General features: G+C 44.6%; 2 protein-coding genes across 2 annotated transcripts in view; both read left to right on the top strand.

The window, feature by feature from the left end:
• LOC142470192 (chymotrypsinogen A-like) overlaps window positions 1-7,658 on the top strand; it is a 118,665-nt gene extending 111,007 nt beyond the window's left edge. The window contains exons 5-7 of the mRNA XM_075577168.1: window positions 308-488; window positions 1,938-2,071; window positions 6,218-7,658. Of these exons, the coding sequence (XP_075433283.1) occupies window positions 308-488; window positions 1,938-2,071; window positions 6,218-6,379 (477 nt within the window). The 3' untranslated portion in view covers window positions 6,380-7,658. The remainder of the gene's footprint in view (window positions 1-307; window positions 489-1,937; window positions 2,072-6,217) is intronic.
• Window positions 7,659-56,057: 48,399 nt separating this feature from the next.
• Window positions 56,058-128,899, top strand: LOC142470107 (chymotrypsinogen 2-like). The gene is made up of 7 exons (XM_075577042.1): window positions 56,058-56,174; window positions 61,466-61,569; window positions 63,314-63,393; window positions 72,001-72,079; window positions 124,595-124,775; window positions 126,141-126,274; window positions 127,769-128,899. The coding sequence occupies exons 1-7, from the start codon at window positions 56,123-56,125 to the stop codon at window positions 127,928-127,930; spliced, it is 792 nt and encodes a 263-aa protein (XP_075433157.1). The 5' UTR covers window positions 56,058-56,122; the 3' UTR covers window positions 127,931-128,899.
• The last annotated feature ends 15,280 nt before the right edge of the window (window positions 128,900-144,179 follow it).

Genomic DNA, 144,179 nt, shown 5'->3' with positions numbered 1-144,179 from the left:
CCTCAAGCCCCTCCCAACATGTCAGGTTTTCAGGATAATCCTGCCTCAGCACAGGTGACTCAGAGACTCAGTCAAAGACTGAGCACTGATTCAGCCACCTGTGCTGAAGCAGGGACTGATTGAGCCACCTGTACTGAATCTGGGATATCCTGAAAACTTTACCTCTTGTGGGGGGGGGAGGGCATGAGGACTGGAGTTGAGCCCCCTGCTTTATTGGACCGACATTGATGGACTGCAGTTTCAGAATCCCAGGGATCTCTTCTTCAGAAGAGTATCACCAGTATGATAGGTCTTCCTTTTACTCTAGGTTATCGGACATCCTCTGTTCAATGCTGATCCCATAGCGAATGATGTCCTCCTGGTGAAGCTCTCCAGCCCTGCTGTATATACCGCCCGTGTGTCCCCTGTGTGCCTCGCAGCTTCAAGTCATGGTTTCTCAGCTGGCTATAAATGTGTCACCACTGGATGGGGCCACACCAACCCAATTAGTAAGACAGACCGTAACATGGAGCATTCAGTTAGATATCTTCCAATATTCTCCTCTACACTCTGATTCAATGTCCCAAGCTGGAGAAGAGTTGAATGGAACCAACATCTTCTCCAGCACATGGAAATGACTTCACAGCATTGTACTGACATGTCCTGGGCCCTGGCACGCTAGAGACCCTTATGATGTTCAAGGTACAGAATGTCATGGGTACTTGCTCATTTTGTAGTGGGTTATCGGCTTGACCGCTTTAACAATTAGAGTGCCGAATATCCAGTGGGCACCAGAAGTGCAACTGGCACTCTGGCACTTTCAAGTCATGTGATCGCTCCGGGAAAAAAATTGCACGACACGACACAGCCCGGATTGCTTTAAACAGAAGTGGACAGGGAGCCAGTCTGTCCGATCACCTCCTAGAAAGTGACCAAGTGCCTAGTATAGCAGAAGGGCTTCTAGAGTGGCAAGACCAACGGTATGTGTGCCTCTGCCAGGTCGGGGACCTTATTAGAACACTGCGTGCTTCCTTGGTGTGTTATATAATAAAATGTCCCGATTGCAAAACTGGGGCAAAAACAGCACCAGATTTACCAAGGAAAATAAATTCAATTGGAAATAATTCAAGTTTATCATTTGATAAATCGGATTCAATTCTTTGCCCCAGTTTTGCCGCTGAGACACTTTAGTAAATAACTCGACTGGAGTCTATTTAAGGAAGAATCAATATTCCGGGCTGTGTTTACTAAGCAGCGCTACCCCATAAGGCTCCTTCCAGCACGGCTTAGTAAATTGGGCCATTTATAAGTCATACAAATGAATATCATGCGCCCGTAAGGCGTCTTCTGGAAATACGCCACGTGGTTAATTATGGCCTCTTGTGGTCCATTCATTTAAATCGGGCTGTAAGTTGCTTTTTAGCATTGAAGGAGTCTTATGAAGCAGGCTTAGTAAATATGGCCCTAACTGGTGTCACATTAATGGCCATTAATGATCAATGGAGCATGTGGATCAAGTGTCGGTTCGGGTTATCGCACACGTTCTGGTGTTAACACCCATTCGTCAATGGGAGTTAATGCTGGAACGGGTGTGATAACCAGTATCTGGACTCTATGAATGGGCCCCAATGTTGGCTATGACACTTTAGTGAATAAACAAAGGAATGAAGAATGAAATACAGGTTATACAGATTATTCTGTCTTCTATGTGTTAGTTCACGAGGGAGGTAATAGCTATTTAATCCTTTACATCTTACCCTAATATTTGTACTGCCCCTGTAACAACACACTGGAGATTGAGGGCATTTGATATCATTACAAGTGGGCAACTGGAGTCAGTAACTGTAATTACTATTAGAAGCCAATAAGTGCCTGGGTTCTCAAAACTAAAGATAACTGGAAATAGGTAGTGCTGCTTAGTATTGCTTTATGTTGCAGCATGTTGATTTTTTTTCCAGCTGAACAACTCCCAAACAAACTGCAGCAGGTTTCCCTCCCATTGATTTCCATTCGTGAATGTAAGACGTTATGGGATAAAAAACTCTTAAGTACCTCGATGTGTGCTGGAGCGGCGGGAACTTCCTCTTGCAAGGTACGATGTTTGTTTTTCTTCCATTGGACCATATTACAATGTTCATTAGCCTCTGATCTCTCCCTGTGCAACTACTCAGCTTATGCGCTCAGCTCAAGGCTGTCTCCTTTCTATCCCATTTTGCTCTCCTGCATTCTCATGCCTAATATCTCCTTCACGCACAGCCTGTGAAATACTCTGACAAGCCTCTTAGCTCTAGCTAGACCGATCCTAGATGAAAAATTCCAAAAGCTTGAACTCATTATCACTACACTACGTGCCCCAAATCCCATAACACATAACATACATACAGATATGTTCCTCCTTCCGTGGAAAGTTTAACATGGATTTATAGCATTTCAGCAAATAGGTGAAAGGTGAAAAAAAACAGCCAACCACTATTTCAAATCAGAATATTTTGTCCATTGGTATTGTAGACATTTGTACACTTACATTGGGGAACAGACTGCAAAATTGAGGCGGTAAAGGGTCAGAAAACGGCTAAATATTAGGCACTTTGATGGGTACGCTTGGGATGTTAAAGCAGAGCCTCAGATATGCCGCGGTTCCAAAGTTTCCAAACTGTGAATCAACTAATCCTCCCTGAATCCAAGTGGAATGACCAGCGCTGTTGTGAAACTCCACTAGAACAAGCGTTCTTGTTGTGTTTTCTACATGTCTAAAGCATCAGGGTTCCCAAGGGCATGGAGGGTGGTATGGTGAGAGAGGTACAGAAATAATAACTACGGAGAGATCAGGGGCTGAAGGATCGGCTCAGTGATTAAAGACACTGACTGGTACTGCGTTTGACGCACCTGGTTCAATTCCCAGTGTAAGCTCCTTGTGACCTTGGGCAAGTCACCTTATCTCCATATGCCTAAGGCACCAAAAACATAGATTGTAAAATACACAGCGCAGGGAATGTGTCTGCACAATGTCTCTGTAAAGCACTACATAATAGTAGCAGTGCTATACAAGAATAATCAATTATCATTAAAGGAGGGAGATACAGTAAGTAACAAATAACCAAGAAAAGAACATAAGTTTAAGAGCATTTTTTAATTTGCGATTATTTTTCTACTAAATTAACCACATTATTTATTGTTAATATTATCATGACTATTATTAATATTCTTTTTGTTAACTAGAATTTAAATATTTAAATAAGAAAATAAACAGCTCCAGATGACATAATTTCATTATTATTATTATTATTATCGATTGATTGATTATAAAAATTAAAACATTTAAGAAGGAAAACTGAAATCAAAATGCTGGGGCCCATCTCTACATGAAAGGAAAGAGTCCAATGGAATGTAATACCCCTTTGGTGCGTATAAATTAAGGAGGGGGTATTTATCAGTCAAAATACAAAAATAGCACAAGATTCATCTGGGGAGTGTGTTTTTATATTAGTAGTCCCCACATTTTGCACAGGGCTGGCGCCGGGGGGTTTATATAAATAGCTTCTTATTTTCACAATTACAAATGTGTGCTACACAAGCCCGAGATATCTGACAAACATTTATAACCCATTAAATGCTGTGCTTAGTAATACAGGACAAAAGGTTATTTGCAACCAGTCCAAGCCTAGGGTCTACTGAGTGTACGTAGACCAGACCCCACAGACAGGTAATTACTGAGTGTTCGTAGACCAGAACCCCACAGACAGGTAATTACTGAGTGTACGTAGACCAGACCCCACAGACAGGTAATTACTGAGTGAACGTAGACCAGAACCCCACGGACAGGTAATTACTGAGTGTACGTAAACCAGACCCCACAGACCAGTAATTACTGAGTGTATGTAGACCAGACCCCACAGACAGGTAATTACTGAGTGTACGTAGACCAGACCCCAAAGACCAGTGATTACTGAGTGTACGTAGACCAGACCCCAAAGACCAGTAATTACTGTGTGTACGTAGACCAGACCCCACAGACAGGTAATTACTAAGTGTACGTAGACCAGACCCCACAGACAGGTAATTACTGAGTGTACGTAGACCAGACCCCACAGACAGGTAATTACTGAGTGTTCGTAGACCAGACCCCACAGACAGGTAATTATTGAGTGTATGTAGACCAGACCCACAGACAGGTAATTACTGAGTGTATGCAGACCAGACCCCACAGACAGGTAATTACTGAGTGTATGTAGACCAGAGCCCACAGACAGGTAATTACTGAGTGTACATAGACCAGACCCCACAGACAGGTAATTACTGAGTGTACGTAGACCAGACCCCAAAGACCAGTAATTACTGAGTGTATGTAGACCAGACCCCAAAGACCAGTAATTACTGAGTGTACGTAAACCAGACCCCAAAGACCAGTAATTACTGAGTGTACGTAGACCAGACCCCACAGACAGGTAATTACTGAGTGTATGTAGACCAGACCCAACAGACAGGTAATTACTGAGTGTACGTAGACCAGACCCCACAGACAGGTAATTACTGAGTGTACGTAGACCAAACCCCACAGACAGGTAATTACTGAGTGTACGTAGACCAGACCCACAGACAGGTAATTACTGAGTGTATGTAGACCAGAGCCCAAGGACAGGTAATTACTGAGTGTATGTAGACCAGAGCCCACAGACAGGTAATTACTGAGTGTACATAGACCAGACCCCACAGACAGGTAATTACTGAGTGTATGTAGACCAGACCCCACAGACAGGTAATTACTGAGTTTATGTAGACCAGACCCCACAGACAGGTAATTACTGAGTGAACATAGAACAGACCCCACAGACCGGTAATTACTGAGTGTACGTAGACCAGACCCCACAGACAGGTAATTACTGAGTGTACATAGAACAGACCCCACAGACAGGTAATTACTGAGTGTACGTAGACCAGACCCCACAGACAGGTAATTACAGAGTGTACGTAGATCAGACCCACAGACAGGTAATTACTGAGTGTACGTAGACCAGACCCCACAGACAGGTAATTACTGAGTGTACATAGAACAGACCCCACAGACAGGTAATTACTGAGTGTACGTAGACCAGACCCCAAAGACCAGTAATTACTGAGTGTATGTAGACCAGACCCCAAAGACCAGTAATTACTGAGTGTACGTAGACCAGACCCCAAAGACCAGTAATTACTGAGTGTACGTAGACCAGACCCCACAGACAGGTAATTACTGAGTGTACGTAGACCAGACCCCACAGACAGGTAATTACTGAGTGTACATAGACCAAACCCCACAGACAGGTAATTACTGAGTGTACGTAGACCAGACCCACAGACAGGTAATTACTGAGTGTATGTAGACCAGACCCCAAGGACAGGTAATTACTGAGTGTACGTAGACCAGACCCCAAAGACCAGTAATTACTGAGTGTATGTAGACCAGACCCCAAAGACCAGTAATTACTGAGTGTACGTAGACCAGACCCCAAAGACCAGTAATTACTGAGTGTACGTAGACCAGACCCCACAGACAGGTAATTACTGAGTGTATGTAGACCAGACCCCACAGACAGGTAATTACTGAGTGTACGTAGACCAGACCCACAGACAGGTAATTACTGAGTGTACGTAGACCAAACCCCACAGACAGGTAATTACTGAGTGTACGTAGACCAGACCCACAGACAGGTAATTACTGAGTGTATGTAGACCAGACCCCAAGGACAGGTAATTACTGAGTGTATGTAGACCAGAGCCCACAGACAGGTAATTACTGAGTGTACATAGACCAGACCCCACAGACAGGTAATTACTGAGTGTACGTAGACCAGACCCCACAGACAGGTAATTACTGAGTTTATGTAGACCAGACCCCACAGACAGGTAATTACTGAGTGAACATAGAACAGACCCCACAGATAGGTAATTACTGAGTGTACGTAGACCAGACCCCACAGACAGGTAATTACTGAGTGTACGTAGACCAGACCCCACAGACAGGTAATTACAGAGTGTACGTAGACCAGACCCACAGACAGGTAATTACTGAGTGTACGTAGACCAGACCCACAGACAGGTAATTACTGAGTGTACGTAGACCAGACTCCACAGACAGGTAATTACTGAGTGTATGTAGACCAGACCCCAGAGACAGGTAATTACTGAGTGTATGTAGACCACACCCCACAGACAGGTAAAGAACAATTGTGAAAACTAAGTTTCTTGTTTCTACTTTCAGTACGACTCTGGAGGACCCCTTGTTTGCCAGATGAATGGAACCTGGACCCTGCTTGGCATTGTGTCTTCGGGAGCTATCCCCTGTTCCACCTCAACCCCAGTATTGTACACTTATGTCCCCTACATCCAAGCTTGGGTTAACAATATGATTGCCCGGAATTAGTTTTCAACTCCCCAGAAACAGGATTTCCTCTTTTTTTAATCTTTTATCAGTCTGATATCTGTTTCCATTTGTCATGAGTGAAAGGGCCTTATTCTATACAGGCCGAAGTGCTGTTGGATAATTGGTGGCTGCCGTTTTTCCTAGACTAATCCGCCACCGGCGGTTATCCGCCACACACCTCGCCATCGGGACATCTCTCTCCTGGTTGCTTGGCTGCCAGGGTAAGCTCCAAACTTTACCCTAAAAATCCCTAATCTTAACCCCAAATACTAAGACTACCCCTACTCCCCTACCCTAAAACCCATAATCCCTATCCTTAACCCCCTATCCTAACCACAAAAAAACCTTAAATGAACCAACCTAATATGCGAGATGGCCGCAACCAATTATCCGATTGTGGCCCAAAGTGCTCATTCGGGCCGTCTTCAGACAAAAATACATATTGATGTCAATGAGGCTATTCGGCTGACAATGCTTGAAACAGCCGCGTGTGGTAAACCAGTCTGCCCCCAGAGGGGGCTGTGTAACAAAGCAATGTTTTACATTTATATCTGCAACGTGTGACATAGCGCAGGAGGATACAACCACCAAATGAGCCTAATTTTTACAATATTTGATAGACATGCGTGTTTTTATTATGCGCCGGGACACACGATACCCAGGTTTGTTTGTACACCAGTGGAAAGTTGGAGTATAAAATGTACTCATTTATGTATCAGGAACGAAATCAGATCAGTTGTTATTCCGCTTGTTAGCACTGACAAGATGTGTGTATTACACACGAAACCAATGTAACGTGTGCGATATTTTCGTAACGCCGGCAACATCTAAAATATCTGCATAAAATCAGGGTCAAATATTTGTTACCTCTGATATATAGATCCCAAAGAGAGTCTGTGACAGGGTAAATAAAAGCCACCAGTTATATGCCTGGAAAACCTATGTCTAGTCTGCAGTGCAGCACTAACTAGGTTAAACTTCAGCTGGGAACCTCAGGACAATTAGTTGGATTCCAGCTGCCTAATCAAGGTGTGTTAAAACCCAGGTTGTAGACACATGGAGCTTGCTGTTGATGAGAGAGGAGTAAGCTGCTAAAGGGATTCCTGAAAACAAGGTCTGAGTAGCAAAGTAGTGAAACTGTGAACTGTCTGTCCCCTGAATAGAAAAAGGGAAGCTGCATATATATAAACTGTCTGCTAAAGAGAAACTGTTTTGTTCGGTTTGCTGAAGGAAAAGCCATTTTTCGTTTGTTGCTGAAAAAGAGCTATTTTTGTTTTGTGTGCTGTACAGGCATACCCCGCATTAACATACGCAATGGGACCGGAGCATGTATGTAAAGCGAAAATGTACTTAAAGTGAAGCACTACTTTTTCCCCACTTATCGATGCATGTACAGTACTGCAATCGTCACATACATGTATAACTGATGTAAATAACGCATTTGTAACAGGCTCTATAGTCTCCCCGCTTGCGCACAGCTTCGGTACATGTAGGGAGCAGGTATTGCTGTTCAGGACGTGCTGACAGGCGCATGCGTGAGCTTCCATTTGCCTATTGAGCGAGATGTACTTACTCGCGAGTGTACTTAAAGTGAGTGTCCTTAAACAGGGGTATGCCTGTATATTTTTCAAGGCAAAATAAAACAGCCTTGTCAAGAAACCCACGTGTGTAGTTGCATGTACCCTGCAACATATGGTTGTCAAGAAGTGAGATTTGATTTTTTTTCAAAAGGCTCCTGCAGTTAAAGGGCCACACACACACACACAAGAATGGAAGAAATGTTGAAAGAGTTTCTGTGCGAGCAGGCCCGGCTGCAAGCGGAGAGAGATGAAAGACTACAGACAGCACAGGATGAGCGGATTGCCAAGCTGCTGACCCAATTCCAAGGGTCTGCCGGTGCAGAACTGGCCAGCAGACCCCCGATACTCCTGAGGAAAATGGCTCCGAATGAGGATCCAGAGGCTTTTTTACTAACATTTGAAAGAGTCGCCGAAGCTCAGGGCTGGGCTGCAGATCGCTGGGCAACTGCTTTTGCCCCGCTCCTTATAGGTGAAGCCCAGGCCTCATATCAGGGCCTCCCTACAGATCAGGCAATGGACTACCGCCAAGTAAAAGCCGCCATACTGGATCGCTTAGGTCTGACCACAGAGACCTATCGGCAGCAGTTCCGGAACATGAAGTACACCGCTAAGATGAGACCCCGGGTCCTCGCTCAGCGATTATTGGACTTGTGTGCGCGCTGGAAACAACCTGAGGAGTGCACTAAGGAGGCAATTCTTGAGCAGGTGGTTTTGGAACAATTTCTACAAGTAATACCCCCTCCTGCACGCTTGTGGGTAAAACGCCACGTTGCTGAAACCCTAGCTTTGGCGGTCCAACTCGTGGAGAACTTCCTTGGGGCTGAGCAGCAGGAGTGTGTCCTGGACCCGACTCCACTGGCACTTGCGGACGCCCAAGAGGGAGCTCGGATCAATGGGGAACCTACGGCCCGTCACGGAATTGCCAAGTCCAAAGGAAGGAGCAGTCGTTCCAGCAAGGACAAAGTCCAAATGCTGGTCCCCGCAGAGACCCTCATCTCCTTCCGGATGTCGGCTCGTCGCAAAGTGAGAGGAACTTCCGAGGACGTCGCCCACAGGACCCACCAGATGCCTGGTCTCCAGTAACCGGTCCAGCGGAGCGCTATCCACAGCCCCCTCCTGCGAGGGAACCCTCTCCATGTTCTGCCTGCGGAGAACAAGGCCACCGGAATGTGGACTGTCCACTGATGGATTGTTCATTCAGCAGAACCGTCGCCTCGGCTTTTTCTGGGAAAAATTACAAGCCCTGGCTACTTCCAGCCCTGATTGGGGAAAAAAGTCCAGGCCCTTGTAGATTCGGGCTCTGGGAAAACTCTGGTCCTCCAGGAACTGTTACCGCCCAATGTGTGTTCTTTTAACTCCCCATGGAGCATAGAATGTATACACGGCGATGTAAAACCTTATCCAGCCGGCCAAAATCTGGCTACAGGTAAAAGGTCAGGAGACTTACCTCGAAGTAGGAGTCGCTCTATGGCTACCTGCCCCCATTGTGCTCGGTCGGGACTGGCCTTTCTTTGCGGATTTAATGGCCCCAGTCTTTCACGAGGAACCTCCTTCTGGGGCTCAGGAGAACACTGGCAAACTGTTCCCCTTCTCGGCAGACCTTTTTCCCAGTAGACACCGGGTTCAAAAGACTCAGAAGCAAAGATGCTTGGACAAACAAAACTGGTTGCAGAAATCTGGGTCTCAAGGTGACCATTCTAGTAGTCAGAGGTCACAAGTGATGGCTGGGATGGCCAAAGGGAGGGGGATATGGGCCCTGGAGATTTACCAGACCTTTACCTCCCTGACATTCACCAGAAGCAAAGAGAAGACCCAGTCCTTGCGAGACAGTATGACAAGGTGGTGAAAATTGATGAACAGATTTTAGATGCACAGGGGGTGATAGTATTCCCCCATTTTGAGCTATCAAAGGATATCCTATATAGGGTGAATAGGCAGACACAAACAGGGGAGGTCACCAGACACATATTGGTTCCCAAGGCGTTTATTAAATCTGTGTTCACTCTAGCCCATACTGTCCCTTGGGGTGGTCACCTGGGCAGGGATAAAACATTGGACCGTATTTCATCCCGATTCTATTGGCCAGGGATGCATAGTGAAATTGCTAAGCTATGTGCAGCATGTCCGGAGTGCCAGCTAACTAGTCCAAAAGAACAAAATCCAGCCCCTTTGGTTCCTCTACCCTTGGTGTCAGTTCCCTTTGAGAGGATTGGGGTAGACTTGGTAGGACCTCTAGAACCTTCTGCGAAAGGACATAGGTTTATCCTTGTAATAGTGGACTATGCAACAAGATATCCTGAGGTGTTCCCCCTGAGAACAGCAATGGCGAAGCAAGTAGACAACAAGTTGTTGGAACTGATCTCACGGGTTGGACTTCACCAGATTATGTTGACAGACCCAGGTACAAATTTCATGGCTAAACTGATGCAGGATGTCTTAAAGTTACTAGAGGTCAAGTCTGTTCGGACATCGGTCTACCATCCACAGACTGACGGATTGGTGGAAAGATTTAACCGAACTCTAAAAGGGATGCTGAGGAAATTTGTAGACTCAGAAAAGAGAGCCTGGGATGAACTTCTCCCTTTTCTGCTGTTTGCAGTGCGGGAAGTTCCCCAGGCCTCCACAGGATTCTCTCCATTTGAATTGCTCTATGGCCGCCAACCGCGGGGTATCCTAGACCTCCTAAAGGAGTCCTGGGAGGAACAGCAGTCCCCTTTTAAAAATACCCTGCAATATGTACTAGACCTTAGGAAGCACCTAGATGTGGTCGGCCATTTTGCCAGCGAGAATCTTAGATCAGCCCAGGACAGTCAGGAGAGACATTACAATCAGAATGCTCGCATGAGAGTGTTTCACCCAGGAGACCAGGTGATGTTATTGTTACCCAGTTGCGAGAGTAAACTCCTGGCCAAATGGCAGGGCCCATTCGAAGTGCTCCGCCGTACGGGTGATGTGGATTACGAGATCGCTCAACCAGGGTCCAGGAAGGGTAAACAAATTTACCATTTGAACTTGCTGAAACCCTGGAAGATGCAGCAGTCTCTATTCATCCACCCGGTGGAGGAGGAGACGGACTTGGGTCCTCTACCTCCACGGGAGAACATCGTGAGTGACGATAAAATCCCAATGGGTAAACAGTTGTCTTCTGAACAAAAAGGGGACTTGTTAGCAATAATTACACAATTCCAGGATGTTTTTTCTGACTTACCAGGACAAACTAACTTAATTTCCCATGCAATCGAGACAGCACCTGGGGTAAAAGTACGTTCCCGTCCTTATACACTGGCGACACACTTTATTCGAGCTTGGCTAGTCCCACGAATTCGGGTATACCCGGGTGTATTGAGGTTTGTGACTGTTTTCTGCCCGAGTGCATTGAGGTATTTTCCAAGCAGGGATTGAAGCATTTTATTCCCGCTGGCTGAAATACTGCACAGTATATATATATATACTGCATTACAATTCATGAATTTATGCCATCTGGTAGACACGCGAAGCATTGCAGCCTATTAAATCCTAATCATTATCATTTAACAGATCAGCCGCCCGTCAGCCAGGCATGAACCCAGGCTGGGAAGGCAAATGCAACGGGGCTTGTCAGAGGTGAGGAGCGGCGCATTCCAGGTATCTGCCAGGTACATACCGGGTATTTGCTCGAATAAAGTGTGTCGGTGCAGTAGGTTGCCTGAAAGTCGTAGGGCTCTGGTAGAGAAGGAGGTACAAGAAATGTTACACTTAGGAGTGATTGAGGAATCATGCAGTGAGTGGTGTAGTCCATTAGTTATGGTCCCTAAAGCCGATGGGAAGGTAATATTTTGTGTGGACCTCCGAAAGGTCAATGCGGTATCCAAGTTTGACGCATATCCAATGCCAAGGGTGGACGAATTAATTGACGCCCTTGGTAACGCGGAATATATATCCACGTTGGACTTGACAAAAGGAAACTGGCAAATACCCTTAGAGGAAAAGTCCAAATGCAAAACAGCCTTTGCCACTCCCATGGGTTTATACCAGTTTGTAACAATGCCATTTGGACTGCATGGAGCCCCAGCCACATTTCAGAGACTCATGGATAAGGTACTGAGGCCCCATAGGACTTATGCCGCAGCCTACCTAGATGACACTGTCATTTATAGTAAACACTGGCGGGCTCATTTAAATAGGCTGAAAGCGGTCCTCAAATCTCTAAGAGAGGCAGGGCTCACAGCCAACCCTAAGAAATGTGCCTTGGGTAAAGCGGAAACCAAATATTTAGGGTATGCAGTGGGAGGTGGAAAAGTAAGGCCACTAGCCGACAAGGTAGCTACCCTGAAAGAAGTTCCGACCCCCCAAACAAAAACGCAGGTACGCTCTCTGCTGGGATTAGCAGGGTACTACCGGCGGTTCATCCCCAACTATTCGGAAGTGGCAGCCCCTTTAACGGACCTCACAAAAAAGTGTGCCACTACGCAAGTGGTGTGGTCAAGGGATTGTCAGAGAGCCTTTGAGGACATAAAAAGGTGTCTATCAGAGGGTCCCATCCTTAGAAGCCCAGACTTCAACAGCCCTTTTATAGTGCAAACAGATGCATCAGAGATAGGGCTAGGAGCAGTGTTGTCACAACAGTTTGAGGGAGTTGAACATCCTATCCTTTTCCTGAGTAGGAAATTGTTCCCAAGGGAAAAAAATTACTCAGTGATTGAGAAAGAGTGCCTCGCAGTAAAGTGGGCAATCAAGGCTTTGAGGCATTACCTGGCAGGAGTCCATTTTACTTTGGTGATGGATCATGCTCCACTGAAATGGTTAAATAGCATGAAGGATTCCAATGCTAGATTGACTAGGTGGTATATGGCCCTCCAACCCTTCTCATTTGAGATTCAGCATAGGCTGGGAAAAGAGAACGCAAATGCTGACTTCTTTTCTAGAGAAGGGTGGATGGTCGGGCTTCAGCCGTGCGTAGCCCCAGCCACACACAAACAGGGGAGGAATGTGACAGGGTAAATAAGAGCCACCAGTTATAAGCCTGGAAAACCTATGTCTAGTCTGCAGTGCAGCACTGACTTTGTTAAACTTCAGCTGGGAACCTCAGGACAATTAGTTGGATCCCAGCTGCCTAATCAAGGTGTGTTAAAACCCAGGTTGTAGACACATGGAGCTTGCTGTTGATGAGAGAGGAGTAAGCTTTGGAGCTCTGAAGTTTGGACGTGGCGTGTCAAGACTGTGAGTACTTTTTCCCCCCCGCTGTGGGGTTCGTTGCTGTGTGTGACGCCGGTTATGTGAGGGCAGTGGCGGAGGATCAGGGTGTCTTAAGACCGCTTATAGTTCCCTTGCAGGGGACACGGCTGCACCGAATTTCTATTTCCCCCTTACCACACTCTAGCCCCAGTCCGGAGGTGAGTCACGGACACACAGTACTACTGTTTTCATTTACTCTATGTACCATACATTGGGAGACTGAACGGGAGTGCATTTACTGAAGTGCTTATTATGGATCTACTGTAGATTATTTTATGTGCACAATTTTGGCAGCAACGGTCATATCTTGGAGTTACTCTGGGACATTTCTTCCTGTAGACACATGGTACCTGGCTGTTGATGAGAGAGGAGTAAGCTGCTAAAGTGATTCCTGAAAACAAGGTCTGAGTAGCAAAGTAGTGAAACTGTGAACTGTCTGTCCCCTGCATAGAAAAAGGGAAGCTGCATATATAAACTGTCTGCTATAGAGAAAATATTTTTGTTCGGTTTCCTGAAGGAAAAGCCATTTTTCATTTGTTGCTGAAAAAGAGCTATTTTTGTTTTGTGTGCTGTATATTTTTCAAGGCAAAATAAAACAGCCTTGTCAAGAAACCTACATGTGTATTTGCATGTACCCTGCAACAGAGTCCAAACTGATTGTGTTTGTAAAATGGAAATAAAAGACTTAAACTACAAAATGTTATACGTCTTTCTCTACTTATTTCTTAGTGTCTTTTTTAAGCTATTATGTCATAGTTATTAACATTACATCATACAATAGAACCACACATACAGTACTGTACACTGTACACATGCTCTTTTAAACCTTTATTCTGCTGAATATTATGATTCATTACATATATATTTCTCAGAATCCCTTGCTGCAGTGTAAGCACTGCATGCTAACAGATAATGGGGAAGGGCAGGGTTGCAGACCTGTCTCAGACCATGTGCCAGAATAAACCAACAAACTATTTTGCCGGTCCACCCCTTCCGTTACGTATGAACCAGCAGAATTATTTGTGGGGTTTATTTATGTAACTGCATTTCAGTGTGGGTCCGCCAGATGGCGCTTTGAATATCTCTTCCTATGTCTGCGCTGTCCACAACGACACGTGTTTCTATACACTATACTGTACAATATAACAATGTCTCTAGAAATGCCTAGAATCCCGTTATAATTATTAAGATGTCTGGCTAGAAACACACCTATGTGATCTACAGTAATAATTACTTTTAGAAAGAAATTCACTTAATAGTGATATCTGTTAATAATAATAATAATAATAATAATAATAATAACAATAATAATTTGTATAGGCTAAAAAGGAGGGCATTATTGAAATGCTGCCTGCTGATTGATCAGAATTATAGGCATTACTGCGAATTTTTGACATTCAATCAGCTGCAGCGTTTCAGTAACGCTTCCTCCCGTGCCAAATTCCCCTCACTCCCAATCAAATGTTCACCGGACAGACCAGGACCTACCATACAGGATAGAACATCAGCAAGCAGAAAATCTGGGGGGTGCAATGGCCATGTGAGGTGGGGAGGGTGTCCCGTCTTGCTGTAGGGGAGGGTAGAGTGGGCGAGCATTGGACCCAGCATTCCTTCTGAGTCTGATACAATGATTGGGGCTGGAAGGGTTTATGGGGAGTGGTGGGGGGGTAATTGTGAAGCAGGCAGAGGGGAAGGGGATTTTACAAAATGTGTGAGAAGAGGCTTCCGTGGTGGCAAGCCCTAGGAGCTTGAGAAAGACCGGGAGGGCTGAAACATTACTCCATTTTTCTTGTTTTTACCACTTGATGCTTGCAGATTAATTAAACCTGATATAATATTGATCAAATCTGGTGAGGTGAGGTGTTGGGTGTGGGTGTGGGTGTGTGTGTGTGTGCCAACTGTAAATATTACTGTATGTTCATTTGCATGTCTTAGGCAGGTCTGCAACCCTGTCTTTCCCCCATTATCGCCCAGCACGCAGCGTTTCAACTGCAGCAAGGAATTCTGGTAAATGACATGCAAATGAGCACACAGTGCCACCTTTTATACCACCGGTTATAGTGGGTAAAAAAGTGACAAAAACCCTCCACAGTAAAGCATATAGCAACTGTAAATATTACTGTATGTTCATTGCAAACCAGCATAGCCAGCAACCAACCTCACACTGATGACACCCATCAAGGTTGAAACATGTCTGTGAGTGGGTTTACTGGCTTTGCATCTCATCCCAACCTCTGTTTAAAAGCTGTGTTTAAAACAGTTTGCATTGGCTTGAGGATTTGCTTGTGTAATACGAGCTTGAGACAAAAGGTGGCACTGTGTGCTCATTTGCATGTCTTCCCAGAATCCCTTGCTGCAGTGGAAATGCTGTGTGCTGGGCAATAATGGGGAAAGACAGGGTTGCAGACCTGTCTAAGACATGCAAATGAACATACAGTAATATTTACAGTTGCTTTATGCTTTACTGTGGAGGGTTTTTGTCACTTTTTTTACCCACCATAACCTTAATAATTGTGGTGAACACCTAGTCTAGTCTCAAACCAGCATAGCCAGCATCCAACCTCACACTGATGACACCCATCAAGGTTGAAACATGTCTGTGAGTGGGTTTCCTTGTTTTGCATCTCATCTCATCCCAGCCCAGCCTCTGTTTAAAAGCTGTGTTTAAAACAGTGTTACATATAGTTACATAGTAGATGAGGTTGAAAAAAGACGTAGGTCCATCAAGTTCAACCTATGCTAAATTTAGACAACAGATACTTTATCCTACAGTATATCTATACTTACTTATTGATCCAGAGGAAGGCAAACAAAAAACCCCATTAAGGGGACAAATTAATTCCTTCCTGACTCCAAGAATTGGCCATCGGATTAATCCCTGGATCAACATCCTTCCCATGTATACCTTTCTCATCTAAAAAGATGTCCAACCTTTTTTTGAACAAATCTATTGTATCTGCCATCACAGTCTCCATGGGTAATGATTTTCACATTTTAACTGCCCTTACTGTAAAGAACCCTTTCCTTTGTTGCTGGTGAAATTTCCTTTCCTCCAACCTTAAGGGATGCCCTGAGTCCTTAGTACTGCCCGTGGGATGAATAGTTCTCTTGAAAGCTCCTTGTATTGTCCCTGAATATATTTGTATATAGTTATCATATCCCCTCTTAGACACCTCTTTTCTAATGTAAATAAATCTAATTTAGCTAGCCTCTCCTCATAAGTGTTACGCTGTGCTCACCACAGACAAAGAGGGACCCCGAAACTGAGGTGAGATGGATAACAAACTGCACCCACAGCTACAGGGACATGCCTGGAAAGTGGAAAATAGGCGTCTGGAACCGTCTGGGAGTATAGGATAACGTAAGATACTCGCCAGACGAGAAGGGAGATCCAGAAGATAGGTGGTACCGAGAGCCTGGGGTCCAGAGCGGGGAGGTAGGTAGGAATCCACAAACCAAGGTGAAAGGGTCGAGAAGTCCAGGGGGTCAGGATACAAGCACCAGGCAGGAGACAAGGGTGGATCCACAGCCAGGCCGGTTCGGTACGCAAGGGGATCACTAAAGAGATAAAGAGACAGGAACTGGGGCAGGCACGACCGTTGTAAATACAGGTTAAACAAAGCTATGCTCAGCCAAAGAATGAATGGCTGAGCAAGGTATAAGTAGGAGGAAGGACCAATAGGGAGAAGGGGAGTAACGAGGGAGCAGCCCCAGGGAAGATAGGGATTGGTAGGGAGACTTACCATAGGTGTATCAGATGTGCAGCTTGTGAGCGGTGCACGTGCATCAGGCGTGTGCGCCGCATGGGAGAGACATGCGCGGCCTCAGCTGGGGGTGGGAACTCCCCCTGAGGGCGGACGCAAAGGTCCCCTCCCGTGCGCGCACATGCGCGAAGTTAGCAGCCGCCGCGGGAAGCGGAGGAGAGGGGAGATCCCGCCCGTGGCAGCGCGAAGGCACAGCAGGAGCGGCGGCGATCATAGCCACGGGGGGAACCCCTCCAGGGGAAGGCGCTCCTCTGGACCTTACACCGCGGCGATGTGGAGGCACACCAGTAGCGGCGGTGAGTACCGTAGCGGGGGAACCCCTCCAGAGGGAGGTATTCCCCTAGACCTCACAGTACCCCCCCCCCCCGAGGAGCAGCCTTAGGATGACTCCAATATGGTTTTTGGGGAAATTTGGAGTGAAAGAGTCTTAACAGTCTGGGGACATGTATTTGATGGTAGGGTACCCAAGATCTTTCCTCTGGGCCAAAGTCCTTCCAGTGAATCAGGTATTGTACCGAACCCCTCGTTCTCCTGGAATCCAGAATAGACTGGATTTCGAACTCTTCCTGACCCTGAACTATGACTGGTTTAGGGTCAATCGGTGTCCTATGGAACCGTGGACTCTGGGACACAGGTTTCAGCAGTGACACGTGGAATACGGAGGGTATCCTCATGGATGGAGGAAGTTCCAGACGATAAGCCACAGGATTAATCCGTTCTATTACTGGGAATGGACCCAAGTACTTAGGAGCCAGCTTATAGCTTGGAGTTTTCAGTCTAACGTTCTTGGAGGAGAGCCAGACCTTATCCCCTGGTTTCAAGACTTGTGCCCGACGATGGTGATGATCTGCCTGTGTCTTTTGTCTATGGGTTGCGTTCCTCAAAGCCTCTTGGATCCTTTTCCAGGATTCCTGAAGATCGTTGATTCGGTCATCAGTCGCTGGAACCCCGGAAGGAACTGAGGTGATGGGCAGCTGACCCGGGTGAAAACCATAATTAATGAAAAAAGGGGATTTCAACGTAGAGCTATTCTTTAAAGAGTTATGGGAAAATTCTGCCCACGGAAGTAAATCTACCCAATTGTCTTGGCTGTCTGCGATGAAGCATCGGAGGTATTGCTCCAGAGTTTGGTTCGTTCTCTCGGTTTGCCCATTAGTTTGGGGATAATACCCGGATGAAAAATGGAGGGTAATATCCATCCGGCGAGCGAAGACTCGCCAAATTTTCGAGACAAATTGTGTACCTCGATCACATACGATGGAAAGAAGAACTCCGTGAATGCGGAATATCTCTTTAACAAAAATGTCTGCCAGGGTAGGGGAATTGGGTAGACATTTGAGGGGAATGAAATGGGCCTGTTTGGAAAAACGATCCACGACAACCAAAATGGTGTTCATCCCTTTAGAGTTTGGAAGTTCCACACACAAAGTCCATGGACAGATGAGTCCATGGACGTTCTGGTATAGGGAGGGGTTGTAAAAGACATTAAGGCTTTTTACGAGCGGTCTTAACCTGGGCGCAGATTGGACAAGTCTTTACGTATTCTGAAATGTCCTGCGACATGGTTGGCCACCAAAAGGTGCGACCAATGAGGTCAGAAGTCCTGTTAATGCTTGGATGACCGGCTGACCTAGAAGAATGACCCCACTCAAGAATCTTCTTAAGGAAGCGTGGGGCTGCATACAGACGGCCGACCTGCACTTTAAGGCCCCTCGGGAGATTAGACTGTGCTGCCATAAGCTGATCCAGGATATCAAAAGAATTGGCTGAAACAATATATTTAGAAGGTAAGATTGTTTGGGAGATAACCTCGGAATTGTCCTCAAACAGGAATTGACGTGAAAAAGTGTTTGCCTTTAGATTTTTTGAACCAGGAATGTAAGATATGAGATAGTTAAATCTCGAAAAAAAAAGAGACCAACGAGCCTGACGTGCCCCAAGGCTACGTGCACTCTCAATGTAGAGTAAGTTACTATGATCAGTGAAGATCGAAATGGGAATCTACGTTCCCTCCAGGAGATGTCTCAATTCCTGAAGGGCGAGTTTAATGGCCAGGAGCTCTTTCTTTCCGACATCATAGTTCCGTTCCGCCGAAGAATTTTTTTTTGAAAAGAACCCACAAGGATGAAGTTTGGCCTGTGGGGACTGTCTCTGAGAGAGAATGGCGCCAGCACCGACGTCGGATGCGTCTACCTCTAAGGTAAAGGGAAGCCCGGGGTCAGGATGACACAGAATAGGAGAAGAAGCGAAAGATTTTTTGAGAGAGTCGAAGGCTTGGAGAGCGACAGGAGACCAAACTGCTGTGTTAGCGCCCTTTTTGGTAAGGGCAGTAATGGAAGCCTTGATGGAAGAAAAATTCTTGATGAAATTACGATAGTAATTCGCAAATTCCAAGAATCGCTGTATGGCTTTCAGGGAGGTGGGTTGTGGCCATTCTAAGACAGAAAGATAGATAGGAAAAAGCAGGCACCAGCAGTACAGGACCAAAAAAATGAAAGAACATCCAGAGAGCGTGTGCCCATTAAAAAGAATCATTTAATGGATTTCAGCAAAAAAAGAACCACATTATGGGGTACAGAGCCCCCACCAACGCGTTTCGAGCGTAAGCTCTTTATCAAGGTGACTTTAAAGTGCTCACCTGCCAGTTTTTATAGTCCTCTGAAGCGTGCTGCAATTCATCTGCATTCACTTCCTGAAACTTGCAGGAACAGCGTCCGCGTGATGACGTCAGAACGCAACGTGAGGAATACAAAAAAAATTCAAAAAAATGTCAACTTTATTAACAATATGACAAACAAACATCTACAATGTTAAAAATGCCAATAAGAGTACCAGGAATATCTTCCTGAAGCAGGAACCCAAAGAAATATCAGAAAATTACAAAAATAAAACGAAATATCATAAAATAGACTATGAATATTCCTACTAAAAACAAGAAAACACAAACCAATGGATAGACTAGATGATGAAAATATAAATGCATATGTAAGCATACATTGTGTATGTAGAGACACACCATATATACAAATATAAACAAAGAGTTATTATGCAAATAAAACGTCATAATCCATTAGAAAAAAGAGACAAAAAATAGAATAATGTGATGTACTTGGAAGTGACATTATTATAATCAATATAAAAGATAAACATTAAAATAATCAAAATATTTCATCTTGTTTGATAACATTTGAATAATGTAAATTACTCAAAATGTTATTTGAGATGAGCTTAAATGAGGGAAAATTAAGGAAAATTTAGGGAAAATTGCCCATGGAAAAATATTGAATTAATTCATAAAAATTAATAACAATAGCAATAACAATAGTTTGATTAACAAATGCAGATTTTGTTAACATATACAAAAGTATATAAGAAATGGGGAAAAAAAGGGAATATATTTTTATCCCAATACCACAATGAATTAATGTTGAAAAGGTGCCAAGTCACAATCGGAGTTTAGGCCACAGGGAACCCTAGTTTTTAATGTAAAAATCCAGTACAATTCACGCTTGTCTAGGAGTTCCGCTCTATTGCCACCTCTGACAGGACTTGGCACATGTTCTATACCCATGTAGTTGAATGTATCTATGCTACCCATTCTAAAGTTAGTAAAGTTACATGACACCGGATGAGTGAGATCTCCTTTCTTGATGAGTCCCAAATGCTCCCTGATACGTACCTTCAGGGCCCTGGTGGTACGGCCCACATACTGTTTACCGCATCCGCAATTTAAAACATAGATTACGAATGCGGTATCACAATTAATGAAGGACGTAACAGGGAACTCAGTACCAGTGATAAATGATCTAAAGATTGACAAGTTTGGGAGCATGTATTTGCATGAAATGCATTTTAAACATTTGAAACTACCTTTGGGTATCTGTCTAGAGTAACCAGTTTTACTAGAAAAGAGACTACGGGAGACCGAATTTGCAATAGTTCTGGCTCTCTTAAATACAAATTGTGGACCTTCAGTATATACATGTGTTAGAAGAGGATCTCCAGAAAGTGTACCCCAATGTTTTTTTATGATATGTTTAATCTGACCAATTTGGGTATTGTATTGTGTGATTAATAGAGGTTGATTAATAGCCCTCATGTTATGATCAGGAGACCCATTTCTTTGTTTTTGTCGAAGCTCTTGTCTGGGGAATTTGTAAACTTCTTCCAAGGAATTCTTTAAATCCGTGGACGAGTAACCTCTGGATTGAAATCTTAAAATAAGCTCATTGGACTGTTTAATAAAGTCTTCATCATTGGAACAAATACGTTTGAGTCTTATTAATTGTCCCTCAGGTATATTTTTCAAAAGGGATTTAGGATGACAGCTGTCAGCTCTAAGAAAGGTGTTTCGTGAATTTGGTTTTCTTTAAACGTCTGAACTGATAATCATATTAATATCAATAAATAATAATAAGTCCAGATAGTGTATGTGATGAAAATTATAAGTGTAGGTGAAGTGTAAATTAAATGTATTGTTGTTTAAATAATCAATAAATAATAAAAGTGAATTTGTGTCCCCGTGCCAAATATAAATAAGATCATCTGTAAAACGCTTATAGAAGGTGATAAGATGTCGAAAGGGGTTTCTATCTCCAAACACGTGGTCCGACTCCCACCAACCTAAAAATAGGTTAGCATAGGAGGGGGCGAAACTTGTGCCCATAGCGGTACCACGTGCCTGGAGGTAGAAAACCCCATCAAACATAAAATAATTGTGTGTAAGAAGAAATTGAATACAATCCAAAATAAAAGTGCTCTGTACCAGTGATAAAGTGGAGTGCTCAAGAAAATGTCTGACAGCTGTCATCCCCTGTTGGTGGTCAATGATTGTATATAGGGATGTAATATCCATTGTAACCCACATATAACCATTCCGCCACTCAACAGTTTCCAATTGTTCCAAGAGGTCGCTACTGTCCCGTATGTAAGAGGGAAGTTCTCTCACAAAACTTTGTAAAAAATAGTCCACGTATCTGGAAACACCATCTCCCAAAGATCCAATACTAGAGACTATTGGCCTCCCAGGTGGGGAGACCAATGTCTTATGGATCTTTGGGAGATGGTGAAAAATGGGGATTGTGGGGTATGGTTTATACAAACACTCCAATTCTTTATGATCTCAAACGTGAACCATCATCCAAAAGTGAAATCCAGAGGTTACTCGTCCACGGATTTAAAGAATTCCTTGGAAGAAGTTAACAAATTCACCAGACAAGAGCTTCTACAAAAACAAAGAAATGGGTCTTCTGATCATAACATGAGGGCTATTAATCAACCTCTATTTATCACACAATACAATACCCAAATTGGTCAGATTAAACATATCATAAAAAAACATTGGGGTACACTTTCTGGAGATCCTCTTCTAACACATGTATATACTGAAGGTCCGCAATTTGTATTTAAGAGAGCCAGAACTATTGCAAATTCGGTCTCCCGTAGTCTCTTTTCTAGTAAAACTGGTTACTCTAGACAGATACCCAAAGGTAGTTTCAAATGTTTAAAATGCATTTCATGCAAATACATGCTCCCAAACTTGTCAATCTTTAGATCATTTGTCACTGGTAATGAGTTCCCTGTTACGTCCTTCATTAATTGTGATACCGCATTCGTAATCTATGTTTTAAATTGCGGATGCAGTAAACAGTATGTGGGCCGTACCACCAGGGCCCTGAAGGTACGTATCAGGGAGCATTTGGGACTCATCAAGAAAGGAGATCTCACTCATCCGGTGTCATGTCACTTTACTAACTTTAGAATGGGTAGCATAGATACATTCAACTACATGGGTATAGAACATGTGCCAAGTCCTGTCAGAGGTGGCAATAGAGCGGAACTCCTAGACAAGCATGAATTGTACTGGATTTTTACATTAAAAACTAGGGTTCCCTGTGGCCTAAACTCCGATTGTGACTTGGCACCTTTTCAACATTAATTCATTGTGGTATTGGGATAAAAATATATTCCCTTTTTTTTCCCCATTTCTTATATACTTTTGTATATGTTAACAAAATCTGCATTTGTTAATCAAACAATTGTTATTGCTATTGTTATTAATTTTTATGAATTAATTCAATATTTTTCCATGGGCAATTTTCCCTAAATTTTCCTTAATTTTCCCTCATTTAAGCTCATCTCAAATAACATTTTGAGTAATTTACATTATTCAAATGTTATCTAACAAGATGAAATATTTTGATTATTTTAATGTTTATCTTTTATATTGAGCATAATAATGTCACTTCCAAGTACATCACATTATACTATTTTTTGTCTCTTTTTTTCTAATGGATTATGACGTTTTTTTTGCATAATAACTCTTTGTTTATATTTGTATATATGGTGTGTCTCTATATACACAATGTATGCTTACATATGCATTTATATTTTCATCATCTAGTCTATCCATTGGTTTATGTTTTATTGTTTTTAGTAGGAATATTCATAGTCTATTTTATGATATTTCGTTTTATTTTTGTAATTTTCTGATATTTCTTTGGGTTCCTGCTTCAGGAAAATATTCCTGGTACTCTTATTGGCATTTTTAACATTGTAGATGTTTGTTTGTCATATTGTTAATAAAGTTGACATTTGTTTGAATTTTTTTGTATTCCTCACGTTGCGTGCTGACGTCATCACGCGGACGCTGTTCCTGCAAGTTTCAGGAAGTGAATGCAGATGAATTGCAGCACGCTTCAGAGGACTATAAAAACGGGCAGGTGAGCACTTTAAAGTCACCTTGATAAAGAGCTTACGCTCGAAACGCGTTGGTGGGGGGCTATGTACCCCATAATGTGGTTGTTTTTTGCTGAAATCCATTAAATGATTCTTTTTAATGGGCACACGCTCTCTGGATGTTCTTTAATTTTTTGGTCCTGTACTGCTGGTACCTGCTTTTTTCTATCTATCTTTCTGGTTAGCACGCTGAAGAATCGGAAGCACACCCTCTGCTGTGGATACAGTCTGGACAATCTGGATCAAGCCCTCTACAAATGAGTGAGTTTTTATATCTCCATTCCGATACATTATGTTGGATCACTTAATTGTGATGTCCCTTACTACAGTGCTTGTGGGGACCCTAGTCCACTAGTCGGTTTATCATAGAACTTTGTTTGTTTAACACATTGGGACACAACTTGTGTTTATCCACTGGGGAGTATACAGTTGCAGGAATCTTCAATCGAGTTTATCTTCAAGATAATAGGCTGTTTCTGGAGCACCACACACCTTCCATATTTTGGCCATTCTAAGACAGGCTTTTAGTTTGACTGGGTCCATAGAGAAGCCAGTGCTAGAAATTATATATCCAAGAAAGGGAATGGAAGAAAGATGAAAAGAACATTTCTCTAGCTTAGCATAGAGATTGTTCTCCCAAAGGCGAGACAGGACTAATTTGGTGTGCTGAATGTGTTCAGAGAGGGATTTGGAAAAAATAAGGATATTGTCAAGGTATACGATGACGAAGCTGTCGAGGAGATCACGGAAGATCTCGTTGACAAACTCCTGGAAGACCGCCGGGGCATTACACAGGCCGAAAGGCATGACCAGGTATTCATAATGCCCATCCCGGGTGTTAAAGGCGGTTTTCCACTCGTCACCCTGACGGATGCGGATAAGATTATAGGCTCCGCGGAGATCAAGTTTGGAAAAAATCGTTGCCCCCTGTAAACGATCGAAGAGATCGGAAATGAGTGGCAGGGGGTAACGATTCTTGATCGTAATTTTGTTAAGACCTCTGTAGTCAATACAGGGGCGCAAGGAACTTTCCTTTTTCTTAACAAAAAAAATCCAGCTCCAGCTGGAGATGAAGAATTGCGCATAAAACCCTTCCTTAAATTATCCTGGATATACTCGGTCATGGCCTTGGACTCGGGTATGGATAGGGGATAAGAACGGCTCTTGGGTAAGGTAGCACCGGGAAGAAGGTCAATAGGGCAATCAAAGTCTCTATGGGTTGGTAACACCTCAGAACGTACCTTATCGAAGACGTCCGCCAGGTCCCAGTAGACCGTTGGGAGAGAAGTTTTGTACTCTGCGGGTAAATCCACTCCGGCTGACATCTGTTTGGGAGGAAGACATGTCTTGAGACACTGGGGGCTCCATTGTATGGGTTCTTTATTAGCCCAATCCAGTTGAGGTTTGTGTAGTTGCAACCAGGGAAGTCCCAGAATCACATCTACCGATGGAGTGTGGATCACGTCCAAGATAATTTTCTCTTGGTTACCGTCCTCCGTGGAGAGGGATAAAGAACAAGTCTCCAGGGAAATAAAAGCTGGCTGGAGTGGACGCCAATCTATGGCCTCCAGACCAACTGGATCAGCCTTAGATCGGAAGGGAATCCAATTCCTATAGGCAAAACTCTGGTCAATAAAGTTTCCCTGCGACCCAGAATCTATAAATGCAGAGGCGGGGATAAGGGAGTTATTCCAGGATAGAGATATAGGCAGCATTATTCGCGTGTGAAGTGCTTTTGGAGAGGAAAGAGGAGAAGAGACTACACCCAATGAGACCCTCTCATACCTTATTGGGTCCTGGCGTTTCCCGGACGCAGAGGGCAGCTTACCAGCAGATGACCGGGATGACCACAGTAATGGCACAGTCCACCCTCTCGTCGGCGCTGTCTCTCAGCCGCGGATAACCGATGACTTCCGAGCTGCATAGGCTTGGGCTCATCCATGGACTGGGGGACGTAATGGACGAGACTGCGGCTGGAAGACCGGGAGGAGTTGGTGCGAGGAAGAGCGCGTTCAAGTCTCCTCTCTCGTAGCCGTTGGTCCACGCGGATGCAGACCACAATTAGATCCTCCAATCTGGTGGGTCTCTCCATATTGGCCAGCTGGTCCTTGATGGCATCCGACAGTCCCTGCCAAAAGGCTGCTGATAGTGAGCCATTATTCCAGGAGGTCTCTGCCGCGATGGTCCGGAAGTCCAAAGCATACTCGGCGACAGAACGCGTACCCTGGGAAATATGGAAAAGAGAAGAATCTGCCGTAATTTGACGACCAGGCGTATCGAATATTTGCCTGAATTCTTGAAGAAAGCGAGAGTAGTCATGCGTCATGGCAGGGTCCCGCTCCCAAATGGGGGATGCCCAGGCTAGGGCCTTTCCGTTCAAGAGAGACATAATATAGGTCACCTTTGAACGGGCAGTGGGGAAGCACAAAGGAGATAGTTCAAATTGCATCTCGCACTGATTAAGAAACCCTCTGCATTCGTGGGGATCCCCTGCATAGCGGTTGGGAGCCGGGAGATGAGGATCCACAGCCACGGGACGACCCGGGGAGGGAAACGCGGCAGCTGCCATGGCAGAGGCGCCTGGGGAAAGCTGTAATGAGGAGAGTCTAGCGAGCTCCTGCGTCATGGAGGCAAGCTGCGCCTCTAGCTGGAGAAGTCGCTGCAAGGGGCTTGGTTGCTCGACCTTTTCGAGGTCCATGTCTGTGGGGCTGAGCATAATGTTACGCTGTGCTCACCACGGACAAGGAGGGACCCCGAAACTGAGGTGAGATGGATAACAAACAGCACCCACCGCTACGGGGACACACCTGGAAAGTGGAAAATAGGTGTCTGGAACCGTCTGGGAGTATAGGATAAAGTAAGATACTTTCCAGACGAGAAGGGAGATTCCAGTAGATAGGTGGTACTGAGAGCCTGGGGTCCAGAGCGGGGAGGTAGGTAGGAATCCGCAAACCAAGGTGAAAGGGTCGAGAAGTCCAGGGTGTCAGGATACAAGCCACGGGCAGGAGACGAGGGTGGATCCACAGCCAGGCCGGTCCGGTACACAAGGGGATCACTAAAGAGATAAAGAGACAGGAACTGGGGCAGGCACGACCATGGTAAATACAGGTCATACAAAGCTCTCAGCCAAAGAATGAATGGCTGAGCAAGGTATAAGTAGGAGGAAGGACCAATAGGGAGAAGGGGAGTAACGAGGGAGCGGCCCCAGGGAACATAGGGATTTGTAGGGAGACTTACCACAGGTGTATCAGATGTGCAGCTTGTGAGCAGTGCACGCGCATCAGGCGTGTGCGCTGCATGGGAGAGACATGCGCGGCCTCAGCTGGTGGTGGGAACTCCCCCCAAGGGCGGACGCAAAGGTCCCCTCCCGTGCGCACACATGCGCGAAGTTAGCAGCCGCCGCGGGAAGCGGAGAAGAGGGGAGATCCCGCCCGTGGCGGCGCGAAGGCACAGCAGGAGCGGCGGCGATCATAGCCACAGGGGGAACCCCTCCAGGGGAAGGCGCTCCTCTGGACCTCACACTGCGGTGACGTTGTGAAGGTAATAAAGTATTATAAGAAACTATTCGTCCATTTTGTATGCATTCAGCCATATTGAATCTGCTTTAATTGCAAGGCTTGGAAATAACGCAGTATGTTTTTATATAAGCTAATAAGTCTCTCTCTCTCTCTCTCTCTCTCTGAGGTAAATCGAAACTCAACCAGGAGCCCTTTGTCTGCTAACTCTCGGTTTCCTGTGAATTCAGCTGGAACAGAGAGACGAAACTAAAGTCTATGATTTACAGAGAAACGAAACTAAAGTCTATGATTTACAGAGAAACGAAACTGAAAAGTATTGTCTGCCTATATATTCTGTAATACATATACTCGGCACGTCAGTCTGAACTACGGAGCCTGAGGGAGCTGATACATGACTCTGTGTGTCATTTATTGGGATCCGGGGTGCGCACCCAGACTCTAAGTTACATAATTTGGAGCCCACATCTGAGCAGTAGAGACCCTGACTTGAGAAGGGAACCTCAACAGTTGGCGTAGTCGGCAGGATCCTTGTGAAGGGACACCGGAGCAATCCTGAACCCGTCTCTATCCACGGACGACCGTCCCCTGACCGGACTGATTGAGGCCTGATCAACCTCTAAGGACAAGGTAAGATATATTCAGAATATATTTTTACCGAACTCCTGTCAGTCTGTTCAGGTTGGCGATCCCTTGGTTGACGGTAACAGTATTGTTAATCTATACAAGACCATAGAGTCCGGTGGTTCCCGCCAAGGATTTATATAGTTTGTAAGGTCTTGAGACTGCCAGATGTGTGGTTTATGTTCATATGTCATAAGGGTTACGGAATAACTATAAAATAAGGGGAAGAGTCTAGGACATAAATTGATAGATAATAGGAGGATCGTCCATACAGGTGACGGTCCGGGGACTGCCTGCGAGCCTCCCCGTCTAGGTCGATTTGTCAATAAGACTCAAGAATCCCGAGTGTGTAAGGATATAAATTGATAGATAATAGGAGGATTGTCCATACAGGTGACGGTCCGGGGACTGCCTGCGCGCCTCCCCGTCTAGGTCGATTTATCGCTGAAGCTCAATAGTCCAGGTACCGCCGGTAATTGGCGCACGTGTCCGAGGTTGTTTTTAAAATAGACAATGTTCTCGCAGTTTTTAAAGAAGGATTTGCCTTCTGGTGCCCGGGATTCCGTAACTCTTGTGACAGAGCGGGAGGGAAAGAAGTATACCAAGAAATGTAAATTGTTGTTCAAACTGTTAGATTTACCCCCTACGGGAAGATTGCAACCGAAGTTGTTGAGAACGAATATGCAAATGTGTAAAGGGAAACTGAAAGATGAAGGCATGTGGGAAAATGCAGAGAAATTTCTGAGTGTTGCTATAGATCTTCAGAAAGAGGGTTATGAAGAAATAGAGTGTGGAGAGAGAAATAAGAAATGTTATTGTTATGTGAGACCAGAAAATGTGACCCCTGGTTCAGTAGTGGCAGAAAAAGACCAAATGTTACAGGGAAATCCACCCCCATACCCGCAGATGACCGGTAGACCCTCTCCCTCAGCCCCTGTACCGGTCCCTTATTGGGTATGTTCTGGTTGCCAGTGTCAAAATCCCAAAACATGGGAAAATTGTTATTATTGTGGGGCCGCCCGACCGTCCATGTCCCCCGATATTAAAACTGGTGAGGCTCTTGTGTGCCCCTTAGTCACGCCCACTGGCCAGTATTATAATCCCAAAGCCAAACCAGCCGACCCTGTTAAAATGTATCCCAGTATACCGCAAGATTGTCTAGTTCAGATGGATAATGGGGCCCCTGCTGAGGAAGATGCAACCTCCGCCGGGACCCCAGCTTATCAGGCACCACCATATTCTGACTCTTTTGTTACCTATGATGAACCCGAATCACTGTTTGAACGTATATTTAGCGGCCCAACCCGTCAAATTATTGTAAAAGTGATGCAGGCAGACATTACTAGCTTGTCGGTTGGCGCGATAGTTAATCCAGCAAATGGGAGGCTCCAGCATAATGGGGGCCTTGCTAAATTAATTTGTGAAAAAGGGGGTGAGGCCATACAGCGTGACTCTAATACCTATATTCAGAAACATGGAGAGGTATCAGTGGGGGGTATAGCTGCCACCGGGCCCGGAGATTTACCCTGTAATTTAATCATCCATGCAGCAGGGCCAGTGTATAGGGACTATGCTCCAGAAAGAGCCAAACAGCTCCTCCAAGCCGTTGTCCGGACATCCCTAATCTATGCTTCCGGCCTCAATAGTGCGGCCATGCCCAGACGCACTATAGCGTTCCCTCCCATTTCTGGTGGTCTTTTCGGGTATCCCATAAAAGAATGTGTCAAACATATAGTCCAAGCGGTACTCAGTACGATCAGAGAATCACCCCTCAATCTTGAAAGTATTCTGCTTGTTGCCAATGACTCTGTCAGGCCACTGCTTTTTCAAGCCGCCTGTGCTACCTCAGACACGGTCCGCTCTTTTCCTATTGTAAAAGCAGAACACGGAAATGCTCCTCCCGTCCCCCAACCGTGGAATGAAGACGTTCCGGAAGGAGCAGTTAGGTACATCAAATTCACGCCCCAACAAAGCTCCACCCTCTTACAGCAACTCCCCGATCCGGAAGACAAGCCCATGCCCTTTTATAGAATGTTACGTCAGATTCAGCAGAACTACTCCGCAACATGGGCTGATTTAAAATCTCTCACCATGTTAAAAGCGGGAGACTCATTTTGGCCCCTTGTTGAGAAATCCCTCAATGATGCTAGGATAGTTGACGTCACAGACTATAAATCTGGAGAAGACTTCCTGGAACAAATACAACTATGGGCCCAGGATAGACTCACAGAGCAGACTGAATCACTAAAGGATGTCACCCAAGAAGCTACTGAATCAGTTGAGAAATATCATACTAGACTACTCCAAATGTTTAGAGATATGGGATTCTCCACCAGCAATAAATTACAAGCCAATCTGCTAGCAGCAGCATTTATGGATGGACTTACTCCCAAGCTACGGGCTGCGGTCCAAGAAGGGTGTCCCTGGATGACCTCATTAGGGTACACAGAAGCCCTCACAATAGCCAAAGCTTTTCAGAAGAAGCAGTCCTCCGTGAAGAAGACGCCGGCAGCTATCCAAGAAGAAAAGGAGGATGATCGAATTGGTGTTTTATATACCGCCTCATCTCAAGTACCAATGCGGCCACCACGCCAATTATACCCACCAGCCCCTCAGTACCAGGAGTATCAAGGGAACCAAGGGTACCAGCAGTACCAGGATAATTATACAGCAACACCTCCGTACCAGGGAAACCAAGGATATCAGAATGGTCGTGCAGCAGATCAACAAAGGCCTAGAGGACCATGCTACCACTGTGGCCGTATCGGACATATCAAGAGGAACTGTAGAGATTATTTGAAAGGAACCCCACCCGTACAACCATTACAGGCCCAGCAGCCACCTTTCTGGCGTAGTCAGCCACCTTCCAACTGGCCGCAGCCCCAACAGCCGTTACAGCCCCAGCAAGCACAGATCCAACAAAGACTGCCGTCTCCAAGACCATATCCTCATGATACTTACCCTCCTCCACAAGATCCACCACCACAATGAAGCCAGGGCCAACCCGTCTCCACCATGGCTGCTATATCCAAACACACCTACCCTAATGGTTCAGCTGTCACTCTACAAGTTGCTGGTGAACCAGTATCCTTTATGGTGGACACGGGAGCGGCCAGGTCCGTCATATCAGCCAAAGATCTACCCAGAGGAATAGACCTCTCCCCTGACTTTATGACTTGTATTGGAATTACAGGACAATCAGTCGAAACTCCTCTCACTGTACCAGTCCATGTAGGACCTTTCCCAGAAGTTATGTCCCGATTTTTAGTCTCTGGATCCTGTCCTGTTAATCTATTGGGAGCAGATTTACTATCCCACATGAGAGCCACCCTGCAATATGACGACTCAGGATTACGGGTACAATTGCATGATCCCAACTGCCCAGAAGAACAAGAAGCATCATGTTGTCTCCACGCTCTCCCAATACTTCTCCAGCAGATATTAACCATGAACCCTCCATCTCCTGTCCCACAATGGGTGAAAGACAAGGTATCTACCAGTGTGTGGTCCCAAGGCCCGGATGATATTGGTCGTCTGCCAGTCCCTCCTGTAAGGGTGGAACTTAAGCCTAACGTTATACCTCCAAGAGTACCACAATACCCACTGAAGTCTATAACAGAACAGAGTCTTCAACAGCAAATTGCGATGCTTGAAGAAAAAGGAGCCCTGATAAGATGTTCTTCACCGTGTAACACGCCTCTGTTTCCAGTCCAAAAGAAAACAGCAAAAGGAGAACCAGCGAAGTTCAGACTGGTTCAAGATCTCAGGGCAATCAATGCCGCCACCATTCTGGAAACTCCAGTTGTGCCTAACCCACATACTCTTCTTAGCCAAATCCCGCCTAACTGTGAGGCCTATACGGTCCTGGATTTGGCAAATGCTTTTTTCTCCGTGCCTCTTCACCCAGACTCTCAGTATCTCTTCGCCTTCACCTTCAGAGGAACTCAACGTACCTGGACTGTCATGCCACAAGGTGCCCAGAATAGCCCTAACCAGTTCACACAGGCCATGAAGTTCTGCCTAGAACCCTGGGTACAAGCCCATCCGGAAATCACGTTACTTCAATATGTGGATGATCTTCTTATATGTGCCCCTTCTGTTCCAGTGTGTGAACAGGCCTCAGTGTCCCTACTGGTCCATCTCGCATCTATCAACTCAAAGGTCTCAGAAGCCAAAGTACAGTGGTGTAGCCCAAAAGTAGTTTTTCTTGGTCACTGTGTATCTAAAGGCGAAAAACATCTCACTCCCGACCGTATCGAGACAGTCGCTGGATTAAAAATGCCCACAACTGTGCGCGGTCTACAACAGGTCTTGGGACTCATCACCTTTTGCCGCCAATGGATTCCTAATGCATCGCAATATATGCAACCTCTGTATGAAGCTGTGAAAAATACAGAGCTACTCCACGACGCAGCCCACAGAACAGAATTACAAGACTCCTTTCAAACACTAAAAGACCTAGTTACGCGCGCCCCTGCATTGGGCATCCCGGACTATGACCAGTCTTTCACTCTGTTCGTGGATGAAAATGATGGATTCGCCGCCGGTGTCCTCGCACAACTACACGGTAACCGAATGAGACCTCTGGCTTACTACTCTGCTAAATTGGACTCAGTATCACAAGGGCACCCATCCTGCTTCAGAGCAGTACAAGCAACATTCGAAATTTTCAACAGGGCAGCGGACATTGTTCTGGGTCACCCTCTTGTTATCCAAGCACCGCATGACATCCATGCTATCCTGAACCTGTCTAGGCCGAAATACCTAACCATGCAACGTTTACTGAGGCTACAGTCTGCACTGCTAATACCGGACAATGTCACTCTGAAGAAATGTACAGTACTCAACCCTGCAACTCTGATTCCGGTGGAAGGGGGTATCCATGAGTCTGAAGACCATGACTGTATAATAGAACTACAGCGGCAAGGTACCCCATCCCGGGCTCAACAGACGCCTTTCGAAAACCCTGATCTATCCTTCTTTACTGATGGTTCCAGATTTGCTGATGAACATGGACGTTTCCATACCGGATACGCCGTCACCACAGTCGACCAAGTGATCCAAGCAGAAGCTCTCCCCAGCCATATATCGGCACAAGAAGCGGAGATAATTGCTGTCGAAAGAGCCTGTAACCTCGCAGAAGGTCAAAAGGTCAACATTTACACAGACAGTGCCTATGCTTTTGGAGTCACTCATGATTTTGAAACCATCTGGGCTAATCGTGGATTTATCACAGCAAATGGAACGCCGGTCAAGCACGCAGATGCCATAAGAAGACTATTGGACTCTCTACAACTACCCAAGGAAGTGGCGGTAGTCAAAATCAAAGCACATGGAAAGGTGAATACACCTGAGACACAGGGAAATTTCCTTGCGGACCAAGCAGCCAAGCAAGCTGCCCTTCAAGAAGATAAGACTCGAAACAATCCACCGTCATCAGCGTTGCAGGAAGCCACAGTTGTTGCACCAGTAATTACAAGAAGTGCCAAGAAGAATTCTCCCATGGATGATATAGATCCTTACCAAGAACAGATGAAGAAGGAACAAGGAACAGTACCCAAAGAAGAAAAAGAGAGCTGGGAAAAGACAGGGGCAGCACAAGAAAAACAAACTGGACTATGGAAAATTAAAGACCAGATTTGTGTGCCCCGACACATGTACCATGCAATCGCCACCTGGGCACATGGACCTACTCACAGAGGACATAACCAAGCATTAGCAGTAATAAACAAGTTGTACTTTGCACCTGGTATAAGAAGGATTTTGGTGGAACTGAATAAAGCTTGTGTCATCTGTCAAACCTGCAATCCAGGAAAAACTGAACCTACACCTCCAAAACATCTTGTGAAGCCAGACTTTCCCTTTCAGAGAATACAAATTGATCATATCCAGATGCCGAAGTCAGGACGATATGAGTATGCACTTGTGGTAGTGGATATGTTCTCAGGATGGCCCGAAGTCTACCCAGTACCCAATATGACAGCGAAAACCACTGCTAAGAAGCTAATCACTGAACTTTGTTGCAGATTTGGATTCCCTGAAGTAATAGAGAGCGACCAAGGACCAGCCTTCACTGCCAATATTTTCAAGGAAATATTGGAGGCCCTGGGCATGAAACAAGCCCTCCATACCCCATATCACCCCCAAAGTAGCGGGAAGGTTGAACGGATGAATCAGACCCTTAAAACAGCTCTACTAAAAATGACCCAAGAGAGTCAACTCCCCTGGCCCGACCTTCTACCTATAGTTTTGTTCCATGTTAGGACCACCCCACAGGTTAGATCTGGGTTGTCTCCCTTCGAAGTATTATTTGGAAGTGCAGTCAGAATTAAGGATAATAAAGGGAATGTAAATCTCACTGAAATGCATGATAGACAGGTATATTATGTTATCAAATTAAGTGAAGAGTTATCTAATCTCCATTCTGCAGTGTCACTTTCTCTTCCAGATTCCAGCACAAATGACACAACCCATGAAATAAAGCCAGGTGATTGGGTGTATGTAAAGAAGCACGTGAGAAAACACGCACTGGATCCCAGATACACAGGCCCTCATCTGGTAACTCTAGTCACACCCACCTCAGTCAAGATTCAAGGAAAAATTACCTGGATCCACGCATCTCATTGCAAGAGAACAGCGACACCTCTTTCAAAGGAAGAATGATTCTATATATCCTTTGTTTGTTAGGTTTGGGGGAGGCACAAGAGATTGCTATCACCCAACATGAAGGGGCAGTCACGTTTTGGTATAACTCATCCAACACTCATGTAGCTACCTTCTCCTTCGATTACTGTGATATTGTCAGCTGTTCCTCAACCAATTGGCAGTGTAATATGTACCGAGACACTCCGAACTCTAGAGCCATATATATATGTGTTACAGACAGTTATTGGGGGCAGGAATGTGATTACTGGGGAGCAGTGGGATGGAACACGGGAATAGATTGGGGATACCAACCACAGAATGGCCTAGCACGAAAAGACAGAAACGGCAAGTCTCTAATCAGTCGAATGATCTTGCGAAAAACTGGTACATGTCTAGTCAGTGGTAAGACGGGTGAAATAATGAAACTCACATTAACCATAGAAAACCCTAGCCCTGGGGACGCTGGTGTATATGTTCTAGGAAATTGGATGAAAGGGGGTATAAGAGGAGCTTACGGGAAGTTCAGAATTCAGGATATGTATAACTCTAAAGATTGGCAGGTGTCACAAAAATCCCCCAAGATAGAGAAAAACCCCATGGCCCCCCGGATTCGGACATTTCAAGGTATGATAGCCACAGCAGGTCCCTCTTTCCAAGACACAATGGCCATAGGAACAGGTTTTTCAGACACCAACCTTTGGTTGGAATGGATAAAATACACTACTCAAAAATATAACAAAAGTAACTGCTATGTTTGTGCTGCAGCTAGGCCCCATCTCGGCACAGTGCCTTTAAACATACCCATCAATGCAGAAGAATGTTTCATTAGTCTATATACCAATACAAGTACCAATCACTCCCAGTGTGAAGATTGGAAACAAAAATATCCACTCACAACAGAAACCCCAAAACCAGGGGAAGGAATCACTGTATACAAGGGAAACTATACCTGCTATGAGTCTCTACAGGGCAACAGGTTTTTAGGTAATTTCTCCCAAGGATATTGTGACACTTTCTCTAAAATACCCAGTATTAAGTTACAGAATCAGGTCCAATCGTTAGGAGATATATACTGGATATGTGGGGATCTAAAATTAAGAACCAGACTTGAAGGTAACTGGACAGGTCAGTGTGCACTGACCAAAATTCTAATGCCAATGCATATAATCCCTGTTGGTACAGAAAAATCTAAGGTATTATCATCACCAATTAAAGTCAGTAAGCGAGAAGCCCCTGCAGGAAGTTTAGACTCACATGTATATATAGATGCCATCGGGGTACCGAGAGGAGTTCCTGATGAGTTTAAGGCCAGAGATCAGGTAAAGGCTGGGTTTGAGTCATTCTTTATGCCCCTAGTCACGGTTAATAAAAATGTAGATTGGATTAACTATATCTATTATAATCAACAAAGGTTTGTGAATTACACCCGTGATGCGCTACAAGGCCTAGCTGACCAACTTGGACCCACTTCCACTATGACGTTCCAAAATAGAATGGCTTTAGATATGATATTAGCAGAAAAAGGGGGGGTTTGCCATATGATTGGAGATGCGTGCTGTACATATATTCCCGGGAACACAGGCCCGGACGGTAAGGTTACCACAGCTATTAATAAACTGAAAGATTTGTCTGATGAACTTAAAAGAAATTCTGGTATAACAGACCCATGGGACAAGTATTTCTCGTGGCTGTCTGGCTGGCGACAATGGTTGACACAACTGGCAATATTTCTCCTGGTTATACTTTTTGTTCTGGCAGTAGTGGTCTTCTGTGTTATCCCGTGCTGTAAGGGTCTCTGTAAGAAGGCCGGATCTGAGGTTATACCCACAATGGTAATGTACAACAAAGACAATATTGATCTGGAAGATATACCACTGCAGAAATCACCCAAGATGTTCAATTACAGTACAACCAAACTCGAATAAGGGGTGACCACTCTAGAATCCCAGACCCTAGTGTGTTTGTTTGAGGTCAGGGAACCCTTTTGTGTATACTGTAGGTCTTCGAGTTTAGCGAGCCAGAAGTTGTCGGGGATGGGACAAGCCCATGAACAGCTGACCAACACCCTCAGGTAGGGACTCTAGCACAAGAAATAGAAATTAGGGACAGACCCCTTCCTACAAAATGTCCTTTTAGTGTCTAGGGGGGAATGTGAAGGTAATAAAGTATTATAAGAAACTATTCGTCCATTTTGTATGCATTCAGCCATATTGAATCTGCTTTAATTGCAAGGCTTGGAAATAACGCAGTATGTTTTTATATAAGCTAATAAGTCTCTCTCTCTCTCTCTCTCTCTCTGAGGTAAATCGAAACTCAACCAGGAGCCCTTTGTCTGCTAACTCTCGGTTTCCTGTGAATTCAGCTGGAACAGAGAGACGAAACTAAAGTCTATGATTTACAGAGAAACGAAACTAAAGTCTATGATTTACAGAGAAACGAAACTGAAAAGTATTGTCTGCCTATATATTCTGTAATACATATACTCGGCACGTCAGTCTGAACTACGGAGCCTGAGGGAGCTGATACATGACTCTGTGTGTCATTTATTGGGATCCGGGGTGCACACCCAGACTCTAAGTTACATAATTTGGAGCCCACATCTGAGCAGTAGAGACCCTGACTTGAGAAGGGAACCTCAACAACGTGGAGGCACACCAGGAGCGGCGGTGAGTCCCGTCGCGGGGGGAATCTCTCCAGAGGGAGGTATTCCCCTAGACCTCACAATAAGTTAGAATGTCCATCCCCTTTATTAATTTGGTGGTTCTTCTCTGCACTCTCTCTAGTTCCATAATGTCTTTTCTTAGGATTGGTGTCCAAAATTGAACTCCATATTCAAGGTGTGATCTTACTAATGCTTTGTAAAGGGGCATAATTATGTTTACTTCCCTTCCATCCATTGCCCGTTTGATGCAAGATAAGATCTTGAACGCCTTTGCAGCTACTGCATGACATTGGGCACTATTGCTAAAAGAAAAGAAAAGAAAAAGAAAAGAAAAGAGGTTGGGGCGCTCCCTATTTGTATAGGCTTGTGATGTTGCCTGTGTGGTAGTGTGTAACCAAAGAAAGGGTAGTGTATACTTGTATTGTATTGTATTGTATTGTATGTCTTTATTTATATAGCGCCATTAGTGTACATAGCGCTTCACAGTAGTAATACATGTGGTAATCAAATAAATAACAGATAATATAAATAACAGATCATGGGAATAAGTGCTTTAGACATAAAAGTAACATTTCGGAAGAGGAGTCCCTGCCCCGAGGAGCTTACAGTCTAATTGGTAGGTAGGGAGAACGTACAGAGACAGTAGGAGGGAGTTCTGGTAAGTGCGTCTGCAGGGGGCCAAGCATTATGTATCGTGTTTAGAATATCCACAGTGCTATTCATATGCTTCTTTAAGCAAGTGTGTCTTAAGGTGGGTCTTAAAGGTGGATAGAGAGGGTGCTAGTCGGGTACTGAGGGGAAGGGCATTCCAGAGGTGTGGGGCAGTCAGTGAAAAAGGTTTAAGGCGGGAGAGGGCTTTAGATACAAAGGGGGTAGAAAGAAGACATCCTTGAGAAGAACGCAAGAGTCTGGATGGTGCATACCGAGAAATTAGGGATGAGATGTAAGGAGGGGCAGAAGAATGTAAAGCTTTAAAAGTGAGGAGAAGAATGGAGTGTGAGATGCGGGATTTGATCGGAAGCCAGGAGAGGGATTTCATGAGGGGAGATGCTGAGACAGATCTAGGAAAGAGTAGAGTGATTCTGGCAGCAGCATTTAGGATAGATTGTAGGGGAGACAGGTGAGAGGCAGGAAGGCCGGACAGCAGGAGGTTACAGTAATCAAGACGGGAGAGAATGAGGGCCTGAGTCAGAGTTTTAGCAGTCGAACAACAGAGGAAAGGGCGTATCTTAGTTATATTGCGGAGGAAAAAGCAACAAGTTTTAGAAATGTTTTGAATGTGAGGGGCGAATGTGAGAGAGGAGTCGAACGTGACCCCTAGGCAGCGTGCTTGGGCTACTGGGTGAATGATCGTAGTTCCAACAGTTATGTGGAAGGAGGTAGTAGGGCCAGGTTTGGGAGGAAGTATGAGGAGCTCTGTTTTAGCCATGTTGAGTTTAAGGCGTCGGAGGGCCATCCAGGATGATATAGCAGAGAGACATTCAGAAACTTTGGTTTGTACAGCAGGTGTAAGGTCAGGTGTTGAAAAGTATATTTGTGTGTCGTCAGCATAGAGGTGATATTTAAACCCAAAAGATGTTATTAGGTCACCTAGAGAGAGTGTGTACAGAGAAAAGAGAAGAGGTCCCAGGACAGAGCCCTGGGGTACCCCCACATAGAGATCAATAGAGGAGGAGGAGGAGGTGTTAGCAGAAGAGACACTAAAAGTACGATGGGAGAGGTAGGATGAGATCCAGGATAGAGCTTTGTTCCGAATACCTAGAGTATGGAGAATGTGGAGGAGAAGAGGGTGGTCCACGGTGTCAAATGCTGCAGAGAGGTCGAGTAATATGAGCAGAGTGTAATGACCTCTGTCTTTGGCAGCATGGAGGTCGTCAGTTATTTTGGTGAGGGCTGTTTCGGTGGAGTGAGCAGTGCGGAAGCCAGATTGTAGAGGGTCTAGGAGAGAATAGGTGTTGAGAAAATGGAGCAAGCGAGAGAATACAAGACGTTCAAGTTGTTTAGAGGCAAAAGGCAGGAGGGAGACAGGTCGATAGTTAGAAAGACAGGTAGGGTCAAGCTTGCTGTTTTTGAGTAATGGTATAACTGTTGCATGTTTGAAGGAGGATGGAAAGGTTCCAGAGCAGAGGGAGGAGTTAAAAATGTGTGTAAGCGTAGGGATTATAGTAGGAGCTAGAGGTTTTAGGAGATGGGAGGGAATGGGGTCAAGAGGGCAAGTGGTAGAGGGAGAAGAGGAGATCAACAGCGACACATCCTCCTCTGAGACAGTGGAAAAAGAGTCAAGGAAGGCAGGAGGAGAGTTAGGAAGAGGTGTAGGATGGGGGGAAGATACAGAGGGGATGTTCTGCCGTATGGATTCCACCTTTTCCTTAAAATAGTCAGCAAAGTCCTGAGCGGAGATGGAGGAAGGAGAGGCAGCTGAGGGTGGTTTGAGTAGAGTATCAAAGACAGAGAACAGTCGGCGTGGGTTAGACTTGTGCATGTTGATTAGTGCAGAAAAGTAGGCTTGTTTAGCTTGCGAGAGGGCAGAGTTGAAACAGGATAGCATAAATTTGTAGTGAAGGAAGTCTGCGAGAGTGTGAGACTTCCTCCAGAGGCGTTCAGAGGAACGCGTGGAGGAACGCAGCATGCGCGTGTGGGAATTTAGCCAGGGTCTAGGGTTAGAAGGGCGAGGGCGGCAGAGAGAAAGCGGGGCATGTAGATCAAGAGACAAGGACAAGACAGAGTTGTACTTTCTGACCAGGTTGTCAGGGTCTGTAGCAGAGCTGAGAGAGGAGAGGGAGGAGTGTAAAGTGGACTCAAAGTCAGGTAAGTGAATAGAGCGCAGGTTTCTGCAGAACCGGGGTGTAGATGGAGGTGGAGAAGGGGAGAAGAGAGATAAAGAGAATGAGATGAGATGATGGTCAGAGAGAGGAAAAGGGGAAATGGAGAAATCAGAGAGAGAGAAGTTTTTAGTGAAAACCAGGTCTAAGTAGTGGCCATCCTTGTGGGTGCTGGCTGCAGTCCACTGTTGAAGGCCAAAAGAAGAGGTAAGAGAAAGAAAGCGGGAAGCCCAAGAGAGAGAGAGGTCATCAATGTGGCCCTTGTTGTTTTCTGCAGCTGGACCAGTAGAGAAGATAAAGCCCGGAATCTTCTTGGAGTTGCAGTGGAGGTTGAGGGTTGGTCAGCGCACGGGATGCTAAGCCTGCTGTCTACAAGCACTCCTAAATCCTTCTTCATCAAGGATTCCCCCAATATATCTCCATTTAATTTGTAAGTCGCCTTTTTATTCTTGCATCCCAAATGCATAACCTTACATTTATTGTATTAAACCTCATCTGCCATTTACCTGCCCACGTTTCCAGTCTCTCCAAGTCCTTTGAAGAGAAATTACATCCTGCTCTGATTCTATGACCTTACACAATTTAGTATCATCGGCAAAGATGGAGACTTTGCTCTCGATCCCAACCTCAAGGTCATTGATAAACAAGTTAAAAAGCAGGGGTCCCAGTACCGATCCCTGAGGTACTCCACTGACGACTTTTGCCCAACCTGAAAAAGTTCCATTTATGACAACCCTCTGTTGTCTGTCCTTTAACCAGTTTTCAATCCAGGTGCATATATTATTACTGAGTCCAATTTTCTTTATTTTGTACACCAACCTCTTGTGTGAAACCGTATCAAAAGCCTTTGCAAAATCTAAGTAGACCACATCAACTGCATTACCCTGGTCTAAATTCCTACTTACCTCCTCAAAGAAACAAATAAAGTTAGTTTGGCAAGATCTATCCTTCATAAATCCATGCTGACTATTACTAATAATTTTGTTTTCCATTAGGTATTCCTGAATATTATCCTGTATTAAACCTTCAAGTAGTTTTCCTACTATTGAAGTCAGGCTTACAGGTCTGTATATTCCTGGTTGTGATCTAGCTCCCATTTTAAATATAGGCACCACATCTGTTTACGCCAATCTTGTGGTACTGAGCCTGTGGAAATGGAGTCCTTGAATAATAAATATAATGGTTTTGCTATTACTGAGCTTAACTCCTTGAGAACTCTTGAATGTATGCCATCGGGGCCAGGTGCCTTATTTACTTTAATTTTTTTCAAGTCGCTTATGAACTTCTTCCTCAGTTAACCAATTGTTCATTAATATGGAGGTTGTGGCTTCCTCCTGCTGCACTACTATTGAACTTGATTCTTCCCTTGAAAACACAGAGGCAAGAATTTATTTAATACCTCAGCTTTTTCCTTATCTCCAATAATCTGCCTACCCATCTCACACTGAAGGGTCCTTTATTTTTTTTTCTCATTTTTTTGATATTAAGGTACTTAAATAACTTTTTATGGTTGACCTTACTTTATATTGCAATCCTTTTTTCATTATCCATTTTCGCTAATTTGATTGCCCTTTTGCAATTTTGTTACATTCCTTAAAATTCTGATACGATGTCTCTGTCCCTTCTGACGTAAAGAATCTAAACGCCTTACTCTTGTTTTCCATTTCCTCCCCTACCTATTTATTTAGCCACATTGGTTTTGACTTATTTCTTTTATACTTATTACCCAAGGGTATACACTGATAAGTGTGCTTTTCTAACAATGTTTTAAAGACTGCCCATTTATCTTCTACTTTTTTCCCTGCAAAAACATCATCCCATTGTATTACTACTAGATTAGACCTCAGTTTATTAAAATCTGCCTTTCTAAAGTTTAAAGTCTTTGTTGAACCCAAGTAATCTGTTTTTTGATAATTTATTTCAAATGAGACCATGTTATGATCACTGTTACCTAAATGTTCCAGGACTTGAATATTTGTTATTACTTCTACTGTACGTTGTTTGATATGACCAAATCCAGAACTGCCCCTCTCCTGGTTGGTTCCTCAATAATTTGGGTCATATAATTGTCTTTAAGCACCCCCAAAAACCTGTTTCCTTTTGTTGTAACGCTAATCTCATTGCTCCAGTCTATGTCTGGATAATTAAAATCCCCCATTATGCCAACATAACCCAGTTTTCATGCCTTCTCCATTTGCAGAAATATTTTAGCTTCCTCAATCTCACAGATATTTGGTGGTTTATAGCATATTCCCACAAACATTGTCTTTATACTTTTACCTCCACTGCTTATTTCTATCCACAAAGTCTCTACATTTTCTCTACATATGTGTTGGCTTGAGGATTTGCTTGTGTAATACGAGCTTGAGACAAAAGGTGGCACTGTGTGCTCATTTGCATGTAATTTCCCAGAATCCCTTGCTGCAGTAGAAACACTGTGTGGTGGGCGCTAATGGGGAAAGACAGTGTTGCAGACCTATCTAAGACATGCAAATGAACATACAGTAATATTTACAGTTGCTATATGCTTTACTGTGGAGGGTTTTTGTCACTTTTTTTAATCACCATAACCTTAATAATTGTGGTGTGTATATATATATATAATCCTCTAGGTGTTGGAATAGGGCAGCTATGAGACCTTGCAACACACAGAGAGTTAATCTTCCCTAGAGTACCCAGCAGCAGCTGCAAACTAATTAATCAGGCTGGATTCCTTGAATAAACAAGGAAGTGTTTAAAGCAGATACAGAGAGCTGCCATGCTGGGAGTGACACAGAGAGTGAGAGAGTTTGCTGTCCCAGAGAAAGATAGATGAGAGACTGGGATGAAGCGGGGATGTCCTGTCCTTGGTATTTGACTTGCAGAGGAGATTTTCTCTGAGCTCACATGGGGCCGAGTTCCCCTCGGATGGAAGGACGTGGGACGCGAGGCCGTGCTGAAGCGGGGACATCTGCTCCAATGGGCTAACAGCTAAGAGAGACACTGTCATCGTGTTTAGACGGTGCGCTAATGTTTACGCTGAGAAGGCTCCTCACGTCGTCTACGGTTCGTTGGGTCGGGTTCTCTGAGGCAATCCGACCGTACGGTTGCTCCCCGCCCTCCTGTTTCGCTGCTGCTTCTAGGACTTCAGCTTGGGCTATGGCAAAAGCAGCTTCGCTCTCTTGATTTAGGTCCTCTTGGTTCACGTCCACCTCTGTCTTTTTACGCGCAGCAGCTGCGGCAGTGGCAGCAGTGGCTCTCTGCTCCTCTTCTATGTGGGCCATTTCTAGTTTCATGGCTGCCTCTTTCTGAGCGTATGTGGCCCTTTCCCGTGCGGCCTCTGCGGTGGCTCGCGCCTTAGTAGCATTTGCGCTTGCGCTGGACACATTAGATTTCACTGACCTTGATGAATGCCTGGATGTGCAGGAGCGCTGTGATGCGGTCTCAAGTGCCAGGTCCTTTCTCCTACTCACAGCTTCGGCGATAGTGGTTCGCACGTGGCAGTCACATGTCAGGTAAATGTTACTCTGTAAGTCTCTTTCTTTCAGGCTTTCACCTAATTGGGTTATTGCCTGCTCGAGCTGTCTTTCATAATTGCCAATGCTAGCAACATAACGTATTTCAAGTGTGTTTTTTCCCAGGCTTTTCCTAACCTTGTGTGGTGCGCTTCAATGTCAGTCTCATATTTTACGCGGGCCTTTAGTGTCAGTGTGACTGTCCGCTTAGAGACCTTGCACCTTCCTGCATCTGTTGCAGTTCCGCAGCGGTCTCAGTGTCTGAGTTATCACTCTCTTGCGTGGTGTCTGGTGAGGGTCTGAGTTATGCCATGCTGCAGGTGTATGTAGGCCTTTAGCCAGTGTGTGTGGTGTGCGGTCTGTTACCTGTGTCAGCAATGGACGACTGTCTCAGATGGTGCCGGTCGGTGTCCTGCAGCGGTCAGCGTAGCGGTAGCTGTATTTACAGGTGTCCGGAGGCTCTGACCCGTGTCCTGGCGGGTGTCCGGTGGCATGGCCCTGGATGACCTCAGCCATGGGGTCATGTGCAGGGGTGGGTGTGATGTTAGTACCTCCCCGTGTAGCCGTGCAGAGGGTGGACTCAAGCAGAATAGGGCAGTGAAAGTTCTGTGTGTAGTGCTGCTTTTTTTTTTCCTGTGCTGTTTAAACTGCTACTTGTTTTGCTGTATAGAGGCTGTGATCTGTTTTAGCTGTGTAAAGTTGCTTGCTTGTACTGCTATATAGAGCCTGCTGCACTCTGTGTACTGTATAAGTCTGCTTGCTTATGCAATGCCTGATTTTCCTGAAGCTGTGTCACTGCAGCTTGTCTTTGCATAAAGGCTGTGTAAGTAGCAGCTTCCTGTGCTGACCCCAAAGCACACAGCTTCGTTTGGACTATTCTGAAGCTTCAGAGTTATATGCTGGATATAAATGAAGCCAGGTAGCTGTACTCATCCCTTTTTGAAAACACCACACGTCCTTTTATCTTTTCTTAACTTTATTGAGGGAGTCACAGAAATAAAAGGTGCTTTTAGATGTAGTAGTGTGGGTAGAGAGTGCGTCTCTAAGTGAAGGTGCTTTGTAGTAGAGGTGTCATGCCTGTATGCCTGCAGACCTGGCAAGACCCATTACTGAGGTGGGAATGGTATTACACCACACACCCACAGCAGTGGGAGCAAGCCTGGAGTGTGGTATAGCGTTGCTGGGCCTGTAGAAAGAGTGGTTAGCGATACTTGCAACGTTCGTAGGAGTAAGCGTAGGGATAGTCGTGTCCGTGTGCCAATGTCCAAGGGGTCCAGAGAGTAGAGTCGTGTGTGTACAAAGCCAGGTCCAAGGGTTCCAGAGAGCAGCGTGGTCGAGAGCGTAGCAAGGTTCAAAGGGGTACAGAGAGCAGGGTAGTCCAGGACAAGCAGAGGTCAAAGCCAGGGAAATCCAAGGTAAACACAGGAGCAGGATACAGCAGGGACACAGATGGAGCACAGCATAGGTCAGCTCACAGGGAAACAGGAACTAAGCAGAGCGAGGAAGAAGTGGACAGAGGGATTATAAAGGAAGGCACACCAATAGGAGAGAGGGGAGGAGCAGAGAGAGAAGTGGGAGACAACAGAGATAGGTCAGGGAGATGAGAGGAGGAGACAGAAGGGGCAGTCAGGGGAGTGACCTGTAAGGATTGGGAGGAGGAGTCAGGATCGTGGCAGACCAGAGAAGAGGAGCGTGTGAATGAACCCTCTGTAAGTGGAGGGTGCGCGCGCACAGGCTGCGAGAGGGAGATGGCCCGCAGGGACCGGGAGGAGGAAGCAGAAGGGGGACGGAGCCCAGAGGCGGAGCGTGTACGCGCATGCACAGGCCACGTCACCAGTCTCACGGAGCGCCGCGCCTCGGGAGCACTGCTGGAGGGGGGCAGACGGAGCCGCCAGGGACGGTAAGGCACAGACCGCGGGCATAACGGGTGTCTGGGAGCGGGTAGTGTCACTGCAGGAGGTCAGGGACTGCGCGGGTGCGCGAGGCCTGCGGGGCAAGCGCTGAGGTTGTGGGATTGAGGTAGATGGAGCGGGACAGGAGTGGGAAAGGGTAGAAGGATTGGCAGGAGATGGGACAGTGGGAGAGAAAGAAGGGAAAGGAATCCCCTGGGTCGTCACAAGAGGGAAGGTCAAAATGAATAGCTACAGCAAGGGGTAGGTAAGAGTAGTAGTACTCACTCAGTCTGCATGGATGGAAAAGAAAGTATGTGATACCTGTCACACAGGAGAAGTGACTGGACTGCGCTAACTGTGAACAGAGAAAGGGGAGTTGAGATAAACCATCTCAGCTAGGAGGACTAAAGAGGTTGTCAAGGCAGCCAGCTATAGGCAGTCTGGAGAGGGAAATGTAACTAAAATGTATCAGTTACACAGGCACGGTGTGTTTTCAGAGCAGAGAAGCATGCAACTGAAATAGAGAAAGCTGGCAGTGAGAACTGCAAAAGGGGGAACAGAAATAAACAATCCTGTTCCAGGACACACTGTCTCGACCGTCTTAGACCTTGTGACACCAGCACCTCAGTCTGTCCCAGCAGGGGGTGAACAGACCCCATGTAGCTGATACCCTGGAGGTGATTTAGGCCCCTTGGTCCTCTTTAGGGGTCCTCCCCTGGCCTTCCAGAGCCCTCAGTACACCCCTGAGCAGGGGAATGTTCCTGGGAGGAAAGCCCCCCAGATAAAGCAAGAAGCCACCCTATAATAACCCAGAACATAATGGCCAGGGCATTAATGATGGGCTACCCAGGGCCTTATATCCCTCCATCACCACCTGTGGGCTAATTAACGTGCAGGTACTTAACACCATAGAGGCAGGGAGAGACATAGGAGCCAGAGCCAACCTCTTACCCCCGGTGAGACCTGCCGGCGCCTTGTCTCCAGAAGCCTCACAGGGTGTCTAGCTCGCCTTCCGTGTTCTCCTCTCACCAAGCTAAGGCGTCACCTTTCTCCCGCCGCCTATAAGCTGTGCCTTGGGCTCCCATATCCTCCATGGTGGCTCAGACAACCCATCAGACCGGAGATCCGAACAACCCTCGCACTTGCCATCTGCCGCGTCGGTAGCGCTGAAAATTTTGCAATACATTTAAATAAATACCCCCCCCCCTCAACACATAGTAATATAGGCATCATAACTATTATCCAGATATTGACAATAGCTCATTTTGCAATGAAGGATAAGATCCAGAGCACTACGGCTTTAGTAAAGAAATGTATTCTTTCAGTGGCATACACAACGTTTTGAGCCTCAATGAGCTCTTTCTCAAGTGACTGGCACTTGAGAAAGATCTCATTGAAGCTTGAAACGTTGTGTATGCCACAGAAAGAATACATTTCTTTACTAAATACGTAGTGCTCTGGATCTCCTACTTCATTGCAGTATACTTGGATTACACCAGACAGGTTATTCCTGAACCAGGTTGCACCGGTACTTCCTTCAAGCGCAAGTATTTTGCTTCATATCTCTAAGGTGTGCATAGTTGCTATCTATACAATTAATAGCTCATTTGCCCATTATTAAATCACACAGCATAAATAAAGTAAATAAACTTTTGTACATAACCCTGGCATCATGAAGGGTGGCCTCATCAGCATACTGCAGGTCCATGTCCTCCGATGCCAGCAAAAATACATGAACAAATACAATCTAATGGCCCCTAAACCCTTAATCACCTTAGCGGTTAATAATTGCTATAGTAATTAAGGGGTTAACCCACCCTCCCCCGCTACCCCCTCGGGAGGTCAAACCACCCACCCCTGGACCACTATACCCACCCTGTACCCATTTATTGGCATAGTGGTCCATCATACCCAGATTAATACATTATCAGGCAATGGGCAATGCAAAACATTTTTTTAAAAAAATACAATACAAAAACCTGTTAAAATAAAATTACATACATTCAATATTTGACTTACCTTTAGAAGCGTTGACCTTCCGAATCCCGGCATTTCAGGAAGCTCTTGTACCGTGACGTTATCAAAGTCAATCCAACGCCATCCACCTTGAAGATCCGGAACAGGTAACAAAATTCTTCTTTCTTTTATCTTCTATCACATTCTTCTACAGTATCTTCACCTCAGATCCCTAAGGCATAAATCAAACACAAATTATAAATAAACACAATTATTAAAAAGCAAAACACCAATAATAAGCCACAATAAAAAGCAAACACCAAAACAATAACAGAAATTAACAAGTAAAAACACAACAAAAAATCCCATAATTAAAAATTAAATCACAAAAGAAATAGCAGAAATAATTGAAAGCAAACAACCAAAATACATCTCAAAGAAATCAAAACAAGCATATGCCAAAAAATGCATTGGTTGTCACTGATTGGCTGAGATAATAGAGTGACATTTTTTTTTTTTTTGGATGTGGCGTCAAGTATAGGGAGTGAAGCCAGCCAATCAGAAAGGAGGTGCTTCCTTTCCCCTTAAGATGATGTCACCACAACCAAGATGGCTGCCGTCACATGTTACTTCAACCAATCAGATTGGAGATGTATATCCCCAACCTGATTGGTTGTAGTAAACCATGTGACAGAGTCAAGTTTTGGAAAGGATTTCAGTGCTGAAAAAAACTGTTATCACTGCTTTTTGAACAGCAGATCAGGCAGTATCACGCTATAAAGGCATTTATTGCCCATTAAACCACTTATCAATGCTTTGTGAAAAGGCCCCAATGACACACACACCCCTTGAGGGGTACGCCTCCAGTGCTGCACCGATCCAGAAGTTGAAATTCTGATGTGGTGCGGGGCTTACACCAGAAGCCAGGCACGCTGGAGGGAGGGCGAGAGATAGAGCTGATAGAGAGAGAGCGGCATGTTGCAGGGAGAGAGAGAGCAGCACACTGCAGGGGGGAAGAGAACGGCCACCTGCAGGGAGGGAGAGAGAGCGGCTTGCTGCAGGGGGGTTGAGAGAGAGAGAGTGGTCCACCTCAGGAGGGGGAGAGAGATCGGCCCGCTGCAGGGGCGGAGCGAGAGTGACCCACTGCACAGGAAGAAAGAGTGTCGCGCTGCAGGGGGGAGAGAGTGGCGTGCTGCAGGGGGGGAGAGAGCGGCCAGCTGCAGGAGGGAGAGAGAGTGGTGAATTGCAGGAGGAGAGAGAGTTCCGTTGCAAGGGGTGAGAGAGAGCGACCTGCTGCAGGGGGAGAGATAGTTGCCCACTGCAGGGATGGGAGAGAGTTGTGTGCTGCAGGAGGAGAGAGTGCCCAGCTACAGGGGGGAGAGAGAGCGATGTGCTGCAGGGGAAAGAGAGAGAGAGGCTCACTGCAGGAGGGAGAAAGAGAGCATCCCGCTGCAGGGGCGGAGAAAGAGTGACACGCTGCATGGGGGAGAGAGACCATTCCACTGCAGGGTGAGAGAGGGTGGTGTGCTGCAGGGGGGAGAGAGAGCGGCGTGCTGCAGTTGGAGAGAGAGAGCAGCCCGCTGTAGTGGAAGAGAGAGAGCGGCCCGCTGCAGGGGGAGAGAGAGTGGTCTGCTGCAGGGGGAGAGAAAGTGGTCTGCTGCAGGGGGAGAGAGAGTGGTATGCTGCAGGAGGAGAGAGAACAGCCCGCTGCAGGAGGTGAGAGAGTGGTCTGCTACAGGGGGAGAGAGAGCAGCCCGCTGCAGGGGGTGAGAGAGTGGTCTGCTACAGGGGGGGAGAGAGCAGCCTGCTGCAGGGGGGAAAGAGTGGTCCGCTGCAGTGGGGGAGAAAGAGCAGCCCGCTGCAGGGGGGAAAGAGTGGTCCGCTGCACGGGGGAAAGAGTGGCCTGCACAGGTCAAGGTCAGTGTATGAGATGTATAGTTTCAGCCACAGAGCTACTCATATTCTGCGTTACAGAGGTGTGTTTTAAAATGCGTCTTAAAGGTGGAGAGAGGGCGCCCCCGCAGCCGCCGGGCCTGGGACATATCTCCTTTATTTATCATCCGATTTTAAAACTTGAAATGCATTAATTTCTTTCTATTTTTGAGGCTCCTCATTCTGTGAGGCCCGAAGCTGTATCTTAGTTATATTATGCGTACTGTGGATGTCTGCCCGTTCATACAGATAGGAGCAAACACAGGTTCGTTATATTGAGTAATTTGTTGCATATAACATACTGAATGATCACACCGGAGAGTCACCAAAAGACTCTGGTAGGGAGCAGTCCCAAGCAGGATTACATAGACTAACATTGTTTACTCGGCATATTATAATGAGATGACGCATACAGTATATTCAGTGATCACTCAGGCTTCTCCGTATACTACGTCTATCACTTTCAAGGTCCCTAAAAGCGACTAAAACTGCAACAAAACTGCTCAGTACAACAACAAGGTACGTCAGGGTACATCTTATCCCTATATTTCTGTATAACAACAGAATATGTCTTATCATTATAATTCTGGGCGTTGAGCCACAGGCATGACCGTGAAATCTACTGACAGCAACACTCATTAAATTAACTCATTAATTCACACAACATGGATACTGAAAAAAGACATTACAGACAAAATGGATTCAGAATACTGCTAATAATTCTTCTCCAGAGACCCCCCAGTCCATTTCAACAGTCCCCTCTTTTATACTTTTTTAAATCTTCAGTGAGAAATGTATAACTTTATTCTTGGAAAGTAAGGTATTCATCCCTAGTTGAGGGTATTCCTTTGTGTAACCATTGGTCCGGCACTTCAATCCCTGGAGTCTCACTCACTCCATATCCATTCGCAATAGTTTTTCCCTCTCCTAAGATGCATTTATTTATCAGTGGATCACTGTAGAGGGAGAGGGGGTTGGCCCGGTATTAAAGGGGTTGCACCTCATATGGCCACCCCCAGACCTCACCAGGGAGGCAAGGGGTTAACTGGACTGCGGTCCAGGAATGTGGTTTACACCTTGTCATGTCATGAAAAGGTGTGTTCCCCTGTTCCCATGTTTCATTATAATCCTGTATTTTAAAGATGATTTAAAGTGCATTTCTGGATCTCCAGTTCTGGAGGTCGCAGAGAGTTGATATTTGGCCAATATGTGGAGTCTCTGTAGGCATTAAAAACTGGCAACTTTCGACCCACTGAGCCCACCAGAATGGAATTTATTAATATGTGTAGATATTAAAGTGTATATGTATAGTATTTTGGATCTGTACTGAAAATGCAGACGCCATCTGCTATGCTAATACAGTAGGTCATGAAGGGAAGCCAGCTGATTGAGCCTAAGCACTGTGATCAAAAAGTTAACTGCCCTGATTGTTTACCCAAAGTCTAGGAACCAAGTATTGGTCAAACGACTCTGCCACTCTAATTGTTACCTCAGGGCGGAGGAACATCAAACTGGAGTGGTTTGTAAGTGTTATGTCTATACCTACAAACAATGAAGCTCCTGCCAGCTACTTCATTTTGTAGACTGCCCGTCGCCCCTGATTTAATTATGGGGCTACAGAAAAAAGACCCTCAAGTCCCAGTACACATGGGCTAATTTTCTGGGGGGCATGGGTTAATCTGTGTCTCCACGTTAGGGATTGGATACAGATAATTGTTCACCAATAGTCTGTATTCAATGTTAAGAATAGGGTTACACATGTATATAAACTGTGTCAACCCTACAGTTTTTAGTTGGTTCTTCTGATTCCACCTGGAATGTCACCGGATTGCTGGAGAATTGCTAGCTCATACTTCTCCATTCCCCAACCCTAAGTAAGTGTTACCTTCTTGTCTGTTAATTGTACTATATTGCTGTGTTCACATTTTTTAAGGAATAAATATATTTTATTATATCTAAGCCTCGAACAGTTCAACCCAGATATTTGGTGTTCATTATATCTTGTCATAGCTACCGTGACAATCACATCAGGATGGTGTTGTTGCATTAGAGGGGTTTCTGTCTGGTCTCCATATAAATGTTCCTTAAGTGGCATGGAAGGAATGACTTGAGAGGTCAGTTTGGTGATCAATCCTTTAAAGCAAGAGATAACAATCAATATGACAACAAAAACACATACACATATAATCAATTGTTGCACCAGTTTCGTTCCCAGTGATCCAAACCACGTGCCTTGTCCCAAGTCCCTGCTAGAGGATACTTTCAAAGAGTCTTCCAGCTTTGACATTACTTCTTTTATCTCTAGTAAACCATGTGTAATATTAGCAGTATTGTCAGGTACCTAGGTGCAACATTCCTCACCTACTAATTCACATACCCCACCTTTGGCAGCAAGTAAATAATCTAGGGCCATTCTATTTTGTAAGGTTATTCTTATTATTTATATATTGGTAAACATTAATAATAAGGACACCTTATGTATAGAGCTTTTGTACCAAGAAAAAAATGACTCTCTTCTGCTATCCTCAAATGTCCTAACAACCATAGATATATTAGAATTGTTAACCCTTTCATTTTCTTAACCCTTTCGTTTAGTTACCAGATAAAGAAAAATAACAACAAAAATAACCCCTAATAGTGTGAGGAATCGCCATCCTGGCGGCCGTGAACCGTCTCCTCACCTTGCTGGCCCTTCCGCGACGGCGGTTTCTCAGAGGTTGTTGGGTATCTGTGTGTTTATTAACTGTGTGCAGCTGGTCTCGGCTGCTTTTGGGTGGGAAGTGGCCCCTCCCCCCAAGGATTAAGCTTGCCCCTCCCCAGTTTCAAAGTTGGCAGGTCAGTTTCATTTTGCCAGGTTACGACAGATCCAATGCGATCATTCTTCCTGTATTTATAAAGGTTATTAAGAATTTTAACCCAGGGAGTGTTAGGACCTTCTATGGTCATGCCTTGAAAGTGGCAGCAGGCTTAAGACGCTTTGGCCAAAGGGTTAAACTAAATGACCATTTTTTCAAGAGAATATATAAGTATTGCACTGTGTATTTTTGTCACATTGGAAGTAGCTTTGGGCAACATTGTCTGTTTTTTGTTGTATACATTTAGCCACGCCCACTAGCACTACTTTTGAGTATCACTTATATACATATATATATTATGTGGTAATGTTAGAGGTTTCTCAGAGCTTGTTGGGTATCTGTGTGTCACAGGGAACTCCTATGGCGGGTATGATCTCGGTGGCCGGAACAGCACGAGCGTAGTAGGGGTCACAAGCAGGGGTCCAAGGCAGGCGGCAGGTAGCGAAGTCAGGTACAAGCAGAGGTCCGAGGCAGGCGGCAGGTAGCAAAGTCAGGAAACAAGCAGAGGTCTGAGGCAGGCGGCAGGTAACGAAGTCAGGTAACAAGCAGAGGTCGGCAACGAGGAGACTGGAACAGGACAGGGGAGAAAGGACAGGTCTGGGGGCAGGGACTGAGAACAGGAACAAACAGGGACAAGCCAGATTACAAGCAAGGGCTTTAATGTGAACAGACTTCTATAATACAAGTACAGGTACAGAAACAGATCAGGATCAGAGGCATGTGCATAGGAGTCTGACTTCAAGCAAAGGCAAAGGAAACAGACAGGAAGCAGAGCTATAAGACAGAGAGAGGAGCAACAAGAAGAAAGACAGACAGACAGAGAGGAAACCAGAGGAAACAGAAGGCAGCAGCACACCCGGTGGACAAAGAAGAACTTCTGCTGCGGCAGAGTTTATTCGAGCATTTGCCCGTTCTCTGCCGCAGCAGTAGCCTGGCGCGCGCCCGAGAGTGACGGGCGCGCGCCGAAGCAGCGGAAGAGCGCCCTCCGATCGGGGCGCTCTCCCTACCGCTGCCGGGTCCGCCGGGTCCCCCGGAACCCCCTGCCGCTGTCCCGCGATCGCGGGACACCAGGGCTCCCTCGGGGAGCCCCTGGACGCGCGTGCAGGGGGCGCACGCTCCCGATGATGCGTGACCGCGCGTCTATGAGGCGCGGCACGCCGAGGGGCGGCCACTAGCAAGCCGGGAGATTTCCCGGCTTGCGGTACCGACCACACTCGGATAAAGTGTGTCGGTACTGTATGGCTAGGCAGGAGGTCTAGGAGACCCTGACACTGTGTGTACAGCTTATCATTATATTTCTCTACAACAACAGAATATGTCTTATCACTATAATTCTGGGCGTTGAGCCACAGGCATGACCGTGAAGTCTACTGACAGCAACACTCATTAAATTAACTCATTAATTCACACAACATGGATACTGAAAAAAGACATTACAGACAAAATGGATTCAGAATATTGCTAATAATTCGTCTCCAGAGACCCCCCCAGTCCATTTCAACAGTCCCCTCTTTTATACTTTTTTAAATCTTCAGTGAGAAATGTATAACTGTATTCTTGGAAAGTATCCATCCCTAGTTGAGGGTATTCCTTAGTGTAACCATTGGTCCGGCACCTAAATCACTTGGAGTCTCACCTACTCCATATCCATTCGCAATTGTTTTCCCTCTCCTAAGATGCATTTATTTGTCAGTGGATCACATCAGGAGGGTGTTGTTGCATTAGAGGGGTTTCTGTGTGGTCTCCATATAAATGTTCCTTAAGTGGCATGGAAGGAATGACTTGAGAGGTCAGTTTGGTGATCAATCCTTTAAAGCAAGAAATAACAATCAATATGACGACAAAAACATATACACATATAATCAATTGTTGCACCAGTTTCGTTCCCAGTGATCCAAACCACGTGCCTAGTCCCAAGTCCCTGCTAGAGGATACTTTCAAAGAGTCTTCCAGCTTTGACACTACTTCTTTTATCCCTAGTATATCATGTGTAATATTAGCAGTATTGTCAGATACCTAGGTGCAACATTCCTCACCTACTAATGCACATACCCCACCTTTGGCAGCAAGTAAATAATCTAGGGCCATTCTATTTTGTAAGGTTATTCTTATTATTTATATATTGGTGAACATTAATAATGAGTACACCTTATGTATAGAGCTTTTGTATCAAGAAACAAAGGACTCTCTTCTGCTATCCTCAAATGTCCTAACAACCATAGATATATTAGAATCGTTAACCCTTTCATTTTCTTAACCCTTTCGTTTAGTTACCAGATAAAGAAAAATAACAACAATAGTGTGAGGAATCGCCGTCCTGGCGGCCGTGGACCGTCTCCTCACCTTGCTGGCCCTTCCGCGACGGCGGTTTCTCAGAGGTTGTTGGGTATCTGTGTATTTATTAACTGTGTGCAGCTTGTCTCGGCTGCTTTTGGGTGGGTAGTGGCCCCTCCCCCCCAAGGTTTAAGCTTGCCCCTCCCCAGTTTCAACGTTGGCAGGTCAGTTACATTTTGCCAGGTTACGACAGATCCAATGCGATCATTCTTCCTGTAATTATACAGGTTATTAAGAATTTTAACCCAGGGAGTGTTAGGACCTGCTACGGTCATGCCATGAAAGTGGCAGCAGGCTTAAGACGCTTTGGCCAAAGGGTTAAACTAAATGACCATTTTTCAAGAGAATTTATAAGTGTTGAACTGTGTATTTTTGTCACATTGGAAGTAGCTTTGGGCAACATTGTCTGTTTTTTGTTGTATACATTTAGCTACGCCCACTAGCACTCCTTTTGAGTATCACTTATATGCATATATATTTTATGTGGTAATGTTAGGGGTTTCTCAGAGCTTGTTGGGTATCTGTGTGTACATCTTATCCCTATATTTCTCTACAACAACAGAATATGTCTTATCACTATAATTCTGGGCTTTGAGCCACAGGCATGACCATGAAATCTACTGACAGCAACACTCATTAAATTAACTCATTAATTCACACAACATGGATACTGAGACAAGACATGACAGACAAAATGGATTCAGAATACTGCTAATAATTCTTCTCTAGAGACCCCCCCAGTCCATTTCAACAGTATGTTCAGCATTACCTGGCAGTGATGCCGCTCTGTCTATAAGGTCTTAAGGTACTAAGGGTACTTGCTTGAAACTGCTTTGGACAATACTATTTGTTGGTTCTATAATTGTTTGTGTTCATGCATGAGGGGAAAACCTGTATCTTAGCTTTCTCATGCTTTATAGGGTTGTGTTAACTGAGGTCATTTACAGTATATCTATATCATATTTGGATTATGGACCATATTTACAATGCAGTCCTCAAGTATGTCATCCTTTGACGTAACACATCACTTAGATTGTAAGCTCTTCGGGCCAGCACTCCTTTTCCTACTGTTTACTTTTATGTCTGTAGCACTTATTCCTATACCACCAATTAGGGTGCAATCATTGTCGCAATGAATAGATCAACCTGCCATCTGCTACACAAACACACTACGTTTTGACTAAATTGCTGCTGATCATCAGCATCTATATTGTGTTCACTATATAATTACCCCCCTCATTTTGTAATAAACTAATATTAATAATAATAAATGTTTGTTCTTGTATAGCTCTGCTAATATTACATAGTGCTTTACAGAGACATTTTGCAGACACAGTCCCTGCCCCATGGTGTTTACAATGTATAATTTTGATTCCCCTGCTTCAAACTCAGTGCCAGAGTCAGTGTCTTAACTCACTGAGTCACTCCTTCACTCCTTATCACCAAGGAAGTAAGAAAAGCCTAAGGGAAATTCAAGTTTGAAGCAGCTTTGGCAATTATGTGTTATCTTTCCATGTAGGGTTCAGCCAAGACATTGTTGCAGGCTTCTATGAGCTCTCTCATTGTTATTGAGGGAAAATCTTATGGGAAAATGTGGTATGAGCCTCACTCATAGGGGCTCTAAATATAGAGCTGAGCACTGATTGGTCACCTGACAGTATAAGAAGCCTCCCAGCATCCCCTGGTATAAGTGAGACACAGAGGTGAGGAAGGAAAATGACTCTCTTTTGGCTCCTGACATGCGTTGCCATCACTAGAGCTGCCTATGGTAAGTGCAAAGAAACCATTAGTATTTCATACATTTACTCTAGATGTGTTTATACATTCTAGGGCAGGGGTGCGCAACTTATTTTTTAGGTACAACCCCTACATTTAAATGTCCACTACGCAACACCCCTCAACCTCCCCCCTCCCCCCACACACACGCCCCCTCCCCCCCCAAAAAAAGATAGATTATTAACTCTGTGGGGTCCCTACTTCAAAATAGTGTTAATTTCTTAGTGAAAATTTTCTCCCTGCTTCCCTGTCTCCGTGTCTCCCTCCCTTTGTGTCTCTGTGTCCCTCCCTGTCTCTGTGTCTCCCTCCCTTCATGTCTCCATGTCTCCCCAGCAGTCTCTTCAGCAGCATTCAGTCAGCCTGGATGATGTCATAGATGCCCAAATATGTATACAGGCATACCCCGGTTTAAGGACACTCACTTTAAGTACACTCGCGAGTAAGTACATATCGCCCAGTAGGCAAACAGCAGCTCGCACATGCGCTTGTCAGCACGTTCCGAACAGCAATACCGGCTCCCTACCTGCACCGAAGCTGTGCGCAAGTGGGGAGACTATAGAGCCTGTTACAAATTCGTTATTTACATCAGTTATGCACGTATATGACGATTGTAGTACAGTACATGCATCGATAAGTGGGAAAAGGTAGTGCTTCACTTTAAGTACATTTTCGCTTTACATACATGCTCCGGTCCCATTGCGTACGTTAATGTGGGGTATGCCTGTATGTCAGTATATGTGTATGTCAGAATATGTATATGTCAGGATATGGATATGTCAGGATATGGATATGTCAGGATATGGATATGTCAGGATATGGATATGTCAGGATATGGATATGTCAGGATATGGATATGTCAGGATATGGATGTCACAGGGGACCAGGCAATTATACCTTTGTACTGGGATCATATCACTGAGCAAAACGAGTTAATGAAATAAATTGTACATTTATTCACAGGAAAAGGCAAACACACAATGTTACACAATTTACAGTAAAAAGACACACTTACTTGGGAATTTGGGGGTACAGCCTAGACTCTCCTAAGTGCAGGGAATCCTCACCCTGATAACAGTTGCAAAAACAGGACAGAAAATATTCCAGGTAGCTTTTCGCTGAAGCAGCCCTTTTCTGCTGGAGACTTGAAACTGGACACTTAGCATCTGAGAATCTTAGAGGACTGGACACACTTGGTGAACACTGCAGAACTTTGCAGAACTTGGAGAACAACTAGTAAACTCCTTAGAAACAACAACGCTGCGTAAGGGTCTTTAAAACCTCTCAGTTTCATTCACAGAACACTTATAGCCCAATTAAAAAGCCTGAGAAATTTCTCAGCAGCTAATCAATGCTGGGCTGGTAGGACAAACAGGGTTACCTGAAAATCTGAATGAACCCAGTGGCATGGAAGATCCCTCCATGCCACCCATGGTGACAGGCCCCGACCAGACTGGGAAGCCAAATGGACATGCACATTGTGTCCATTGATCTGAGGATGTGGATAATTGAATCCCACCCTCCTGTCCAAATGTCTGTCACACGTTGGACATCCCCTGGGCTTTTATTCCCAGATGTTTTGCCACCTCCTGGCACCACTTGGTAGCCCAGAGGCCTGTCAGCGCATTAGTTCTGATAGTCCCAGCTCATTTCTGTGCACAAGCATATGTTTTAAAACACACAGTTTAATAAAAAAATACCTTACACTTTTATGCTGCTAAAATGCCTAAGTCTCTTTTTGGGATGAGGGTTTGAATAAGCACTTGTACTTTTTAGTCCCACTAGCCATATGCCTCACACTCTGCAAAACCTGACTTTAGACTTTAACCACACCCCACAGTCTTATATATAACTGGAGCATCCCCTGAACCCCCTACTGAGTTTAGGGTAATCTGGGCATTAGCTGGGTATCCCCATTAAGCTAAGGACCCTGTAACAGGGGAGTAATCCCTGTTCAAGTAATGTGCCTTTAATCTAGCAGTGTGGTGGTCAACTGCTGGTAGTCAATTAATAAACACCACCTGCCTGATTTAGATTGCTTACAAAAGCCTGTCTTTTGAGACAGGAAGGGTGTCTCCTTAGCTCATACTTGAGCTGAACTTTGGAGAGAGAGGAGAGATTGTCTTTACTCTCACAACCTGTCTTGAGCTCTGCCAGAAGACACAGCATAGCTGCTTTCAAGACACAGGGAAAACTTCTAAACCTGGATGCTGACACACCCTGAGGGAAGGGAGCTGAACCAGGAACAGAGAAGATTTTCCCTCCAAGGAACAGATAAGACTTTCATTCTTAAGAGACTTCGCATATCTGCTTATTTCATGATATTTGTTTTGGGGCTGGGAGACATGCTTATCTAGGGGAGTTGTGAACTGCATAGTGTTTCACTAGAAATACTCCCAAATGAATAGAAGCTTTGTTTACCCCTTGTTTGGATGGTTTCCTGATGTTGAGGAAACAGGCGCAATAAAAAGCCTTCTTTAATTTCACAATAATCAGTCTCTCTTGCATACCTCTGTGAACATCCATCTACAGACTCCTTGACGGTTTCAGGGACACCTCACATCCCTATGCCCCTTTTACTTTTCTGGGTTGTGCTGAAGCAGGGAACTTAGTGGTGAGTCATGCCTTATAACGTTTCTGGGTGACCTGGGCATTAAATGAGTATCCGCCTTAACCTAGGGTCCTCTTGACTGTGTCAGGGACACCTCACATCCCTACTGTATGCCTCTTTTACCTTTCTGGTCTGTGCTGAAGCAGGAAACTTGGCGTTACTGTTTCCAAGGGAGGATTTTAACCAGACGTATGTGCCTATATGTCCCCAAACCCCCCATGAAACTCAGAGCCTGTGAACCTCCACTAGTTAGCTCTCCTGGAAAAGTAAAACACAAATACATTCTTTATCGTTGCACAATCACATACATTTCATGTAAAACCAATCCAATCCAAAAGCTGACACTCTAAACCCACAAATATGGCCTGGTTACCCCTTCATCATCACAATGGATATGTAAGGATATGGATATGCCCTTATTTGGGCATCCACAACATCATCCAGTCTCCCTCTCTGTCTCCCTCCCTGCCTGTGTGTTTCCCTCCCTGTCTCACTCCGTGACTCCCCAGCAGTCTCTCTGGCTCCAGTGAGAATATGGATATGCCAATATTTGGGCATGTACGACATCATCCAGGGGGTCTGGAGGCCGAGAGATTGCTGGGGAAACATGGAGGGAGACAGAGCGAGGGAAACATGGAAGGAGGGAGATACGGAGGGAGACACAGAGTTAGGGACAAACGGATCGTGGGAGACAAAGAGGGTGGGAGACATGGAGGGAATCACGGGCAGGGAGGCAAACACAGGCAGGGAGGGAGACATGGGCAGGGAGGGAGACATGAAGTAGAGACACAGAGGGAGGGAGACACTGAGTGAGGCAGAAAGGGTCGGAAAGAGACATGGAGGGAAAGAGACTCAGAGAAAGGGAGACACGGGCAGGGAGGGAGACATGGAGGGAAACATGGAAGGAGGGAGACACAGAGGGAGACACGGGCAGGGAGGGAGACGCAGAGTGATGGAGACACCAAGGGAGGGATACACGGAGTGAGAGACACATGGAGCGAGAGAGATAAGGCATTAGGCGGTTAGGGAATAACGGAGGGATGGAGACGCACAGGGAGAAATGGAGGGAGGGATACACGGAGGGAGACACATGGAGACACGGAAGGAGGGAGATACAGAGGGACAGAGACACAGAGTTAGGGAGAAATGGAAGGAGAGCGGACATAGGGAGACAGAGAGAGGGACACACGGTGGGAGAGAGACACGGAGGGAAAGAGACACAGAGGGAGAGAGACACGAAGGCAGACACGGGCAGGGAGGGAGACGCGGAGGGATGGAGACACCAAGGGAGGGATACATGGAGGGAGACACATGGAGACATGGAGGGAATGATATAGAGGGATAGAGACAGAGAGTTAGGGAGAAACGGAGGGAGACACGGACATTGGGAAACAGAGAGGGACACATGGAGGGATGGACACACGGAGGGAGAGAGACATGGAGGGAGAGAGACACGGAGAGAAGAAGACACGGAGGGAAGAAGACACGGAGGGAAGAAGACTCAAAGGGAAAGAGACACAGAGGTAAAGAGACATGGGCAGGGAGGGAGATATGGAGGGATGAAGACACAGAGGGAGACACGGAAGGAGACACGGAAGGAGAGAGATATGGAAAAGAGAGACATGGGGGGAGAGAGACAGAGGGATAGACACACTGCTGCTGTAGAGCAAGTTAGTTTCTGTTATTTCAATCAGAAGATTAACATCATGGGGGGTCCTTTGGTGACCCCCAGAAATGTGCCCACAGTCCCAATGTGGTCACGCACCCCTGTGCCATAGGACTGGTATTATAGTTGCTCATACATACAATTCTAACGTAAAGAGCTTTCCATTCTTCACACATCTCTCCTTCCCGTGTGCAACATATTCACCCTTCTCCTGTATCCAAAGAACCTCCAGAACTTGGACCCATAAAACCCGTTTGCAGTGGGGGAGACTTGTCTATATAGTGGGTGCCATGCATCAAGGTGTCCGGGTGCTGCATAAAAACAACGTCACACAAAAGAAAATGCATCTGAGAAGACGACTGTAACAGGGGAGTTATCCCTGTTCAAGTAATGTGCAACTAATCCAGCAGTGTGGTGGTTAACTGCTGGTAGTCAATTAACAAACACCACCTGCCTGATTAGATTGCTTACAAAAGCCTGTCTTTTGAGACAGGAAGTAAGACTCCTTAGCTCACACCTGAGCTTAACTTTGGAGACAGAGCAGAGATTGTCTTTGACTCTCACAACTTGTCTTGAGCCCTGCCAGAAGAAATAGCAGAGCTGTTTCAAGACACAGGGGGAACTTCTAAACCTGAATGCTGACACACCCTGAGGAAAAGGGAGCTGAACCAGGGACTGAAAAGATTTTCCCTCCCAACCACAAGGAACAGATAAGACTTTTATTTACAAGACTTTTTATATCTGTTCATTTCATGCTATATGTTTGGGGCTGGGAGACATGCTTATCTAAGGGAGTTGTGAACCGCATAGTATTTCACTAGAAATACTCCCAAGTGAATAGAAGCTTTGTTTACCCCTTGTTTGGATGGTTTCCTGATGTTAAGGAAAAGGCGCAATAAAAGGCTTATTTAATTTCACCCTAATCAGTCTCCCTTGCATACATCTGTGAGCGTCCGCCTACAACGTCAATATATTTTGCAATAATGCGATTTGTTTTCTCCTTTCTCAGGCTGCGGTGTCCCAGACATTACACCGGTTACTTCTGAGTTCGCCAGGATTGTGAATGGTCAGAACGCTGTGTCGGGGTCGTGGCCGTGGCAGGTGTCCCTACAGGTAGGAACCCTAGATAATCTTCTAAATGTGGCATGTAACACCCACGAAAACCGATACACTAGATACCTTTATGGACGGGCGAGACATCGTTTATCAAGGGAAAGGTATACAGGGATATGCCAAATATTATTATTATTTATAAAGTGACATGGTACAATGTGGGAACAGCAGTTATATAAGCAGAGTAAAAACAAATAGCGAGTGTGGGGGCATAAGAAGAATATTGATCCTGGGAAGAATCTTATTGCCAATACTCCAGTCAGGAAGGAAATCCGTCCTTATGGGACATAGGGCCATATTTACTAAGCAGCGCTTCTATACAAGATGCCTCCCAGCACTGCGTAGTTAATGTCCATTGAAATGATTGGGCTGTGATCTGACACGGAAGGTGTTGATGGAGTAACAATGCATAGTAAATATAGCGCAGACAGTAAGTGTGGCAGTGGGGTTTGTGTTCGTTCCCCTGGATCAATATATTATATGCTACGTACTTAAAAGAGATTATTTCAGTGGGGTCAAAAATAAGCAGAACAAAAATGTTTATTTTTTGCCGCTGATGGCGCAGATTGAGAAATGTTAGGTTAGTCAGCGCCGGGCTCCCAACTCCCATCCGCACGGACACGTACAAACCAAATATAGCCACGAGCTACAAACGCGGTCAGCGGGGGGTCAAGTCCTGACCCCGGAAACCATATTGCAAACCCATGATTGACGACTGGACACTTATCGGTAACAGGCTCACCGCTCTTAATCCAGGGAGGGTGAGGGGGGTGAGGGGGTATTATCAAGGAATGTTTCTTTAACTGTAGTATTAGTAAATTACTCCAGCCGCTCCTCTTATAGATCCCAATCCAATATGGCAGGGCCAACTCCAGTCATCAAGGGCCACCAGCAGGTTCTTTTAAGGATATCCCTGCTTCAGCACAGGTGGTGGAGTCATTGACTGAGCCACCTGTGCTGAAGCAGGTATATCCTTAAAATCTGCACATATAATGAGGGCGCAAAAAAGAAAAAGAAACACACTGTTAGTATAAAATTAAACGTTATTAATATTTATAAATTGCAAAAAATAAAACTTACATAAAATAGGATCACAATAGATCCAAACATCACTGGGGGAGCTGGAGGGAGGGGTGAATGTGAGCGTAGGAACCAACACTGAGGCAGGATCCCAAATGCCAGATGATCCGGTGGTGACGTTCTGAGGTGACGTCATACGCAGCAGAGAGGAAGCGTCATTACGTTCCTCCTCCGGGCAGCTGTCTATTTTACATCCCTGCGGTGGTTTCGCGCGGAGTGAAGGGGTTTGAGTTTGGATATTGAGCCGCCAGAACGTAGCCACCGGATCATCTGGCATTTGGGATCTTGCCTCAGTGTTGGTTCCTACGCTGGCATTCACCCCTCCCTCCAGCTCCCCCAGTGATGTTTGGATCTATTGTGATCCTAATTAAGGTAAGTTATACTTTTTGCAATTTATTTTTTGCGCCCTCGTTATATGTGTATATTTCGGTTGGTTGCCCCGCTGATCACGGGAAAGTGAGGAGCAGCAGAGAGACGATTTAGCACACTTTGGAACATATTATGATTTTTGGAACCTCGCGCACTTAATATATCTTTTTTTGTGGATCCTTAAAACCTGACCTGTTGGTGGCCCTTGAGGACTGGAGTGACCCACCCCTGCAATAGGTTGAGAATGCAGGTAAGAAATACACCAACTTCCATTCATTTTGATGTTTGTCTACAGGACCGCACTGGATTCCATTACTGTGGGGGATCTCTCCTCAGCCCTTACTGGATCATCACAGCCGCTCACTGCGATGTCCTGTGAGTATCTCAAACCTGCCTGGGGATGTGTGAGATTAGAACTTTACGTGTCAAGGAAATTGGGGAGTGAAATTGCCCCGAACAGCTGTATTTTCTTCTTCTTATATCTGGGTATTTTGCACTCGCCTCCTTGGGATTTGGGGAGTCCCCCGAAGGATTTACATGCCACACGTATTATAATCAGCTATTCAATTCTGCAACTAAGTGCATCATTTTTCGGACTCTCTTTTGCTGCTGTAAATCCCTTTGCCTAGAAATCTGCATCAACCACAGGTCCAGATGCACCAAAGGGGGCTAATCTTTAGCACGCCTTTACTTCCATTCATATAAATGATAAAGCTTAGCATCGTTTTTTGGATATGGGCCCCAGAGTCTGTCTAAAGAAACTGTAAGAGAATTTTAATGAAACATAAGAATCCCATACAGTAGCATTGAATCAGGGCTGTTTCTTTGTTACAAAGCTGCAGGTGCTGGTGTTAGTGTTGCACAGTACCAGAGGGGAGACTTTGCTCTTCCTGGGTAGCCTTTTATTAATGTGGTACCCTTTAAATGACTCTTTATATCAGGGTGCTGCCTAGGGAATCATAGTGATGAACAGTACTTGGATTTAGAGACAAAGAAAACCATCCCTTTTAGAGTTGGAACACGCCTACTAAAGTCAGGCACAATGGGTTATTGCTGGAGCCACAAACTAAACAATATTTGTGGACGTATTAATGTCACAGGAAAACATTTAGAACATAACTTTTAATAACTCAATACATAACATTAAATATTGTTAAATATACAAACAAATAGATATAATAAATTAAAAAAATAACATGGAAGATGAACCTATGTGAATACAGGAGCCAGGGATGGGAAATCTCTCAGAATAGTGAATATCCAATGGATAGATATGTTTCATTAGATTGTATTTAATAGTGTTTTTTTACCCAATAAATATCAGAGTCTCTATATATATATATATATAGAGACTCTGATATTTATTGGGTCATTTCCCAGAATCCTTTCTGCATTGGAAGCCAGTGGAAGCACTGTATGCTGGGGATAACGGTGAAAGGCAGGGTTGAAGACCTGTCTAAGGCCTCGTCCATGGTTGCTGCTTGCTGGCGGAGGCGCGCTCCCTCTCAGCACTGAGCCCCTACAGACACAGTTAGAGCAGCTTTAGTAGGGGCTCAAAAAAAAAACGCAAACACAAAACATGAAGTATATCAAAACAGTGTTTAAATAAAATTGGTAAGTATTCTGCGTACATTTAAAATATAGGTCATAAGCATTTACGTGTAACAACACGCGATGTTACCACACAGCAGAGTGGGAGACTTGGAGGTTGTCACTCAGGTAACTGGATTCCTGCTGGGCCTCAAATCCGTCCGCATCTGGCGTGATGTCAGCACCCTGCAGCCGGTTTGTCCGGTATTTGGAGAGAGAGATCAGCCCGGGTCGTCTGGCTCTACAGCCCACGTTCGGCACAAGGAGCCAGTGTATTCCACGTGGTTGTTGTCCCGATTACGAGGGTACACAGAGCGAATGTCCCGAAAACAGTCTACTCCTCGGCACTCGGCAGAGGGAATCAGTCCTAGTGAGCGCGCAAAAGTGACGTCACTCGTAGGGCGCAGCTAAACACAAGGCGGGCCCAAACGGAACACCTAGGGGCTGCGTGAGCACACGGAAGTGCTCAAAAGTGTCCCAAACTTACAATCAAGCTAAATAGATCCATTAAAAGGTACCAAACATGGATATAAATTGAAAAATTAAAATCCAACACGTTTCGAAGCTAAACACTGCTTCTTCATCAGGGATAAATTCAATGTGCCTACCCCAGGGCATTAAATATTCACCCTACTGCTGTTATTGGTCTATCAATTAGATTCCAGGCCAATCAAAACATGTAATTCAGCATTTAGGGGCGGGACATTGGATTCGCATTGATAATGACATTTAAAAACGATTCTTTAATACACATAAATTCCTCTGCAAAAGAAAGAAAAAAGGAGGAAAAGGAAAAAGAAAAATTCGATTAAAAGTGTATACTTTATTGCATCTTAAAATTATATTACAATTAAACACTGCACTAAGTGATAGCTACAACTATATAATACTAACATTGCTTGTTCAATGAGACTGATGGGTCATCTAGGTGCCGAGTCATACAGACTCTATATTCATAAGGAAAAGGATAACCATTAACCCTTTACTGTCCTTTAATAAAAGGCCCATACGTCTAGATCTTCATTCAGCCCCTTAGGAGACATACAATCTAATTTGTGAATCCAAAAAGATTCCTGAGCTGATAGAGCTTTCAGTCTGTCCCCCCCCGCCCCCCTTCTGTCACCTGGCACATGCTTGATGCCCATAAATGTAAGAGAGGAAGGGTCTTTTTGATGTTTAATCAGGAAATGTCTGGAGACACTGTGCTTCTCAAAGCCATTCTTGATATTGCGTATGTGTTCTTGTATCCTAATCTTTAGGTTACGTTTTGTTCTGCCTACATAGTGTAACCCACAGGCACACTCCAGAAGATACACTATAAAGGTTGAGTCACATGTAATAAAATCATCTATACTAAAGATTTCTTTGTTTTTTTTGGAAGTGAAGGTTTTACGGTTGGGTTGCATATATTTACAAACCGAACATTTAGCACAATTGAAATTACCTACAGGTTTTGTCCCAAGCCAACTGTTTTCTGTTCTCTGGCACACCAATTGTCCAATGTCGCTTGGAGCTAAAAAGTTTTTTAAATTGGTTGCTTTCCTATAAATAAATCTAGGTTTCTTGACCAGATGGTCACACAGAACCGGATCATTCTCTAAAATTGCCCAATGTTTAATGAACACTTTCTCAATATTCTTGTGAGCTCTATTAAAATTAGTCACAAATGCCACATCTATTTTATCAGGGTTCAACTTACTGGATTTTTTACTTTTTTGCACTAGCAGTTCATCACGGTCCATAAGTTGGACCCTTTCTAACTCCTAATTTAGGTGATCAGGTTTGTAGCCCCTTTCAATGAAGCGACTAAAAAGTCTTTCAGCTTGCTTCATAAAGGTGTCGTTATTCGTACAATTTCTTTTCAACCTCATGAACTGACCTGCTGGAATGTTTTTAATCCAGGTGTCCTTATGATTGCTCATTGCCATTAGCAGATTATTAGTATCCACTTCTTTGAAGAATGTCTCTGATAATAACTTTCGATCACAAGTGGAAGTCAGTCTAAGATCTAGATAATTTGTCACTTCCTTGTCTGTTTGGTGTGTTAAACTTAAGCTATATTCATTTACATTGATGAAGGACATAAACTGATTGACTGACTCTAAATCTCCATCCCACACCACCAGGACATCATCAATGTAGCGCCGCCACCTGATGATGTTACTTGAAAAAGGGTTATTGGCCCAAATACAGTTGCTCTCCCAGTCCCCCACATACAGGTTCGCGAAACTCGGGGCAAAACGAGTACCCATTGCTGTTCCACAAACCTGTATGTAGAAATCTGAGAGAAACATAAAATAATTATGCTTCAATATGAAGTCAATGGACCTTAAGATAAATTCCCTATTCTGGGGATGTAGCAAGGGATCTCGTCGCATACAAATTTCAATTGTTTCTAGACCCTTGGTGTGTGGAATGTGGGTATACAGAGCTTTAATATCGCATGTCAGCCATCTATAGCTGCTCTTCCATTCGAAAGTTTGGAATAGGTTCAAAACTGCAGTGGAGTCTTTGAGGTATGATGGTAATTGAACCACATAAGACTGCAGGAAAAAATCAACGTATTGGGATACATTTGCTGTTAATGACTGGATCCCTGAAACAATGGGTCTTCCGGGAAGGTCTATCTTAGATTTGTGGATTTTGGGCAGATGGTAAAATATCGGTATTCTGGGAAAAGTTAGAAACAGGAATGAGAACTCAACATTTGTAATAACAGATAAATAGTTGGCTTCTTCTAATAAAGACTTCAATATAGATTGAAACTCCAAAGTGGGGTCTTTCTTTAGTTTTTTGTAGAAAGTAGTATCATTTAGGAGTCTACAAGCCTCTTTTACGTAGTCTTTTCGATTCTGTAGTACAACCCCCCCCCCCTTATCAGCTTGTCTAATTATTAATTCTTTATTCTCCTTGAGCATTTTAAGCGCAAAATTCTCCTTTGCATTTAAGTTCTGTCTTATTTTACCCATATCAAAATCTTGTGTTAGGGTATTGAGCTCGTTATTCACCATTGTGAAGAACGTGTCGATATAATGTCCCTTTGATTGGGCTGGGTAGAACTTTGATTGCATCTTAAAGGGTGTATGACTTATAGTGGGTTCAGGGGTCTGAGTTGGGGAAAGCGTTAAGGTACTGGGGGTTGGTTGTGCGATAAGAGGAGTTGACTCCATCTCATTTTTCAAAAAGTGCCTTTTAAGCGTTAGATTCCTAACTCAGACCCCTGAACCCACTATAAGTCATCGACACGTTCTTCACAATGGTGAATAACGAGCTCAATAACCTAACACAAGATTTTGATATGGGTAAAATAAGACAGAACTTAAATGCAAAGGAGAATTTTGCGCTTAAAATGCTCAGGGAGAATAAAGAATTAATAATTAGACAAGCTGATAAGGGGGGGGGGGTTGCACTACAGAATTGAAAAGACTACGTAAAAGAGGCTTGTAGACTCCTAAATGATACTACTTTCTACAAAAAACTAAAGAAAGACCCCACTTTGGAGTTTCAATCTATATTGAAGTCTTTATTAGAAGAAGCCAACTCTTTATCTGTTATTACAAATGTTGAGTTCTCATTCCTGTATCCAACTTTTCCCAGAATACCGATATTTTACCATCTGCCCAAAATCCAAAAATCTAAGATAGACCCTCCCGGAAGACCCATTGTTTCAGGGATCCAGTCATTAACAGCAAATGTATCCCAATACGTTGATTTTTTCCTGCAGTCTTATGTGGTTCAATTACCATCATACCTCAAAGACTCCACTGCAGTTTTGAACCTATTCCAAACTTTCGAATGGAAGAGCAGCTATAGATGGCTGACATGCGATATTAAAGCTCTGTACACCCACATTCCACACACCAAGGGTCTAGAAACAATTGAAATTTGTATGCGACGAGATCCCTTGCTACATCCCCAGAATAGGGAATTTATCTTAAGGTCCATTGACTTCATATTGAAGCATAAATATTTTATGTTTCTCTCAGATTTCTACATAGAGGTTTGCGGAACAGCAATGGGTACTCGTTTTGCCCCGAGTTTCGCGAACCTGTATGTGGGGGACTGGGAGAGCAACTGTATTTGGGCCAATAACCCTTTTTCAAGTAACATCATCAGGTGGCGGCGCTACATTGATGATGTCCTGGTGGTGTGGGATGGAGATTTAGAGTCAGTCAATCAGTTTATGTCCTTCATCAATGTATATGAATATAACTTAAGTTTTACACACCAAACAGACAAGGAAGTGACAAATTATCTAGATCTTAGACTGACTTCCACTTTCGATGGAAAGGTATTATCAGAGACATTCTTCAAAGAAGTGGATACTAATAATCTGCTAATGGCAACGAGCAATCATAAGGACACCTGGATTAAAAACATTCCAGCAGGTCAGTTCATGAGGTTGAAAAGAAATTGTACGAATAACGACACCTTTATGAAGCAAGCTGAAAGACTTTTTAGTCACTTCATTGAAAGGGGCTACAAGCCTGATCACCTCAATTAGGAGTTAGAAAGGGTCCAACTTATGGACCGTGATGAACTGCTAGTGCAAAAAAGTAAAAAATCCAGTAAGTTGAACCCTGATAAAATAGATGTGGCATTTGTGACTAATTTTAATAGAGCTCACAAGAATATTGAGAAAGTGTTCATTAAACATTGGGCAATTTTAGAGAATGATCCGGTTCTGTGTGACCATCTGGTCAAGAAACCTAGATTTATTTATAGGAAAGCAACCAATTTAAAAAACTTTTTAGCTCCAAGCGACATTGGACAATTGGTGTGCCAGAGAACAGAAAACAGTTGGCTTGGGACAAAACCTGTAGGTAATTTCAATTGTGCTAAATGTTCGGTTTGTAAATATATGCACCCCAACCGTAAAACCTTCACTTCCAAAAAAACAAAGAAATCTTTAGTATAGATGATTTTATTACATGTGACTCAACCTTTATAGTGTATCTTCTGGAGTGTGCCTGTGGGTTACACTATGTAGGCAGAACAAAACGTAACCTAAAGATTAGGATACAAGAACACATACGCAATATCAAGAATGGCTTTGAGAAGCACAGTGTCTCCAGACATTTCCTGATTAAACATCAAAAAGACCCTTCCTCTCTTACATTTATTGGCATCAAGCATGTGCCAGGTGACAGAAGGGGGGGGGGGGGGACAGACTGAAAGCTCTATCAGCTCAGGAATCTTTTTGGATTCACAAATTAGATTGTATGTCTCCTAAGGGGCTGAATGAAGATCTAGACGTATGGGCCTTTTATTAAAGGACAGTAAAGCGTTAATGGTTATCCTTTTCCTTATGAATATAGAGTCTGTATGACTCGGCACCTAGATGACCCATCAGTCTCATTGAACAAGCAATGTTAGTATTATATAGTCGTAGCTATCACTTAGTGCAGTGTTTAATTTTAATATAATTTTAAGATGCAATAAAGTATACACTTTTAATCGAATTTTTTTTTTTCCTTTTCCTCCTTTTTTCTTTCTTTTGCAGAGGAATTTATGTGTATTAAAGAATCGTTTTTAAATGTCATTATCAATGCGAATCCAATGTCCCGCCCCTAAATGCTGAATTACATGTTTTGATTGGCCTGGAATCTAATTGATAGACCAATAACAGCAGTAGGGTGTATATTTAATGCCCTGGGGTAGGCACATTGAGTTTATCCCTGATGAAGAAGCAGTGTTTAGCTTCGAAACGTGTTGGATTTTAATTTTTCAATTTATACCATGTTTGGTACCTTTTAATGGTTCTATTTAGCCTGATTGTAAGTTTGGGACACTTTTGAGCACTTCTGTGTGCTCACGCAGCCCCTACGTGTTCCGTTTGGGCCCGCCTTGTGTCTAGCTGCGCCCTTACGAGTGACGTCACTTTTGCGTGCTCACTAGGACTTGTTCCCTCTGCCGAGTGCCATTGGAGTGGACTGTGTTCGGGACATTCGCTTTGTGTACCCTCGTACTCGGGACTACAACCACGGCTCCTTGTGCTGAACGTGGGCTGTAGAGCCAGACGACCCGGGCTGATCTCTCTCTCCAAATACCGGACGAACCGGCTGCAGGGTGCTGACATCACGCCAGATGCGGACGGATTTGAGGCCCAGCAGGAATCCAGTTACCTGAGTGACAACCTCCAAGTCTCCCACTCTGCTGTGTGGTAACATCGCGTGTTGTTACACGTATATTCTTATGACCTATATTTTAAATGTACGCAGAATACTTACCAATTTTATTTAAACACTGTTTTGATATACTTCACGTTTGCGCTTTTTTCTTGTCTTTATCTCTAGTTTGTGAGAGTGCTGAGCCACTCTCTTTTTAAGAGCTGCATTCGCACACACCAACGTTCCTGTATGGTATATTTATTCATGTTTTACTTCCACAGTAGGGCTGTGCCTAATATCATCACTTGGTTTAATATTCACTATTTATATTAGGAATTTATGTATCACTATCACCAATAGACATTGTCTTTTACACGATTGAGTTGTTTTTGGGGTTGCGCACTTTTATTTTCTCTTAGTAGGGGCTCGCCTACGCTTCTGCAAGCGAGCGTAAGCGTACAGTAGGTCTTACCAGAATTTTAGATTTCCCCGCTTGCCGGTGCGCAGGTCCGGTCACGTGAGCGGTTCGCCCAATGGGGGCAAACCAGCTCCATGATGCCCCCGGCCCGCCCCCTGCCCGCCCCCGGCCCGCCCCCTGACAGCGCGCAGGGATAGCACCCGCAAGGCCAGGGAAAGCACCCGCTTTCCCTGAGCCTCAGCGCGCCTCAGCACGCCAGCGGGAAGCTTGGCCGAGGCCGAAAATATTTGAATGCGCTCACAAGTGATCTTTTTATTTGATATATATATAATCTGGTACCTATCTAAATGCTATAACAAAGTTGCGTCATCGATGTGGGGAGCTTTAATGATGGAGAATTACCAAACGTGTAATAGACTGGTGTGCTATTATAGGCAATTAGTAACTGTGGCACAGAAGTCATTTATTAGATATTTTTGTAGCCTGATTCCTAATGTAAGGAAACACTTGAGTCCTTTGCTAGCACACAGTATGAAATCCCACATAGCATCTTTTGGTAGTAATTTGGTCTAAAGGTGTAATAAATGAACCCCTGTGCTCCTAAATGACTGGCATGCTGGATGAACACACACATGTTAGAGGTTAATTAGAGGGTATCTACAGTAATTAGATTCTACCCAAAATACTTTGTGCTACTGTGTGACAGTTACAGTTAAGTCTAAATAACCAAGTTAAAAAAATGAATATTTATACCGTATCTCAGGTGAGCTCCTTTATGAGCACTCCGGCGCCACTGATACCCTCTAATACCCTCATGCCTGTGGTATTAACGATGGTATTTCCACGTCTTTCTCTCTTGCACAGAACTTCCCATTTTGCTGTTTTGGGTATGTACGATCGGGCTTCCACATCTGAAGCCAGGCAGGTCAAAAAAATCTCTAAGGTAAGGTACTGATAGAGGAAGATTGTAAGAAGGCAAACAGGGGGGGGGGGGGCTTCTCTAAAAGTATCAACCCCTTTGCTGGGGGGGGGGGCGGCGATCAAGTTTGCAATTTGTTCCATGCATTCCTGAAGTGTTTATTATTATTATCATTGTTTCTTTGTAAAGCACCAACATATTCCATAGCGCGGTATGATGCAGGTGCGCGGAGATGTAAATTACATAAACTGAATGACATACAGCTAAGGACAGACGTGCACTAACAGATACAGAAGGTAATGAGGGCTTTGATCCTTAGGTTGCGATTATAGTGCCAGCGATGGCGCGCGTAGCTGCAGAAACAAGTACCTTGCTTCCAATGTAGTTGCTCATAGTGCCCGCGACCATGCAGAGGCATGACAGACAGGCAGAATGAATTTGTCTCTCCAAGCGGACAGCCATGTGATGTCAGCATCACGTGAAATGGTTCCGCCAATGAGGCGAACCGCTCACGTGACATCAGTGTCACGTCTCTGCCACGCCTCCCTGTTGGCTCCTGATGCTTCCTTCCTACAGTGCAGGTTTCGCGTGAGTACCATCATGCGGTCGCGTGCGCACCCTGCAGCCGGCACTGTAATCACTGCCTAAGAGTGAGACGCAGGGGAGATAAATATATGCAAGGTGGAGGGGGGTGAGTGAGGAAGAGGGAGTGAGACGGAGGGGAGAGAAAGACATGGGAAGAGGGGGGACAATAGAGGGGGCTCGTGAGGTGTGAAATGGGGGTGGCCCACAATACCACATGGGGGGGGGGGCGGATGTAACTCTAGTCCTGGGCCCCGGGAAATATGTCAGTGCCCTGGTCTTATATATGTCAAATTAAAGGAGCACCCCATTCCTGATCCCCCTCATTTTCCATTGAAATCCCCACATCTCATCACTACACCACCCCCCGCCTTTAACCCCCACATGCACAGTGTATTCTATGTTGGGATAGGGATATGGGGAGAGACAGAGAGGGGAGGAAGAAGAAGAGAAGGGGATAGGAAGAAGAGAAGGGGGAGGGAGGGGGGAGAGAAAGGGGACAGGGAGAGGAAAGGGAAGGAGAGAGAGAAGAGAGAGGAGAGAGAAAAGAGAGAAGAGAGAGAGAAAAGAGAGAAGAGAGAGAGAAAAGAGAGAAGAGAGAGAGAAAAGAGAGAAGAGAGAGAGAAAAGAGAGAAGAGAGAGAGAAGAGAGAGAGAAGAGAGAGAGAAGAGAGAGAGAAGAGAGAGAGAAGAGAGAGAGAAGAGAGAGAGAAGAGAGAGAGAAGAGAGAGAGAAGAGAGAGAGAAGAGAGAGAGAAGAGAGAGAGAAGAGAGAGAGAGAGAGAGAGAGACTCTCTAGGCACAATTTCCCAGGAGTGGGAGTTACGCGCAAATAGAGCTGGAAACAGTCTTTAGTCAGTGGCGTCTCTTGCAACCACTGTTACTCCGCCGGTGCTGCTTCCTTCGTTCTGCCGCTGTGGTATTGGATCTGGAACCCTTAGTTCTTACGAACTCTTGACTTTGGTTACGATGATATAAAGTCTTAAAATGAAGCTTAGTTGAATCTTGTTACATGATGAACCTTAGATGGAACTGCCTCCCGATCGGCTGCAGGGATTCTTATGCAGTAAAACCCCCTATTTTTAACCTCTGCAGCCAATCTCTTCATGGGAACAAATATTCCCACCTATCCCAGAGTTGCCCATACATGGCAAAACCTGGCAGAGGGCTTCTTAGTTTGCTAAGGGCATGTGCGAACCTCGCACCTTTGCCGCTTAGCAAACCAGACCCGTCCCCCTTACCTGGCGACATTTTGTCTGAGCTGGCCGGACATTTGGCCCATTTGCCCATACATTTGCTAAGGTGGGGATACGTGCATTACCCCTTCCCACTTAACACTCTGGTGAGTGGGAGCCTTTCAACTGCAGACTTTTTCCAGACATCCTGGCCTCACGCCAGCAGGGTGTCTTAGAAGTCCATGGCTGAATATGCGCTGTTCCCTTAGCAGGAATTTCCCGCCATAAATTTCTAACAACAGTGATTACAAATGAAGCATTTCCTCTGTCTCTGGCGTGTTAGATGAAAATCCCCACATGTCTAACATGTTGGTACAATTAAAATAGAGGGACTTTCATTCATCAATTTTTATCTAACTCTACAGTATAAAAATTGTGCGATATGATATTTTCTGATTTTACCCCAACAGCGCTTACAGCAAATCTCAGTGGGCTAGGAGCTTCATAGCGAAAGTTAGCAAAATGCCGCCTGCCATGCTGCTAGCTACTGGGTTTTAAAACCCTTTTTCCTTTGCGCGGTTACAGGAAAACACTGCCACAGAAATACATTTTACATGTGTAAATCACATTAGTCTCACCACCTTATACCTGGTTGGAGACACATATACATTTATATGGAAATGACAGTGTTCATGCCATTACTGGGTTGCAGAGCTGACAATCTACAATTCCCCAATATGGCTCAGGGGCACCCAGCCAGGCATAATACCTTTATTATTGGCCTGGGTACCCCTTCACCGTCACAATATCCCACTATGCATCACGCTTATACAGAAAAGGAATCCACCGTGTGTTACTGTTCTTAAAAATCAAATTCTATATTTGAATATATCTAATATTTTATTAACATGTACAATATATATGATCAATGAAGATCCAAGCAAAGAATCCTCCACTAAAATGCACTCTATGTGTATAGAGATAGACTTTTGTACAAAAGGAGTCAAACTGCAATTACTAAATTCTCTATACACTATAAACATTGGAAGATTGACACAATACCTTAGATATACTTAACATACAGTATGCTACAAACTAGTATACTCATAAGTACATACTAGGGATATATCTATCTACCTACAGTAAAATACATAGTTTTACAACTATTTGAGAAACTCATATATGTGATGGTGGCAGTTTCTTTAAATCCCAGTATTCGTATGCTAGATAGCATGGATATTTAAATGCCGTTATGTGTGATGAACTGGATTATGTTATGGGAAGTATATGAGATATAGAATACAATAATCCACTACCTATACATATACTCCACATAAGGATATACTCCGTGGGTCTGAGAGATGTCGAAGTAGAAAAACATATTGTATGTTACTGGAAGACACACATATTAATGTAATTACAAGTCTACAAAAATATATTTGGTTAACATATTACTTTCTACTTCACTCCAACAGGGATTTTTAAACAACATACACTGTAAATAATTGCACAGTCACAATTTAAAGATGTAATAAAGTTTTATTGTTTTTTATTTTTAATCTGGGTAGCTGATCTTGGATCAATAGATAGTAAATTTTCTAGCACGCAAAACTGTTGGGATAATCTGTCCACAAAACTATATACACATGGAAACATAGAGTGCATTTTAGTGGAGGTGTTGCAGGGTACATGCAACTACACACGCGGGTTTCTTGACAAGGCTTATTTATTTAGCCTTAAAAGATACAGTATACAGTATACAAAAACAAAAATAGCTTTTCATCAGCAAACAAGAGAAAAGAAAAATGGTTTTTCTTCAGCAGACAAGAGAAAAGAAAATGGCTTTTTCTTCAGCAGACCAAACAAAACAGTTTCTCTTTAGCAGTCAGTCTAAAAATAATGCAGCTACCCTTTTCTATTCAGGGGACAGACAGTTCATAATTCATCTACTTTGCTAACAGACCTTGTTTCAGTAATCTCTTCAATAGCTTACTCCTCTCTCCTCAACAGCCAGCACAACGTGGCTACAGCCTGGGTTTTTAACACACCTTGATTAGGCAGCTGGGATCCAATTAATTGTCCTGAGGTTCCCAGCTGAAGTTAACCTAGTCAGTGCTGCACTGCAGACTAGACATAGGTTTTCCAGGCATATAGCTGGTGGCTCTTATTTACCCTGTCACATTCCTCCCCTGTTAGTGTGTGGCTGGGGCTACGCACGGCTGAAGCCCGACCATCCACCCCTTCTCTAGAAAAGAAATCAGCATTTGCGTTCTCTTTTCCCGGTCTGTGCTGAATCTCAAATGAGAAGGGTTGGAGGGCCATATACCACCTAGTCAACCTAGCATTGGAATCCTTCATACTATTTAACCACTTCAGTTGAGCATGATCCGTCACCAAAGTAAAATGGACTCCTGCTAGGTAATGCCTCAAAGCCTCGATTGCCCACTTTACTGCGAGGCACTCTTTCTCAATCACTGTGTAGTTTTTTTCCCTCGGGAACAATTTCCTACTCAGGAAAAGGATAGGGTGTTCAACTCCCTCAAACTGTTGTGACAACACTGCCCCTAGCCCTATCTCTGATGCATCTGTTTGCACTATAAAAGGGCTGTTGAAGTCCGGGATTCTAAGGGTGGAACCCTCTGATAGACACCTTTTTATGTCCTCAAAGGCTCTCTGAAAATCCCTTGACCATACCACTTGTGTAGGGGCACAATTTTTTGTGAGGTCTGTTAAAGGGGCTGCCACTTCCGAATAGTTGGGGATGAACCGCCGGTAGTACCCTGCTAAACCCAGCAGAGAGCGTACCTACATTTTTGTTTGGGGGGTCGGAACTTCTTTCAGGGCAACTACCTTGTCGGCTAGTGGCCTTACTTTTCCACCTCCCACTGCATACCCTAAGTATTTAGTTTCCGCCTTACCCAGGGCACATTTCTTAGGGTTGGCTGTGAGCCCTGCCTCTCTTAGAGATTTGAGGACCGCTTTCAGCCTATTTAGATGGGCCCGCCAGTATTTACTATAAATGACAATGTCATCTAGGTAGGCTGCGGCATAATTCCTATGGGGCCTCAGTACCTTATCCATGAGTCTCTGAAATGTGGCTGGGGCTCAATGCAGTCCAAATGGCATTGTCACAAACTGGTATAAACCCATGGGAGTGGCAAAGGCTGTTTTGCATTTGGACCTTTCCTCTAAGGGTATTTGCCAGTATCCTTTTGTCAAGTCCAACGTGGATATATATTCCACGTTACCAAGGGCGTCAATTAATTCGCCCACCCTTGGCATCGGATATGCGTCAAACTTGGATACCGCATTGACCTTTTGGAGGTCCACACAAAATCTTACCTTAGCATCGGGTTTATGGACCATAATTAGTGGACTACACCACTCACTGCATGATTCCTTAATCACTCCTAAGTGTAACATTTCTTGTACCTCCTTCTCTACCAGAGCCCTACGACTTTCAGACAACCTATAAGGACGGGAACGTACTTTTACCCCAGATGCTGTCTCGATCGTATGGGAAATTAAGTTAGTTTGTCCTGGTAAGTCAGAAAAAACATCATGAAATTGTGTAATTATTGCTAACAAGTCCCCTTTTTGTTCAGAGGGCAACTGTTTACCCATTGGGATTTTATCATCACTCATGATGTTCTCCCATGGAGGCTGAGGACCCAAGTCCGTCTCCTCCTCCACTGGGTGGATGAATAGAGACTGCTGCATCTTCCAGGGTTTCAGCCAGTTCACATGGTAAATTTGTTTACCCTTCCTGGACCCTGGTTGAGCGATCTCGTAATCCACATCACCCATACGGCGGAGTACTTCGAATGGGCCCTGCCATTTGGCCAGGAGTTTACTCTCGCAACTGGGTAACAATAACATCACCTGGTCTCATGGGTGAAACACTCTCATGCGAGCATTCTGATTGTAATGTTTCTCCTGACTGTCCTGGGATGATCTAAGATTCTCCCTGGCAAAATGGCCGACCACATCTAGGCGCTTCCTAAGGTCTAGTATATATTGCAGGGTATTCTTAGAAGGGGACCGCTGTTCCTCCCAGGACTCCTTTAGGGGGTCTAGGATACCCCGCGGATAGCGCCCATAGAGCAATTCAAATGGTGAGAATCCCGTGGAGGCCTGGGGAACTTCCCGCACTGCAAACAGCAGAAAAGGGAGAAGTTCATCCCAGGCTCACTTCTCTGAATCTACAAATTTCCTCAGCATCCCTTTTAGAGTTCAGTTAAATCTTTCCACCAATCCGTCAGTCTGTGGATGGTAGACTGATGTCCGAACAGACTTGACCTCTAGTAATTTTAAGACAGCCTGCATCAGTTTAGCCATGAAATTTGTACCTTGGTCTGTCAACATAACCTGGGGAAGTCCAACCCGTGAGAACTGTTCCAACAACTTGTTGGCTACTTGCTTCGCCGTTGCTGTTCTCAGGGGGAACGCCTCAGGATATCTTGTTGCATAATCAACTATTACAAGGATAAACCTGTGTCCTTTCGCAGAAGGTTCTAGAGGTCCTACCAAGTCTACCCCAATCCTCTCAAAGGGAACTGACACCAAGGGTAGAGGAACCAAAGGGGCTGGTTTTTGTCCTTTTGGACTAGTTAGCTGGCACTCCGGACATGCCGCACATAGCTTAGCAATATCACTATGCATCCCTGGCCAATAGAATCGGGATGAAATACGGTCCAATGTTTTATCCCTGCCCAGGTGACCACCCCAAGGGACAGTATGGGCTAGAGTGAACACAGATTTAACAAACGCCTTGGGAACAAATATCTGTCTGGTGACCTCCCCTGTTTGTGTCTGCCTATTCACCCTATATAGGATATCATTTGATAGCTCAAAATGGGAGAATACTATCACCCCCTGTGTATCTAAAATCTGCTCATCAAGTTTCACCACCTTGTCATACTGTCTAGCAAGGACTGGGTCTTCCCTTTGCTTCTGGCGAAAGTCAGGGAGGTAGAGGTCTGGTAAATCTCCAGGGCCCATATCCCCCTACCTCTGGCCATTCCCAGCCATCACTTGTGACCTCTGACTACTAGAATGGTCACCTTGAGACCCAGATTTCTGCAACCAATCCTGTTTGTCCGAGCGTCTTTGCTTCCGAGTCTTTTGAACCCGGTGTCTACTAGGAAAAAGGTCTGCCGAAAAGGGGAACAGTTTGCCAGGGTTCTCCTGAGCCGTAGAAGGAGGCTCCTCGTGAAAGACTGGGGCCATTAGGTCTGAAAAGAAAGGCCAGTCCCGACCGAGCACAACGGGGGCAGGGAGCCAAGGAGCGACTCCTACTTCGAGGTAAGCCTCCTGACCTTTTACCTGTAGCCGGATTTTGGCCGTCGGATAGCATTTTACATCGCCGTGTATACATTCTATGCTCCATGGGGAGTCAAAGGAACACACATTAGGCGGTAACAGTTCCTGGAGGACCAGAGTTTTCCCAGAGCCCGAATCTACAAGGGCCTGGATGGTTTTTCCCCAATCAGGGCTGGAAGTAGCCAGGGCTTGTAATTTTCTCCAGTAAAGGCCGAGTCGACGGTTCTGCTGAATGAACAATCCATCTGTGGACAGTCCACATACCGGTGGTCTTGCTCTCCGCAGGCGGAACATGGAGAGGGTTCCCTCGCAAGAGGGGGCTGTGGATAGCGCTCTGCTGGACTGGTTACTGGAGACCAGGCATCTGGTGGGTCCTGTGGATGACGTCCTCGGAAGTTCCTCTCATTTTGCGACGAGCCGACATCCGGAAGGAGATGAGGGTCTCGGCGGGGACCAGCATTTGGACTCCATCCTTGCTGGAACAACTGCTCCTTCTGTTGGACTTGGCGGTTGCGTATGGACGGGCCGTAGGTTCCCCATTGATCCGACCTCCCTCTTTGGACGTCCGCAAGTGCCGGTGGAGTCGTGTCCAGGACACCCGCCTGCTGCTCAGCCAAAGTCGGACTGCCAAAGCTAGGGTTTCAGCAGCGTGGCGTTTTACCCACGAGCGTGCGGAAGGGGGTATTATTTGTAGAAACTGTTCCAAAACCACCTGCTCCTGAATTGCTTCCTTAGTGCACTCATAGTGTAAATAAAGAGAAAAAGAACCCAGTTTACTAGCACTCCTTCACAACAATTGTATAATGATAATATTAAAAATACTTTATTAATAACTAATGAATAAAAAATAGGGTGTTAAAACGTAATTAAATACTCTATAGAACAGCACGTGACTGTATCTGTTGGTAACCCACCCGGATCTAGGTGGGTAGATATGGTATGATCCCTGATAGATACTCGGGATCAATTGCTATATGTTATAGCTACCTGTAATGCAGGAAAGGAGTCAGAGAAAGCCCACCTAAGAGACTGTCTCTATGTGAGTGTATCGTGGCGTGTAGTGCGCTCTACTGGATACACTCTATATATCTGGTATATAATGCGTTAGGTTAGACCTAAATGTATCTACCCCAAATAGAGATTGCACTGGTTGCTATATATATTCTCACCAGCGTTGACAAGGTTAAATCTCTATAGAGGACACAGATTGCCCATACTCTTCTGCGCAGACTAATAGTCAAGCACTAAAGTGTGGTAATGCAGTATCAGCAAGCTAAGGTATCTACATGTAATTACCCATACACCTTGGAGGTGATGTAAGCCCAAATAGGCACTCCCTCACTACTGTCAGTATGGTGTGGGTAATTGTAAGATGTTTGTGCATTGCATCTAATAGTTCAGACAGAATAATATCTAAAATGCCACATATGCACACTCTCAGCACATTTGTAGTCACCCTTACACTTGGCAGAGTGGTATACTGCGTAGGTGGTGGGGGCTAGTGTGAAGACACCCCCCCCCCCACAGTATAGAGAGGGTAGGTATGGTGGTAGCACTGACTACTAGGGCTAATTACATGCACATGAGCAGCTGGGAGGCTACTCATCAATGAGGAGATACACTTGCTAGCAAATACAGCCAACTGGAGTGGGGTACACAAGGGGTTAATATAGGATGAGGTCAATACCCCAGAACACCCCTCCCCCCCTTCCCCTCAGAGTATTGAGCAATATATATGCACTCAATGATAGCGTGGGGAGCCGGTCTAACTGGTGATCGCATAGTCCCCTACATCAGCACTGATCCTGGTTATATCAGTGCCGATGTGCTCGAGGACATGCCTGTCTGTAAGGTGGGTTTAGCAAAGACTCCTTGAAAGCATAGAGAGTCACGCGGTACTGGTATACAGCGCGATCCCGTGTCAAACATGCACAGCTGGGGAAGCTGAATTGCGGTAAGGCGGATCAATATCCTTAGACTCTAATGTTTGAATAAACAGCTTCCCGCGTGTGCAGAGAGAGAACTGCCGACGCGCGCGTTTCACGTGTAAAAACGCTTCTTCAGGGCACGTAGGGGGAGGTCCCTGCGTGTGGAGGTGGGTTTTTATAGTCAACGTGAATTTTTCTGTTGTCTCACTTAACCCCTTCATCACTGGTGCATAACAGATGGAATATCCCACTTCCAGAAGTGCACTTGTTGTGGTATGCAACCAAGTAACTGCCTTGTTGCCAGAGACAATGTGTCCATAGACTGTTGCAAATGTGTCAATCCTAATGCAAAAGTATACTGGACTGAATAACTATGGCTATGATAGTGTTTGTATATGTGATGCTTAACTGTCATAATTGCTCACATAGGCTATGGGGTAGTGCTGTATGTCAGATTTGATATTCATTAAGATTTGTGATGGTTAATCACTAATAGTGATGAGGTATGTTCTTAGACTATACCTCTTGTACATACACTGTGTTCCATCAATTTAAGTGTGAAAAAAATATAGATAAAAAATATAATAAATGATATTTAAAACAGAGTGTGTCATTTTTTATCAAGTTATTTAAATTATGAATATGATGATATGATATATTCTTTGAATGTAGGTTTTGGACGGCTGTTCTAATACGAAATTAATACTATTAAGAATATTGTTAAATACACGGGAGTTTATCCATATATCCCTATTCAGGGAAGGACACATGCTTGTGGGTTAAAATGAACTGAGGTTGTTGGATTTATATGAAGGGGCTGAACACAAAACCCTCATTCAGTCCCCATGGGCTCAGTGTTCCTAAGGTATATATCCACCTTGATTCAATCTTCAATAGTTCATTGTCCCAGTCCCCACGTCTAATTCCTGGGTAGAATTGGTCTATCCCCATAAAGGTGATAGCTTTTGGGTCACCCGGTTGACACCTATTAGCATGGGTAGCCACAGGGGTATCCAGTTTATTACGGATTGAACCCACATGTTCTAGTATCCGTATCTTTAGGGGGCGACGGGTCTTTCCCACGTACTTTTTCCCACACTTGCATGTTCCCATGTAAATCACTCCTTGTGTATTGCAGTTTATAAATTTGCGTATATTATATTGTTTCGTATTATTGTGATTACTGAATGTTTTTGAAACTGTCATATATTGGCAAGCCTTACATCTTTGGCAATGATAGTTTCCATTTACACGAGGTGGTAACCATGTGGCCCTCGGTGTTGCCACAGTGTAGTGGCTATGGACCAAATGATCTCTCAAATTTTTGGCCCGTCTGCTGACCATTGCTGGATAGGGTGGTATGGAGTCACGAAGGTCTTCGTCCACCCTGAGTATGTGCCAGTGTTTCTGTAAGACTTCCCTAGCCACCCTCCATTGTTTATTGAAGGTGCCTATGAATCTCACTGTTCTTTGTTCTGGCTGCATTCTCTTTTCCATAACCAGCTCTGATCTGGCTTTCTGCTTAGCCCATTTGTATGCTCTTTTTATACTGTTTTGACTGTATCCCCTTGCGGTAAATCTGTCTTTCATGTCCCTTGCCTTTTCTTCAAAGTCTTCGTCCTTACTGCAATTTCTCCTTAAGCGAAGAAATTGCCCCACCGGTGTTCCCTTGATTAATGATTTTGGGTGATGGCTACTAGCTAGGAGTATGCTGTTGGTGGCAGTCTTTTTGCGATAAATGGTTGTTTCCAGATTGCCATTGTCATCCTTTGTGATCAATAGGTCAAGGAAGCAGATTTGCTGTGAACTGTATTCAAGAGTCAGGCGGAGGTTGAGGTCATTCTTGTTTCGGATTTCTATAAAGTATTTTAACAAGGCCTCACTCCCCCGCCACACTATCAGCACATCGTCAATAAAGCGCAGCCACATTTCCACAAAGGTGGTGAGATGTTCCAATTCCTCAGAGAAAACTACTTCTGATTCCCACCATCCCAGGTACAGGTTGGCATATGTTGGGGCACATTTTGTGCCCATTGCTGTGCCCTGTACCTGGTGATAGATGGTTTTATTGAACCAGAAATAGTTTCTTCCCAGAACAAACTGTAGTAGTTCCAGTGTGAAACTGTTGTGCTTTTGGTGGTGTTGACTGCGTGTGCTGAGGAAGTGGTTGACTGCCCGAATTCCCTGATCATGTCTAATACTGGAATACAGTCCCTCCACATCCAAAGTGACCAGGATGCATTCGTGTGCTACTGAGATACCATCCAGCTTTTTAAGGACATCTTTAGTATCTTTAATAAATGAGGGCAAGGTAGTGACAAAGGATCTCATGATCTTATCCACATAGGCGCTCGCTTTTTCAGTGAGGTTTCCAATCCCAGAAACTATGGGTCTGCCTGGGGGTGGTTGTTTGTTTTTATGGACCTTTGGAAGACTATAAAATGTCGCGATTTTGGGGTTACGAACCAATATATAGTTGTACTCTTTTTCTGAGATAAGCTTCGAGGACAGGCCTTCATTTAGAATGTTAATCAATTCTCTAGTGAATCTCTGAGTAGGGTCTGTATCAAGAATCCCATAACAGGCCCGATCAGATAGAATTCTGATATTCTCATTTTCATAGTCCTCAGATCTTAAAATGACAAGGTTGCCACCCTTGTCAGATGGTTTGATCACAATGTCTTTAGCATTGGCTAATTCTTCAAGTGCTATAAGTTCACCTGTGCTCATGTTATTGAGTTGTTTGATCTTTGGCAGAGATTCGATGTCTTTTGTGACTAGATTTACAAAGGTGTCAATGTGAGCATACTGTTCCCCATATGGCATGAATTTAGATTTCGGTCGCAAGTCTGTGAAAGGACCCTCACCCGGTGTCCTCTCTGATTCTGCCTGTAGGGATAAGAGGTCCTCAATTGCTTCTGTTTCCCTTATGTCAGGTATAGGTGTCCCCTCCTGGTTTGCCTGTCTCCTATCTCTTGATCTATACATTTTTTGTAACTTAAGTTTTCGTGCGAATAGGTTTACGTCTTTAACCCATTCAAATGTATTTAGATTATTGGACGGTGAAAAAGAAAGGCCACGTTTCAAAACTCGTATATGATTTTCATTTAGTATCTTATCCGATAAATTTATAATTTGTAGTTCGTCACCTTCTAGTACCCCTGGTAACCTCTCCCTTTCTTGTTTCTGGGTTTGTTTCTGGAGGTATTCATATTCCCGCTTCTTAAAGCCCATACCTTTCCCTCTCCTTGTTTTTCTTTTTCCTTCTCTGTCTCTTTTGTTCGTCCTTCTACAGGCTGTCTCTGCTCTAAAAAAGAAACCTGGGGTAGGTAATGTGCAATTGATGACCTGCGGGCTGAGGAGTTATTTTCTGTAGCTATCGGTCTTTCCTCCTCACTTTCAGATACCTCCCACTCTGTTGAGGATTCCTGTGTATTTGCTTTGGATTTGGTTTGTTTACGACCTTTTGAAGTAAATTTGTACCTGTAGATCTTCCCTGTCTGATAGTCTTCAGTGTCTCTCAGAAATTTCTTATGTTTGCGTTCCTTAAGGTCACTTGTAAATTTGTCTATGTTGTTTTTTAGACGTCCCTCTAATTCAATGAACTTCTCATTTGTTTTCCATACTTCTACTTTCGCTAGTAAAAGGTCAAGTTCAGAATTTGTCTTTGCGAGTTTATCCTTTTGATAGGTGACCAATAACTACATTAACATAATGGAGCATTGATTGAGTACTAACTCCCAAGATCTAGTGAAGTCATCGTCAACTATATCATATGCTGGTGCAATGTTTGCTCTCAGGCCCCTAGGTATAAATTCTGCTTTCAAATACTTCTCAAAACTAAATATCTCCCACCAGGTTTTCCTCTGTGTTTTATAAACTTTATCCAGATCCCTAAAGAAGTCACTGATGTTAGGTGTGTTTGAGGTTTCGGGAGCTACGTAGTCTAACGAGAACATTCGTTCAGCCTCCACCTGCCATTCATTAAAATCAGTTTTGTTTGATAAAAAACCAGACATACTGTGTTGATCAATGGATGGTATGTATTGCGTGCCGGGTGATAATGGGTCAAGATTCCCCAAATAATGAGTGCTACACGTAAAGAAAACCCGCACTGCTGGTGTTGACCCTGGTGAGGTGCTAACTGGGTGAAGACATAATAGTGTAAATAAAGAGAAAAAGAACCCAGTTTACTAGCACTCCTTCACAACAATTGTATAATGATAATATTAAAAATACTTTATTAATAACTAATGAATAAAAAATAGGGTGTTAAAACGTAATTAAATACTCTATAGAACAGCACGTGACTGTATCTGTTGGTAACCCACCCGGATCTAGGTGGGTAGATATGGTATGATCCCTGATAGATACTCGGGATCAATTGCTATATGTTATAGCTACCTGTAATGCAGGAAAGGAGTCAGAGAAAGCCCACCTAAGAGACTGTCTCTACTGCACCGACACACTTTATTCGAGCAAATACCCGGTATGTACCTGGCAGATACCTGGAATGCGCCGCTCCTCACCTCTGACAAGCCCCGTTGCGTTTGCCTTCCCAGCCTGGGTTCATGCCTGGCTGATGGGCGGCTGATCTGTTAAATGATAATGATTAGGATTTAATAGGCTGCAATGCTTCGCGTGTCTACCAGATGGCATAAATTCATGAATTGTAATGCACTATATATATATATACTGTGCAGTATTGCAGCCAGCGGGAATAAAATGCTTCAATCCCTGCTTGGAAAATAACTCAATGCTCTCGGGCAGAAAACAGTCACAAACCTCAATACACCCGGGTATACCCGAATTCGTGGGACTATCCAAGCTCGAATAAAGTGTGTCGCCAGTGTATGTGAGTGTATCGCGGCGTGTAGTGCGCTCTACTGGATACACTCTATATATCTGGTATATAATGCGTTAGGTTAGACCTAAATGTATCTACCCCAAATAGAGATTGCACTGGTTGCTATATATATTCTCACCAGCGTTGACAAGGTTAAATCTCTATAGAGGACACAGATTGCCCATACTCTTCTGCGCAGACTAATAGTCAAGCACTAAAGTGTGGTAATGCAGTATCAGCAAGCTAAGGTATCTACATGTAATTACCCATACACCTTGGAGGTGATGTAAGCCCAAATAGGCACTCCCTCACTACTGTCAGTATGGTGTGGGTAATTGTAAGATGTTTGTGCATTGCATCTAATAGTTCAGACAGAATAATATCTAAAATGCCACATATGCACACTCTCAGCACATTTGTAGTCACCCTTACACTTGGCAGAGTGGTATACTGCGTAGGTGGTGGGGGCTAGTGTGAAGACACCCCCCCCACAGTATAGAGAGGGTAGGTATGGTGGTAGCACTGACTACTAGGGCTAATTACATGCACATGAGCAGCTGGGAGGCTACTCATCAATGAGGAGATACACTTGCTAGCAAATACAGCCAACTGGAGTGGGGTACACAAGGGGTTAATATAGGATGAGGTCAATACCCCAGAACACCCCTCCCCCCCTTCCCCTCAGAGTATTGAGCAATATATATGCACTCAATGATAGCGTGGGGAGCCGGTCTAACTGGTGATCGCATAGTCCCCTACATCAGCACTGATCCTGGTTATATCAGTGCCGATGTGCTCGCGGACATGCCTGTCTGTAAGGTGGGTTTAGCAAAGACTCCTTGAAAGCATAGAGAGTCACGCGGTACTGGTATACAGCGCGATCCCGTGTCAAACATGCACAGCTGGGGAAGCTGAATTTACGTGTAGTCCTTAGTGCACTCCTCGGGTTGTATCCAGCACGTACACAAGTCCAATAATCGCTGAACGAGGACCCGGGGTCTCATCTTAGCGATGTACTTCATGTTCCGGAACTGCTGCCGGTAGGTCTCTGGGGTCAGACCTAAGCGATCCAGTATAGCGGCTTTAACTTGTCGGTAGTCCATTGCCTGATCTGCTGTGAGACCCTGATATGAGGCCTGGGCTTCTCCTATGAGGAGCGGGGCCAAAGCAGTTGCCCAGCGATCTGCAGCCCAGCCCTGAGCTTCAGCAACTCTTTCAAATGTCAGTAAAAAAGCCTCTGGATCCTCGTTCGGCGCCATTTTCCTCAGGAGTATCGGGGGTCTGTTTGCAAGTTCTGAACTGGCAGACCCCTGGAATTGGGTCAGCAGCTTGGCCATTCGCTCCTCCTGTGCTGCCTGCTGCTGGGTTAGGAGCTGGGTTTGCTGCTGCAATAGTCTTTCATCTCTCTCTGCTTGCAGCCGGGCCTGCTCCTGCATTAACAGTCCCTGCTGTTTGGTCTGCTCCTGCATTAACCATCCCTGCTGTTTGGTCTGCTCGCACAAAAACTCTTAAAAAAATTCTTCCATTTTTTTCATTCTTGTGTGTATGTGTGTGTGTGGCCCTTTAACTGCAGGGGCCTTTCAAAATCCTTCCCACTTCTTGACACCATATGTTGCAGGGTACATGCAATTACACACGCAGGTTTCTTGACAAGGCTTATTTATTTAGCCTTAAAAGATATACAGCATACAAAAACAAAAATAGCTTTTCATCAGCAAACAAGAGAAAAGAAAAATGGCTTTTTCTTCAACAGACAAGAGAAAAGAAAATTGCTTTTTTTTCAGCAGACCAAACAAAACAGTTTCTCTTTAGCAGACAGTCTAAAAATAATGCAGCTACCCTTTTCTATGCAGGGGACAGACAGTTCATAATTCATCTACTTTGCTAACAGACCTTCTTTCAGTAATCTCTTCAGTAGCTTACTCCTCTCTCCTCAACAGCCAGCACCATGTGTCTACAGCCTGGGTTTTTAACACACCTTGATTAGGCAGCTGGGATCCAACTAATTGTCCTGAGGTTCCCAGCTGAAGTTAACCTAGTCAGTGCTGCACTGCAGACTAGACATAGATTTTCCAGGCATATAGCTGGTGGCTTTTATTTACCCTGTCACAGGAGGATTCTTTGTTTGGATCTTCTTTGATTATATCTGGTATCAATTATATATATCCTCATGCAACATGTTACTTATCTGAAATTAAAGAAAATAGAAAAAACAATTATTAGGATGAGCGATTTATAAAGTTTATTTTTGCATGTGCAATATATAGAAACGTAACATTTTAAACATCTTTTGTACAGTCACTCTCCCTATGGCATCCAATTGAACAAGACCACATCCTGCTTAGGCACAGCTGGTCTTTGTGGTCGATGCCTTTTGAAGCTCTGTCTTGAGCTCTTCCATGTCTTGCATCAGATGGAGCACACTTTCATAAAGGTGTTGAACATCCATATACTGGCCGTTGTTTTTTCTTCAATTCCGATGTCTCCTGGACCTCCTCATATAGTTTTTCCAAGAGAGCTTCCAGATGTTTTATGCTCCATTCATGTTGTTTTTGGATAGAAATGGAATCCGCCATGAAGTTTTCCCTTTCCTTCTTTAATTTTGCAAAGTTCTCATTTAGAGTGTTTGTTATAAATGCTGACATTCTGATGATGTCTTTGACTACTGCAATTTGTTACTGGAACTGCAGAACCTGGAAAGTTTTTTTTGTTGTAGTCTTGTTGGTGACTGTAGCTCAATTTTACAAAAATCACCAGTAAGAACAGAAGTAAAACGTTGGTGATTTTGGAATGGTTTCTGGTGAGATGAGAAATATTTATTGAAGAAATCCTAACTTCAGCCACCAAAATGCTCTAGAAGCTTTATGCTCACACTGTTGTCCCTGCAATCAGTCTCTGGAGGAAACTTTTGAAGATAGTATGCTACCTTTGGACTCAATCACTCTTGTGCCCCCGTTGATTGAAGACCATCATCATGTGTGCGATGAATACTGAGCGATGGCTGGTTACTGATCTCACAGTGCTGCCTTAGGGATCTCTTTGAGGCACTGCCCTTGGATAATATAATCCCAGTGTCACGGGAGACCAGGCAATATACACCTTTATACTGGGATCGTATCATTGAAGAAAGCCAATAAGTAAAATAAATTGTAATTTATTCCATAGAAATAGGCAAACACACATTGAATTACAATAGACAGACAAATATACTCTTACTGGGGTCTGTGGCTGACGAACTGACTTTCCTAGTTGAAATAAAGTCTTTAAAACAGTCCAGTGCTGAAGTGGGGACTTAGAAAACATTCCGGTTTAAAAAGTCCTGCAGCCTTTTTCCTTGCAATCGCAGCAAGGCGTCTCTGGATCCCGCCCGACCCATTCTTGCCCTTATGGCAATTTGGACTTCTGGAATCTTGGCACGAACATTGCATCCCTTGGAATCATTGGGGAAAAAAACTATTTTAGTAATCTCTGGAGAATCTCTTAAATCTGAACTATAAAGCCAGGGTATAAGAGACTATGCACAGGCGTAGGGAAAAAGTAGTAGCTGGACTGCTAATTACAGGCACAAAAAAATCCTTTATTTACGGCACATAAAAACAGCAAGGGGAGAGACCCCCTCTGATGCGTTTCGAGTGACGTAGAGTACTACTTTAAAAATATTAGAATTTGACTCAGGGAAGCATTGCTTGTGGGTGCTTCACTCCTAACTCTCTCTTGCTCAAATCTGAACTATGTCAGAGTTTTTAAAACCTTTGGTATTCATTCCCAGAAACCCTGCAGCCCAATCAAAATACCTTAGCAATCACCTAGCAACCAATCTGAGACGACTAGATGGGTTTTCCCAAACACCTGAGTGTTCCCATGGGGCAGGTAACATATTCTCCTCTGCCCCTTTGCCCCCCACGGTGCGAGGCTCCAGCCCTCCTTGCTAAGAAAGGGGTTCACACCCCCAGGACAAGTGTCACTTTGATCTAGGATCGAGGTTTAGACTCCACCAGACATATCTCCGACACTCAATAAATAAACTTCTTAATTTAATAAAAACCTGCTCAGCCTTATCTTCATCAAACCTTCTCAGTTTTGGGCTGGAGTAAACCCTATGTAAGCTCTTCCAGCAGCAGCAGGAAAAAATCGTGGAGCACGACCGAGGAATGAAGCAGGGTAGACGTGGTGCGGTGACTTCAGAAATTTTTATTCAAACAGACAGGTGTAGCTGGTGGATCATCTGACACGTTTCAGCCCTAGGGCTTTGTCAAAGAATGATCCATCAGCTTGAAAAATACATAGATATAGGCAGGATTAACACAGAACACCTGCACCAGATGGAAATCAGGTGAGGTGGGTAATCAACCTGATACCCATGTGATGGGAACATAAAAACCGTTTAAAAACAGTGCCAGCAATGTATCATGCAGATCCTGATTATATAAGGTTAACCATTTAAAGCCATATCAGCTTTTCAACAATTGACATAAATATGATTCAATCTCAACATAATGTATACATGTGGTAATTGCTTGGTCACAATAAAATACAAAATTGATAAAAACAACAGCTGTCTGTTTTGAAACAATGTTATTCAGTATATTATATATAACATATAAAGATCTCTGTGCAACATGATAATAAATGGACAGTAACAAGACTATAACAACTTTTTGAGAACTTATTTATAATGGAGAAGGAAATCCGAGCAATGTAATGAGGGCAAGTGTAGGGGTAGGATGGAAGGGAGGGGGGGGGGGAGGGGGGGGGGAAGAAGGGGGGGGGGGGGGAGGGGGGGGAAAAGGTCAGTGAATGACTGTGTATGAACCTGAGAGATACTAATCGTGCAAAAAATGTTGCAGTTCCCAGTCAACATTAAGACCGTGTAGTTGCAAGGTATCTAACAAAAATATCCATTGCATCTCCATTTTGTTTAATCTATTGAGTCGGTCTCCCCCTCTGATGTTAATTGGGATGTGAGTGATGCCAAAAAATCTAAAGTTCTTCAGACCACCATTCAAACAGGATGTAAAATGTTTGGAGACGGGGTGGAAAAGATCTTTTTTAAGTATCAATCTTACATGTTCAGATATTCTGATATGTAGCGGGCGAATTGTTCTTCCAACATATTTGGCTGTACAGCCACATATTATAACATACACCACATAACTTGTGTGACAATTGATAAATGTAGAGATTCTGAATTTGGACACTGTAGACACCGTAGCTATTCTTTTAGTGGGTATTGCATAATGGCAGCATTTACAGAATCCACATTTAAAGAACCCTTTACTTTTTATTTGACTCACTTTTTTATCTTCAGACACAAGGTACGGCTATGGGGACGTCATTTGCGCCCTCATATGCCAACCTCTTTATGGGTTTCTGGGAAAGCACTCACGTGTTTGGTGAAACTAATATTTTTCGTTCAAATATTATTTTCTATAAACGGTATATTGACGATTTGGTTTTCATTTGGGATGGTGATCTTCACACACTACACACTTTCATTGACACTTTAAACACTAACGATATCAATCTTCATTTCACATCTATCACTGATCCTTACAACATAAATTTTTTAGATGTGACACTCCATGGTGGCCCAGAATCTCTTATTTCTACTGACATTTATACCAAGCCCCACTCAAGAAATTCATATCTATATGCTAAGATCTGCCATCCTAGATCTATGATCCGCGGCATACCAAAAGGGCAATTTTTACGCTACAAAAGATTATGCTCAGATCAGGACAAATTTCTCCAACACTCTAAGAATTTATGTCTGAAATTTGCAGATAGAGGTTATTCTACTAAAGATATAGAACAGGCCTTCATGCATGCTGAGTGTGCAGATAGAACCATGTTGCTAAAAAAAAAAAAAAGCAACAAACCGACCAAAAATACATTTGCAGACAATCCCTTGTTTATAACTAAATTCAGTAGACAGGCCCCACAGATTCAACACATTATATCCAAACATTGGAATGTGTTGAAACTTGACCCAGATTTGGAACCATATGTGCAGAGACCAAGATTTGCATTCAGAAGAGCAAATACTTTGGCCACGTCCCTTTCCAAAAGTCTATTCCAGTCTCCACCTACATCACAAGTAACAACTATACCCAAAGGGTTCTTTAAATGCGGATTCTGTAAATGCTGCCAGTATGCAATACCCACTAAAAGAATAGCTACGGTGTCTACAGTGTCCAAATTCAGAATCTCTACATTTATCAATTGTCACACAAGTTATGTGGTGTATGTTATAATATGTGGCTGTACAGCCAAATATGTTGGAAGAACAATTCGCCCGCTACATATCAGAATATCTGAACATGTAAGATTGATACTTAAAAAAGATCTTTTCCACCCCGTCTCCAAACATTTTACATCCTGTTTGAATGGTGGTCTAAAGAACTTTAGATTCTTTGGCATCACTCACATCCCAATTAACATCAGAGGGGGAGACCGACTCAATAGATTAAACAAAATGGAGATGCAATGGATATTTTTGTTAGATACCTTGCAACCACACGGTCTTAATGTTGACTGGGAACTGCAACATTTTTTGCACGATTAGTATCTCTCAGGTTCATACACAGTCATTCACTGACCTTTTCCCCCCCCCCCCTCCCTCCCCCCTTCTTCCCTCCCCCTCCCCCCCCCCTCCCTTCCATCCTACCCCTACACTTGCCCTCATTACATTGCTCGGATTTCCTTCTCCATTATAAATAAGTTCTCAACAAGTTGTTATAGTCTTGTTACTGTCCATTTATTATCATGTTGCACAGAGATCTTTATATGTTATATATAATATACTGAATAACATTGTTTCAAAACAGACGGGTGTTGTTTTTATCAATTTTTTATTTTATTGTGACCAAACAATTACCACATGTATACATTATGTTGAGATTGAATCATATTTATGTCAATTGTTGAAAAGCTGATATGGCTTTAAATGGTTAACCTTATATAATCAGGATCTGCATGATACATTGCTGGCACTGTTTTTAAATGGTTTTTATGTTTCCATCACATGGGTATCAGGTTAATTACCCACCTCACCTGATTTCCATCTGGTGCAGGTGTTCTGTGTTAATCCTGCCTATATCTATGTATTTTTCAAGCTGATGGATCATTCTTTGACAAAGGCCCTAGGACTGAAACGCGTCAGATGATCCACCAGCTACACCTGTCTGTTTGAATAAAATTTTCTGAAGTCACCACACCACGTCTACCCTGCTTCATTCCTCGGTCGTGCTCCATGATTTTTTCCTGCTGCTGCTGCTGGAAGAGCTTACATACTGCTGTTTGTTGGATTGCACACCGGTAACTGCTGCACACGGAGGGGAGCCCCGCGGGTCACGTGACCGCCTCGCACCATACGGCTGACACGCCAGAGGCAGCGGTTCATCACTGAGACCAGAGACCAGCAGCTCAGCCGAGCAACGGAGCTCAACGGTCCCCACCTAACAACACAAGAGAAGAACACCGCCGGTCGCGCGACCGCCCCACGTGACGCTGGGTCACGAGAGGGTTGGCGGTGCAACTACACAGTCACGGAGGACCTCAGCAAGGCATCATTATTCCCCTAACCGTGAGTGCTTGCAACACTTGGTGCTCTGAGCAGGGCCAGTTGCTTTGTCTATGGTTACAGGTTACACACATATTCATTACCTGCAGCGGTTACTATACTGACTTTGATGCACCTGATAGGATAATTCATTATCCAGCGCTACTGGAGTAAACCCTAAACTGCTTATCCCTAGTTAGGGTGGCCTGGGTAAGAACTGGGGAGCGTTTTTATTAAAACGCGCGGGAAGGGGGAGATGTGGCTCGCTCGCCGTTCCGTTTCAGCGCCAGCTGAGAAAAGTCCCGTTCATAACGGGCAAATGTTAGAATAAACTGTGTCGGTGCAGTACTTTATGAAAGGTTACTCCACTCAAAAGCTTATCACCGTGAAAAGGGTTAAAAGTGCAGTCGCACCGAGGATTACAATGATAGGTTTAAAGCCGAGCTCTTCACCCAGTTTTAAAAAGGGGCCCGATCAGAAAACATTTTAGGAGTAGAAGGGCCACAAACCTTTCGTATTGTAATTTTAGATACATTTTAAAAACTTGAAAATTATAACATTTCAAAATGTTACAAGTATTTATAACATCTGCTCCATATACATATTTACATTACTTTTACTCAGAAGTAAGTTTGAGTGTGAAAAATAGTACTTTGTTCTTGCTAACTTCGTATTTGTTGCTTGAGCAGCTGAGAGTCTAAGGGCCAGTTCAAGGCCATGACTGGAAATTGATCTAACTAGGCTTCTCTGAAACATTGTGTGTGTGTGTGTGTGTGTGTGTGTGTGTGTGTGTGTGTGTGTGTGTGTGTGTGTGTGTGTGTGTGTGTGTGTGTGTGTGTGTGTGTGTGTGTGTGTGTGTGTGTGTGTGTGTGTGTGTGTGTGTGTGTGTGTGTGTGTGTGTGTGTGTGTGTGTGTGTAAAAACAGAAAAGAAAAATGTCTCAAAACAAACAAAATATATATAAAAAATTTATTAATGATTGAGGAGCCTATTCTAGTAGGATTGATAGCTTAGCTGCTAACTTGCAAGGTTTGGCATGTTCCCGCCGAACGGTTTGTCATTTGTGTCATCACGGTATTGTCACTGGAGACCACCGCTTTTAACACCTTAATACCTGGATCCTTTGAGCAAAGCAAGATTTGCAAGATTGCGATTTATTTACAGAATGAACTATAAAAAGCGTGAATAAAGAAACAAATCTGAGGGTTACATTGCAAAATGACAAATGAATTTATTGCGTATGGGTGCACACACACAGGAGAAAAGCTTCAAAACAAAAGCTCTCCTGCAGAAATATGGCCGTAAAGACATATTGATACCAAATACTAAGCTCACGCCCCCCTTTATGAGGTGGCTTGTGCGTCATTACATACAGTATGCTTATAAGATAAACAAATATGAATATGAGAACATTGATTTAATAACAAATGTAAAACATAGCAAAAATTAATTGAGTCAGCTACAAAATTATTATATAACCTTTCCCCTGGTTTCTTGCAAGGGCGTATTTGACCATGAGACCTTCCCTCTAAATTTGAGAAGTGGCTGTTATCTTCTCTTCAATGTTTTGTGGCTAGCTGAAGGCTTATCTTCTAGGAGCGAAGAAAATAAAAAAATTCCTTTTAAAACTCAATTTCATTCCAACTTTTCATGCAGACAATAGACAAAATGGATGACAAGATCAGGCATCTAAGATGGATGCTGAACACAAATTGCTGCTTAGATCCTAGTGCTGTTTACGTCAGACCCCCCCTAAATGTACTTTTTTCTCAACTTTGTCAGTCCCTCCTCTTTATTCTTAAAACATTGCTTTTGAGAATTATTGACATGATGTTAGTCCAGAGACACATATTGTATTTTGGGGTGCTCCATCATCAGATAATGCTCATTGGTATAACTCAGAGGAAGAGGGCACATACCCTTCACTGTCATAGTCTTGTATGGTGCTGCGGCCAAACTATCTTCCAGAGTTAGAACACTGTACTTGGCATCTTCTTTCTTCAAGGGAATGCTGTAGCTTGGATCTGCAAACAATGGCAGAGGGGGTAGCACATTTGTGGATCATACTCTTGTGACACACACATATATGACAACAAGTAACATTAACACACATAGCAAAGCATTCAGAAGTTTTGGTCCTAGTGATCCAAGCCATACACCTAGCCCCAAAGGATTCTATTCTGTGTCACTTACCTTTCTATTCCTCTTTTGAATCTCTTATATTTCGTCTAATTCATGCTGTACATTGCCACTCTGACCTTGAATGAAAACACAGCATTGTTCTTTAATTAGGGCACATACCCCTCCTTTTGAAGCTAAAACATAGTCTAAGGCAATTCTGTTTTGTAAGGCCATGAGCCTAATCTGAACCTGTTATTGGTTTAATGATGAAATGGAAAACTGTAAAATTAAAGCCACATCCTTCCTGTAAATTGTTAGCTGGCTGAAAATACATTTTTTTACACAGGTTTCATTGGCTGGTGGGGGCACTTGACCCATAAATTGATTTGTTGTTCCTAGTGTGTAACACACCCTTTAAAGGGGCTGGCTTAAAAAATGGGAAAATACAGAAATTATACACATAATGCTAAAAACCTTATTTTATGCAAGTGACCGTTACTCTATATATTTCTTATTGATATCGGGCCTTGTGGTTTTCTCGAATACACAGAAAACATTTTTCGGCTTTGGGTATGCAGTTGCTAGATAAAGGAAATGGCATCTATTTCTACCGTCAAATATTTTGAGAATCAGCACAACATTGTATTACTGAGAATTGAGGGGGGTTGGTATCTGTGGAAGCAAATGCATGTTCATCACCCCTGCACGCATCATATACATCATTCACTCAGAATATCAGAACAGACAAAATGTCTGCGATGGTCAAAATGGTTGACTTGTGATCCTTTCTGGCTGACACACGCCCCTGGGTGACCCCCTCCTCTCAGTGGGGGTGCAACACACTACTGGATCAAAGTTTTGCTGCACATGACACATACATAGAGTGATGAGTACTGCCAAAACTCATACAAGAGCATTCACAAGCCACGCTTCCAGGGAACCAATCCACCCACCAAGGCCCAATTGCACATACATCCTAAATTCCAACTTAAACACACATTAAAATAAAAATATTGAGTCCTTGAAAGAAGAAAAGTGAAAATAAATGTTCTGATTAAGAGCAGGCCTCGGCCTGGAGTCTTATTTCCCCCATAGGTTAAACGGTCAGGGTGTTTATTTTTACCCTTCAAAATGTTAACTTGAAGTGGCTGTGCTTTGGGTGACTTGGGTGGATCTGGGATAAGCTTTATGTGCGCCACGTGGATCCAGTAAGAGACCTCTGCCACTTTAATTGCTGTATTGGTGGTGAGTATGGGCCTTTTCACCTGGGATGAAGAGCGTGCATGCATAGGAAATACTTGACCATTAACCCCATCTCGAGTAGGTGCACTTTTAACTTTGACCTATGCATAGAGAGACTCAAAAATATATTAGTTGCAAACAATACTTACTAAATGTTAATTTGTTCCTTTGGACTACTTTGGACTACTGATAGTCATAAGTCATCCCTTAAGTGTCTCATGGGGAGATAATTTATACCTAGAAATAAATTATTGTACTGTATCAATGTGTTTACTACCGTCTTAGCATCCGCATATAGACAGAGATATTCCCTATTAATGTTCCTCAAATTAAAACTAAGTAGCCAATGTGGACCTGACTTTGCTACAATCTAAGTTCCTAAGACTTGGTGCCCCAGCCATTGCCAAACTAATTGCTTCCATTGTTAACTCTATCCTGTCTGCAGGCCATATCCCTAAGACCTGGAAAACTGCCAGAGTTGTCCCAATCTTCAAGAGTGGGAACAAAAAACACTGTCTCAAACTACAGGCCAATCTCTCTTCTCCCAATACTATCTACAGTCATTGGGCAAAAATGTGTTCACTCCCAATTAAGCAATTACTTTACCGAGACAAATGTCCCTAGCCAATTCCAATTTGGTTTTCACCCAAATACTCCACTGTAACTATTCTACTAAAAGTTTGAAATGCCTTGTACTGTATATAATGTATACCCTGTTCACTTATGCAACTGCTTTTGCAACTATGTGTCCCCTGTATTTAACCCTATGCCCAGGACACACCCAAAAATGAGAGGCGACTCCCACTGTACCATTTTCTGGCAAACCATTCTAGAAATAAATAAATAAATAAATTAGCAACTAGGATGTGGTTGCTTGATCTATAGCAGAATTAGAATTATATATATTACACCGCAATTTTGACAATAACTACTGCTTATAATAAAATGGAACACCTTTGGAAAAAATAAATGGTTAAAAGTTATAAAAATACATCACATATTCAGTTAATAGACATATGATTTTGTATAGGACTTCACACTAATGTCTTGTAATATAATCTCTTTGTACAGTGCCGAGCACACGGCCAGCTTTATATTTTTAAAGACACGCTGCATTATTCATTTAACTAAAAAATAATTTTCAAAGCTTCTTTTTTTTTTCCATGCAAAAAGCCAACTTGCTTCTAGGTGTTGCACCAAATGACCTTGAGCCGTACAGATAGCAGATAACGGTTTCTCCATCTTCTACATATTAATTGCTGGATTGGAACATTAGTTTAATGTTAAAAAAATTGAGCTTTCTCCCCAGCCCTAAAAACTACATTTTTTATGGCTTCTCAAAAATAAAATAATGGGACTTTTATATAGATGAGGTTATATAACTTCTAAACACACAAATAGATTCCCACAAGCTCATGCTATGTCCCTCAACTCGATCCTTTTAATGCCTTCTGTTGGAAATCTCATACTCTCACATACTTCCTTCACTACAAATTTATGCTATCCTGTTTCAAGTCTGCCCTCTCTCAAGCTAAACAAACCTACTTCTCTTCATTAATCAACACACACAAGTCTAACCCACACTGACTCTTCCTTCATCTCACCTCAGGACTTTGCTGACTATTTTAAGGAAAAGGTGGTACCCATAGATCAGAACATCCCCTCTGTTTCCTCCTTCCATCTTACACCGCTTCCTAACTCTTTTCCTGCTTTCATTGACTCTTTTTCCACTGTCTTAGAGGAGAATGTATCCCCATCACTGTTGATCTCCTCTTCTCCCTCTACCATTTGCTCTCTTGACTCCATTCCATCCCATCTCCTAAAACCTCTTGGTCCTACTATAATCCCTACCCTCACACATATTTTTAACTCCTCCCTCTACTCTGATACCTTTCCATTCTCCTTCAAACATGCGATAGTTATACCATGACTCAAAAACAGCAAGCTTGACCCTACCTGTCTTTCTTTTTTTTTTTTCCAAAATTTTTTATTAGGCAGTTAAACAATTACATGCTAGGTACGGTATAAACAATATGTCAGCCTAATGTACATTTTTTCTTTTTCTTGAGAGAAAAGAGAAAAGAAAAGGCTCAACGCCTCCCTGATCTCATGAAGTCCATCAGGGAGGCGCGAGTATGGAAACAGAGAGGGAGTAGAGAAGGGGGGGCAGGGTGTGGGGGGGGGGGGGGAGGGTGGAGAGGGTACAAAGGGTATAGCGGGGGGTGGTCATGATCCCCAGAACCTTGGTGATTTTGGTTTGGGCTTTAATGTGGATTGGGCTTCTAGTTTGTTAGGGGGCGTTTCGTCTTATATGCGCCAAATAGGTGTACCATGGGTCCCAAATTGCTGTAAATGAGGTAGAAGACCTCTTAAGGAAAGCAGACAATCTCTCCATGTCCATTACTTCTTGCACCCTTCTTATTATTGTTTGTTTCGAGGGGGGAGACACTTTCTTCCAGGCGGCTGCCACCGCACACCTAGCCGCCGTGAGGATGAAGGAGACTAATTTTCCTGTTGGTCGGTCCAGATAGTCTAGGGGCCTGGCCAACAGGTAGGTCAGCGGTTCAACAGGTATTTTGAGGTCTGTGACCTCCTCTATTAATTTTTGTGTTGTTTCCCAGTATTTCTGAATTTCCGGACATGTCCACCAAATGTGGGCCATGTCCCCCTTTTGACCGCAGCCTCTCCAACATAGATCGGATGCCAGAGGGTAAATTTGATTTATTCTGACTGGAGTGAGATACCAGCGGAACAGTATTTTGTAAATGTTTTCTTTGATTGTGGTACATATGGAAGTTCCTGAGGCATTTTCCCAAATACTTTCCCAGTCCTCTCGGTCTATAACTATATCCAATTCTGCTGCCCAATGCAGCATGTAGTCATGAGTGGGGACTTCTGTAGTCCCTCCTAGCTCTGTGCAAATTTGTGTTATTAGACCTTTCTGGTGATCTGTTTCGCTGCAAAGTCGCTCGAAACCTGTGAGAGGGGGAAATTCCAATGTTGGGGATAATGTTTGGAGAAAGTGCCGAATTTGTAGGTACTTGAACACGTTCAGTCCTAGTATGTCATACTTGGTTTGTAGATTTTGGTAGCTCAGGAACTTCCCGAGGCTCAGGAGGTCGGCAATCGTTTTAATGTTTTTGGTTTGAAATTGGTCAAATTGTCTGGGCTCACAGCCAGGTGGAAATTTCGGATTTCTGTGGATTGGTATGAGTTGGGATTGTGGCGATGTGAGCTTGTACTTGAGTTTGCTTTTCGTCCAGGTCTCCCAAGTGTGTCTCATTGGGCCTAATTTGAATTTGTTATTTTGCATGTCCTCCCTGCTCAGGGACCATAGGCAAGCCGGCAGTGAAGGCGTTCCGGCATATTGCGTTTCTATATCCAGCCAGCAATATTGATTTGGGCTTGCGTTCCAGACTACCACCTGTCTCAATTGTGCGGCCAGATAGTATTTTGTAATGTCTGGAACTCCCAGTCCTCCTCTCCCCCTTGAAGCCAAGAGAACTGACCTGGGGACTCTAGGTTTTTTACCTTGCCAAATAAAATGGAAGATTGATTTTTGAATATTTTTCAATTCTGAGCCAGGGATGTGGACCGGGAGAGTCTGGAAGTAATATAATAATCTAGGGAGTATATTCATTTTGACCGAGATCATTCTCCCGATCCATGATATTTGATATCCTCCCCATTTTTCCAAATCTTGTTTGATTTTATGGAACAAGGTCGGATAGTTATGTTTATATAGTGATTGGTAGGTCCTCGATATCTTAACTCCCAAGTATTTGATACAAGAGGAACTCCAACGGTAATTAAAGTTTAGTTTGAGGAGTTTCACCTCTGGCTCTGGCAGACTTAAGTTCAGGGCTTCTGATTTGTCATTATTTATCTTATATCCTGAGATTTTTCCAAAGTCTCGGAGTTCTTTTTGAAGGTTGGGTAATGAGGTTTGGGGTTTGGAGAGGGTTAAGATGACATCATCTGCGAATAGAGAAATTTTATGCTGCCTATTTCCAATATCTATTCCCTGGATGTCTTTATTGAGTCGTATTGCTGAAGCCAGTGGTTCTATCGTTAGCGCAAAGAGGAGAGGAGATAGGGGGCACCCCTGTCGAGTCCCATTAGTTATCTCGAATCTTTGGTTAGTCCCCCCTGGTAGTTTTACCGTTGCTGATGGATTTTGGTATAGTCTACGGACCCCCTCTAGGTATGTGTCTTTAAAGCCAAATTTACACATAGTCTGGTCCAGAAATTGCCAGTATATTCTATCGAACGCCTTCTCTGCGTCTAAGCTTAACAGTAGTGCTTTAGTGCCTGTGAGGTGGACATGATCGATAATGTCGATTATTTTTCGGGTGTTGTCAGAGGCTTGTCTCCCCGTAACAAATCCTACCTGATCAATGTTAATTAACCTCGGTAATATTGGGTTTAATCTGTTTGCTAAAATTTTGCTATACAGCTTGAGATCACTGTTGAGGAGGGAGATTGGACGGTAGCTTCCACATTGCATCGGGTCTCTGCCTTCCTTATGTATTATTGCCAAATTGGCTAGAGACATTGTTGGAGGGATTTGGTTCCCTTCCATGAAATGGTTGAATGTTTTTAGCAGATGCGTGGATAGGGTTGGCAAGAATCTTTTATAGTAGACATTTGTGAAACCGTCAGGGCCAGGAGACTTAGTGAGCTTTAGTGATTTGACCGCCTCTTCCAGTTCCTCTTTTGAAATCTCAGCATTAAGGACTGTGTTTTCCTCCTCCGTCAGTGAGGGGAGTTGACATTTATTTAAATATTGAGTTATAGTTTCTGACGCTATCGGTTCGGGTCGGCCGTTTTTAGTTCTTAGGTTGTATAGTTCTGTGTAGTATTTAGTAAATTCTGCTGCTATTTTGCTTTCACTATATTGGATTTCACCAGACCTACTCTTGATCGCCGTTATCTGGGATCTTTTTTGTATCCCTCTTAATTTACTGGCTAATAGTCTGTCAGCTTTGTTCCCTTTGTCATAATATTGTTGATTGGTCCATTTGAGGGCCTTTTCAACGTCTTCCAGCTGGGTTTGTCTAAGTTTTGTTCTAGCTTCTATTAATGTTTTGTATACTTTTTTTGATGGATTTGCTTTATGAGCTTGCTCTATTACTTTTATATTATCTGTGAGTTCTTTAATTAGCGTTTGGCGGGCTTTTTTCCTGTGGGATGCGATGGAAATAAATTTCCCTCTGATAGTTGCCTTATGGGCTTCCCATAGGATTGCTGGAGAGGAGACTGTTCCCACGTTGAGGGAGAAATAGTCCTTAAGTGAGGATCTTATCTCTCTCTCAATCTCTGGGTGATTAAGTAGTGAATCATTCAGTCTCCATGCATAGGTTGTTGTTTTTTCAAAGGGGATTGACAGTGTCAGGGTGATCGGGGCATGGTCTGACCATGTGATTGAGCCAATGTCTGATTCTATGGCTGCCGCCAACACATTTTTGGTGGTCAAAAAGTGGTCTATTCGAGAGTAAGTCTGGTGAGGCGCTGAGTAAAAAGTATAGTCCCTCTGGCCCTGATGTTGGGTTCTCCAAATGTCCACTAACGAGAATTCGCTCATGATGTCCCTAAACCTTTTCCCCTTGATCTGGGAGTGGGTTGTACGGGAGGGGCCCACTGTGGTTGATCTGTCCTCGAAGGGGTTTAAGACCATGTTTAGGTCTCCTCCCACTATTATCGATGACAGATATCCCGGGTCAACGCCCTCGAGAACAGTTTGTAGGAATTCTGTTTGGTTCTCGTTTGGGGCGTACACATTGATTAGAACGATTGCTGAGCCCGCAAGGGAGCCATATACCATTAGAAATCTACCCTCTGGGTCCGCCGTTGTTTTGACATGATTAAATGGGGTGCCTTGTCTGATCAGGATAGCTACACCCCTTTTCTTGCTACTAAATGATGCAAAAAAGCACATTGGGAAGAATTTTTTGAATAAATTTGGGGGGTCTTGTGATGTGAAGTGGGTCTCCTGCAAGAATATAATGTCTCCCCCTGATTTTTTCATGTCCATGAAAGCTAGCCTTCTTTTTCGGTTATTCTGTAGTCCTTTAACGTTCAAGGAACGGATTTTAATTGGGGCCTTAGTGGCCATTGTTGGTTTCTAGTTGTTCGGGGTCTTGGGGTCCCTCCTTTCCCACTAGGGGAGACCTTGTTTTTATATTCTAAAGACCCTGTATGATTGAGGTCGCCTATTGGGCTGGGCCTCCTTCTAGGGGGGGTGTGCTGGGTTTGCCTTTGGGGAGGGGGAGAGGGGTGGAGAGGAGGGGGAGGGGGGGTAAAGATCTGCTGGGACAGGACCAGCAGGTGGAGAAAAGATAGAAGTAGGGCCAGTTTTGGTCCTGAAATGGTTTCGCCTGGTCTTTGGATGACCGGCGTTTGGGCTTGGGCGCCCTTCTGGGGTGTGTCTGGATCCGACGGTTGGGTCGCAACAGAGGGGGGCCAGACCCTTAGCTACTGTTGTGTGGCTCCTTTCCCATTCGTCACCTTTATTCAATTTTAGAACCCCGCCAATTATTATATTTGCTGGTAACTAGATGGGGGAGGGGGGGGAGGGGACACAGGGGGGGGGCCGGGGGAAGCATTATATGGCTGTCTAGGGGGGGGGGCTGGTGGGGGGAAGGATGTAAGCACAGAAGGGAAGGGAGGGGGAGGGAGGGGGGTGAGGGGGAGGGAGGGGAAGGGAGGGGGGGGGTGAGGGGGAGGGAGGGGGAGGGAGGGAAAAGGGAGGGGGGGGGGTGGGAGGGAGGGAAAAGAGAGGGGGGGGGAGTCTATGGTGTTGGTTTTATTAAGTACCTGTTACATGAGCAGTCATATATCATATATCCAGGGTATCATCACATTTTTGTCTAGGAGAGAGGCTCCCCTAGTGGATCTCACATTTTTGGCTTAATATAACATAATTTAACTTATCCTAACATAACTCAACAACATTTCACATAACATAGCATCATCTAGTGCTAGATAACATTCTAGACCAGTTTGAAGCAGACTTTAACATTGTCCTGATGTTTTGTTTTGCCTCACGCCTTGTGTAAACAGAGTGTATTTTATATGTTAGCTCTTTTTCTAGGTTGTGTACTATGTGCTCTTTGGGTGGGGGGTTGTAGTTGTGTCTAAGTGTGTGGTGGGGGGAAGTTCTCTTAGTCTGTCCTATGGGTGGCTGGGCGCTTCTTAGAGGTAGGGAGAGGGGGGGGGGGGGTCGAGGGGCTGGCCGGTAGTGTGCCGGGGTGGTGTGAGGGAAGGGGGTCTCCGTGTGGGGGCGGAGGGAGGGGGGGAAGGGGGGGGAAAGACCGGACTTTAGGGGGGGAGAGGGGGGGCGGGGAGGGGGGGGAGGGGGGGGAGGGGGGGGGGCGAGAGGAGGGGGGGGGAAAGCGTTATATGGCTGTCTAGGGGGGGGGGTTGGTGGGGTGAAGGATGTAAGCACGGAAGGGAAGGGAGGGGGGGTGAGGGGGAGGGAGGGGAAGGGAGGGGGGGGAGGGGGGGCGAGGGAGGGAAAAGGGAGGGGGGGGGAGTCTATGGTGTTAGTTTTATTAAGTACCTGTTACATGAGCAGTCATATATCATATATCCAGGGTATCATCACATTTTTGTCTGGGAGAGACACTCCCCTAGTGGATCTTACATTTTTGGCATAATATAACATAATTTAACTTATCATAACATAACTCAACAACATTTCACGCAACATAGCATCATCTAGTGCTAGATAACATTCTAGACCAGTTTGAAGCAGACTTTAACATTGTCCTGATGTTTTGTTTTGCCTCACCGCCTTGTGTAAACAGAGTGTAATTTATGTTAGCTCTTTTTCTAGGTTGTGTACTATGTGCTCTTTGGGTGGGGTGTTGTAGTTGTGTCTAAGTGTGTGGTGGGGGGAAGTTCTCTTAGTCTGTCCTAGGGGTGGCTGGGCGCTTCTTAGAGGTAGGGAGAGGGGGGGGGGGTCGATGGGATGGCCGGTAGTGTGCCGGGGCGGTGTGAGGGAAGGGGGTCTCCGTGTGGGGGCGGAGGGAGGGGGGGATAGGCAGGACTATGGGGAGGGGGGGGAGGGGGGAGGGGGGGAGGGGGGGGGAGAGGGGGGAGGGGGGGAGAGGGTGGAGAGGGAGAAGGGGGGGAGAGGGGGAGGGGGGGGAGAGGGGGAGGGGGGAGAGAGGGGGGAGAGGGGGGGAGGAGGGGAGGAGGGTAGAGGGGGGGAGGGAGGGGGGGGAGGGAGGAGAGGGGGAGGAGGGTAGAGGGGGGGAGGGAGGGGGGGGAGGGAGGAGAGGGGGAGGGGGAGGGAGGGGGGAGGGAGGGGGGAGGGAGGGGGGGAGGGAGGGGGGAGGGAGGGGGGGGAGGGAGGGGGGGGGAGGGAGGGGGAGGGGGAGGAGGTAGAGGGGGGGAGGGAGGGGGGGGAGGGGGGGAGGAGGGGGAGGGGGGTAAAGGGGGGGTGGATAGGGGGAGGGGGGGGGGGGTGGGGGGATAGGTAGGGCCGGGGAGAGGGGGGGGGGGACAGTCTAGCTATGTTGTGTTGGTGATGTTTGTTTTCTATTTGTGTATCTGACTCTGTCGCGTGATCGCTGTATATGGTATTTGTTCCTGCTAGACGCAGCCTTTGTGTATATGCTTCGGCGGGTGGCTTAGCAGTTCCCTTAGCCCGAGGCCATTGATGCTTATTTTTGCCTCTGCTTGTCAGCCTTTCCCTCCGCCCACATATCATGCATTAGTCTTAGGTCACCGTTCCTTATGGCTAAGCGAGTGGGCGGGGTGACAACTTCAAACTTAATTGTCCCGGCTCGGTGTCTCTTCTCTGTCAGGCCTCCCCCGGCTGTGGGGCACCAGGCCGTGAGTATGGGTATCGCCCGAGGGGAAAGCGCGGGGGCCACCCGGGGAGGGGAGAGGGGGGGGGGATCCACTCTCCTCAGCAGAACCAGTCCACGGAGATCCCCGACCCCATCTCCCAGCCGCAAGGCCAGACCAAGGGTCTTCCAGGCCGCGGGGCTGGGCCACCCGCTAACATCCAGCCAGTGAGGCGTAGCCTCTGTGCGTCGCCCCCCCAACCCGTCCGGCACCGTCAATCTCTGCAGGGATTTTTTAGGGATTACTCACGGTTGCCGGAGCAGTTCGCCCTGGGCTCGGGGGATCATAAGGCCGGGAAGGTCCGGCTCTCCACCTCCAGGGACCCCACACGGGGAGGGTCGGGGGCCAAAAGAAGCCGAAAGGCCGCAGGTAGCCAACAAGAGGACTGGGACATGGCGAGAAAGAGGGAGGAAAAAAATAGTAAAAAATAAAAAAGGGAAAAAAGGGGGGGGGGGGCGGCGCCCCCCCCCTCCCCTCCACCGCAGAATGCTGGTCCCTCCATCTCCCGCCGATCGGAGCCCCGTCTCACTTTTCAGGTAAGTGAAGTGGGTGTTGCAAGCGGTTGTGAAGATTTGAGAGCGGTGCTGTTCCCTCGTCAGCTGTCTCTCCTCTCCCGGTGGGTCGGTGTAGTCATCTCCGGCAGTGCTCATCCTCTCCCTGCAGTGCTGGTAATATGGGGTCTTTGTGTCATTCTTGAGGATGGTGCCTTTGTATGTGCTGAGAGTGTGGGGTTGAGTTCTTCTACTTAATCCTCTGACCCCTCTGTCCCGCCAGCCTTTCCGAGGCTCTGGTTGGGGGCTCTTCTTGTCTGGGTCCTTCGTTTCTCCAGCTGGCAGGAGGGGTGAGGTTTAGTGCTTTAGCAAAGTGCTCCATATCTTCTTGATGTTTAATTGAGAGCATCTTTCCATTGCGCTGCACCATTAGTCTAAATGGGAAGCCCCATTTATACTTTACTCCGCTGTCCCGCAGCAGTATGGTTAGGGGTCTTAGTTCCTTGCGGCGATCTACAGTTCTTTTAGCTAGATCGTTGTAAAGTTGCAGTTGGCTGTCCTCAAATGTGATGAGATCTTTGGTTCGGGCAACCTCCATTATTTTTTCTTTTGCCGAAAATTTATGAAGTCTGACTATGACGTCTCTCATCCTTTTTGGATCCTCTGATCTAGGGCCAAGGGAGCGGTGAGCCCTGTCCAGTTCAAGGTCCGTCTGATTCAAGTCTCCACATAGGGAGGTGAAGAGCTCCAGGAGGTAAGTCTTTAACTGCCCTGGAAGTACCGACTCGGGAATGCCTCTGATTCTTATGTTTTGTCTCCTGTCGCGATTCTCCTGATCTTCTAGGGAGTCGCGGAGACTTTCTACCTCAGCCCCGAGCCGGAATATCTCATTTGCAGCTAATTCTTGGGCCTGTGTGGAGGCCTCCATTTTGCCTTCCAGTACATCCGTGCGCTCCCTTAGGCCTGTCAGTTCTTGCTTTAGCTCAGTGACTGCTGATCTGAGATCGGCCTTTAGCGATTTGTGCAGGTCATGCAGCATTTCTGCCATAAGCTCTTTCATGTCCTCTCGGGTGAGTGTTGCCGCCGGCTGCGCTGGCATTTCTTGCCGGTCTTGCGTTTGGGCAGTTTGTTTGGGGCCTCGTGCGCCTGATGGGCCTGCGCCATCTTGGCCTCTTGCCGCCGCCTCTGAGTTTCGTGGGGAGAATAGCTTGTTAACAGCCTGGGCTGTTTGGGATTTTTGTTTGTTAGCCATTTCCTCTAGGGTTGCGGGTCTAGGGTAGTGCTTTAGGAGGGGGAATTTTCGGGGGAAAAGAGCCTCTATTTGTTTATTTATTAGGGGGTCTGGCGAGCTCCTCTGCTACACGTCCATCTCCGTCGGCGTCCTGGCCACGCTCCTACATAGATTTGTTTATGTGTTCATAGGTTGTAGCGGGGAGGGGCAGGGGGGAATTGGGAAGCGTGGCTGTGTAACTTTTCTGGCTCTCAATGTTGGGCACTCATATATTTGTGGCAGCCATTTTAGAGTGTTGTTGTTTTGGGCGATTTTGCAGGTTGTGCTGCCAGGAAGTTTTGTGCCAGGATGGGGTTGGGCCGTTGGTTAAGCCCGTGGGTCTCGGACGGCAGACTCTGGCAGCTGTTAGAGATTGGCAACCTCAGTTTTTTTTTTTTTGTTTGTTTTTTTGGAGGGGGGGGGGCTGTAATTATGGCTCTGGGTGTGAGGGGGAGGGTGAAGGTCCACTTTGTAATTGTATTTCTGACCAGGGGGGGGAGAGGGGGCACCCACTCCTTCTGCACTGTTTTTGTTGAACCCTGCTGTGCTCTAATGGCAGGGTGTCTCTGGGAGCTTCTGTGTAGCAGGGCTCCGTTGTCCCCCAACTGTCTATCCCTCCTTACCCTTCCCCAGCTCCGGCTGAGCCTGATTGTCTCTCCGTCTGTCCTGCACACCTCCCCTCCGCCTCCGGTTCTGCAGCGTGCCTCGGGTGAGCCTAAGCTTCCGATCCGGCGGCCATCTTGGTTTCCCTGCTTCGTGGGTACTCCACCCTACCTGTCTTTCTAACTACTGACCTGTCTCCCTCCTGCCTTTTGCCTCGAAAACCTTTTGAACGTCTTGAATACTCTTGCTTGCTCCATTTTCTCAACACCCATTTTGTCCTTGTCCCCCTACAATCTGACTTCTGCACTGCTCCCTCCACGGAGACAATTCTCACTAAAATAACTGATGACCTCCATGCTGCAAAAGACAGAGGTCATTACACTCTGCTCATATTACTTAACCTTTCTGCAGCATTTGCCACCATGGACAACCCTCTTCTCCTTTATATTTTCCCTACTCTTGGTATTCGGGAAAAAGCTTTATCCTGGATATCCTCTTACCTCTCCCATCGTACTTTCAGCGTCTCTTCTGCTAACACTTTCCCCTCCTCTACTGATCTCTCTGTGGGGTACCCCAGGGCTCTGTCCTGGAACCTCTTCTCCTTTCTCTGTATACACTCTCTCTAGTTGACCTAATAACATTTCTTAGGTTTAAATATCACCTCTATGCTGATGACACACACATTTACTTTTCAACCCCTGACCTTACACCTGCTGTACAAACCAAAGTTTCTGAATATCTTTCTGTTATCTCATCCTGGATGGCCCTCCGCCACCTTAAACTTAACATGGCAAAAACAGAGTTCCTCATACTTCCTCCCAAACCTGGCCCTACTATCTCCTTCTACATTACTGTTGGATGTACAATCATTTGTCCAGTAGCCCAAGCACGCTGCTCAGGGGTCACACTCAACTCCCCTCTCATATTCTCCTCTCACATTCAAAACGTTTCTAAAACCTGTCGCTTTTTCCTCCACAATATCACAAAGATACGCCCACCCTCTGTTGCTCGACTGTTAAACCTCTGATTCAGGTGTTCATTCTCTCCCGTCTTGATTACTGTTATCCCCTGCTGTCCGGCCTTCCTGGCTCTCACCTGTCTCCCCTACAATCTATCCTAAACGGTGCTGCCAGAATCACTCTACTCTTTAAACTCTGATTTTGCATCTCCCCTTCTGAAATCCCTCTCCTGGCCTCCGATCAAATCCTACTGTCTCTGTACGCTCTCCCTACCTACTAATTAGATTGTAAGCTCCTCAGCGCAGGGACTCCTCTTCCTTAATGTTACTTTTATGTCTGGATGACTTATTCCAGGACCTATTACCATTTGCTACCTATATTATTACCCCGTGCACCACCCCTGTGAAACGCTATGCACACCAACGGTGATATATATATAAAGACATACAATACAATATATAATTCAAACAGTGCGTGTGAGTTTTTACCAGCATTTTTAAACAAAAAATATTCCCAAACGTATCCTAATCCTATAGAAATAAAATTGAAATGTGTTTTTACTGGTTACACACAATACAGAATACACAATACAAAAACTTCTCTCATACACAGCCAACCATCATCACAAAAATAACAAACAAATAAAAGAAAAAACATTTCTAAATTACCTTGTTCTCATAAATAAACTGCTTAAGCAACAGAGCTAGTTAATTTTCCTTTCTGGAATGTGAATGCTGCGCATTCTTTAAACTGGAGGGGAGGGACTGTGCCTCTCCTTTCTTTGAGATACTGCTGCGGCAGTTTATTCGAGCATTTGCCCGTTCTGTGCCGCAGCAGTAGCCTGGCGCGCGCCCGAGTGTGACGGGCGCGCGCCGAAGCAGCGGAAGAGCGCCCTCCGATCGGGGCGCTCTCCCTACCGCTGCCGGGTCCGCCGGGTCCGCCGGGTCCCCCGGAACCCCCTGCCGCTGTCCCGCGATCGCGGGACACCAGGGCTCCCTCGGGGAGCCCCTGGACACGCGTGCAGGGGGCGCACGCTCCCGATGACGCGTGACCGCGCGTCTATGACGCGCGGCACGCCGAGGGGCGGCCACTAGCAAGCCGGGAGATTTCCCGGCTTGCGGTACCGACCACACTTCAATAAAGTGTGTCGGTAGTGTAGAAATAGAGCAAACGGAAAAATGTCTCCGGTTTAAAAACCCACTCGCCTGGCTAGAACGAATAAACCTTTTAAACTATCACCAGTGACAGAGCTGAATATATGCTTGTTCTTTTCCGTTGTGGTCTACTTCTATAATTGGTGTACACCTTTTAAAACCTTTTTAAAAATTTAGACCATTGTGAGCAAATAATATTCGTGTTTTGTAAGTACTTGCAAGTTCTTGGATGGTGATTTGTGTACACGTGATAATTAGCATGGTTTATCTTTCACAATTCAGGAAAAATTCATTAGGGTATTCAAATTCATCTGACAACTCTCCATTAAGGGCACAACAATTTTAATTGACGGCACCGAAACTTGAGTTTGTATCAGGAAATTACTTATTGGGGAAATGGAAATGGCGCATAAGCTTATGCTTGCACACCTGATTTCTGCCGCTTCAGTCAGCCGGTCATGCCATGCATAACTTTAGCCACAAAAACCTCATAAAAGCCGAAGATTTATACTGCCACAGACACACACAGGAATTACTGAAAGTTAGAAGGTTCCACTATGAACCCTTACGTTCGCATTCTTACGAATAAGAAAACCGGTACGGCTGCCCATAGACTCACGCTTCTTTCCATGGTACTCACTTGATTGAAGCCATCTGGATAGGCGTGCACCGGCTCAAATGAATAATGCAGAGAAGAGAATCCCCATCTGGGGACAGGATGCCAGGCACTGCTGAGTGGAAATGCCGAGTGAAAGGCTGATGCTGCTGGGTCACTAAAAATTATTATTTATTGTTGCAAGACATAACAAAAAATAGCAAACACCTCGCAGAGGCGTACCCTAGAGGTACGAAACGGGTCAGGGTACGCCTCTGCGAGGTGTTATGTACCTTGATTTTGATGATTGCATTGTATTTGTACTGTTCTAGATTATTTCTCCATGCATTGAGAACTCTGTCTATTGGGTTAGCCACATTGAACATACAGTAGTTCATGATATCAGTCTGATCTACTCATATTAGGACCTCTAGCCTGATATATTTTTTCATACTGGTTCAGTGTTTATATTGACACTTTGATATAGGTATATGTATCTTAGGAGAACAGAAGTAGGTAGCGCTAATTCTAAAAGAAATGTATAATTATATAGTGCTAATCACCAAAGTGATTAGTGATAGAAAGCCTAATACTCTGTGTAACAGAAATAAAGGCGGCAGTCTGTGATATCACTCTGACCCCCGGGTCAGATAAACATGTATGTAAACAAAGAGTTGATATCTATGGCACCTAAAACATAAATATATGCCAAAAATAAAAGGAAATATATAACCAGGACTGATGAGTATCTCAGATCCAAACATGTGCTCCAACAGGTGAGTATTCATGCTTGGAATAAAAACAAACAAAGTGCATAGCGTAATACTGCGTGGAGAAACAAAACTACCATAACATAAAAACAAACAGCTGAGATGATCAACAGATGAAATAATATTAATAAAACATTTATTAAAAAGACGTGAAAAAATGACATGAACAATAAAAAATATTATGAGACAAGTTCCACTGAAAACTCTGCCGCTGTGGCTGAAATGCCCACTCACCGGACAGATGGAAGTGGCAGGCAGTGGATAATTCAGAGAGTATCCCCTCTCATCTCTGGCTTGGCAGCTTTAGGCGTTTTCTCCTCTGCGTTGGCGGCGTCCTACACATCAGCTGGTGCTTTCGTGCATCAGCGGTTTTGGAATTCCATCACTGCGCATGTCCAGGACGATCATCAGGTGTACTGCACCAGCCACAGACATGGGGACCCCATCCGGAATGTAGAGATATGGATGGTCAAGTTTCAAGCCAAGGTCGGGGTTCCAGAGAGCGAGGGTTCCAAATGCAGGTAAGCAGATCTAGGACAAGGTAACAAGACAAGGGAGGCAGAGGCAAACACCATATAACGTGAGTCTATGCTCAGCCAAAGTGCCAGTGGCACAGCTAAGCATAAGTAGCAGGCAAGGACCAATCACCCCAGGGGATGCAGCGGAGGCGTAACCATCGCGGGGACCAGGGATAGGCCGAAAGGGAAGAGACAGCTGGTAGTTCTGGAACTAATGAGTTCCTCTTCACTCGTCTTTCGGGGGCGTTGCGCGTGCGTCACACGCCGGTGATGCATCTCGCGTCTGCCTTCCAATCCCACGGTGCGGGGTCTGCGCCTGCGCAGCGCATCAGCAGGGACTGATGCTCCCATGGGGAGCGCTCTGCGCGTGCGGATGGAGGCGCGTGACGGAGGAGGACAGCGCGGAAGGTTGCCAGCAGGTGTCAGGCCGGAGCGGAGGTAAGTGCGGGCGCTAGTCGTGACACTGAGGAAGGAATCTGAGTCTTCTGAAACACGTAGGGTGGTCCCGCTGACTTCACTGCCGATCTGATTTACTATCCCTCTTGCTGGCTGTAGTGCAACGAATCTGCTTCTACCATCTACACACTTCATTTGGCTATTCTACGGCGAATCTGCCATTGCTGTCTCGTAGCTGATCGCACATTTGGCCTTCGATCCGCCCGAAAGCACCAGCTGATGTGTAGGACGCCACCGACGCAGAGGAGAAAATGCCTAAAGCTGTCAAGCCACAGATGAGAGGGGATACTGTCTGAATTATCCACTGCCTGCCACTTCCATCTGTCTGGTGAGTGGGCATTTCAACCACAGCGGCAGAGTTTTCAGTGGAACTTGTCTCATATTATTTTTTATTGTTCATGTCATTTTTTCACATGTCTTTTTATTAAATGTTTTATTAGTATCATTTCACCTGTTGATCATCTCAGCTGTTTCTTTTTATGTTATGGTAGTTTTGTTTCTCCACGCAGTATTACGCTATGCACTTTGTTTTATTCCAAGCACGAATACTCACCTGTTGGAGCACATCTTTGGATCTGAGACACTCTTCAGTCCTGGTTGTATATATCCTTTTTTTTTGGCATATATTTATGTGTTAGGCGCCATAGTTTGAGGAATCCACTCCTGGCTTTTCTCGTAGCCTTGCAGGGTGCTGCTGTTCTCACTAAATTCCCTCTTTGCAATCAACAGCAACTGTGCGGGCTATCACTGCAACCTAGCCTGTTACTCAGTCATTGAGGCAGTGCCCTCATACCCTCCTCTTGGGATTGGCCCGCTGGCCTTTAAGTACTGCATTCCCCACAATCCCTCTCTGCCGAGCATAATCCTTCTCTGGACGTTACTGTCTCTGCCACAAGCCGTCTGGCTTGTCTCCTTGTGTACTAACCTCTCTACTCTCGTTAGTAGTTCCTGAGTTCCTAAGGCCTGCTGCTACTTTCAATTCAGAGGCCTGAGTACCCTGAGGCCTTCTGCTAATCTCCATGCAGAGGCCTGTGTTTCCTGAGTATCCTGAGGTCTGCTGTTACTCTCCACGCAGAGGCCTCATCCTGACTCCTGTGCTGAAGCGTTGTTTAGCCAGCACTGGTTCCTGGTACCTGCTGCATTCTCCCCTAGCAGAGGTTACCCTTAGTTTCCTGAGGTCTGCTGCTATTCTCCACGCAGAGGCCTGCTTTGGACTTCTGTGCTGAAGCGTTGGTTTTCCCCGACGCTGCCCCACGGTGTACTTTGGCCAGCCTGCTGTCTTCCCCTGCTGAGACCGGCATCATGGGCCGAGCCCGCTCCTCGCGCAGAGGCCGCTCACGCTCCTAAGCTGAAGCGGGGAACTTCTGGCTACCTGTTGCCGAACTCCTGCTTGGATAACGACGATGCTGCCTTCTCCAATCCTGACCCTGATATGTACGACTACGAACTGCGCACTTCGGATCAGTCTGCGCGGACTAAGGTCGGTGATTATATAACCCCACCTCAGCCCCACGGTCCGGTCCCCTAAACAATTTATTGCTGGCAAAGAATTACTTCTGTTCCAGAGGGTCCGATTAACAAGACCCCTGATAAATCAAACAAATCTCAAAAGAAACGTGAGTGGAGAACCCCTCAGAAGTCTATATTAAAATCTAGGAATATTGAAACTTCGAGTTTCGATTCAGAAAGTTCTGAACCAGAGTCACGCACACATTCAGTGTCCTTTGATAATACTGACTTTGCAGGAAGAAATATCAGAGCTGAGAGCTCTAATGACATTCATTGTTTGCTAATTCGGTTAATGAAAGTGTTTCCCAAAGACCATCTTCTAACACAAGGTCAAAAAACGATTTAAGTCCAAAAGATCCCAAAAGAAACGGGGGGACAAGTACAAAGAAACAACGGGAGAAATATCTGTAGACTTTACATCTAATAATGTGATTAACCTTTCCCATTTACAGCTTTCTGTGGATCAACTCTCATTATTGAATAAGGGCTTGGGTTTTGTTCCTGAAAAAGATTTCTAGTTATTTCAGAATATTATTGATCTTCAAATGTTTACGAGAAAATTGGCCCTTAAAAATTCTTTGGTGTAAAGAACAGAGTTAATTCTAGTTTAGATTCTATGGAATCTAACATGATACCATCTGCATCTGATAATTGTTTATCCATTTCCCCACACACATATAGAAATCAATGTTTTTTTATCTGATATGCAGAGTCTCCTTGAGGAACATGGTGAATCCATGCATGATTCCATACAAACCCTTATTTGGGTATAAAGATTCAGGTCTTAGACCGAAATCTGAATTTTGTCCTAATATGAACAGAGGACCATATATTACAACTTTTGAAAGACTAATTGAACGTGATTTGAGAATTTTGACTAATGGTTATATGTTTTCACATTACCACACTAATAACCTTACTACTGTATATCTGAGATTAAGGAATTGGATATCCTTAAAAAAGATACCTCTATAGTAATCAAAAAGGCTGACAAAGGGGGTGCCCTTGTAGTTATGTCTGCTGATAAATATCAAGAAGAAGCACTAAGGCAGCTTAATGACCCTAATACCTACTGTCGCTTAGACTATAATCCTACATTACGTTTTTCTAATGAATTAAAAGAACTTATCTCTTTTGGTAAAATTCTTTGTACGCTGTCTGTAACAGAAAGTGAATTCTTGTACTGTCCACATTCCGTGATTCCGATATTTCACCATCTCCCAAAGATCCATAAGTCGCTAGTTGGCCCTCCTGGTCGACCTATTGTGGCGAGTATTGGATCTTTGGGAGATGGGTTATCGCAGTATGTGGACAGTTTTCTGCAGCCTCTAGTACAGAGTTTGCCATCTTTTATTAAAGATTCGACTGATTTAATACTATCCCTACAAGATGTCAAATGGAGTAGTCGGTACAGATGGGTCACTTTAGATGTGTCCTCTCTGTACTCGATTATTGATCACAAAGATGGTGTCCGGGCAGTTCAACACTTTCTTAATTTATCTGATTTATCTATTGCACAGTGCACTTTCCTTATAGAATCTATCACATTTCTTCTCACTCACAACTATTTTTTATTTGATTCACGCTTTAATTTACAATTATTGGCCACGGCTCTGGGGACTTCTTTTGCACCCTCATATGCCAATTTATTTATGGGTTTATGGGAGTTACACTTTTTATATCACGATTCTAATATTTTTCGTAACCACATTATTTATTATAAACGTTACATTGATGACTTAATTATGCTGTGGGATGGGGATGATAATTCACTTTTTTCATTTATTAATTATCTTAATATTAATGAATTAAATTTAAAATGTACTTTTGAGCACAATTGGCACCACATTAATTATTTAGATCTTATTTTATATATTGATACCAACAAATCTATCCAGTTTGACATCTACAGAAAAATACATTCCCATAATGCACTTCTCTCTGCACAGAGCTGCCATCCTAAATCGCTTATTAAGGGCATCCCCAAAGCACCGTTTATTAGGTTGAGAATATTGTGTTCTAGTGATGAAGACTTTCTGATTCAGTCCAAAGATATGTTTCTGAGATTTCAAGAGAGAGGTTACTCATTTAATGATATCCAAGAGGCATATACTCATGCTAAATCCCTTGATAGGAGATCACTTATGCTAAATATGAATAAATCAAATAGACGCGTTAAAAGACCCACACAATATGTTACGGACAATTCTACGTGTCCATTGTTTATTACTACTTTTAATAGACAAGCACAACACATCAAAGCCATTTTTCACAAACATTGGGACACATTATCCTTAGATAAAGATATTTCATCTATTGTCCAAAATGGTCCAAAGTTTGTATTTAGAAAAGGAAGGTCTCTTGCTGGTCATCTTTCACCCAGCATGTTTAGATCTAATGATAATTACACTGAAATATGTGGGATTCCTAAAGGTTTCTTTACCTGTGGAAGGTGTTCTATTTGTCAATATTCTAAATCTTCAAAATCTTTCAAATCATATAAAACTCAACATTACATTTCTAGTTTTATCAATTGCTATACATCATTTGTTGTATATGTATTACAATGCGGATGCCATAAAAAGTATGTGGGACGTACTGCGAGACCTTTATGATCACGTATTATGGAACATATATGTCTTATTAAAAAGAAAGATGATAAACATCCAGTGTCTCGTCACTTTTCTACCTGCCCTCAAGGTGATATATCTAATTTTTCTTTCATTGGCATTGAACATGTCCCCTGTCATCCAAGAGGTGGTGATAGGTTCAATTTATTAAATAAGAGAGAAATGCACTGGATCTATATCATGAACACATTGCATCCCTACGGTATAAATACTGACTGGGAGCTTAAGCATTTCCTAGTATAACTAATGAAGTATGTTTTTGGTATTGGCTTTCTTCTGCTTTCAACTGCTCTTGTATAGTTATAATGTTTCCATTGACACATGTTGATGTTCACCATATGGAATATTATGTACACTTTAATACTAATATATTTATATGTTATAATTCATTATTATTATTTTTATTATTATTTTTGATTTATTTATTTTTTATTATTTTCACTACTTGACAATTTCTTATTTTCATTGTCATATTGATATAAGATAGGTTAACAGTTATGATTATTATAATTATTATTATGTTATAGCTATTATTATTTACTGATTTTATTAGTTTATATATATTTTTCAACCTGTCTCTTATCTGTATGATTAGTTTAATGTATTATTATCTCTTTATATTCTAATCCATTCCTTATTTTCATCTATGTTGCTTGTTTGTTGGTTTTAATTTATCTTTTGCTACTACTGTTTATACCATGTTTCAGCAGTGTTGCAATCAAGTTGTTTATTATTAATCGTTATATTATGTATACACTTGCATGTATGTTGTTACCCCTCTCTCTACCTTTTATACACCACTATGCCTGTATAGATGGAACGGCAATCTTATTAATGAATTTGCAGCTGCATATAGGAGGTGCCTTCCTTAACCAATTTATTATTGACCTATCACAGTCAGGCAGATGGTATATAGAGGTGTATGAGATAGTTCACCACTCACTCTTTGACAAAGTCCCTTGTGGGATGAAACGCGTCAGAGGTTTTTAGCTTCATGATGTTTGTTCCTTTTTTTCAATAAATTAGCCGTTTTTTGCTAGAGTTGCGTGTGGTTTCATACTTACATCAGTGCACCGCTTCTTCGTTTGGCTGTTCCGGTTACTATTGCTGGTTGCACGTGGACCCCAGGACACACATCACTGCAGGCATTCACTCAACGGTGGTTTACCCTCATCTCATCGGTTACACCGGATCAAGCAGCGTGACAGCAGGTATCTGCATTGGCAGAGTGGATGGTGGGTGACTTAGTGTCAGCCTGACTATTCTTTGGATGGTCAGCGACTCTTAGTGTCACCTTACCATACCCCTCCCCCTAGCCTGCTCCACTGGGTCCGCTTAATACGCTTGATTAGAGTGTTATTTATTTGTTGCAGACGTGGGTCTTTATTACCTAAGAATATACATTCTGCGCTAGTCAGCCCTTGAGCACTGGCAGCAGAATTCTTCTGTGTTTCCTCACGGTAAGTGAAGAACCGCTTTTCTTTTTCTTTTTGCTCCTTTTTGTTTTGGATGACACCATCCCCTCAGGGATACTGGGGTTTCCATCTTCATTTGAAATTTAAGCAGCGTCACTGGATCCACCCGGCTTTTCTTGCAACTGTAATAGCTGACGGAAATATTCGGTGATCCACTGCTCCCGCTCTTCCTCCTGCTGATCATATGCGTCATCAAAGGGAGCGGTCTTTTCGGTTCGTGCCGAGTTCAGACACCCCCACCATTCTTGGGGTGTTTTGTGGGTGTGACTCGGTTTGGGTTCCCCGTAAGAGATGTCTTCCTCTTTATTGGACTGGAAGGGCCACTCTTCCGTGGGGTAGGGTTCATTACAGGAACGCTGCATCTTCTCCTCCATTTTTAGGCTATCAGGTGTAATTTTCTTCCTGACCTCAGGAGGCGCTATTGCAGCTGTTCAGGGGTGGGGAACGTCAGGCCCGAGGGCAATATAAGGCCCTCAAAATCATTTGGTCTGGCCTTGCTAAGGCAACTGCTATAACCGGGGTCGAACAATTTTTTTAAAAATGGCCGCCGCGCGCCCGATTGGGAGGAGGTGGTGTGAGGTGCCGGCAGCCCTACACGATCCCCAGCAGCCACCGTACTAGCCCCAGCAATCCCCCAGCAGCCACCTTACTTCCACTGCAGCATTCCCCGCACTTCCCCCATGCTTCTCCAGCAGTTCCCCCCACATGTACCCCAGCATCGCCCTACACGATCCCCCCAGCAGCAGCAGCAACTACCAGAGGTAGGGGGTGGGGTTCTGTGTGCCTACATGCCTGCTGTGTGCCTGCCATATGCCTGCCTGTCTGTGTCAGTATGGCCCGCGAACGATGTTATAAATATCCAAACGGCCCTTGGCAGAAAAAAGGTTCCCCACCCCTGTGCTAGGTAAAAACGTCTATTTGCTTTTTCACCATTTACTTGCTAGGTTTAATCTCTCATTAGGTATGCTGGATGTGCAGTTGCTAGGTAAAAACTTCTGTTTGCTTTACACCATTTACTTGCTAGGTAAAATCTCTCTGCTTCAGCCAAATAATGGGGTTTTCTGCTTGAGTTCAGTCTCAACTTTGGGTATTATGACATTCACTCTTCACACTTTGGGATACCTTTTACACAGCTCAGCAATTCCTTTTTTTTTTTAGTAGGCAATTTTACCCTCAGCACTTGTTTACTGAAAATTCCCCTGCTTCTGCACAGTCTTGCTTCAATTTTCACACTTTTCTGCATATACTCCATTCACAACTGGTAGTCCTATGCGGTGTGGCAGCCTTTACTTGCAGAATCAGTACCGCTCGTGGGTCACCATCTGTATTCACTGCTTCAGCTAAATATTTGAAAACAACAAACGCCTATCCCTTTTAAGGGCTAACTCACTTCTTGAACCCTGACTATGGCTGGAAGGCAAACCCCCTATTTCAATGACCATATTACACTTTATTGTGATATGCAAATAAGGTTTACCTGCTTCAGCAGTCTCTCTCTCTCTCCTCTTGGGATTGGGGAAAAGAGTCCATCTGTTGTTTAGTAAGTTTCAGTGCAGTGTAGATTTCCTGCATGGGTATGTACCCCTTTAACTCTGGATCTGCTACATGAGATTTTTGTTTATGTTGCTCAGACTGTTTGAAGGCAAAAAGCACAAAAAAAAATTCACAGAAAAATCTCCAGGCCCGTCTAACTTCAAAGACCACCTCTCATCCCACTTCTGCCACCATATGTAGGCGGACGCTCACAGAGGTATGCAAGGGAGACTGTTATGGTGAAATTAAATAAGGCTTTTATTGCGCCTGTTTCCTTAACATCAGGAAACCATCCAAACAAGGGGTAAACAAAGCTTCTATTCACTTGGGAGTATTTCTAGTGAAACCTAGACAGTCCACAACTCCCTTTAGATAAGCATGTCTCCCAGCCCCAAACATATATCATAAAATGAGCAGATATAAATTGTCTTATAAATTAAAGTCTTATCTGTTCCTTGTTGTTGGAGGGAAAGTCTTCCTGGGTTGCTACCTTTTCCTCAGGTTTGGTCAGCATTTAGGTTTAGAAGATTCCCCTGTGTCTTGAAAGCAGCACTGCCGTTTCTTATGGCATGCTCAAGACAGCTGTCCCCATGTCAGTCTCACAAGTTGTGTGAGATTCAGGAACAATCTCACTTCCTGTCTCAAATGACAGGCTTTTCTAAGTAACCTTATCAGGCAGGTGGTGTTTGTTAATTGACTACCAGCAGTTAACCACCACACTGCTGGATTAGAGGCATATTTCCTGAACAGGGATAACTCCCCTGTTACATACCTCCACTGTTTGTGGGAAGCTCGGGCTTGCCACGGCCAAAGCCCATCCTTCCACTCTCATTCTAGATATCTCGGTGACTTCAATGAGAGTGGATGGAGGAAGAGAACCCTCAGTACCGCTGGGATCTGAGCCCTTTCTCCAGTTCATTCGTGTCTCCTCCCGAAGGTGCTTGAGATCAGCACTCCTCAGTCGCTCAAGGAGGACTTTTTCTAAGTATAGTCTTTTTGCTACGTGCGCGGCCATGAGATTTCCCTCGCATCGGGTTCTCGTCTTATTGTAGGCAGACTGTATGGCAGCAGTTGCAGAGCGTTTAAAGACAGCCCTTTGAGTTTTCCGCTCTTGAAGCTGTCTCTCTGCACTTTTTCCACTTAATGGAGTTGCTAGTTCAGCCTCTTTGGGATTAAGTTGCAATTCCACACCCACTTCCAGAGAATGTCCCATCTTTTCAGCTTCATCAGCTAAGGATTCTTCTGGTTTTGTTTCTGCACGTATACCTTCTTTTATTGCCTGTTGGGTGGCTGAAGGTTTTGCTAGTGCTTGTTTAGGTGGTTCAAATTTTGCATCAGGGCATCTTGGTCCCCCTTTTTCTCCACAGGATCTGCGGACGTGTCTGTTCCTTCCACGGTAAGTGAAGAGCCAAACGAAGAAGCGGTGCACTGAGGTAAGTATGAAACCACACACAGCTCTAACAAAAAACGGCTAATTTATTGAAAAAAAAGGAACAAACATCATGAAGCTAAAAACCTCTGACGCGTTTCATCCCAGAAGAGACTTTGTCATAGAGTGAGTGGTGAACTATCTCATACACCTCTATATACCACCTGCCTGACTGTGATAGCTCAATAATAAATTGGTTAAGGACGGCACCTCCTATAAGCAGCTGCAAATTAATTAATAAGATTGCCGTTCCATCTATACAGGCATAGTGGTGTATAAAAGGTAGAGAGAGGGATAACAACATACATACAAGTGTATACATAATATAACGATTAATAATAAACAACTTGATTGCAACACTGCTGAAACATGGTATAAACAGTAGTAGCAAAAGATAAATTAAAACCAACAAACAAGCAACATAGATGAAAACAAGGAATGGATTAGAATATAAAGAGATAATAATACATTAAACTAATCATACAGATAAGAGACAGGTTGAAAAACATATATAAACTAATAAAATCAGTAAATAATAGCTATAACATAATAATAATTATAATAATCATAAATGTTAACCTATCTTATATCAATATGACAATGAAAATAAGAAATTGTCAAGTAGGGAAGATAATAAAAAATAAATAAATAAAAAATAATAATACAAATAATAATAATGAATTATAACATATCATAAATATATTAATATTAAAGTGTACATAATATTCCATATGGTGAACATCAGCATGTGTCAAGGGAAACATTATAACTATACAAGAGCAGTTGAAAGCAGAAGAAAGCCAATACTAAAAACATACTGCATTAGTTATACTAGGAAATGCTTAAGCTCCCAGTTAGTATTTATACCGTAGGGATGCAATGTGTTCATGATATAGATCCAGTGCATCTCTCTCTTATTTAATAAATTCAACCTATCACCACCTCTTGGATGACAGGGGACATGTTCAATGCCAATGAAAGAAAAATTAGATATATCACCTTGAGGGCAGGTAGAAAAGTGACGAGACACTGGATGTTTATCATCTTTCTTTTTAATAAGACGTATACTTTATGTTCCATAATACGTGATCGTAAATTTCTCGCAGTACGTCCCACATACTTTTTATGGCATCCACATTGTAATACATATACAACAAATGATGTATAGCAATTGATAAAACTAGAAATGTAATGTTGCGTTTTATATGATTTGAAAGATTTTGAAGATTTAGAATATTGACAAATAGAACACCTTCCACAGGTAAAGAAACCTTTAGGAATCCCACATATCTCAGTGTAATTATCATTAGATCTAAACATGCTGGGTGAAAGATGACCAGCAAGAGACCTTCCTTTTCTAAATACAAACTTTGGACCATTTTGGACAATAGATGAAATATCTTTATCTAAGGATAATGTGTCCCAATGTTTTTGAAAAATGGCTTTGATATGTTGTGCTTGTCTATTAAAAGTAGTAATAATCAATGGGCACGTAGAATAGTCCGTAACATATTGTGGGTCTTTTAACGCGTCTATTTGATTTATTCATATTTAGCATAAGTGATCTCCTATCAAGGGATTTAGCATGAGTATATGCCTCTTGGATATCATTAAATGAGTAACCTCTCTCTTGAAATCTCAGAAACATATCTTTGGACTGAATCAGAAAGGCTTCATCACTAGAACACAATCATCTCAACCTAATAAACGGTGCTTTGGGGATGCCCTTAATAAGCGATTTAGGATGGCAGCTCTGTGCAGAGAGAAGTGCATTACGGGAATGTATTTTTCTGTAGATGTCAAACTGGATAGATTTGTTGGTATCAATATATAAAATAAGATCTAAATAATTAATGTGGTGCCAATTGTGCTCAAAAGTGAATTTTAAATTTAATTAATTAATATTAAGATAATTAATAAATGAAAAAAGTGAATTATCATCCCCATCCCAAGTCATCAATGTAACGTTTATAATAAATAATGTGATTACGAAAAATATTAGAATCGTGATATATATAAGTGTAACTCCCAAAAACCCATAAATAAATTGGCATATGAGGGTGCAAAAGAAGTCCCCATAGCCGTGGCCATAATTGTAAATTAAAGCGTGAATCAAATCAAAAATAGTTATGAGTGAGAAGAAATGTGATAGATTCTATAAGGAAAGTGCACTGTGCAATAGATAAATCAGATAAATTAAGAAAGTGTTGAACTGCCCGGACACCATCTTTGTGATCAATAATCGAGTACAGAGAGGACACATCTAAAGTGACCCATCTGTACCGACTACTCCATTTGACATCTTGTAGGGATAGTATTAAATCAGCCGAATCTTTAATAAAGATGGCAAACTCTGCACTAGATGCTGGAAAAAAACGTCCACATACCGCGATAACCCATCTCCCAAAGATCCAATACTCGCTACAATTGGTCGACCAGGAGGGTCGACCAGCGACTTATGGATCTTCGGGAGATGGTGAAATATTTATTTCTGGCAGGGTAATTGACATCACTTTTAAACAAATCAGACAGATACAGTATTTTTTAAGATCGGCACTTTCACTCATCTCTGGGTTTCGGTTCTTAAACGTTCTCTTGTTTTTACTTTTGTAAAAAAAAAAATGTTGGGGAAAAAACACAAAGTTTCCTAAAATAAAGGGGTTTTATTATATTTGGGATAATAAGACTGTTTGTAATTCGTTGTATATACAGTCAGATTGTTCATCCATCCTCTTTCCCATGTGATTGAGTTTGACTAATGATTGATTCATTAATTTAAAGAGATAATGAGGAACCAGGTAATCAGATAAAGCAGACCTGAATACAATATAAACTGACACATGTTTACACAAGAGACCAGTAAGTAACATTGTTAATTAAAAGTGACTGAATCTAATGTAAAGAAAGTGACAAAACCCCTCCCCCGTACAGTAAATAAAAATACCATGTGTGAGCACATTGGTGTGAGACACAGTCTTTTGGTGACACAGGTCAAATCTTCTTTGTAATTATGAAGCCATCATTAGTCAAATACATAAACACAAAGAGGGGATGTGCATTAATTCAGGGCTCCCAAAATACAAAAAGTCACAGATACCTTGAGTGAGATTCCATCTTTTTGAGGGAACAAATGACACTGATAAGGTTTTTTAACCCACTATTTGGGACTGACCCTTTAAAGCAGGAGTGGTCAACTCTAGGCCTCAAGCCCCTCCCGACAGGTCAGGTTTTCAGGATATTCCTGCTTCGCACAGGTGGCTCAGAGGCTCAGTCAAAGACTGAGCATCTGATTCAGCCACCTGTGCTGAAGCAGGGACTGATTGAGCCACCTGTGCTGAATCTGGGATATCTTGAAAACATGACTTCTTGGGGGGGGGGGGGGGGGGAGAGGTTGAGGACTGGAGTTGAGCCCCCTGCTTTATTGGACCGACATTGATGGACTGCAGTTTCAGAATCCCAGGGATCTCTTCTACAGAAGGTATTTGCACAAGTATGATAGGTCTTCCTTTTACTCCAGGTTATCAGACATCCTCTGTTCAGAGCTGAATCCATAGCGAACGATGTCCTCCTGGTGAAGCTCTCCATTCCTGCTATATATACTGCCCGTGTGTCCCCTGTGTGCCTCGCAATTTCACGTGATGGTTTCTCAGCTGGCTATAAATGTGTCACCAGTGGATGGGGCTACACCAACCCAACCAGTAAGACAGACCGTAATATGGAGCATTCAGTTGGATATCTTTCAATATACTCCTCTACACTCTGATTCAATGTCCCAAGCTGGAGAAGAGTTGAATGGAATCCACATCTTCTCCAGCACATGGAAACGACTTAACAGCACTGTACTGACAAGTTATGGGCCCTGGCACCCTAGAGACCCTTATGATGTTCTAGGTATGTCATGGGTACTTGCTTGTTTTGTAGTGGGTTATCAGCTTGACCGCTTTAACAATTAGAGAGCCGAATATCCAATGGGCAACTTGAGCTCTGGCATGTCCGGGTCATGTGATCGCTCTTGGAAAAAAAATCGCATGACACGACCCAGCCCGGATTGTTGTAAACAGAAGTGGACGGGGAGACAGTCTGTCTGATCACCTCCTAGAAAGTCACCAAGTGCCTAGTACAGCAGAAGGGCTTCTAGCGTGGCAGGACCCATGGTATGTGTGCCTCTGGCAGGTTGGGTACATTATTAGTACACTGGGTGCTTCCTTGGTGTGTTATATACTCAAATGTCCTGGTTACAAAACTGGGCAAAAATAGCACCAGATTTACCAAGGAAAACGAATTCAATTGGAAACAATTCAAGTTTTTCCTTTGATAAATCGGGTACAATTCTTTGCCCCAGTTTTGCCGCTGAGACACTTTAGTACTGTAAATAACTCGACTGGAGTCTTTTTAAGGAAGAATCAATATTCCGGGCTGTATTTACTAAGCAGCGCTACCCCATAAGACTCCTTCCCGCACGGCTTAGTAAATTGGGCTCTTAATAAGTCATACAAATGAATATGCTGCGTCTGTAAGGCGTCTTCTGGAGATACGCCACATGGTTAATTATGGCCTCTTGTGGTCCATTCATTTAAATGGGGCTGTAAGTTGCCTTTTAGCATCGAAGGCATCTTATGAAGCAAGCTTAGTAAATATGGCCCTAACTGGTGTCACATTAATCACCATTAACGATCAATGTAGCACATGGATCTGGACTCTGTGAATGGGCCCCAATGTTGGCTATGACACTTTAGTGAATAAAGAAAGTAAAGATGAATGAAATATAGGTTATACAGATTATTCTGTCTTCTATGTGTTAGTTCACGAGGGAGGTGATAGCTATTTAATCCTTTTCATGTTACCGTAATATTTGTACTGCCCCTGCTGTAACCCACAGTAATAACCCACTGGAGATTGAGGGCATTAGATATCATTACAAGTGGGCAAATGGAGTCAGTAACTGTCATTACTACAGTATTAGAATACAATAAGTGTCTGTGTTCTTAAAACTAAAATTAACTGGAAATAGGTATTGATGCTTAGCATTGCTTTATGTTGCAGCATGTTGATTTTTTTTCCAGCTGAACAACTCCCAACCAAACTGCAGCAGGTTTCCCTCCCACTGATTTCCAAACTTGAATGTCAGAAGATCTGGGATAAAAAAGACTTAAGTTCCTCGATCTGTGCTGGAGCGGCGGGAGATTCCTCTTGCTTGGTATGATGTTCGTCTTTCTTCCATTGGACCATATTACAATGTACATTAGCCTCTGATCTCTCCCTATGCAACTACTCAGCTTATGCACTCAGCTCAAGGCTGTATCCTTTCTATCCCATTTGTCTCTCCTGCATTCTCATGCCTAATATCTCCTTCACTCACAGCCTGTGAAATACTCTGACAGTATCTGACAAGCCTCTTCTCTCTAGCTAGACCGATCCTAGATGAAAAATTCCAAAAGCTTGAACTCATTACCACTACACTACGTGCCCCCAAATCCCATAACACATAACATACATACAGATATGTTCCTCCTTCCATGGAAACTTTAACACAGATTTATAGCATTTCAGCAAATAGGTGAAAGGTGAAAAAAAACAGCCAACCATTGTTTCAAATCAGAATATTTTGGCCATTGGTAGTGTTGACATTTGAACACTTAAATTTGGGAAAAGACTGCAAAATTGAAGCGGTAAAGTGTCAGAAAACAGCTACAGTAAATATTAGGCACTTTGATGGGTACGCTTCGGAAGTTAAAGAAGAGCCTCAGATCTCTCGCGGCTCCAATGTTCCCAAACTGCGACTCAACTCCTCATCCCTGAATCCAAGTGAAATGACCAGCGCTGTTGTGGAACCACCATAGAACAAACGTTCTTGCTGTGTTTTCTACATGTTTAAAGCCTCAAGGTGCCCATGGACAGGAAGTGTGGTATGTGAGAGAGGTAGAGAGATAATAACTAAGCAGAGATCAGGGGCTGAAGGAGCGCCTCAGTGAGTAAAGAGACTGACTGGCACTCCGTCACTTAACTAGAATTAAAATATTTAAATAAGAAAAAAAACAGCTCCAGTTCTGATTGTCAAAATCAAACCATCCAAGAAGAAAAACTAAAATTAAAATTCTGGGCCCCATCTCTACATGAAAGGAAAGGGTCCTATGGCATGTAATACCCTTTGGTGCGTATAAATTAAGGAGGGGGATTTATCAGTGAAAATACAAAAGCAGCACAAGATTCATCAAAGAAAAATAATCCAAATGAAAGTTTTGGGATAGATCTGGGGAGGGTGTTTTTGTATTATTAGTCCCCACATGGTGCATAGGGCAGGCACCAGGGGGTTTATATAAATAGCTTCTTATTTTCACAATTACAAATGTGTGCTACACAAGCCCAGGATATCTGACAAACATTTATTACCCATCAAATGCTGTGCTTAGTAATACATGACAAAAGGTAATTTGCACCCACTCCAAGCCTAGGGTCTACTGAGTGTACATAGACCAGACCTCACAGACAGGTAATTACTGAGTGTAAATAGACCAGACCCCACAGACAGGTAATTACTGAGTGTACGTTGACCAGACCCCACAGACAGGTAATTACTGAGTGTACGTAGACCAGACCCCACAGACAGGAAAGTTCTGAGTGTACGTAGACCAGACCATACAGACAGGTAAAGAGCAATTGTGAAAACGAAGTTTCTTGTTTCTACTTTCAGGGTGACTCTGGAGGACCCCTTGTTTGCCTGAAGAATGGAATCTGGAACCTGGTTGGCATTGTGTCTTTGGGAAGTAACCCATGTTCCACCTCAACCCCAGTATTGTACACTTATGTCCCCTCCGTTCAAGCTTGGGTTCACCATATGATTGCCCGGAATTAGTTTCCAACTCCCCAGAAACAGGAGTTCCTCTCTTTTTATAATCTTTTATCAGTCTGATATCTGTTTCCATTTGTCATGAGTGAAAGGGCCTTATTCTATACAGGCCGAAGTGCTTTGGGATATTTGGTGGCGGACGTTTTACCGCGACTAAGTTGCCACCGGCGGTTATCCGCCACACACCTCGCCATTGGGACATCTCTCTGCTGGCTGCTTGGCCGCCAGGGTAATCCCCAAACCTTATCCTAAAATCCCTAATCTTAACCCCAAATACTAACACTACCACTTTAGCCTTACCCCCTAACCCCTTATCCTAATCCCCTACCCTAAAATCCTTAACTCCCTACCCTAACCGCAAATAAACCTTAAATGAACCAACCTAATAGGCGAGATGGCTGCAACCAAATATCCGATTGCGGCCCAAAGTGCTCATTCGGGCCGTCTTCAGACAAAAATAAATATTGATGTCAATGAGGATATTCGACTGACAATGCTTGAAACAGCCGCGTGTGGTACCCCAGTCTGCCCCCAGAGGGGGCTGTGTAACAAAGCAATGTTTTATATTTATATCTGCAACGTGTGACATAGCGCAGGAGGATACAACCACCAAATCAGCCTCATGGTTACAATATTTGATACAAACGCGCGTTTTTATTATGCGCCGGGACACACGATACCCAGGTTGGTTTGTACACCAGGGGAAAGTTGGAGTATAAAATTGACGCATTTATGTATCAAGAAAGAAATCAGATCAGCTGTTATTCCGTCTGTTAGCGCTGACAAGATGTGTGTACTACACGCGCCTTCATTGAAACCAATGTAACGTGTGCGATATTTTCGTAACGCCGGCAACATCTAAAATATCTGCTTGAAATCAAGGCCAAATATTTGTTACCCATGATACATAGATCCCAAGGAGAGTCCGTACTGATTGTATTTGTAAAATGGAAATAAAAGACTTAAACTACAAAATGTTATACGTCTTTTTCTACTTATTTCTTAGTGTCTTTTTTAAGCTATTAACCCATAGTTATTAACATTGCATCATACTGCTGCGGCCGAGTTTATTCGAGCATTTGCCCGGTCTCGGCCGCAGCAGTAACCTGGCGCGCGCCGGAGGGTGCCGGGCGCGCCGAAGCCGCGGAGGAGCGCCCTCCGATCGGGGCTTTCTCCCTCCGCTCGCTGGGTCCGCCGGGTCCCCCGGAACCCCCTGCCGCCGTCCCCCATCGCGGGACACCAGGGCTCCCTCGGGGAGCCCTGGACGCACGTGCAGGGGGCGCAGGCTCCCGATGACGCGTGACCGCGCGTCAGTGACGCGTGACCGCGCGTCAGTGACGCGCGGCACGCCGAGGGAGTGGGGCTAGCAAGCCGGGACATGTCCCGGCTTGCGGTACTAGCCCTACTCAAATTAAACGTGTCGCCAGTGTACAATAGAACCACACATACACTGTGCACATGCTCTTTAGACCTTTATTCTGTTGTATATTCTGATTAATTACATATATATTTCCCAGAATCCCTTGCTGCAGTGGAAGCACTGCATGCTAGGAGATAATGCAGAAGGCCATGTTTGCAGACCTGTCTCAGACATGTGAATGTGCTCACACGTGATATTTTCATTTGCTGTATGCTATACGCGGAGGGTTTCTGTCACTTTTATACCCACCATAACTTATTTAAGGTGTGATTGATTACATATATTAAAACATTAATGAGAATGGTTGATGGTTAATATACTTACAGTTAAAATCAGAGACAAAACATAAAACACAGACAGAGCTCAGTGCACATCCAGTGAAACCCATACACGGTACAGTGCCTAAATATATATGTATAAATATCTATTAAATAAAATGGTCTTTTAGTTTAACATTTTTGGCCAAAATTGTTGTAAGCCCCTGAGCCACTCCACGGCAGACCACATTTCAAGGGTCCCTAACACTTATATAAATTCTTAATAACCTGTGCAATACCAGGAAGAATGATTTATAATAAATCTGTCAATATTAGTTGCAAGTTCTAAGTCTAATACAGAGTGCTTTTCCTGGTAATGTACAGGTTAATAAAAGATATTTATACATACTGCACCGACACACTTTATTCGAGCAAATACCCGGTATGTACCTGGCAGATACCTGGAATGCGCCGCTCCTAACCTCTGACAAGCCCCGTTGCATTTGCCTTCCCAGCCTGGGTTCATGCCTGGCTGATGGGCGGCTGATCTGTTAAATGATAATGATTAGGATTTAATAGGCTGCAATGCTTCGCGTGTCTACCAGATGGCATAAATTCATGAATTGTAATGCAGTTTATATATATATACTGTGCAGTATTGCAGCCAGCGGGAATAAAATGCTTCAATCCCTGCTTGGAAAATAACTCAATGCACTCGGGCAGAAAACAGTCACAAACCTCAATACACCCGGGTATACCCGAATTCGTGGGACTAGCCAAGCTCGAATAAAGTGTGTCGCCAGTGTATATATTTAGGCACTGTACCGTGTATGGGTTTCACTGGATGTGCACTGAGCTCTGTCTGTGTTTGATGTTCTGTCTCTGGTTTGAAATATATATTGCCATGCTCAGTAGCACTCCTCTGTGACACTCATGTGCTTATATATATGTTGTGGTTATTTTGGGGGTTCAATAGGAGCTTGTTAGGTGTCCAGTATGTTTTACAATTCTTGTTCAGCTAGTCTTAGCTGATTGGAGGGTGGCAACCTCCTACCTAATTGAAGCTTACCCCCTCCCACATTTAAATGGTTAAAAGCTCACTCCATAGCATCTCCCACTCTCAGGGGAACTTGCTTGTAGTATGGTTGTGACAAATCTAGTGCAGAGTGCTTTTCCTGATAATGTACAGGTTAATAAAAGCTTCAATCAGACTTAGAACTTTGCAACTAATATTGACAGATTTATGATAAATCATTCTTCCTGGTATTGCACAGGTTATTAAGAAATTATATTAATGTTAGGGACCCTTGAAATGTGGTCTGCCGTGGAGTGGCTCAGGGGCTTACAACAATTTTGGCCAAAATTGTTAAACTAAAAGACCATTTTATTTAATAGATATTTATACATATATATTTAGGCACTGTTACCGTGTATGAGTTTCACTGGATGTGCACTGAGCTCTGTCTGTGTTTTATGTTCTATCTCTGGTTATAAATATATATTGCCATGCACAGTAGCACTCCTCTGTGACACTCATATGCTTTTATATATATATATATATATATATATATATATATATGTTGTGGTTATTTTGGGGGTTCAATAGGAGCTTGTTAGGTGTCCAGTATAATATACTTACAGTACAGATGTAGCAAAACTTCCCGTCTCCGGCACCGTGACCATGTGACAGAATAAACCCACAAATAATGTTGCAGGTTCACCCCGACCAGTACGTATGAACCATAAGAATTATTTGTGGGGTTTATTTATGTAATTGCAATTCAGTATGTGTCCGCCAGATGGCGCCCTGAATATCTCTGCCTATTCCTGCGCTGTCCACAACGACACGTGTTTCTATACACTATACAGTACTGTACAATGTAACAATGTCTCTAGAAATGCCTAGAATCCCATTATAATTATTAAGATGTCTGGCTAGAAACACACCTATGTGATCTACAGTAATAATTACTTTTAGAAAGAAATTCACTTAATAGTGATATCTGTTATTATTAATAATAATAATAATAATAATAATTTGTATAGGCTAAAAAGGAGGGCATTATTGAAATGCTGCATGCTGATTGGTCAGAATTATGGACATTACTACGAATTTTTGACATTCAATCAGCTGCAGCGTTTCAAGTAACGCTTCCTCCCCTGCCAAATTTCCCTCACTCCCAATCAAACGTTCACCGGACCGACCAGGACCGTATAAGGCTCTCTGTGTACTGTATAAGGCTGCTTGCTTATGCAATGCCTGATTTTCCTGAAGCTGTGTCACTGCAGCTTGTCTTTGCATAAAGGCTGTATAAGTAGCAGCTTCCTGTGCTGAACCCAAAGCACACAGCTTTGTTTTGACTATTCTGAAGCCTCAGAGTTATATGCTGGATATAAATGAAGCCAGGTAGCTGAACTCATCCCTTTTTGAAAACACTACACATCCTTTTGTCTTTTCTTAACTTTATTGAGGGAGACACAGAAATAAAAGGTGCTTTTAGATGTAGTAGTAGTGTGGGTAGAGAGTGCTTCTCTAAGTGAAGGTGCTTTGTAGTAGAGAGAAGGTCAAAACGAATAGCTATAGCAAGGGGGTAGGTGAGAGTAGTAGTACTCACTCAGTCTGCATGGATGGAAAAGGAAGTATGTGATACCTGTCACACAGGAGAAGTGACTGGACTGCGCTAACTGTGAACAGAGACAGGGGCGTTGAGATAAACCATCTCAGCTAGGAGGACTAAAGAGGTTGTCAAGGCAGCCAGCTATAGGCAGTCTGGAGAGGGAAATGTAACTAAAATGTATCAGTTACACAGGCACTGTGTATTTTCAGAGCAGAGAAGCATGCAACTTAAATAGAGAAAGCTGTGAGAGAGCTGCAAAAGGGGGAACAGAAATAAATAATCTTGTTCCAGGACACACTGTCTCGGCCGTCTTAGACCTTGTGACCCCAGCACCTCAGTCTGTCCCAGCAGGGGGTGAACAGACCCCATGTAGCTGAAACCCGGGAGGCGACTCAGGCCCCCAGGTCCACTTTAGGGGCATTCCCCTGGCCTTCCAGAGCCATCAGTACACCCCTGAGCAGGGGCGTGTTCCTGGGAGGAAAGGCCCCCTAGATACGGCAAGAAGCCACCCTATATTAACCCAGAACATAATGGCCAAGGCATTACCGATGGGCTTCCCAGGGTCTTATATCCCTCCATCACCCCCTGTGGGCTAATTAACGTGTGGGTACTTAACACCATAAAGGCAGGGAGAGACTTAGGAGAAAGGACCCACCTTTTACCCCCGGTGAGACCTGCCGCCGCCTTGTCTCCAGTAGTCTCACAGGGATTCTAGCTCGCCCTCCGTGCGCCCCTCTCACCAAGCTAAGGAGTCACCTCAGTCCCGCCACCTGTCACGCCTGTATGCCCGCAGACCTGGCAGGACCCCAGTACTGAGGTGGGAACGGTATGACACCACACACCCACAGCAGTGGGAGCAAGCTCGGAGTGTGGTATAGTGTTCCTGGGCCTGTTGGAAGAGAGTTAGTATGATACTTGCAACGCTTGGGGGTGTCCGTAAGAATAGTCGTGTCCGTGTGCCAATGTCCAGGATCCCAGAGAGTAGAATCGTAGAGTTCGTAGCAAGGTTCAGAGGGGTACCAGAGAGCAGAGTAGTCCAGGACAAGCAGGGGTCAAAAGCCAGGGAAATCCAATATGAACACAGGAGCAGGAAACAGCAGGGACACAGAGGGAGCACAGCATAGGTCAGGTACACACAGGGAAACAGGAACTATGCAGAGCGGGGAAGAAGTGGAAAGACAGGGGTTATAAAGGAGGGAACACCAATAGGAAAGAGGGGAGGAGTAGAGAGAGAAGTGGGAGACAATAAGGATAGGTCAGGGAGAGAAGAGGAGGAGACAGAAGGGACAGTCAGGGGAATGGCCTGCAGGGTTTGGGAGGCGGAGATATGAGGGACAGGATAAGAGGAGCATGTGTGCGCGCCCTCTGTAATTTGGGGATGCGCGTGCACAGGCTGCAACACAGCGACGGCCCGCAAGGACTGAGGGGAGGAGCGTGCGGCGCACTCCGTGGGCAGAGGAGATGCACGCACAGGCTGCACCAGCGAGAGAGAACGCAGGGACCGAGAGGGGGGAGCGGACGCGCCAGGGAGCCCAGAGGAGGAACGTGTGCGTGCGCCCTCCGTGGGTTGCGGGAGCGCACGCACTTGCCGCGTCACCAGGCGCACGGAGCGCCACGGGCCCCACGCTGGGAGCAGGTAACGGAGTGGATGGCACAGTTGGGGAAGGTAATGCGGGCACTGCGGGAGAAAGGGAGCGGGGAGCATCAAAGCAGGGGCTCAGGGACCGCGTGGGTATGCGAGACCTGCTAGGCACGCGCTGCGGCAAAGGGAGAGAGGTAGAAGGTAAGGGAGAGGAGTGAGAAGATGCAGAGGGAGTAACTTGAGATGGGAGAGAAGGACAAGGAGGGGAATGAATCCCCTGAGTCATCACAGTATCCCCCCTTTGAGGATCAATCTCCGAGTGATCCAACCACGGCTTGAGGGGGAATTTCTGGTGAAACTGGGAAAGTAGTCTTGGGGCATGAATTTGATGTGCCAGTACCCAGGAACGTTCCTCAGGCCCATAGCCCTTCCAGTGTACTAAGAATTGAAGCCTATTTTTAGACCAGCGAGAGTCGATGAGGGATTGTATCTCGTACTCCTGTTGGCCCAGGGTGGACACTGGATTGGGTCTCTGAGAGGGATCGGGAAAATGAGGACTGGGAATATATTATTTAAGGAGGGAGAAGTGAAACACGGACGGAACCTTCATTGTGGAAGGTAGATCGAGACGATAGGCCACCGGATTAACTTTCTCCAAAATCTTGAATGGTCCCAGGAATCTAGGAGACAATTTGGGTGATGGAGTTTTGAGCCTAATATTTTTGGACGACAGCCACACTAGATCGCCAGGTTTGAAGGAAGGACCCCCTTTGACGGTCTGCATTGGTTTTTTGTTTGGCAACCGCAGTCTGTAAGCTCTTGAGGATCTTTTTCCAGGATACTTGTAAGTTGGCGATATGCGAGTCAGCTGCAGGAACACTTGAAGGGGAAGGCGAGAGGGGGAGACTAATGGCATGAAAGCCAAGATGGATAAAGAAGGGTGACTCCTGAGTAGACTCGTTCTTCAGGGAATTTATGGCGAATTCGGTCCATGGCAAAAGATCCACCCAGTTATCCTGAGAGTCTGAAATGAAGCATCTAAGATACTGTTCAAGAGTTTGATTCATCCTTTCAGTTTGACCATTGGTTTGTGGATGGTATCCAGAGGAAAATAAGAGAGAGATACCCAGTCTTTGGGAGAAAGCCCGCCAGAATTTTGAGATGAACTGAGACCCACGGTCCGAGACCATTGAAATGGGAACGCCATGTAACCTGAAAATCTCTTTGGAGAAGACGCCGGCCAAAGTGGCATATTTGGGAAGACCCTTGAGGGGGATAAAGTGTGCCTGTTTAGAAAACCTGTCTACTACGACCAGAATGGTGTTCATCCCTTTGGAAATGGGCAATTCAACAATGCAGTCCATTGAAATGTGTTTCCAGGGTTGTTCCGGAATGGGAAGTGGCAAAAGAAGTGCAGAAGGTTTATGATGGAGTGTCTTACTCTGGGCACATACAGGACAGGCGGTGGTAAATTCGAGAATGTCTTGATTCACTTTAGGCCACCAAAAAGTCAGTTTAATGAGATCTGCCGTCCTTTTGAAGCCTGGATGACCAACTGTTCTGGAGGAATGACCCCAAAGTAACACTTTATGGCGAAAGTGTAGAGCTGCGTATAAGCGTCCTTCTGGTACCCTGAACCTGCTGGGAATATGGTCTTGAGCCTTGTTGATCTCGTCCAACACATCGAAGTTGTTAGCAGAAATTATGCACTTGGCAGGAAGAATAGGCTCCGTGATTTCCTTAGCTTCAGTCTCAGAGGCGAACTGACGAGAGAGGGCATCCGCTTTAACATTTTTAGTACCAAGGAATATATGAGATGGTATAGTTGAAGCGGGAAAAGAAAAGTGACCAGCGAGCTTGGCGAGAACCCAGGCGACGAGCCCCCTCAATATATAACAAATTTTTGTGGTCAGTGAGAATAGCAATTGGTTCTTTGGAACCCTCCAAAAGGTGTCTCCATTCTTGAAGAGCCAGTTTAATGGCCAAAAGTTCACGATTACCAACATCATAATTCCTTTCGGCCGCTGAGAACTTCTGTGAAAAAAACCCACAAGGGTGAAGTTTCTCTTGGGGAGAAGTCCTCTGGAAAAGAACTGCGCCAGCACCTACGTCCGAGGCGTCGACCTCCAAGGTGAAAGGGAGGGAGGTATCCGGATGAAGAAGGATGGGAGCAGATACGAACGCCTTCTTGAGAATCTCAAAGGAGGAGATGGCCTCAGGTGTGACCAGGATGAGAGGTCGGCGCCCTTCTTGGTCAAAGCGGTGATGGGAAGAGCAATAGAAGAAAAAATTTTGATGAACTTCCTGTAATAATTGGCAAATCCAAGAAAACGCTGCACAGCCTTGAGCGAATTAGGGAGCGGCCAGTCGAGGACCGCCTTCAGCTTCTCTGGGTCCATGGAAAAACCTTGACTGGAGATGATATAACCCAGGAAGGCAGTAGAAGCCTGGTGGAACAGATATTTCTCCATCTTGGCATAAAGGCGATTAGAACGAAGCCTGGAAAGCACAAGTTTGGTATGTTGAATGTGTTCCTCCAGATTTTTTGAAAAAATAAGGATGTCGTCTAGGTAGACTATGACAAAAGTTCCCAATACATAACGGAAGATGTCGTTCATGAACTCCTGAAACACGGCAGGAGCGTTACACAATCCAAAGGGCATAACAAGATATTCATAATGTCTAGAACGTGTGTTAAATGCTGTTTTCTACTCATCTCCTTCCCTTATACGAATGAGATTATAAGCACCCCTTAAGTCAAGTTTTGAGAAGATAGAGGCCCCTTGGAGACGGTCGAACAGTTCAGAAATGAGCGGAAGAGGATACCGGTTCTTCACCGTGATCTTATTGAGACCGCGGAACTCAATGCATGGCCTCAGTGATCCGTCCTTCTTCTTCACAAAGAAGAAGCAAGCCCCCGGCAGGGGAGGTAGAATTGCGGATGATTCCTTCTCCAAATTTTCCTGAATGTAGGTAGTCATGACCTCAGTCTCTGGGACGGAGAGTGGATAAGACTTAGACTTCGGCAGGACAGTCCCAGGGATGAGATCAACAGGACAATCGTACGGACGATGAGGAGAAAGGACTTCCGCTTGTACCTTGTTGAACACATCCAAGTACTCATGGTACACAGCAGGCAGGGTCAATAGATTGATAGAAACAGCGTCCAGAGCGGCAAGCACAGCCACGGAAGACTTTGTTGGAACAGCATCTGTGGGCGAGGGCCACTGGAGAGGCAGAGTGCCGGACCAATCAATGCGCGGATTGTGGAGTTGAAGCCAAGGCAATCCTAAAATAATTTACACAGTAGGAGATTCAAAAACATCGAAGATAATTACCTCCTTATGACCATCAGCCAGGGTCAAGGTAAGAGGAATAGATTCCCAAATGATGAATGCCGGCTGGAGGGGTCATCCGTCGATGGCCTCGAGGCCAATAGGGCTCTTCCTTCTGACCATGGGAATTTGATTCTCCAATGCAAACTTCTGGTCCAGGAAATTACCACCCGATTCTGAGTCGACGAAAGCTTCAACTTTTACGCAAAGGTTAGGACCCTCCAATGTGGCTGGAAGCAGAAACTGCTTTGGGAGAGCTTTGGAAGGAGAGGGGCAAGGAGAGACAGTACCCAGTAGAAGCCCCTTTACCTTTACTGGGTGCGCCCGTTTCCCGGCTTCAAGGGACAGTTCTGGAGACGATGTTCCGAAGAGGCACAGTAGAAACACAACCTGTTCTGGCGATGCTGCGCTCTCTCGGTTGCCTGGAGTTGTTGACTGCCGACCTGCATCGGTTCCGGCGCCTCCAGGGCCAGGAGAGGAATAGTGGACGACCTGTGAGAAACAACAGAGGAAGAGGAACGGGAACAGTGTCTTTCGTTCCGTCGTTCCTGTGTACGCTGATCCATGCGTACGCTCAGGGTGATCAACTCCTCCAGGGACGTAGGCCGGGCATGTGTAGCAAGATCGTCTTTCAATGTATCTGAGAGTCCGTGCCAGTACGCGGCGGTGAGAGCCTCATCATTCCATTGGACTTCGGCAGCCAGCATACGGAACTCGATGGCGTATTTGGCAGCTGATCTTCGGCCCTGAAAAATATGAAAAAGGGAGAAGGCGGCTGTCTCACGCCTTGCGGGAGTATCAAACACAAGTTGAAATTCACGTCTAAACAACGGGTAGTCTTGCGTTACTTCGCATTTGTGCTCCTATAGGGGGAGGCCCAAGCGAGAGCGTCTCTGGTGAGCAGAGCATATATATATGCAATTTTAGCACGGCCAGTAGGAAACAGGGAGGGGGACATCTCAAACTGCACCTCACATTGGTTTAAGAAACCGCGGCAGGCGAGGGGATCCCCATCATAGCGATTTGGAGAAGGAATCCGTGGACCAGGACTGGCGTAGGTAGTCGGCACAGGTGGCGTAGAAGCCCTGAGACTCTCCAGAAGGGAAACATTAGACAATTGCTGGGAGAGAGTGGACAGCTGATTACTGACAAGCTGAAAGGCTTCTAGGGGAATTGTTATCTCAAATACTGTACCCACCTCAGGGGGGTCTGCGTTTGTTGGGCTCTGCATAATGTCACACCTGTATGCCCGCAGACCTGGCAGGACCCCAGTACTGAGGTGGGAACAGTATGACACCACACACCCACAGCAGTGGGAGCAAGCCCGGAGTGTGGTATAGCGTTGCTGGGCCTGTTGGAAGAGAGTTAGTATGATACTTGCAACACTTGGGGGTATCCGTAAGAATAGTCGTGTCCGTGTGCCAATGTCCAGGACTCCAGAGAGTAGAATCGTATAGTTCGTAGCAAGGTTCAGAGGGGTACCAGAGAGCAGAGTAGTCCAGGACAAGCAGGGGTCAAAAGCCAGGGAAATCCAATATGAACACAGGAGAAGGAAACAGCAGGGACACAGAGGGAGCACAGCATAGGTCAGGTACACACAGGGAAACAGGAACTATGCAGAGCGGGGAAGAAGTGGACAGACAGGGGTTATAAAGGAGGGAACACCAATAGGAAAGAGGGGAGGAGTAGAGAGAGAAGTGGGAGACAATAGGGATAGGTCAGGGAGAGAAGAGGAGGAGACAGAAGGGACAGTCGGGAATGGCCTGCAGGGTTTGGGAGGCGGAGACATGAGAGACAGGATAAGAGGAGCATGTGCGCGCGCCCTCTGTAATTTGGGGATGCGCGCGCACAGGCTGCAACACAGCGACGGCTCGCAAGGACTGAGGGGAGGAGTGTGCGTGCGCGCCCTCCATGGGCAGAGGAGACGCACGCACAGGCTGCACCAGCGAGAGAGAACGCAGGGACCGAGAGGAGGGAGCGGATGCGCCAGGGAGCCCAGAGGAGGAACGTGTGCACGCGCAGGGAGCGCCGCGCCGTGGGCACCACGCTGGGAGCAGGTAACGGAGTTGATGGCACAGTTGGGGAAGGTAATGCGGGCACCGCAGGAGAGAGGGAGTGGGGAGCATCAAAGCAGGAGCTCAGGGACCGCGTGGGTATGTGAGACCTGCGAGGCACGCGCTGCGGCAAAGGGAGAGAGATAGAAGGTAAGGGAGAGTAGTGAGATGACTCAGAGGGAGTAACAAGGAGGGGAAGTATCCTGAAGCTAGGGTCACGTACTGAGGTACTGTATGAATAGCTTCAGTTAGCTTTAACTCATGTCTTCCCTCTTCCAAAGCATGACAAGTCCTTAATGTCTTTCTTAACTTTATTGCAGGAGTAGAAAACAACAGGAACTTGTAGGTGTAGTGTAGGCAGAGAGTGCTTCTCTATGTGGAATGCTTCTATGAGGTTAGACTACAGTAAGACAGAAAGGCCTTACCAGGGGTGGATGCAGACAGGTCTGTACTCACTATGATCTTAGGTGGAAAAGGAAGGGAGGGGCAAGGGTCACACTAAAAGGGAAGTGAGAATGCACTAACTGTCAGCAAGGACAGGGGGGGGGAATGGGAAAGCCCATTAACTAGGAGGACTGGAGATGTTGCCAGAGAAACCAGGGGTGTGACAGACTGGAAGGAAAAAGGGCTACATAATGTATCCATTCCATCTGCACTGGGAGTAAAACTGCAAGGAAAGTAAAATCCAAGTACAGCTAGCATGCAGAACTGCCAAGGGAAGGGGGGCTGAAACAGAGAAGGCAGACATGGGTATTTCTGTTCCATGACACTCCCCGTCTGGTATCTGAAGATACCACTATATAACAGAATATGTGGAACATATGTGCAATGCAAACATAACATAACAATGTGAAAGTCCATGTCCACATAGCGAGGTGATACCGGCCGGTACCACTGGCGTCAAAGTCCTTTGGCCAAAACCTTCTGGTAAGGGAGGCCAGGTGGATGCACAGCTCTAGGTTAGCTTGATGCACCACAATGTCTCTCAAAGTCCACAGAACTGGTAATCAGTTTTCCTTGTTATAGTCCGATTTAGGCATTAGGAGGATAATCTCTGTGATGGGTCTCAAAAAGGTGTTAACAATCCCATTTTGGGTCACCCGAACCTCTACCTTGTGGACCCTTTCATCTTCGCTTGGGATGGTTTTGATAATAAGTCCCATGGGCCATTCGTTTCTTGTCACCTGTTTGTCCTTTAACAGAACCACATCTCCCACTTGGATATCTGGTTTAATCGTTGTCAATTTATGGCGTTCTTGGAGTGTCACCAGATACTCGCATCTCCAGCGATCCCAAAATGTGTTGGCCAAGCGCTGCACCTGTCTCCACTGTCGTTTGTACATATCCTTAGAGTTGAAACCTTCGACTGGGGTGGGGATGTTCCCTACTTTCTGGGTTAGCAGCATTGCTGGTGTCAAAATACTTGGCGATTCTGGATCTGTTGACACTGGAATCAAAGGCCTAGCATTAATTATCGCTGATATTTCGGCCATAAATGTGGATAACACTTCGTGGGTGAGTCGAGTCAGATCGTTTTTCAGCATCATAGAGTCCAAGATACACCGAACCACCCCGATCATGCGTTTCCATGCTCCGCCCATGTGAGAGGAGTGAGGAGGGTTGAATGTCCACGTACACTCTTGGTCACGCAGGTATCTCTGGATACTTTTATCTCTATTATCTTTAGTGTCTATTTGTAATTCCTTAAATGCTCCAACGAAATTGGTACCCCAATCGGAGCGTATTTGTTTAACTGGTCCTCTGACTGCAAAGAATCTTCTGAGGGCATTTATGAAGCTTGAAGCATCCGTAGATTCTATAATCTCGATGTGTATAGCTCGCGTACTCATGCAGGTGAAGAGTTTACTGTTTGCTAGCCCGCCTCTAGTTCTATGTGAGATGACCATCCAGGGCCCAAATACATCGAGTCCTACATAGGTAAAGGGGGGTTCTGTATTAATGCAAAGTGTCCCAGAATTGCTTCAGGGTATGACTGATGCTGCTAGAATTGTGCACAAATAATCACTACACATGATCCAGACGAAATCCACTGGATAAACAATGCAATAAACGGTTCCCCTTCAGAGTCCAACCATATAGGGTAATGAGCAAAAATAAGTCTTATGTGTGCTCTGTGTGATAACAGGTTTTCTACTGGATGGGGTGTTTGAGTGGTAAGGGGGATAGATATAAACGGCGGTGCCGTGTCTCCAGCCAGGAGACTATGACCGGCAACACACACCGCAATCCCCTGCCACTGCCCTCACTGTCCCAGGATCACACACACAGAGCAGTCCCACTGCGGGGAGAAAAAGAAGGGTAGGTACTCACGATCTTGACACGTCGCCTTCCGATCACTGGATGAATTGAAGGTACTCTGAACCGGGTACTCTGATGCGTGCTCCAGCCCATGCAGGTATAACAGTAAAAAGCGGGTAATCAGGCGGTGTACAGCTGCCGTCAGGATATGAAACAGGGAGTCCACACGCTATTTATCTAAAAGTCCATGTTTAATGAGTGCATGACAGCACAGAACAAAACTGCTACAAGGTACTTCTTGACGCGTTTCGTCTCGTTCGAGACTTTGTCAAAAGAATAACTGGCATTGCCTCCAGTGACGTTCTTATAGGGAGACAGGGATCTCTATTGGCTGTTGTTAATTAAATCAGATGTTCAACACACCAGATAAATAATGAGATCATAAGGGTCTAAGGTAACAAGACCTCCAATTAACCCTTTCCTATATCTTCACCTATGAGGCATCACACAGAGCTAATCTGCTGCAGTAATACTTACACATAACATACACATAACCACAACATGTTTAAAAACAAATCTTAGCACTGCAAAGTAGATACATAATCTATCTTGCCAGTTTTGTAGCAGAAACTGCAACATATAACATATAACATGTATATAGCATTAAATCAACAATATCACAATTAATACAATGCTGTATAATACACTATGGAATATTTATAGAATATGTAGAGTAATATCTTTGAAAGTATACATAAAGTTATATCTAAACTAATTACACAATAAAATATATATATATATATATATCTATACTAAATCACATAATTATATAATAATCTTAATAATATTAAAGTTGGAAAAATACTATAAATCAAAAGCATAATATCACACAAATCAAATTCTAGTTGAAAATTAATCTGTGACCATATATAATAATTTATACAAAACTTAAATGTTTATTAAACTAGAAAGTGTTTAAGATCCCACTCTACATTAATTCCTATGGGATGTAATGTGTTCATAGCATGTATCCAAAACATCTCCCTGGTATTAAGTTTGTTAATCCTGTCTCCCCCTCTGGGGTGGATACCAATATGTTTGAGAGCTGAAAATGAAAACTTGGAAATATCTCCTTGACTGCACATAGAAAAATGTCGGGTTCTGTATTAAGTCTGTCGATAGGTAAATCTGCCATCCTTTGGTCTTGGCTTTTGCCTCGCAGCATTCGGCACCTAACACATTTGTGGAGATTACTGGCCACGCACCTTTTCATGCCAACGACCCAAATGCCCGCCGCCCTAATAGCGCCTTCGGTGAAGTGTCGCCCCTGATGCATGACTTGTTCGTGGTAGTAGCGCACCAACAAAGTGGCGATGTGATGCCGGCCAGGGATGATAAGAGGGTTGCTTTCCTCCCTGCTCAGTTGGGACTTGTTGAGGCGGCCTCCTACTCTCATGAGGTCGTCATCGTCAATGAAGGGATTCAAGTGGGCTGTTTTTGGGAACACTCTTCCCTCCACGAATGCAATTGATCTCTTCCGCATACGTTTCTCTCTGAACATGACGGAGAACGGTTTCCTTAGCCCTTGTGACTTCCTCCACGGTGCGCAACTCTTTGCAGATGTGCCAGCCGTGGCAGCCGGTAGTTTTACCATCTGGTGTCTGACGGAAGGAGAAGTCTATATGCCTGAGATGGGCTACTGCTCGCAGAAGGGCTGTCCACCTTGAGAAGCGATGGAATCGATGTGATCCGAATGTGTTTCTGTGTAATACATTGGTGAGTAACATGGATACTTGTGGGGGCCTTATCTCCGTATCCTTCTCGGGATCCACGAGTTGAAAGTCGCCAACTGGGGTTGGTGGCGTTTCCGCGGGCTGCGCAAGAAAAGTTGGTCCTGTGAGCCATGACGTGTTCTGCAGTTGTGATGCGGGTACTGATCTGGTGGCGTGATCTTCAGGATTTTGATCCGTGGGCACGTGGTGCCATTGTTCTGGTTGGGTTGACTTCCTGATTCTTTCTACATGCTTGGCCACGTATACATAGAATCTCCTTTTCTTGTTGTATATATAGCCCAGTACCACCTTGCTATCTGTGTAGAATCTGACGGCATCTGGTTTGCTGTCCATCTCGTTCTCGATGAGCTCCGCCAGTTCCACCGCTAACACTGCACCACATAGCTCGAGTCTTGGTATAGTATGGTCGGGTTGTGGCGCCATCTTAGCTTTGCCAAGGATGAACCTGATGTGGCAACGTCCACAAACATCCGTGGTTTTTAGGTAGGCCACTGCTGCTATAGCCTTTGTGGAGGCATCTGAGAATACGCAAAGCTCTTTGCTGTGTGCGGCGGTGAGAGATATAGGTGAGTAGGGGTGTGGGATCTGGAGTTGCTCAGGGCCTTCAAGGAGTACTTCCATGTCTCCCACTCTTTCCGTTTTTCTGGGGGCAGTGGGGTGTCCCATTCCTGCTTTTCGAAGGACATTTCTCTGAGGAGAGACTTCCCTTGTATAGTGACAGGAGCCACGAATCCTAGCGGATCGTAAAGACTGTTAACGGTGGACAGGACTCCGCGACGTGTGTAGGGTTTTTCTTCGATGGCTACCTGGAACGTAAAGGTATCTGTTGTAAGATTCCAGCTTATCCCCAGGCTCCGCTGTATGGGAGGCGTGTCGGTCCCCAGAACCAAATTCTTGAGATCGTTTGCTTGATCATCTGCGTGGAACGCCTTCATCA

This window comes from Ascaphus truei, chromosome 19 (assembly GCF_040206685.1).
Source record: "Ascaphus truei isolate aAscTru1 chromosome 19, aAscTru1.hap1, whole genome shotgun sequence".
Classification (NCBI taxonomy): domain Eukaryota; kingdom Metazoa; phylum Chordata; class Amphibia; order Anura; family Ascaphidae; genus Ascaphus; species Ascaphus truei.
The sequence above is the reverse complement of the archived record's forward strand: the minus strand, read 5'-3'. Positions and strand labels throughout refer to the sequence as shown.

Bases quoted from the DNA above. Each gene is read 5' to 3' on its own strand.
- LOC142470107 (XM_075577042.1), top strand. From the start codon at position 56,123: ATGACTCTCTTTTGGCTCCTGACATGCGTTGCCATCACTAGAGCTGCC. The intron at 72,080-124,594 runs GTAAGGTACTGA...CTTTTACTCCAG, and splicing joins AGGTCAAAAAAATCTCTAAG to GTTATCAGACATCCTCTGTT. The intron at 126,275-127,768 runs GTATGATGTTCG...TTCTACTTTCAG, and splicing joins CGGGAGATTCCTCTTGCTTG to GGTGACTCTGGAGGACCCCT.